Source organism: Hemiscyllium ocellatum, chromosome 19 (genome assembly GCF_020745735.1).
Source record: "Hemiscyllium ocellatum isolate sHemOce1 chromosome 19, sHemOce1.pat.X.cur, whole genome shotgun sequence".
Lineage (NCBI taxonomy): Eukaryota > Metazoa > Chordata > Chondrichthyes > Orectolobiformes > Hemiscylliidae > Hemiscyllium > Hemiscyllium ocellatum.
Genome location: NC_083419.1, coordinates 68,124,856 through 68,269,034, shown reverse-complemented (window position 1 = coordinate 68,269,034; position 144,179 = coordinate 68,124,856). Strand labels below are relative to the sequence as shown.

Genomic DNA, 144,179 nt, shown 5'->3' with positions numbered 1-144,179 from the left:
CACACACACACATACACACACTGATTAAACACATACACACTATGATTAAACACACACACACACATCCTGATTAAACATACACACACATCCTGAATAAACACGCACACTGATTAAACACACAAACACACTCTGATTAAACACATAGACACTCACCCTGATTAAACACACACACTCTGAATAAATCACACACACTCTGATTAAACGCACACACACACGCATACTCACCCTGATTAAACACACACACACTCTGATTAAACACAGATGCACACATAACGAATAACCACACACACACTCACCCTGATTAAACACACACACATCCTGATTAAACACACACAGACTCTGATTAAACACACACTCATCCTGATTAAACACACACACACACTCATCCTGATTAAACACACACACACACTCTGATTAAACACACACACATCCTGATTAAACACACAAAGACATCCTGATTAAACACCCACACACACACACCCACACACTGCTTAAACACACACACTCACCCTGAGTAAACACACTCAAACAAACACACACACACAGATTAAACACATACACACTACGATTAAACACACACACACACAATATCCTGAATAAACACACACACTGATTAAACACACAAACACACTCTGCTTAAACACACACACATCCTGATGAAAAACACACTCACCCTGATTAAACACACAAACACTCTGATTAAACACAAACACTTTAATTAACCACACACAGACACACACTCACCCGGAGTAAACACACACACACTCACCCTGATTAAACACACACACACTCACTCTGAACAAACACACACACTCTGATCAAACACTCACCCACACTGATCAAACACACACACTCTTTGATCAAACACACACTCTCTGATAAAACAGACACACACACATCCTGATTAAACAAACACACACACTCTGATCAAACAGACACACACTCTGATCAAACATACACACACACTCTGATCAAACACACACACACATCCTGATGAAACACGCACACATCCTGATTAAACACATACACACTCTGATTAAACACACACACATTCTGATGAAGCTCACACACACATTCATCCTGATTAAACACACAGACACTCACCCTAATTAAACACACAAATGCACTCTGATTAAACAAACACAAACTCTGATCAAACACACACTCAGATTAAACACACCCTTTGATCAAACACACACAGACACACTCTGATTAATCACACACACACTGATTAAACACACACACACACACATATCATGGTTAAACACACACACACACACACTCACCCTGAATAAACACACACACACTCACCCTGATTAAACACACACACACTCACTCTGAACAAACACACACACTCTGATCAAACACTCACCCACACTGATCAAACACACACACTCTTTGATCAAACACACTCTCTCTGATAAAACAGATACACACACATCCTGATTAAACAAACACACACACTCTGATCAAACAGACACACACACTCTGATCAAACACACACACACATCCTGATGAAACACACACACATCCTGATTAAACACATACACACTCTGATTAAACACACACACATTCTGATGAAGCTCACACACACATTCATCCTGATTAAACACACAGACACTCACCCTAATTAAACACACAAATGCACTCTGATTAAACACACACATCCTGATTAAACACACAGACACTCACCCTGATTAAACACACACACGCTCTGATTAAACAAACACAAACTCTGATCAAACACACACTCAGATTAAACACACCCTTTGATCAAACACACACAGACACACTCTGATTAATCACACACACACTGATTAAACACACACACACATCATGGTTAAACACACACACACACACACACACACACACACTCACCCTGAATAAACACACACACACTCACCCTGATTAAACACACACACACTCTGATTAAACACACACACACACATATCCTGAATAAACACACACACTGATTAAACACACACACATCCTGATGAAAAACACACTCATCCTGATTAAACTCACACACACTCTGATTAAACACAAACACTTTAATTAACCACACACATACACACACTCACCCGGAGTAAACACACACACACTCACCCTGATTAAACACACACACACACACACTGACTAAACACACACACATCCTGATTAAACACACACACACACACTCATCCTGAATAAACACACACACACTCTGGTTAAACACACACATCCTGATTGAACACACACACACACTCACCCTGATGAAACACACACACACACATCCTGTTTAAACACATACAGACACTCACTCTGAATAAACACACACACACTCACCCTGATTAAACACACACACACTGATTAAACACATACACACACTCACCCTGATGAAACACACACACACACACACAGCTTAAACACATACACACCTTCACTCTGAATAAACACACACACACTCACCCTGATTAAACACACACACACACTCATCAAACACACACACACTCATCAAACACACACACACTCACCCTCATCAAACACACACACTCTGATGAAACAGACACACACACACCCTGATTAAACACACACACACACCCTGATTAAACACACACACATTCACCCTGATTAAACACACACATTCACCCTGATTAAACACACACACACACATCCTGAATAAACACACACACTGATTAAACACACAAACACACTCTGATTAAACACATAGACACTCACCCTGATTAAACACACACACACTCTGATTAAACACAGATGCACACACTCATAACGAATAACCACACACACACTCACCCTGATTAAACACACACACATCCTGATTAAACACACACAGACTCTGATTAAACACACACTCATCCTGATTAAACACACACACACACACTCTGATTAAACACACACACATCCTGATTAAACACACACACACTTTGATCACACACGCACTCTCTGATAAAACAGACACACACACACTCTGATCAAACACACAAACACACTGATCAAACACACACTCTCTGATCAAACAGACACACACTCTGATCAAACATACACACACACTCTGATCAAACACACACACACATCCTGATTAAACACATACACACTCTGATTAAACACACACACATTCTGATGAAGCTCACACACACATTCATCCTGATTAAACACACAGACACTCACCCTAATTAAACACACAAACGCACTCTGATTAAACACACACATTCTGATTAAACACATAGACACTCACCCTGATTAAACATACACACACGCATTCTGATTAAACACACATCCTGATTAAACACACACTCACCCTGATTAAACACACACACGCTCTGATTAAACAAACACAAACTCTGATCAAACACACATACTCAGATTAAACACACCCTTTGATCAAACACTCACAGACACACTCTGATTAATCACACACACACTGATTAAACACACACACACATCATGGTTAAACACACACACACACACACACTCACCCTGAATAAACACACACACACACATCCTGAGTAAACACACACACACACACTCATCCTGAATAAACACATACACACTCTGCTTAAACACACACACACTGATTAAACACACACACACTCTGATTAAACACACACACACACTCTGATTAAACACACACACACACAGCTTAAACACACACACTCACCCTGATTAAACACACACACACTGATTAAACACATACACACTATGATTAAACACACACACACATCCTGATTAAACACACACACACCCTGAATAAACACACACTCTGATTAAACACATAGACACTCACCCTGATTAAACACACACGCTCTGAATAAATCACACACACTCTGATTAAACGCACACACACACGCATACTCACCCTGATTAAACACACACACACACACTGATTAAATACAGATGCACACACTCATAAATGAATAACCACACACACACACACTCACCCTGATTAAACACACACACACTCTGATTAAACACACACACACTCTGATTAAACACACACAGACATCCTGATTAAACACACACAGACACCCACACACTGCTTAAACACACACACTCACCCTGAGTAAACACACTCAAACACACACTGATTAAACACATACACACTACGATTAAACACACACACACACAACCTGAATAAACACACACACTGATTAAACACACAAACACACTCTGATTAAACACACACACATCCTGATGAAAAACACACTCACCCTGATTAAACACACACACACACACATACACACTCTGATCAAAAACACAGTCTCTGATCAAACAGACACACACACTGATCAAACAAACACACACACACTGATCAGACACACACTCTGATCAAACACACACACACACTATGATCAAACACACACTCTCTGATCAAACAGACACATACACTGATTAAACTCACACACACTCTGATTAAACACACACACACTCATCAAACACACACACACACTCATCAAACACACACACACTCACCCTGATCAAACACACACACTCTGATCAAACACACACACACTCACTCTGACTAAACACACACACACTCTGATTAAACATACACATATCCTGATTAAACACACACTCTGATTAAACACACACCCTGGTTATACACACACACACTCTGATTAAACACACACACTCACCTTGATTAAACACACACACTCACCTTGATTAAACACACACACACACACTCACTCTGATTAAACGCACACACACACTCATCCTGAATAAACACATACACTCTGTTTAAACACACACACACTCACCCTGATTAAACACACACACACTATGATTAAACACACAAACACACTCTGATTAAACACATAGACACTCACCCTGATTAAACACACACACTCTGAATAAATCACACACACTCTGATTAAACGCACACACACACGCATACTCACCCTGATTAAACACACACACACACACACTCTGATTAAACACAGATGCACACACTCATAACGAATAACCACACACACACTCACCCTGATTAAACACACACACATCCTGATTAAACACACACAGACTCTGATTAAACACACACTCATCCTGATTAAACACACACACACACTCTGATTAAACACACACACATCCTGATTAAACACACACACACTTTGATCACACACGCACTCTCTGATAAAACAGACACACACTCTGATCAAACACACAAACACACTGATCAAACACACACTCTCTGATCAAACAGACACACACTCTGATCAAACATACACACACACTCTGATCAAACACACACACACATCCTGATTAAACACATACACACTCTGATTAAACACACACACATTCTGATGAAGCTCACACACACATTCATCCTGATTAAACACACAGACACTCACCCTAATTAAACACACAAACGCACTCTGATTAAACACACACATTCTGATTAAACACATAGACACTCACCCTGATTAAACATACACACACGCATTCTGATTAAACACACACATCCTGATTAAACACACACTCACCCTGATTAAACACACACTCGCTCTGATTAAACAAACACAAACTCTGATCAAACACACACACTCAGATTAAACACACCCTTTGATCAAACACTCACAGACACACTCTGATTAATCACACACACACTGATTAAACACACACACACATCATGGTTAAACACACACACACACACACTCACCCTGAATAAACACACACACACACATCCTGAGTAAACACACACACACACTCATCCTGAATAAACACATACACACTCTGCTTAAACACACACACACACTGATTAAACACACACACACACTGATTAAACACACACACACTCTGATTAAACACACACACACACAGCTTAAACACACACACTCACCCTGATTAAACACACACACACTGATTAAACACATACACACTATGATTAAACACACACACACATCCTGATTAAACACACACACCCTGAATAAACACACACTCTGATTAAACACATAGACACTCACCCTGATTAAACACACACGCTCTGAATAAATCACACACACTCTGATTAAACGCACACACACACGCATACTCACCCTGATTAAACACACACACACTGATTAAATACAGATGCACACACTCATAAATGAATAACCACACACACACACACTCACCCTGATTAAACACACACACTCTGATTAAACACACACTCATCCTGATTAAACACACACACACTCTGATTAAACACACACAGACATCCTGATTAAACACACACAGACACCCACACACTGCTTAAACACACACACTCACCCTGAGTAAACACACTCAAACACACACTGATTAAACACATACACACTACGATTAAACACACACACACACATCCTGAATAAACACACACACTGATTAAACACACAAACACACTCTGATTAAACACACACACATCCTGATGAAAAACACACTCATCCTGATTAAACACACACACACAGAGATTAAACACATACACACTCTGATCAAAAACACAGTCTCTGATCAAACAGACACACACACTGATCAAACAAACACACACACACTGATCAGACACACACTCTGATCAAACACACACACACACTATGATCAAACACACACTCTCTGATCAAACAGACACATACACTGATTAAACTCACACACACTCTGATTAAACACACACACACTCATCAAACACACACACACACTCACCCTGATCAAACACACACACTCTGATCAAACACACACACACTCACTCTGACTAAACACACACACACTCTGATTAAACATACACATATCCTGATTAAACACACACTCTGATTAAACACACACCCTGGTTATACACACACACACTCTGATTAAACACACACACTCACCTTGATTAAACACACACACTCACCTTGATTAAACACACACACACACTCACTCTGATTAAACGCACACACACACTCATCCTGAATAAACACATACACTCTGTTTAAACACACACACACTCACCCTGATTAAACACACACACACTATGATTAAACACACACACACATCCTGATTAAACACACACACACATCCTGATTAAACACACACACATATCCTGATTAAACACACACACACTGATTAAACACACACACACTCTAATTAAACACACACACACTGTGATTAAACTCTCACACACACTCTGATTTTTTTTTGTAGATATTTTTATTGAAATTTAACATTTTTGCAAATTTACAAAAATAAACAAAACTCTCAAATACAAACATTGATGTACAATTAAATCATATATACAATAGTCATAATTTAACAAAGAAAAGAGAAAGAAAGAAAACAAAAAAGAAAAAAAAGAAACGAAAAAAGAAAGAAAAAAAAACTCAACTTTCTACTAATCTAACCTATAACTAACCAGAGTGTATACCTAAGTCTCTTACATGCTCGGAATGTATAAACATCAAATATAATAAAACCCGTATTCGCGCAGGATTCCTCTCCCAAGGGGCCCCGGAGCAGCCCGGTCTGAAATCTTCACTAAATAAAAGCCCTTGTTAGGATAGCCGAAATATCTGCATTTATATAATTCAAAAAGGGCTGCCATATTTTATAAAATAATTCAGTCTTTCGGTGCACCATATTTGTGAGGAAGTCAAGGGGGATATATTCCATAATTAATCTGTGCCAATTTGAAAGTCCAGGGGGGCCCTCAGCCACCCAGTTCACCAAAATATTTTTCCTTGCACAGAAAGAGAGAATAGAAAATAGTCTCTTCCCATGCATATCCAGAGATGAGAGGTTCGAAAAGCCCAAAAGGAGAGATACAGGGTCCACCCTAATTTCCGTTCCTAAAATTTCTGTCAGGGTATTTGCCACTTTAGTCCAGTATCTGCGGATTTTCTGACAAGTCCACAGACAATGTACAAGAGTACCCACCTCTATTTTGCATTTGGGACACATTGGAGATGCTCCTGCCTTAAATTTTGCCAGTCTAGCCGGAGCTATATGGGCCCTATGAAGTATCTTTAGTTGGATAGCCTGAGTTCTGTTACAGATAGCAATTCTTCTAGCATTTTCCCAAATGTCATTCCACATATCCTCAGAGATTTCTAGCCCCAAGTCCTGCTCCCATGTTTTAAGCAGGTCATCCATGTCTCCTGAGACTCCATCATGTAGCAAATGGTATATAGTACTAACGGAGGATGCCCCCGCTGGTCGTAAGACATTACGTTCTCTGTCTGATTTATAAAGACTATCTATTAATGTAGTCTTCCTCTGTATATAATCTCGAACTTGGAAGTATCGAAAGAGATCCCCATTAGGTATTCCGAATTTCAGACGCAGCTGCTCAAAGGACATCAGGATCCCATCTTTAAATAGGTCCCCTAAGCATGAGATGCCCCTGGATCTCCAGAGTTTAAAGGTGGCATCTGTAATCCCCGGTTGGAATCCCCATGCGCCTACTATTGGTGCATGGGGGGATGTTTTATGTGAGTTACCCTCATTTTGCCGCATTATATTCCAGGCCTTAATTGTGTTTAATATTATGGGATTTTTACAGTGGTCTGTAATGATTTTCCTCTTATCTGAAAATAAAAGGTTAATAAGTGGGTATTTTACTTGGGAGGCTTCGATATCCAGCCAAATTGATTGTGGATCAGATGAAACCCAATCAGCTATGTAACTTAGTAGGGAGCTTAACTGATATTTCCTAAAGTCTGGGAAGTCCAGTCCTCCCCTTGCCTATGGAAGCTGTAGCTTCTTCAGCTTAATAAGGGGCCGTCTATGGTTCCAAATAAAGGAGCCCAACCAGCCATATAATTTACGTAGGGCTAGCCTTGGCAGCATCAGCGGGAGCATTCTCATAGGATATAAGAGACGGGGCAGAACATTCATTTTAATTAATGCTATTCTCCCTAGCCAGGAAATCGGAAGGTCTCTCCATCGCTGGAGGTCCTGCCTTATCCTTTCCATTAATTGTACAAAATTAGCCCTATACAGCTGATCAAATACTGGCGTGATAAAAATACCTAAATATAAGAAGCCCTCCAGGGACCAACGGAAGGGAAAAGGGGATCCGTCCTTTAAGTGGGGTATCATAGCCAGACCACCCATTGGCATGGCTTCCGATTTTGAAAAATTAATTTTATAGCCTGAGAATGCACTAAATGTATTAATAACTTGAATTAGACGAGGCACTGACATTAAAGGATTACTGAGGAATAAGAGAACGTCATCTGCATAGAGGGTAATTTTGTGTTTACCTGTACCAATCCTCGGGGCCGTTATATTAGGATCAGTCCGGATGGCTTCTGCTAATGGTTCGATTATCAGTGTAAACAACAATGGTGAGAGAGGACATCCTTGACGGCAGCCCCTACCCACATTGAAGCCATCTGATCTTAACCCATTAGTAATAACAGCTGCTTTGGGGGTCATTACACAATGTTGAAACCCATTTGGTAAACACCTGTCCAACGCCAAACCTTTCCAATGTGTAAAATAAATATGACCATTCAACCCTATCAAATGCCTTTTCCGCATCCAATGAAATTACTACTCCTGGTATCTTTCCCTGATGACAGGCTTGGATCATATTCAAGACCCTTCTGATATTATTGGATGATCTGCGGCCCTTAATAAATCCCGTCTGGTCCTCCTTTATAATATATGGCAGTACCCTTTCTAGTCTTAGTGCTAACATTTTTGAGAGAATTTTAAAGTCTACATTTAGTAAGGATATTGGTCTGTAAGATGCACAATCTTCTGGGTCTTTTCCTTTTTTGAGGATAAGAGAAATATTTGCTTCTTTCAGCGTGGGCGGGAGACAGACCTGACTATGCGCAAAATTATACATATCCATAAGTGGGTCAACCAATATTCCTGTAAATTCTTTATAGAATTCAGCTTGAAAACCATCCGGGCCCGGTGCTTTTCCGCTCTGAAGTTGCCTAATTGCCTCAAGTATTTCTTGGACTGTTAAAGGGGTATTTAGGGCCGACACCTGTTCCGGAGTCAGGCCCGGGAAGGTCAAATTTTTAAAAAATGACTGCATCCTCCTAATCCTATCTTCACAATCCTGCGATCTATATAGTTCAGAATAAAATTCTTTAAAGGTCGCATTGATCTTTTTATGATCATGAGTCAGGGTACCTGTACTTTCCTTGATGGTCGGAATAGTTTGAGGGGCTTTCTTTTTCTTTGCAAGAAATGCTAAGTATCTACCCGGTTTGTCGCCATATTCATATAATCTTTGTTTCGCAAATAATATTTCCCTTTTAGCCGTTTGAGTAAGCGCGGTGTTTAAAGCTGTCCTAAGAGCTGTAATCCTCTGCAATTTTGTGATAGAAGGTCTATCAGCGTATGCTGTTTCGGCTGCTTTTAGGCGAGCTTCGAGCAGACGCTGTTGCTCTCCCTTCATTTTCCTCTGGGTCGCTGAATAGGAGATGATCAAACCTCGTACATAAGCTTTGATGGTCTCCCACATCATTGACGGATTGCTAGCCGTACCAGTATTAATTTCTAAAAAAGTTTTAAGTTCTTGGGAGAAGTACTTTAAAAATTTGCTATCTTTTATCAGGAAGGGGTCCATACGCCAATGCCGAGCGGATGTCCCATTGTTCTTTACCTTAGTTTCCATGTATACAGCGGCATGGTCAGAGATTGCTATAGTACCTATTTTACAGGTTGCTATAGAGTTTAGAAAAATCGATGGGGCAAAAAACATATCAATTCTTGTGTGACATTTATGTGGATTAGAGTAGAAAGAAAAATCTCTACCCTGTGGATGAAGACATCTCCATACATCTACCAATCCTAATTCTTTATTCAGGTCCGCCAGTTGTCTAGATCTGGGAGATACTCCAGCGGCACTCTTGGGAATCCTGTCTATTTCCGGATCCATAATACAATTAAAGTCTCCCCCTATAATTGTATGACGGGCACCAAAGGCCATCAGTTTTGAAAAAGCTTCCGTTATGAATTTAAAGGGGTGTGCCGGGGGGCAGTATACATTTAAGATCCCATATTCCTCTCCATTTATGAGGGCTTTAATCAAAATATATCATCCAGATTCGTCTTTTATCTGATTTAGAATTTTCAAAGGGAAGTTCTTCTGGACAAGGATAACGACTCCCCTGCTTTTTGAATTAAAAGAGGAAAAAAAGGCCTGATCAAATCCGCCCTGTCGTAATTTTAAGTGTTCTTTATCCGACAGGTGTGTCTCCTGTAGGAGAGCTATATCAACTCTCTCCTTCTTAAGATTTGATAATATTTTCTTCCTTTTAACTGGCGAATTACTCCCCCTGACATTCCAGGTGCACCACTTAACCGACTGTTCAGCCATAATCATCTGGACAGATCCGAGACCCCTCGGGAGGGGAAACCCTATCTAGAACATCCCGAGCATGGAGCATACAAGATTTACAAAAGCAAAGATTCTCTGATACACTCAAAACAATATAACAAAAAACTCTTTCTAAATATAAAAAATATAAAACATTCCGAATTGGAGATTTTCTCCCTTGTTCCCAGGGAGCGTCACTTCCTCTCCCACAGTCCATCTTACCCTCTTCCAACCAGTGCCCCACCCTTGACCCAGGTGTTCCTCAATAAAATGAGGAGAATTCAAATATAATATAAAGCTAGAGTTAACAGTGAACACCCCACCCCCACCCACACACACATCTAAATATATTTGGGAATATTAATACCATATATAACTATAAGATTACAATCTCAACACGTAATACTTAAATATAATACCACAAAATAACAGGGGAAAGAAAAACAACCCCGCTCCTAAAAACAGAAGTAAAATAGAATAAGGTAACCACCTCCCCCCATCAACATTAACCAAACGCCCCAACATATATATATATACATACACACATAGGGGGAAAGATAAGAAAAGATGAATGGATGTAAACCAAAATAATGGGAAAGGCAGACCAGCGTCCACAATCTCTTACAGCTTGTTTAAGAGAGTCCAAGAATTCCTTAGCCTTCTCCGGTGATCCGAAGTTATATATGGATCCTTCGTGGCTAAGGCGTAGCGTCGCTGGATATCGTAAGGAGTACTGGATATTTAAGTCCCTTAAACGCTTCTTCGCCTCATCGAATGCCTTCCTCTTTCGGACCAAAGCTGGGGAGAAGTCCTGGAACAGCATGATCCTGGATCCTTTATGGGTCATAGCTCGGGGATCTTTTCCCAGATTTCTTGAAGCTTCCAGGAGCATCTGCAGCTCTGCAGCTGGAACAGGACCGGGCGTGGGTGCTGGGTTGAGCCGGGCCCACGTACTGTGACCCGGTAGGCCCATTCTACCCTTACCTGGCCTGATCCATTATGCAGATTTAAAAGTTGTGGCAGCCAATGCTCTAAGAATGCTGTCAGCTGGCCTCCCTCTTCCTGCTCGGGAAGGCCCAACAACCGAATATTTTTTCTACGACATCGATTTTCGAGGTCATCAATGTGGTTTTCTAGGTTCTGGACTCGATTCTCGAGAAAACGGATGTGGTCGGCTGTTGATTTTATCCCAGTCTCTGAGGCTGCGGCCTTCGACTCCACCTCTCTGACTCGGCACTCCAATTCCTGAATGTCTCTGCCCTGCTTCTGCAGCTCGGCTGATAGTGCTTCTCTGCTCTGCCGAGACTCATCGATAAAAGCATCAATCTTCGCCTCCCACCTGGCAAACATCTCCTCAAAGCTCATCTTCATTGGTAAATCTCCTGAAGTAGCTGAAGACACCTTTGTTGCAGCTGAAGAGGGAGAGGGTGGGGGAGGGGTCCCTGCTTTCTTAGAGCCGCCTGTTCCCTTCCCTTTACTCATTTTCCAGCTAGTATTAGACTATTTAAATGTACTAATAGGTAACTATTTAAGGTTAACAACTATTATAAATGGTTTAGTGAGTGTGGTGGGGGTGGATAGCCCACTTTTCCCAAGTTTTGGGTAGAGCACTGTGGACTCAGTCTTGCTGGGTCGCCGCCATCTTGGATCCCCCCACACACACTCTGATTAAACGCACACACACACACACACACTGATTAACCACACACACACACTCTGACCAAACACACACACACTTTGATCAAACATACACTCTCTGATAAAAAAAAGACACACACACACTGATTAAACAAACACACACACTCTGATCAAACAGACACACACACTCTGATCAAACATACACACACATCCTGATTAAACACATACACACTCTGATTAAACACACACACATTCTGATGAAGCTCACACACACATTCATCCTGATTAAACACACAGACACTCACCCTAATTAAACACACAAACGCACTCTGATTAAACACACGCATCCTGATTAAACACATAGACACCCACCCTGATTAAACACACACACGCTCTGATTAAACAAACACAAACTCTGATCAAACACACACACTCACTCCGATTAAACACACCCTTTGATCAAACACTCACGACACACTCTGATTAATCACACACACACTGATTAAACACACACACACACACACACATCATGGTTAAACACACACACGCACACTCACCCTGAATAAACACACACACACACACACACTCTGCTTAAACAGACACACTCACCCTGATTAAACACACACACACAGACTAAACACACACACATCCTGATTAAACACACACACACACTCATCCTGAATAAACACACACACACACTCTGATTAAACACACAAACACACTCTGATTAAACACACACACATCCTGATGAAAAACACACTCACCCTGATTAAACACACACACGCTCTGATTAAACAAACACAAACTCTGATCAAACACACACACACACTCCGATTAAACACACCCTTTGATCAAACACTCACGACACACTCTGATTAATCACACACACACTGATTAAACACACACACACACATCATGGTTAAACACACACATGCACACTCACCCTGAATAAACACACACACACACACTCTGCTTAAACAGACACACTCACCCTGATTAAACACACACACACAGACTAAACACACACACATCCTGATTAAACACACACACACACACTCATCCTGAATAAACACACACACACACTCTGCTTAAACACACACACACACTGATTAAACACACACACACTGATTAAACACACACACATACACACACACTCTGATTAAACCCACACACACACTGCTTAAACACACACACTCACCCTGATTAAACACACACACACTATGATTAGATACACACACACATCCTGATTAAACACACACACTGATTAAACACACACACACCCACACACACGCACAGTCTGATTAAACACACACATTCTGATGAAAAACACACAACTCACTCTGATTAAACACACACACACACACGCTCTGATTAAACACACACAAAAACTGTGATTACACACTCACACACACTCTGATTAAACGCACACACACTCTGATCAAACACACACACACTTTGATCAAACACACACACACTCTGATTAAACAAACACACACACTCTGATCAAACAGACACACACACTCTGATCAAACATACACACACATCCTGATTAAACACATACACACTCTGATTAAACACACACACATTCTGATGAAGCTCACACACACATTCATCCTGATTAAACACACAGACACTCACCCTAATTAAACACACAAACGCACTCTGATTAAACACACGCATCCTGATTAAACACATAGACACCCACCCTGATTAAACACACACACGCTCTGATTAAACAAACACAAACTCTGATCAAACACACACACACTCCGATTAAACACACCCTTTGATCAAACACTCACGACACACTCTGATTAATCACACACACACTGATTAAACACACACACAGACTAAACACACACACATCCTGATTAAACACACACACACACACTCATCCTGAATAAACACACACACACACTCTGCTTAAACACACACACACTGATTAAGCACCCACACACACTGCTTAAACACACACACTCACCCTGATTAAACACACACACACACATACACACACTGATTAAACACATACACACTATGATTAAACACACACACACACATCCTGATTAAACATACACACACATCCTGAATAAACACGCACACTGATTAAACACACAAACACACTCTGATTAAACACATAGACACTCACCCTGATTAAACACACACACTCTGAATAAATCACACACACTCTGATTAAACGCACACACACATGCATACTCACCCTGATTAAACACACACACACTCTGATTAAACACAGATGCACACATAACGAATAACCACACACACACTCACCCTGATTAAACACACACACATCCTGATTAAACACACACAGACTCTGATTAAACACACACTCATCCTGATTAAACACACACACACACTCATCCTGATTAAACACACACACACACTCTGATTAAACACACACACATCCTGATTAAACACACACAGACATCCTGATTAAACACACACACACACACACACCCACACACTGCTTAAACACACACACACACTGATTAAACACACACACACTGATTAAACACACACACATACACACACACTCTGATTAAACCCACACACACACTGCTTAAACACACACACTCACCCTGATTAAACACACACACACTATGATTAGACACACACACACATCCTGATTAAACACACACACTGATTAAACACACACACACCCACACACACGCACAGTCTGATTAAACACACACATTCTGATGAAAAACACACAACTCACTCTGATTAAACACACACACACACGCTCTGATTAAACACACACAAAAACTGTGATTACACACTCACACACACTCTGATTAAACGCACACACACTCTGATCAAACACACACACACTTTGATCAAACACACACACACTCTGATTAAACAAACACACACACTCTGATCAAACAGACACACACACTCTGATCAAACATACACACACATCCTGATTAAACACATAGACACTCACCCTGATTAAACACACACACGCTCTGATTAAACAATCACAAACTCTGATCAAACACACACACTCAGATTAAACACACCTTTTGATCAAACACTCACAGACACATTCTGATTAATCACACACACTCACCCTGATTAAACACACACACACACTCTGCTTAAACACACACACACTGATTAAGCACCCACACACTGCTTAAACACACACACTCACCCTGATTAAACGCACACACACATACACACACTGATTAAACACATACACACTATGATTAAACACACACACACACATCCTGATTAAACATACACACACATCCTGAATAAACACGCAACTGATTAAACACACAAACACACTCTGATTAAACACATAGACACTCACCCTGATTAAACACACACACTCTGAATAAATCACACACACTCTGATTAAACGCACACACATGCATACTCACCCTGATTAAACACACACACACTCTGATTAAACACAGATGCACACATAACGAATAACCACACACACACTCACCCTGATTAAACACACACACATCCTGATTAAACACACACAGACTCTGATTAAACACACACTCATCCTGATTAAACACACACACACACTCATCCTGATTAAACACACACACACACTCTGATTAAACACACACACATCCTGATTAAACACACACAGACATCCTGATTAAACACACACACACACACCCACACACTGCTTAAACACACACACTCACCCTGAGTAAACACACTCAAACACACACACACACAGATTAAACACATACTACGATTAAACACACACACACACATCCTGAATAAACACACACACTGATTAAACACACAAACACACTCTGATTAAGCACACACACATCCTGATTAAACACACACACACACACCCACACACTGCTTAAACACACACACACACTGATTAAACACACACACACTGATTAAACACACACACATACACACACACTCTGATTAAACCCACACACACACTGCTTAAACACACACACTCACCCTGATTAAACACACACACACTATGATTAGACACACACACACATCCTGATTAAACACACACACTGATTAAACACACACACACCCACACACACGCACAGTCTGATTAAACACACACATTCTGATGAAAAACACACAACTCACTCTGATTAAACACACACACACACGCTCTGATTAAACACACACAAAAACTGTGATTACACACTCACACACACTCTGATTAAACGCACACACACTCTGATCAAACACACACACTTTGATCAAACACACACACACTCTGATTAAACAAACACACACACTCTGATCAAACAGACACACACACTCTGATCAAACATACACACACATCCTGATTAAACACATACACACTCTGATTAAACACACACACATTCTGATGAAGCTCACACACACATTCATCCTGATTAAACACACAGACACTCACCCTAATTAAACACACAAACGCACTCTGATTAAACACACGCATCCTGATTAAACACATAGACACCCACCCTGATTAAACACACACACGCTCTGATTAAACAAACACAAACTCTGATCAAACACACACACACACTCCGATTAAACACACCCTTTGATCAAACACTCACGACACACTCTGATTAATCACACACACACTGATTAAACACACACACACACACACACATCATGGTTAAACACACACACGCACACTCACCCTGAATAAACACACACACACACACACACTCTGCTTAAACAGACACACTCACCCTGATTAAACACACACACGCAGACTAAACACACACACATCCTGATTAAACACACACACACACTCATCCTGAATAAACACACACACACACTCTGCTTAAACACACACACACACTGATTAAACACACACACACTGATTAAACACACACACATACACACACACTCTGATTAAACCCACACACACACTGCTTAAACACACACACTCACCCTGATTAAACACACACACTATGATTAGACACACACACACATCCTGATTAAACACACACACACTATGATTAAACACACACACACCCACACACACGCACAGTCTGATTAAACACACACATTCTGATGAAAAACACACAACTCACTCTGATCAAACACACACACACACGCTCTGATTAAACACACACAAAAACTGTGATTACACACACACACACTCTGATTAAACGCACACACACTCTGATCAAACACACACACACTTTGATCAAACACACACACACTCTGATTAAACAAACACACACACTCTGATCAAACAGACACACACACTCTGATCAAACATACACACACATCCTGATTAAACACATACACACTCTGATTAAACACACACACATTCTGATGAAGCTCACACACACATTCATCCTGATTAAACACACAGACACTCACCCTAATTAAACACACAAACGCACTCTGATTAAACACACGCATCCTGATTAAACACATAGACACCCACCCTGATTAAACACACACACGCTCTGATTAAACAAACACAAACTCTGATCAAACACACACACACTCCGATTAAACACACCCTTTGATCAAACACTCACGACACACTCTGATTAATCACACACACACTGATTAAACACACACACAGACTAAACACACACACATCCTGATTAAACACACACACACACACTCATCCTGAATAAACACACACACACACTCTGCTTAAACACACACACACTGATTAAACACACACACACTGATTAAACACACACACATACACACACACTCTGATTAAACCCACACACACACTGTTTAAACACACACACTCACCCTGATTAAACACACACACACTATGATTAGACACACACACACATCCTGATTAAACACACACACTGATTAAACACACACACACCCACACACACGCACAGTCTGATTAAACACACACATTCTGATGAAAAACACACAACTCACTCTGATTAAACACACACACACACGCTCTGATTAAACACACACAAAAACTGTGATTACACACTCACACACACTCTGATTAAACGCACACACTCTGATCAAACACACACACACTTTGATCAAACACACACTCTTTGATAAAACAGACACACACACTCTGATCAAACAGACACACACACTCTGATCAAACACACTCTCTGATCAAACAGACACACACACACTGATTAAACAAACACACACACTCTGATCAAACACACACACACATCCTGATGAAACACACACACACACATCCTGATGAAATACACACACATCCTGATTAAACACACACACATTCTGATGAAGCTCACACACACATTCATCCTGATTAAACACACAGACACTCACCCTAATTAAACACACAAACGCACTCTGATTAAACACACATCCTGATTAAACACAAAGACACTCACCCTGATTAAACACACACACGCTCTGATTAAACACACACACATCCTGATTAAACACACACACAGATTAAACACACACACACACACTCTGATTAAACACACACACACACACTCTGATTAAATACACACACTCACACACTGATTAAACACACACACACTGATTAAACACACACACACAGTCTGATGAAAAACACACAACTCACTCTGATTAAACACACTGTGATTACACTCTCACACACACTGTGATTACACTCTCACACACACTCTGATTAAACACACACACACATACTGATTAAACACACACACACACACACACACACACTGATCAAACACACAAACACACTGATCAAACACACACTTTCTGATAAAACAGACACACACACACTGATTAAACAAACACACACGCTCTGATCAAACACACACACACATCCAGATGAAACACACACACATCCTGATTAAACACATACACACTCTGATTAAGCTCACACACACATTCATCCTGATTAAACACACAGACACTCACCCTAATTAAACACACAAACGCACTCTGATTAAACACACACATCCTGATTGAACACATAGACACTCACCCTGATTATACACACACACGCTCTGATTAAACAATCACAAACTCTGATCAAACACACACACTCAGATTAAACACACCTTTTGATCAAACACTCACAGACACACTCTGATTAATCACACACACTCACCCTGATTAAACACACACACACACATTCTGCTAAAACACACACACACTGATTAAGCACCCACACACACTGCTTAAACACACACACTCACCCTGATTAAACACACACACATACACACACTGATTAAACACATACACACTATGATTAAACACACACACACACACATCCTGATTAAACATACACACACATCCTGAATAAACACGCACACTGATTAAACACACAAACACACTCTGATTAAACACATAGACACTCACCCTGATTAAACACACACACTCTGAATAAATCACACACACTCTGATTAAACGCACACACACACGCATACTCACCCTGATTAAACACACACACACTCTGATTAAACACAGATGCACACATAACGAATAACCACACACACACTCACCCTGATTAAACACACACACATCCTGATTAAACACACACAGACTCTGATTAAACACACACTCATCCTGATTAAACACACACACACACTCATCCTGATTAAACACACACACACTCTGATTAAACACACACACATCCTGATTAAACACACACAGACATCCTGATTAAACACCCACACACACACACTCTGATTAAACATCACACTCACCCTGAGTAAACACACTCAAACAAACACACACACACAGATTAAACACATACACACTACGATTAAACACACACACACACAATATCCTGAATAAACACACACACTGATTAAACACACAAACACACTCTGATTAAACACACACACATCCTGATGAAAAACACACTCACCCTGATTAAACACACAAACACTCTGATTAAACACAAACACTTTAATTAACCACACACAGACACACACTCACCCGGAGTAAACACACACACACTCACCCTGATTAAACACACACACACTCACTCTGAACAAACACACACACTCTGATCAAACACTCACCCACACTGATCAAACACACACACTCTTTGATCAAACACACACTCTCTGATAAAACAGACACACACACATCCTGATTAAACAAACACACACACTCTGATCAAACAGACACACACTCTGATCAAACATACACACACACTCTGATCAAACACACACACACATCCTGATGAAACACGCACACATCCTGATTAAACACATACACACTCTGATTAAACACACACACATTCTGATGAAGCTCACACACACATTCATCCTGATTAAACACACAGACACTCACCCTAATTAAACACACAAATGCACTCTGATTAAACACACACATCCTGATTAAACACACAGACACTCACCCTGATTAAACACACACACGCTCTGATTAAACAAACACAAACTCTGATCAAACACACACTCAGATTAAACACACCCTTTGATCAAACACACACAGACACACTCTGATTAATCACACACACACTGATTAAACACACACACACACACATATCATGGTTAAACACACACACACACACTCACCCTGAATAAACACACACACACTCACCCTGATTAAACACACACACACTCACTCTGAACAAACACACACACTCTGATCAAACACTCACCCACACTGATCAAACACACACACTCTTTGATCAAACACACACTCTCTGATAAAACAGATACACACACATCCTGATTAAACAAACACACACATCCTGAATAAACACGCAACTGATTAAACACACAAACACACTCTGATTAAACACATAGACACTCACCCTGATTAAACACACACACTCTGAATAAATCACACACACTCTGATTAAACGCACACACATGCATACTCACCCTGATTAAACACACACACACTCTGATTAAACACAGATGCACACATAACGAATAACCACACACACACTCACCCTGATTAAACACACACACATCCTGATTAAACACACACAGACTCTGATTAAACACACACTCATCCTGATTAAACACACACACACACTCATCCTGATTAAACACACACACACACTCTGATTAAACACACACACATCCTGATTAAACACACACAGACATCCTGATTAAACACACACACACACACCCCCACACACTGCTTAAACACACACACTCACCCTGAGTAAACACACTCAAACACACACACACACAGATTAAACACATACTACGATTAAACACACACACACACATCCTGAATAAACACACACACTGATTAAACACACAAACACACTCTGATTAAACACACACAGACATCCTGATTAAACACACACACACACACCCACACACTGCTTAAACACACACACACACTGATTAAACACACACACACTGATTAAACACACACACGTACACACACACTCTGATTAAACCCACACACACACTGCTTAAACACACACACTCACCCTGATTAAACACACACACACTATGATTAGACACACACACACATCCTGATTAAACACACACACTGATTAAACACACACACACCCACACACACGCACAGTCTGATTAAACACACACATTCTGATGAAAAACACACAACTCACTCTGATTAAACACACACACACACGCTCTGATTAAACACACACAAAAACTGTGATTACACACTCACACACACTCTGATTAAACGCACACACACTCTGATCAAACACACACACTTTGATCAAACACACACACACTCTGATTAAACAAACACACACACTCTGATCAAACAGACACACACACTCTGATCAAACATACACACACATCCTGATTAAACACATACACACTCTGATTAAACACACACACATTCTGATGAAGCTCACACACACATTCATCCTGATTAAACACACAGACACTCACCCTAATTAAACACACAAACGCACTCTGATTAAACACATGCATCCTGATTAAACACATAGACACCCACCCTGATTAAACACACACACGCTCTGATTAAACAAACACAAACTCTGATCAAACACACACACACACACCCTTTGATCAAACACTCACGACACACTCTGATTAATCACACACACACTGATTAAACACACACACACACACACACATCATGGTTAAACACACACACGCACACTCACCCTGAATAAACACACACACACACACACACTCTGCTTAAACAGACACACTCACCCTGATTAAACACACACACGCAGACTAAACACACACACATCCTGATTAAACACACACACACACACATCCTGAATAAACACACACACACACTCTGCTTAAACACACACACACACTGATTAAACACACACACACTGATTAAACCCACACACATACACACACACTCTGATTAAACCCACACACACACTGCTTAAACACACACACTCACCCTGATTAAACACACACACTATGATTAGACACACACACACATCCTGATTAAACACACACACACTATGATTAAACACACACACACCCACACACACGCACAGTCTGATTAAACACACACATTCTGATGAAAAACACACAACTCACTCTGATTAAACACACACACACGCTCTGATTAAACACACACAAAAACTGTGATTACACACTCACACACACTCTGATTAAACGCACACACACTCTGATCAAACACACACACACTTTGATCAAACACACACACACTCTGATTAAACAAACACACACACTCTGATCAAACAGACACACACACTCTGATCAAACATACACACACATCCTGATTAAACACATACACACTCTGATTAAACACACACACATTCTGATGAAGCTCACACACACATTCATCCTGATTAAACACACAGACACTCACCCTAATTAAACACACAAACGCACTCTGATTAAACACACGCATCCTGATTAAACACATAGACACCCACCCTGATTAAACACACACACGCTCTGATTAAACAAACACAAACTCTGATCAAACACACACACACTCCGATTAAACACACCCTTTGATCAAACACTCACGACACACTCTGATTAATCACACACACACTGATTAAACACACACACAGACTAAACACACACACATCCTGATTAAACACACACACACACACTCATCCTGAATAAACACACACACACACTCTGCTTAAACACACACACACTGATTAAACACACACACTGATTAAACCCACACACATACACACACACTCTGATTAAACCCACACACACACTGCTTAAACACACACACTCACCCTGATTAAACACACACACACTATGATTAGACACACACACACATCCTAATTAAACACACACACTGATTAAACACACACACACCCACACACACGCACAGTCTGATTAAACACACACATTCTGATGAAAAACACACAACTCACTCTGATTAAACACACACACAGACGCTCTGATTAAACACACACAAAAACTGTGATTACACACTCACACACACTCTGATTAAACGCACACACTCTGATCAAACACACACACACTTTGATCAAACACACACTCTTTGATAAAACAGACACACACACTCTGATCAAACAGACACACACACTCTGATCAAACACACTCTCTGATCAAACAGACACACACACTGATTAAACAAACACACACACTCTGATCAAACACACACACACATCCTGATGAAACACACACACACACATCCTGATGAAATACACACACATCCTGATTAAACACACACACATTCTGATGAAGCTCACACACACACATCCTGATTAAACACACACACAGATTAAACACACACACACACACTCTGATTAAACACACACACACACACTCTGATTAAACACACACACACTGATTAAACACACACACACACAGTCTGATGAAAAACACACAACTCACTCTGATTAAACACACTGTGATTACACTCTCACACACACTGTGATTACACTCTCACACACACTCTGATTAAACACACACACATACTGATTAAACACACACACACACACACACACACACTGATCAAACACACAAACACACTGATCAAACACACACTTTCTGATAAAACAGACACACACACACTGATTAAACAAACACACACGCTCTGATCAAACACACACACACATCCAGATGAAACACACACACATCCTGATTAAACACATACACACTCTGATTAAGCTCACACACACATTCATCCTGATTAAACACACAGACACTCACCCTAATTAAACACACAAACGCACTCTGATTAAACACACACATCCTGATTGAACACATAGACACTCACCCTGATTATACACACACACGCTCTGATTAAACAATCACAAACTCTGATCAAACACACACACTCAGATTAAACACACCTTTTGATCAAACACTCACAGACACACTCTGATTAATCACACACACTCACCCTGATTAAACACACACACACACACACTCTGCTTAAACACACACACTGATTAAGCACCCACACACACTGCTTAAACACACACACTCACCCTGATTAAACGCACACACACATACACACACTGATTAAACACATACACACTATGATTAAACACACACACACATCCTGATTAAACATACACACACATCCTGAATAAACACGCAACTGATTAAACACACAAACACACTCTGATTAAACACATAGACACTCACCCTGATTAAACACACACACTCTGAATAAATCACACACACTCTGATTAAACGCACACACATGCATACTCACCCTGATTAAACACACACACACTCTGATTAAACACAGATGCACACATAACGAATAACCACACACACACTCACCCTGATTAAACACACACACATCCTGATTAAACACACACAGACTCTGATTAAACACACACTCATCCTGATTAAACACACACACACACTCATCCTGATTAAACACACACACACACTCTGATTAAACACACACATCCTGATTAAACACACACAGACATCCTGATTAAACACACACACACACACACCCACACACTGCTTAAACACACACACTCACCCTGAGTAAACACACTCAAACACACACACACACAGATTAAACACATACACACTACGATTAAACACACACACACACATCCTGAATAAACACACACACTGATTAAACACACAAACACACTCTGATTAAACACACACACATCCTGATGAAAAACACACTCACCCTGATTAAACTCACAAACACTCTGATTAAACACAAACACTTTAATTAACCACACACAGACACACACTCACCCGGAGTAAACACACACACACTCACCCTGATTAAACACACACACACTCACTCTGAACAAACACACACACTTTGATCACTCACCCACACTGATCAAACACACACACTCTTTGATCAAACACACACTCTCTGATAAAACAGACACACACACATCCTGATTAAACAAACACACACACTCTGATCAAACAGACACATACTCTGATCAAACATACACACACACTCTGATCAAACACACACATACATCCTGATGAAACACGCACACATCCTGATTAAACACATACACACTCTGATTAAACACACACACATTCTGATGAAGCTCACACACACATTCATCCTGATTAAACACACAGACACTCACCCTAATTAAACACACAAATGCACTCTGATTAAACACACACATCCTGATTAAACACACAGACACTCACCCTGATTAAACACACACACGCTCTGATTAAACAAACACAAACTCTGATCAAACACACACTCAGATTAAACACACCCTTTGATCAAACACACACAGACACACTCTGATTAATCACACACACACTGATTAAACACACACACACACACACACACATCATGGTTAAACACACACACACACACACACACACACACACACACACTCACCCCGAATAAACACACACACACTCACCCTGATTAAACACACACACACTCTGATTAAACACACACACACACATATCCTGAATAAACACACACACTGATTAAACACACACATATCCTGATGAAAAACACACTCACCCTGATTAAACTCACACACACTCTGATTAAACACAAACACTTTAATTAACCACACACATACACACACTCACCCGGAGTAAACACACACACACTCACCCTGATTAAACACACACACACACATCCTGAATAAACACACACACTGATTAAACACACAAACACACTCTGATTAAACACATAGACACTCACCCTGATTAAACACACACACTCTGAATAAATCACACACACTCTGATTAAACGCACACACACACGCATACTCACCCTGATTAAACACACACACACACACTCTGATTAAACACAGATGCACACACTCATAACGAATAACCACACACACACTCACCCTGATTAAACACACACTCATCCTGATTAAACACACACACACACTCTGATTAAACACACACACATCCTGATTAAACACACACACTTTGATCACACACGCACTCTCTGATAAAACAGACACACACACACTCTGATCAAACAGACACATACTCTGATCAAACATACACACACACTCTGATCAAACACACACATACATCCTGATGAAACACGCACACATCCTGATTAAACACATACACACTCTGATTAAACACACACACATTCTGATGAAGCTCACACACACATTCATCCTGATTAAACACACAGACACTCACCCTAATTAAACACACAAACGCACTCTGATTAAACACACACATTCTGATTAAACACATAGACACTCACCCTGATTAAACACACACACACGCATTCTGATTAAACACACACATCCTGATTAAACACACAGACACTCACCCTGATTAAACACACACACGCTCTGATTAAACAAACACAAACTCTGATCAAACACACACACTCAGATTAAACACACCCTTTGATCAAACACTCACAGACACACTCTGATTAATCACACACACACTGATTAAACACACACACATCATGATTAAACACACACACACTTTGATCACACACGCACTCTCTGATAAAACAGACACACACACACTCTGATCAAACACACAAACACACTGATCAAACACACACTCTCTGATCAGACACACACTCTGATCAAACATACACACACACTCTGATCAAACACACACACACATCCTGATTAAACACATACACACTCTGATTAAACACACACTCATCCTGATTAAACACACACACACACTCTGATTAAACACACACACATCCTGATTAAACACACACACACTTTGATCACATAAGCACTCTCTGATAAAACAGACACACACACACTCTGATCAAACACACAAACACACTGATCAAACACACACTCTCTGATCAGACACACACTCTGATCAAACATACACACACACTCTGATCAAACACACACACACATCCTGATTAAACACATACACACTCTGATTAAACACACACACATTCTGATGAAGCTCACACACACATTCATCCTGATTAAACACACAGACACTCACCCTAATTAAACACACAAACGCATCTGATTAAACACACACATTCTGATTAAACACATAGACACTCACCCTGATTAAACACACACACACGCATTCTGATTAAACACACACATCCTGATTAAACACACAGACACTCACCCTGATTAAACACACACACGCTCTGATTAAACAAACACAAACTCTGATCAAACACACACACTCAGATTAAACACACCCTTTGATCAAACACTCACAGACACACTCTGATTAATCACACACACACTGATTAAACACACACACATCATGGTTAAACACACACACACACACACACTCACCCTGAATAAACACACACATACACATCCTGAGTAAACACACACACACACACTCATCCTGAATAAACACATACACACTCTGCTTAAACACACACACACACTGATTAATCACACACACACTCTGATTAAACACACACACACACACTCTGATTAAACACACACACACACAGCTTAAACACACACACTCACCCTGAGTAAACACACACACACTGATTAAACACATACACACTACGATTAAACACACACACACACATCCTGAATAAACACACACACTGATTAAACACACACACACATCCAGATGAAACACACACACATCCTGATTAAACACATACACACTCTGATTAAGCTCACACACACATTCATCCTGATTAAACACACAGACACTCACCCTAATTAAACACACAAACGCACTCTGATTAAACACACACATCCTGATTGAACACATAGACACTCACCCTGATTATACACACACACGCTCTGATTAAACAATCACAAACTCTGATCAAACACACACACTCAGATTAAACACACCTTTTGATCAAACACTCACAGACACACTCTGATTAATCACACACACTCACCCTGATTAAACACACACACACACACACTCTGCTTAAACACACACACTGATTAAGCACCCACACACACTGCTTAAACACACACACTCACCCTGATTAAACGCACACACACATACACACACTGATTAAACACATACACACTATGATTAAACACACACACACATCCTGATTAAACATACACACACATCCTGAATAAACACGCAACTGATTAAACACACAAACACACTCTGATTAAACACATAGACACTCACCCTGATTAAACACACACACTCTGAATAAATCACACACACTCTGATTAAACGCACACACATGCATACTCACCCTGATTAAACACACACACACTCTGATTAAACACAGATGCACACATAACGAATAACCACACACACACTCACCCTGATTAAACACACACACATCCTGATTAAACACACACAGACTCTGATTAAACACACACTCATCCTGATTAAACACACACACACACTCATCCTGATTAAACACACACACACACTCTGATTAAACACACACATCCTGATTAAACACACACAGACATCCTGATTAAACACACACACACACACACCCACACACTGCTTAAACACACACACTCACCCTGAGTAAACACACTCAAACACACACACACACAGATTAAACACATACACACTACGATTAAACACACACACACACATCCTGAATAAACACACACACTGATTAAACACACAAACACACTCTGATTAAACACACACACATCCTGATGAAAAACACACTCACCCTGATTAAACTCACAAACACTCTGATTAAACACAAACACTTTAATTAACCACACACAGACACACACTCACCCGGAGTAAACACACACACACTCACCCTGATTAAACACACACACACTCACTCTGAACAAACACACACACTTTGATCACTCACCCACACTGATCAAACACACACACTCTTTGATCAAACACACACTCTCTGATAAAACAGACACACACACATCCTGATTAAACAAACACACACACTCTGATCAAACAGACACATACTCTGATCAAACATACACACACACTCTGATCAAACACACACACACATCCTGATGAAACACGCACACATCCTGATTAAACACATACACACTCTGATTAAACACACACACATTCTGATGAAGCTCACACACACATTCATCCTGATTAAACACACAGACACTCACCCTAATTAAACACACAAATGCACTCTGATTAAACACACACATCCTGATTAAACACACAGACACTCACCCTGATTAAACACACACACGCTCTGATTAAACAAACACAAACTCTGATCAAACACACACTCAGATTAAACACACCCTTTGATCAAACACACACAGACACACTCTGATTAATCACACACACACTGATTAAACACACACACACACACACACACATCATGGTTAAACACACACACACACACACACACACACACACACACACTCACCCCGAATAAACACACACACACTCACCCTGATTAAACACACACACACTCTGATTAAACACACACACACACATATCCTGAATAAACACACACACTGATTAAACACACACATATCCTGATGAAAAACACACTCACCCTGATTAAACTCACACACACTCTGATTAAACACAAACACTTTAATTAACCACACACATACACACACTCACCCGGAGTAAACACACACACACTCACCCTGATTAAACACACACACACACATCCTGAATAAACACACACACTGATTAAACACACAAACACACTCTGATTAAACACATAGACACTCACCCTGATTAAACACACACACTCTGAATAAATCACACACACTCTGATTAAACGCACACACACACGCATACTCACCCTGATTAAACACACACACACACACTCTGATTAAACACAGATGCACACACTCATAACGAATAACCACACACACACTCACCCTGATTAAACACACACTCATCCTGATTAAACACACACACACACTCTGATTAAACACACACACATCCTGATTAAACACACACACTTTGATCACACACGCACTCTCTGATAAAACAGACACACACACACTCTGATCAAACACACAAACACACTGATCAAACACACACTCTCTGATCAGACACACACTCTGATCAAACATACACACACACTCTGATCAAACACACACACACATCCTGATTAAACACATACACACTCTGATTAAACACACACACATTCTGATGAAGCTCACACACACATTCATCCTGATTAAACACACAGACACTCACCCTAATTAAACACACAAACGCACTCTGATTAAACACACACATTCTGATTAAACACATAGACACTCACCCTGATTAAACACACACACACGCATTCTGATTAAACACACACATCCTGATTAAACACACAGACACTCACCCTGATTAAACACACACACGCTCTGATTAAACAAACACAAACTCTGATCAAACACACACACTCAGATTAAACACACCCTTTGATCAAACACTCACAGACACACTCTGATTAATCACACACACACTGATTAAACACACACACATCATGATTAAACACACACACACTTTGATCACACACGCACTCTCTGATAAAACAGACACACACACACTCTGATCAAACACACAAACACACTGATCAAACACACACTCTCTGATCAGACACACACTCTGATCAAACATACACACACACTCTGATCAAACACACACACACATCCTGATTAAACACATACACACTCTGATTAAACACACACTCATCCTGATTAAACACACACACACACTCTGATTAAACACACACACATCCTGATTAAACACACACACACTTTGATCACATAAGCACTCTCTGATAAAACAGACACACACACACTCTGATCAAACACACAAACACACTGATCAAACACACACTCTCTGATCAGACACACACTCTGATCAAACATACACACACACTCTGATCAAACACACACACACATCCTGATTAAACACATACACACTCTGATTAAACACACACACATTCTGATGAAGCTCACACACACATTCATCCTGATTAAACACACAGACACTCACCCTAATTAAACACACAAACGCATCTGATTAAACACACACATTCTGATTAAACACATAGACACTCACCCTGATTAAACACACACACACGCATTCTGATTAAACACACACATCCTGATTAAACACACAGACACTCACCCTGATTAAACACACACACGCTCTGATTAAACAAACACAAACTCTGATCAAACACACACACTCAGATTAAACACACCCTTTGATCAAACACTCACAGACACACTCTGATTAATCACACACACACTGATTAAACACACACACATCATGGTTAAACACACACACACACACACACTCACCCTGAATAAACACACACATACACATCCTGAGTAAACACACACACACACACTCATCCTGAATAAACACATACACACTCTGCTTAAACACACACACACACTGATTAATCACACACACACTCTGATTAAACACACACACACACACTCTGATTAAACACACACACACACAGCTTAAACACACACACTCACCCTGAGTAAACACACACACACTGATTAAACACATACACACTACGATTAAACACACACACACACATCCTGAATAAACACACACACTGATTAAACACACAAACACACTCTGATTAAACACACACACATCCTGATGAAAAACACACTCATCCTGATTAAACACACACACAGAGATTAAACACATACACACTCTGATCAAAAACACAGTCTCTGATCAAACAGACACACACACTGATCAAACAAACACACACACACTGATCAGACACACACTCTGATTAAACACATAGACACTCACCCTGATTAAACACACACACTCTGAATAAATCAGACACACTCTGATTAAACGCGCACACACACGCATACTCACCCTGATTAAACACACACACACACACTCTGATTAAACACAGATGCACACACTCATAATGAATAACCACACACACACACTCACCCTGATTAAACACACACACACTCTGATTAAACACACACTCATCCTGATTAAACACACACACACTCTGATTAAACACACACACACTCTGATTAAACACACACAGACATCCTGATTAAACACACACACACACCCACACACTGCTTAAACACACACACTCACCCTGAGTAAACACACTCAAACACACACGCTGATTAAACACATACACACTACGATTAAACACACACACACACATCCTGAATAAATACACACACTGATTAAACACACAAACACACTCTGATTAAACACACACACATCCTGATGAAAAACACACTCACCCTGATTAAACACACAAACACACTCTGATTAAACACACACACACTCTGATCAAAAACACACACTATGATCAAACACACACTCTCTGATCAAACAGACACATACACTGATTAAACTCACACACACTCTGATTAAACACACACACACTCATCAAACACACACACACACTCATCAAACACACACACACTCACCCAACACACACACACTCACCCTGATCAAACACACACACTCTGATCAAACACTCACCACACTCTGATCAAACACACACACACTTTGATCAAACACACACTCTCTGATGAAACAGACACACACACACACTTATTAAACAAACACACACACTCTGACCAAACAGACACACACACTTTGATCAAACATACACACACACTCTGATCAAATACACACACACATCCTGATTAAACACACACACACACACATCCTGATTAAACACACACACACACACTCTGCTTAAACACACACACACTGATTAAGCGCAAACACACACTGCTTAAACACACACACTCACCCTGCTTAAACACACACACTCATACACACACTGATTAAACACATACACACACTCACCCTGATGAAACACACACACACACACCCTGTTTAAACACATACAGACACAACTCTGAATAAACACACACACACTCACCCTGATTAAACACACACACACTCTGATTAAACACACACATATCCTGAATAAACACAAACACTGATTAAACACACAAACACACTCTGATTAAACACACACACATCCTGATGAAAAACACACTCACCCTGATTAAACTCACACACACTCTGATTAAACACAAACACTTTAATTAACCACACACATACACACACTCACCCGGAGTAAACACACACACACTCACCCTGATTAAACACACACACACACACTGACTAAACACACACACATCCTGATTGAACACACACACACACACACACACTCACCCTGATGAAAAACACACACACACATCCTGTTTAAACACATACAGACACTCACTCTGAATAAACACACACACACTCACCCTGATTAAACACACACACACTGATTAAACACACACACACACTGATTAAACACATACACACACTGATTAAACACATACACACACTCACCCTGATGAAACACACGCACACACACACACAGCTTAAACACATACACACCTTCACTCTGAATAAACACACACACACTCACCCTGATTAAACACACACACACTCACCCTGATTAAACACACACACACTCTGATTAAACACACACACACTCATCAAACACACACACACTCACCCTCATCAAACACACACACACTGATTAAACACACACACATTCACCCTGATTAAACACACACACTCACCCTGATTAAACACACACACACATCCTGAATAAACACACACACTGATTAAACACATAGACACTCACCCTGATTAAACACACACACTCTGAATAAATCACACACACTCTGATTAAACGCACACACACACGCATACTCACCCTGATTAAACACACACATACACACACACTCTGATTAAACACAGATGCACACACTCATAACGAATAACCACACACACACTCACCCTAATTAAACACACACACACACACTGATTAAACACACACACATCCTGATTAAACACACACAGACTCTGATTAAACACACACTCATCCTGATTAAACACACACACACACACACTCTGATTAAACACACACAGACATCCTGATTAAACACACACACACATACCCACACACTGCTTAAACACACACACTCACCCTGAGTAAACACACTCAAACACACACACACACACTGATTAAACACATACACACTACGATTAAACACACACACACACATCCTGAATAAACACACACACTGATTAAACACACAAACACACTCTGATTAAACACACACACATCCTGATGAAAAACACATTCACCCTGATTAAACTCACAAACACTCACTCTGAACACACACACACACACACACACTCTGATCAAACACTCACCCACACTGATCAAACACACACACTCTTTGATCAAACACACACTCTCTGATAAAACAGACACACACACATCCTGATTAAACAAACACACACACTCAGATCAAACAGACACACACTCTGATCAAACATACACACACACTCTGATCAAACACACACACACATCCTGATGAAACACGCACACATCCTGATTAAACACATACACACTCTGATTAAACACACACACATTCTGATGAAGCTCACACACACATTCATCCTGATTAAACACACAGACACTCACCCTAATTAAACACACAAATGCACTCTGATTAAACACACATATCCTGATTAAACACATAGACACTCACCCTGATTAAACACACACACGCTCTGATTAAACAAACACAAACTCTGATCAAACACACACACTCAGATTAAACACACCCTTTGATCAAACACTCACAGACACACTCTGATTAATCACACACACACTCTGATTAAACACACACACACACACATCATGGTTAAACACACACACACACACTCACCCTGAATAAACACACTCTGCTTAAACACACACACTCACCCTGATTAAACACACACACACACTGACTAAACACACACACACATCCTGATTAAACACACACACACACGTCCTGAGTAAACACACACACACACTCATCCTGAATAAACACATACACACTCTGCTTAAACACACACACATCCTGATTAAACACACACACACAGATTAAACACACACACAAACACAGTCTGATTAAACACACACATTCTGATGAAAAATACACAACTCACTCTGATTAAACACACACACACACTCTGATTAAACACACACACACTGTGATTACACTCTCACACACACTCTGATTAAACACACACACACACACACTGATTAACCACACACACACACTCTGATCAAACACCACACACACTTTGATCAAACACACAATCTCTGATAAAACAGACACACACACTCTGATCAAACACACAAACACACTGATCAAACACACAAACACACTGATCAAACACACACTCTCTGATAAAACAGACACACACAATGATTAAACAAACACACACACACTGATCAAACACACACACACATCCTGATTAAACACACACACACACATTAAACACACACACACACACACACTGCTTAAACACACACACTCACCCTGATTAATCACACACACACTGATTAAACACATACACACTATGAATAAACACACACACATCCTGATTAAACACACACACACAGTCTGATTAAACACACACATGCTGATGAAAAATACACAACTCATTCTGATTAAACACACACGCACACACACACTCTGATTAAACACACACACACACTTTGATCAAACACACACTCTCTGATAAAACAGACACACACACTCTGATCAAACACACAAACACACTGATCAAACACACACTCTCTGATAAAACAGACACACACACACTGATTAAACAAACACACACTGATTAAACACACACACAGTCTGATTAAACACACACATTCTGATGAAAAATACACAACTCACTCTGATTAAACACACACACACACTCTGATTAAACACATACACACTGTGATTACACTCACACATACTCTGATTAAACACACACACACACACACTGATTAAACACACACACACACACACACTGATTAACCACACACACACACACTCTGATCAAACACCACACACACTTTGATCAAACACACACTCTCTGATAAAACAGACACAAACACTCTGATCAAACACACAAACACACTGATCAAACACATACTCTCTGATAAAACAGACACACACACAATGATTAAACAAACACACAAACACACTGATCAAACACACACTCTCTGATAAAACAGACGCACACACACTGATTAAACAAACACACACTGATTAAACACACACACACACACACTCTGATTAAACACACACACTCACCCTGATTAAACACACACACTCACCCTGATTAAACACACACACACTGATTAAACACATACACACTATGATTAAACACACACACACATCCTGATTAAACACACACACTGATTAAACACAAACACACACACACAAATTCTGATGAAAAACACGCAATTGACTCTGATTAAACACACACACACTCTGATTAAACACACACAAACACTGTGATTACACTCTCACACATACTCTGATTAAACACACACACACACACTGATTAAACACACACACACTGATTAAACACACACACACTCTGATCATACACACACACACACTTTGATCACACACGCACTCTCTGATAAAACAGACACACACACTCTGATCAAACACACACACACTTTGATAAAACAGACACACACACACTCTGATCAAACACACAAACACACTGATCAAACACACACTCTCTGATCAAACAGACACACACTCTGATCAAACATACACACACACTCTGATCAAACACACACACACATCCTGATGAAACACGCACACATCCTGATTAAACACATACACACTCTGATTAAACACACACACATTCTGATGAAGCTCACACACACATTCATCCTGATTAAACACACAGACACTCACCCTAATTAAACACACACACGCTCTGATTAAACAAACACAAACTCTGATCAAACACACACACTCAGATTAAACACACCCTTTGATCAAACACTCACAGACACACTCTGATTAATCACACACACACTGATTAAACACACACACACATCATGGTTAAACACACACACACACACACACACACTCACCCTGAACAAACACACACACACTCACCCTGATTAAACACACACACACACATCCTGAATAAACACACACACACTCATCCTGAATAAACACATACACACTCTGCTTAAACACACACACACACTGATTAAACACACACACACACACACTCTGATTAAACACACAAACACACTCTGATTAAACACACACACATCCTGATGAAAAACACACTCACCCTGATTAAACACACACACGCTCTGATTAAACAAACACAAACTCTGATCAAACACACACACACACTCCGATTAAACACACCCTTTGATCAAACACTCACGACACACTCTGATTAATCACACACACACTGATTAAACACACACACACAGACTAAACACACACACATCCTGATTAAACACACACACACACACTCATCCTGAATAAACACACACACACACTCTGCTTAAACACACACACTCACCCTGATTAAACACACACACACTGATTAACTACACACACTCTGATTAAACACACACACACACTGATTAAACACATACACACTATGATTAAACACACACACACACACACATCCTGAATAAACACACACACTGATTAAACACACAAACACACTCTGATTAAACACACACACATCCTGATGAAAAACACACTCACCCTGATTAAACACTCACACACTCTGATTAAACACAAACACTTTAATTAACCACACACATACACACACTCACCCGGAGTAAACACACACACACTCACCCTGATTAAACACACACACACACTCACTCTGATTAAACACGCACATACACACTATGATTAAACTAACACACACACTCTCCGATTAAACACACACACACACTGATTAAACACACACACACAGAGATTAAACACATACACACTCTGATCAAAAACACACTCTCTGATCAAACAGACACACACACTGATTAAACAAACACACACACACACTGATCAAACAAACACACACACACTGATCAAACAGTCACACACACTATGATCAAACACACACATACACTGATTAATCAAACACACACACTCTGATCAAACAGACACACACACTATGATTAGATACACACACACTCACTCTGATTAAACTCACACACACACTCACCCTGATTAAACACACACACACTCTGATTAAACACACACACACTCACCCTGATCAAACACACACACTCTGATCAAACACTCACCCACACTGATCAAACACACACACACTTTGATCAAACATACACTCTCTGATGAAACAGACACACACACACACAGATTAAACAAACACACACACTCTGATCAAACAGGCACACACACTTTGATCAAACATACACACACACTTTGATCAAACATACACACACACTCTGATCAAACACACACACACATCCTGATTAAACACACACACACACACACATCCTGATTAAACACACACACACACACTCTGCTTAAACACACACACACTGATTAAGCGCACACACACACTCACCCTGATGAAACACACACACACCCTGTTTAAACACATACAGACACTCACTCTGAATAAACACACATACGCTCACCCTGATTAAACATACACACACTGATTAAACACACACACACTCTGATTAAACACACTCATCCTGAATAAACACACACACAATCTGCTTAAACACACACACACACACACACGCGCTCACCCTGATTAAACACACACACACACACTCTGATTAAACACACACACACACACATATCCTGAATAAAAACACACACTGATTAAACACACAAACACACTCTGATTAAACACACACACATCCTGATGAAAAACACACTCACCCTGATTAAACTCACACACACACTGATTAAACACAAACACTTTAATTAACCACACACATACACACACTCACCCGGAGTAAACACACACACACTTACTATGATTAAACTCACACACACACTCTCTGATTAAACACACACACACACTGATTAAACACACACACACACACACACTGATTAAACACATACACACACACTGATTAAACACATACACACATTCTGATTGAACACACACACACACTCACCCTGATGAAACACACACACACACATCCTGTTTAAACACATACAGACACTCACACTGAATAAACACACACAGTCACCCTGATTAAACACACACACACACTGATTAAACACATACACACACTGATTAAACACATACACACACTCACCCTGATGAAACACACACACACACACAGCTTAAACACATACACACCTTCACTCTGAATAAACACACACACACTCACCCTGATGAAAGACACACACACACATCCTGTTTAAACACATACAGACACTCACTCTGAATAAACACACACACTCACCCTGATTAAACACACACACACTGATTAAACACATACACACACTGATTAAACACATACACACACTCACCCTGATGAAACACACACACACACACAGCTTAAACACATACACACCTTCACTCTGAATAAACACACACACACTCACCCTGATTAAACACACACACACTCTGATTAAACACACACACACTCATCAAACACACACACACTCATCAAACACACACACACTCACCCTGATCAAACACACACACTCTGATCAAACACTCACCCACACTGATCAAACACACACTCTCTGATGAAACAGACACACACACCCTGATTAAACACACACACACTGATTAAACACACACACTCACCCTGATTAAACACACACACTCACCCTAATTAAACACATACACACTCTCTGATTAAAAAAACACACACTGTCTGATTACACCGACACACTTATTAAACACAGACTGACCCTGATTAAACTCACACACACACACCCTGATTAAACTCACACACACTCACCCTGATGAAACACACACACACATCCTGCTTAAACACACACACACACTCACCCTGAATGAACACACACACACTCTGATTAAACACATACACACTCTGATTAAACTCGCACACACACTCACCCTGATTAAACACATACACAATCTGATTAAACACACACACACTCTGATTAACCACACACACACACGCACACATTCTGATTAAACACACACACCCTGATTAAACACACACACACACACACACTTATTAAACACACACACACATTCTGATTAAGCACACACACTCTGATTCAACTCACACACACACACATACACACCCTCATTAAAAATACACGCACTCCCCCTGATTAAACACACACACACACTCTCTCTGTTTAAACCCACACACACTCTGATTAAACACACACACACCCCACACACACTCTGATTAAACAGACACACACTGGTCAAACAGGCTGGAGACACAGTTCAGTCTCCAGACTGGACAGCAGATACTCAGCAGATCTGACAGCGACTGTGGAGAGAAACAACAATCAATATTTCATCTCCACTGAGCCTTCTTCATGACCATTAACACTGTTTCTTTCTCCTCGGGTGCTGGCAGACATGCTGTGTTTCTCCAGCACTTTCTGTTTTATATCAGATGTCTACTGTCTGCAGCTCTTTGTTTAGAATAGATTAGATTCCATACAGTCTAAAAATCCGGCTCCCTGACGCTGTGAGGCAGCAGTGCTAACCACTGAGTCTTCGTGCCACCCCAAATTTTACAGAAATTTAGAAATTTACAGAAGTTTAATTTTATAGAAACCACGTTCCCCCCCCCAACCTTCCTCCTCCCCCCCCCCCCACTTCTCCTCCAGCAATAACACTCCTCTCCAACACACACAAGCGTACACAAGGTTAAACACAACCGTTTCTCTGCCACCATGACTCTGTAAGACTGGTCAAAGGTTACCCGACATTTATTTCCGCCCCCCCCCCCAATCCAGAAGAGAAAGGTTCCTTCTTCTCGATGGTGAAAACCATGACTGTTTATATACTGAGACTGATTCCTCCATGACCCAGCACCCAGTGAGATTCACACTCTGTTAGTGTGCTGCTCTCCCATTGCTGTCCCTGTGAACGTACTCCTGATTTGCCAGGAGTACGTGGCAGGGCGGCACGGTGGCACAGTGGTTAGCACTGCTGACTCACAGCACCAGAGACCCGGGTTCAATTCCCGACTCAGGCGACTGACTGTGTGGAGTTTGCACGTTCTCCCCGTGTCTGCGTGGGTTTCCTCCGGGTGCTCCGGTTTCCTCCCACAGTCCAAAGATGTGCAGGTCAGGTGAATTGGCCATGCTAAATTGCCCGTAGTGTTCGGTAAGGGGTAAATGTAGGGGTATGGGTGGGTTGCGCTTCGGCGGGTCGGTGTGGACTTGTTGGGCCGAAAGGCCTGTTTCCACACTGTAAGTAATCTAATCTAATCAGGACTGCTGTCTCTGTCCTGAGTCTTTCATTTCCTGCAGGCACTTGTGGAATCAGCACGGTCTCTGGCATCGGGGACCAGCCCTCTGGCACTTTTCTTCTACCTGGGAAGGAGACTCAGATCCCTCAGTGGTTTCACTGACAAAGCTGCTCACTGCCGCCTCCCCCAGATCCCACCCTGACAGATCACAAGGTATGTTAGCTCAGGTCGGGGCAGCCTGTGGGGAGGATTTGACTACAGGGTCGAGGGAGGTATACCCATGCTCAGTGACACGTGTGTGTGTGGTGGGATGGGGGGAGGAAGAGAGACAAACAGAGAGAGAGAGACAATGAACTGCTGGCACATGGTCCAAGTCTGAAATTGGTTTAAAAAGAAATCATCAGTGCGACCCTCATATGGGATTAGCCATTCAGTAAGGAACAGCATTTTAAAGTGTTTGTGTAACTAGGACATTCATGTAACAGCACAGATTCCCAATTAGCTCAATGCTCATTAATCACAGGCTGAGGCCCATCAACAGAACACTCTCCATTGTTCTTTCATTTCCATGTTCAACTCCAAACATGTAGACTCCATGAATTGCTGTCAGTTTCAGACACACTGAACGCTGACCACTTTATCACCACCATGGTGGCAAAATCCAAGAAATAAAATATTTACAAGTTGCAAAGGGTGCTGTGCTCAGCCGTGCTGTTTCTGTGGTCTATAGTTGGAATCATATCATCAGTCATATGGTGGACCATTCGACAATACATTATTTTTATTGCTGAACCAGTAACCCTAGCCTCCTTTCAACTGCCAAATCGTGACATTCTGAATGTTGTGTAAAGTCAACTAGTTCAATGAAGCATAGTTTTGACGAGGAAATGCCTTGATTTAGAATTGTGTCAGTGATGCTTAACTTTCGATTGAAAGCTCATTTTTAATTCTCTGTTATTTGCTGACGTTAGTTATAATCCTGAAAGCCAGGGATAATGGACAAATACAAGAAATGAAAGCACAAATATTAACTTCAAACTGTATTGTTTTCCTGGGGTGGGGAGGGGGGGGTGGGAGTGGGGAGGGGGGCGTTACTTTGAGGTATTCTGAAGGGATTGTTTAATTGTGGACTACCGCAGTATGGATTAATTTTAAATACATGCAGGCTTCCAAATTTTCAATTGAAAAGAAAATGCAATTTGCAAATAGCACTGAGTTTGACTGTGTCACAGTGAACTCATTGTCCCTGTTTGACTCTCTCAGGATGAATTTAATCATGAAGACATATAAAGGCACGGTGGCACAGTGGTTAGGCACGGTGGCACAGTGGTTAGGCACGGTCGCACAGTGGTTTGGCACGGTGGCACAGTGGTTAGGCACGGTGGCACAGTGGTTAGCACTGCTGCCTCACAGCGCCTGTAGACCCGGGTTCAATTCCCGACTCAGGCGACTGACTGTGTGGAGTTTGCACGTTCTCCCCGTGTCTGCGTGGGTTTCCTCCGGGTGCTCCGGTTTCCTCCCACAGTCCAAAGATGTGCGGGTCAGGTGAATTGGCCAAGCTAAATTTCCCGTAGTGTTAGGTAAGGGGTAAATGTAGGGGGTATGGGTGGGTTGCGCTTCGGCGGGTCGGTGTGGACTTGTTGGGCCGAAGGGCCTGTTTCCACACTGTAAGTCTAATCATAAACTATTTTCTAAATCTACCATTTCACGAAAATTTTGAACCATTTACTGATGCTGATTTCAAAAATTATTCAACATGACCAAATTATTCAAAGTCAGGTTAAACATGTGGATGAGTTAAAATTAAACCAGCTTTGGTGAGGAGTGAAACACAAAATATGATTAAGCCTTATTCAGCACAGCAACTATATCCTGGTATATTGCAACAACAACCATATTTATGTAGCACCTTTCATGTTATTCTACATCTCCATGATTCGCAGTAGTATTATAAAACATAATGAGGCACTGAAACAGATACTGAATGGACATTACTGCAAAATTGTCCACCTGGTGTCAAACATAATGGCTTCTTAGGATGATTGAGGAAAGCAAAGAATCTTACAGGGCAGACAGGCAAGAAATCCTCAACCCCATCAGAACCTCTGTGATCCCAGGGCACTGCATTTAAAAGGCACTTGGACACACTCTGCAGAACAGGTATGTCTCTAATCTCTCTTGGCCACTGACTGAAGGTGCCTGAAAACCGTACTGAAAGTGGTCATGGCTCAGCAATGCATCCCAACCTAGCAAGGCAGCCAGGAATAGATGTGGCAGGAGAAATCAGTGCCCCTGGGCAGAGCAAGAGAACTTGTCTCCAGTGCCACAAGAGCACAAAGAATCTGATGTGCTTTGCCAAGGCAGTGTCTACTCAATGCCAAGTCACATTCATAGGGACTTGAAAGACAGCATCATCATTGAAACTGTATAGTCTCTGGGAAAGGAAGCAGTCCAGGCTACATCACTTCACAATGTCTCGAAACATCTCTGCTTTTGTTTGAAGACGGCCCAAAACAGCACTGGTCTAAGGTGACTGAGAGAATGAATGAATGATTTATTGTCACGTATATCTTGGGAGATACAGTGCAAAGTGTTCCATCACCACAATCTGGCGCAGTTTTGAGGTACAAATGAATGAAAAGAAAGTACTTCAATCAAGTTAATCTTCATCAACCGTGGTCCCAACTAGTTCTGCAAGACTCTTGCAAAGACCACATTCTGGGTCTTCCACCGCCTGAGTCCCTACTCCTTCATCACTGCAGCCGCCACCAACTCCAGGAGTCCAAACATCGGGCCTACAAAGCCAAGAAAGCCCATTCCAGTCACCGCTGCACCGTTCCACCCTCCTGCAACATCAGGAAGATGAAGAAAAGAAAAGCAGATGAAAAGGAGAGAGAAACTGATCCATTTCCCTCTATTGTCAAGAAGATTAATACCACTTCTTCCATGCTATCACCAGCTCTGAACAAGTGTCACTGGACTCGAAATGTTAACCCTGTTCCTTTCTCTAAAGATGCTGCCGGACACGCTGAACTCCTGCAGTAATTCCTGTTTTAGATTTCCAGCATCCGCAGTTTTATTCCAATACTATTGTATGAGGTGATCAGTCCCTTTGGTCACATCAGGCAATGTTGGTTAACAGGAGGCCATTCAGCTCTTTGAGCCTGTTCGGCTGTTCAGTATGGTCACAACGGATCATCTGTCTCAGTGCCGTATTCCTGATTTCTCTGTCCACTTAATGTTTGTCAAATCTAAAAATGTACCTTTTCTAAAACGAAACTGTCTGATTAGGTGCCATTGTCCCACAGTCACTAATAGAAAATGTTAAATTCCTTATGCTGAGCTACTGGTTTTTATTTAACCTCAGACTTTTATGCTCATGTGGTTGTGCTGATGCTATTCTATCACAGAATCTCTACAGTATGGAAAGAGGCCATGAGCCCATCAAGTCAACACCCACACCCCTCCTGCATTTCCTATAGTTGATCCACCTAGCCTGCACAACCCTAGGCAATTTACCTTGGCCAATCCACCTAACCTGCACAATCTTTGGACTGTGAGAGGAAACTGGGGCACTCGGAGGAAACTCATACAGACACAGGGAGAATGTGTAAACTCCACACAGACAATTGCCTGAGGGTGGAATTGGACCGGGGTCCCTGACAACTGTTAGGCAGCAGTGCTCACCACTGAGCCACTGTGGTGCCCAATTTTTTCACATTGCTTATGTCTGTAAATGTTGGGAGTGTTCATATTCCATTATGTTTGCAGTTAGTGAAGGCTGAATGGGAGGGCACCTGGTACACATTATCTGAAAGGCAGTGCCACATTACCCGACTATCAGACTTGGGCTGATATAGTTCTCAGTACGGCCTTATTCTGTGGAAGCTGGAAAGCTGGACAAACAAAGATTCAGTGGGATTGTGTCAACAATGGGGATGTTTCCCATCTTGTGTACCTTGGGGGCAAGGCCAAAGTTTGCAGTGAGGAATATCTCCATATAAAAGAAAGGTTTAATAGCCTCATGTAATAAGACAAAGACTGAGTTTGTGAGGGAGTGCCAGCTGGGGGAATTTTACTGAACAAATTTATACCAGAGAAAGATTAAACTGAAATCTTGAGAACTGTGAGAAAAATATTTAGCACAGTTGCTTTGCAAACAGATGGAACTTGTTTGTGATCACATCCACAGGTGTGAGATAATGGCCTAGTTGCTTGGAAAAACTCCAGTTATTGTGTTAGTTTGAGAGAGTTTTTGTTTTGTTAAATGCTTTACAATTCACTGGAAGAGTTGGAATGTGTCATGAGTGATGAAGGACAGCTGTTAAAGGATCATGTGATACTCTTAGAGGATGAGTCTGTGCAGATTTCACATCACCAGTAGCCCAGGGCAAGACCAGAAAACATATCGTAACAACTGGAAATGAATGTACTAGTCTTACCCTGAAGTACTGTTTTAGAGTCATAGCGTCACACAGTACAGAAACAGACCCTTTGGTTCAACCAGTCTATTCCAAACATAATCCAAAACTAAACTAATCCCACCTATCTGCTCCTGGCTCATATCCGCCCAAACATTTCTTGTTCCTGTACTTACTCAAGTGTCTTTCAAACGTTGTAATTGTACCCATATCCACCACTTTCTCAGGAAGTTCATTTCACATATAAACCACCCTCTGTGTAAAACATATGCCCCTCATGCCTTTTTAAAATCTCATTTCTCTCTTCTTTAAAATATGCCCTGTAGATTTGAAATGACCTATCCTGGGGAAAAGATATTTATCATGATCCCTACCTATACCCCTCATGATTTTATAAACCTCTATAAGGTCACCCCTCAACCTCCGATGCTCCAGTGAAAAAAGTCCCAGCCTATCTAGCCTCTCCTTATAACTCAAACCTTCCATACCCGGCAATATCCTGGGAACCCTTTCCTGAACTCTCTCCAGTTTTAATAATATCCTTCCTATAACAGGGTGACCCGAACCTGGGCACGGTACTCCAGAAGAGGCCTCACCAATATTCTGTACAATCTCAACATGACTTCTGAGGTACATAAGACAAGTCGGACCAGAATTTTTTTGGTTTTTGCCTTCTTAGACTCCCTACAGTGTGGAAACAGGCCCTTTGAACAGTAGCCACCCAAACTCATCCCCCTGCCCTACTACTCTACATTTACACCAGACTAATGCACCTAGCCTATACATCCCTGGACACCATGGGCAATTTAGCGTGGCCAATTCACCTAACCCCTGCACACCTTTGTGACTGTGGGGGGAAACCAGAGGAAACCCATGCAGACAAGGGGAGAATGTGTAAACTCCACACAGGCAGTTGCCCGAGGCAGGAAATGAACCTGGGTCCCTGGTGCTGTGAGGCAGCAGTGCTAACCACTGTGCCACCGTGCCACCCTCATCAGGCTTGCTCTCATCAGATATCTGAGCCACAACAATGATCTATGATATATGGGAGCTGGACATTGAGAAAAACCTTTCAACTTAGCTGAGAGAGGAACACTCATTGCCACATCCCAATGGGAATTGTACTGGGAATGTCCAACTCGCAGCTGGAACAGGGAGCCAATCCCAAATTTTACAGCAATGGTTGAGCGCACCACCCCCGTCCCCCACCCAGATTCCTGGGTTACTCACAGAGGATGGGAATGATGGTGTCTCACATTCTTGTCAATGGAGGGAGCTCAGTCTAAAAGGACCTTGGCCATGATCAGAGTGACTAAATGAAAACCATTCTGCCAGGGATGCACCCTGGTCCCTATGCAACCCACTCCACTGCCTCCACCAGTACAGGGTTCTCTCCCACTACCCTGAAGGAAACACACAACAATACATCTGTTAATTGAAGCAAAAATCAAAATCTAATAGCACAATCTACAGGTGATACCAACCTGGAAAAATATTCAAAACTAAGGAAGAAGAGTGAAAGTTTTGAGACCGTCACTGGTTTTCCTTATTTTGCTAATTTTAGCTATGGAACCATGAATAAAGTTGAGAATCGAATTGCAAACGATCAGCAGCATCTGATTTTGGAAAGGAGAACAGACAAGCTGAAGTTTGATTAGATTAAATTAGATTCTGTACGGTGTGGAAACAGGCCCTTCGGCCCAACAAGTCCACACTGACCCGCCAAAGAGTAACCTACCCAGACCCATTCCCATACATTCACCCCTGACTAATACACCTAACACCACGGGCAATTTAGCATGGCCAATTCACCTAATCTGCACCTTGACTGTGGGAGAAAATCGGAGCACCCGGAGGAAACCCACGCAGACAATGTGCAAACTCCACACAGACAGTTGCCCGAAGCAGGAATTGAACCCGGATCACTGGGGCTGTGAGGCAGCAGTGCTAACCCATGTGCCACCATGTCGCCCCTGTTTCTGGGAACCTGCCTGTAAAGATAATTGCAAGTTAATTATTGTTCAAAGAATGCTGTATATGTTTCAGCATCGGTGAGTGTCATGTTCAAGGACTGGTTGGATGTTGAATTGTTCAGTCAATGTGAGGTTGGTGCTGACCAGCCAAGCACAGAGAATGTGGAAAAAAAGAGAAACCATGGGTTGAGTTGGTTTTAGTTAGTGTTTTGGGTAGAAGAATGAGTGCTCAGAAGCTGTGTTGGAGTTTTACCATCTCTAATCCCAGTTTTTAGGAAACAAGTGAATATTTGTCGGAGTCTGCTGGAAGTTATTTGCATTGACTGGCGATCTTGGAATTCAATCCAGATCCAGTCCCACGTGCCTGTGATACAACACATTATTCAAGGATTCCATAAAGACCTTTGACTCATTGTTGAAATGGTTATTGAACTGGCCAGTTACAAACTGGGCGGCAGGGTGAAATGCGATGAGGATGTTAGGAGATTACATGGTGACCTGGACAAGTTAGGTGAGTGGTCAGATGCATGGCAGATGCAGTTTAATGTGGATAAATGTATGGTTATCCACTTTGGTGGCAAGAACAGGAAGACAGATTACTACCTAAATGGAATTAATTTAGGTAAAGGGGCAGTTCAGAGAGATCTGGGTGTTCTTGTACACCAGTCAATGAAGGTAAGTATGCAGGTACAGCAGGTAGTGAAGAAGGCTAATAGCATACTGGCCTTCATAATAAGAGGGATTGAATATAGAAGCAAAGAGGTTCTTCTGCAACTGTACAGGGCCCTGGTGAGACCACACCTGGAGTATTGTGTGCAGTTCTGGTCGCCAAATTTGAGGAAAGACATTCTGGCTATTGAGGGAGTGCAGCATAGGTTCACGAGGTCAATTCCTGGAATGGAGGGATTACCTTACACTGAAAGACTGGAGCGACTGGGCTTGTATACCCTTGAGTTTAGAAGACTGAGAGGAGATCTGATTGAGACATATAAGATTATTAAAGGATTGGACACTCTGGAGACAGGAAACATGTTTCCGCTGATGGGTGAGTGCCGAACCAGAGGACACAGCTTAAAAATACTGGGTAGACCATTTAGGACAGAGATGAGGAGAAACTTCTTCACCCAGAGAGTGGTGGCTGTGTGGAATGCTCTGCCCCAGAGGGCAGTGGAGGCCCAGTCTCTGGATTCATTTAAGAAAGAGTTGGACAGAGCTCTCAAGGATAGTGGAATCAAGGGTTATGGAGATAAGGAAGGAACTGGATACTGATTAAGGATGATCAGTCATGATCATATTGAATGGTGGTGCAGGCTCGAAGGGCAGAATGGCTTACTCCTGCACCTATTGTCTATTGTCTATTGTCTAAATCTTTCTCTTTCTTTTCTCTATCCCTTAACTGTGCCTGCCTATGTGAGAGTGTGGGCTATAATCAAAGAAGATTGAGTTTTAATGTAGACCTTAGATTATCTTGTTGTTTAGCATTGTTCAGCTGAAGTTACAGTATTAATAATAAATCATCAATTTTTGGTTAAGCTATAAACTTGGTGTCTGTTATCATAAAGTCTGGCTTGGAACAATTGGACAATGCAAAGGGTCATTGAATGTTTCACTGCACTGCAAATCCACTGACAGCAAGGCTGATTTAGTTTGATTTGCTGTCCCAGTGCCATAACAGAAGGCATTAGCAAGCTTTCAGACACACATTAGCAAGGCAATTCATTGTTTTAAGCTGCCTCCATGGAATGCACTGACGTGTTCAATACTACGATTAGTCAATGAGATCAGACTCTCAAAAAGTTTAAACATACTCTTTTATTTTCCTCCTTTTATAGAGAATAGTAATCTGTGTGTTAGTTTCTAATTAGCTGCCATGCTGCTCTCTTTTCAGAGTCTCGATAGCATGTCACTGCTGATGTCAAAACTACATGGTAACATTAATATATCACACTGAACTATATTAAATTAAATATGGTAACGAAAGGCAGGAATTCATATATAGGGTATAGAATTCAAAGTCTGGATATCACGGTAAACTTAGAATCGGAGAATCCCGAGTGTGGAAGAAGGCCATTCAGCAATCAAGTCCACATTGCCTCCCTGAAGAGCATCTCACCCAGACTCACCCCGCTATCTGTATAGCCCTGCATTTCCTACAGCTAATCCACCTGGCCTGCACATTCTTGGACACGACAGACAATTTGGCATGACCAATCCATCTAACCTGCACATCTTTAGAGTATGGGAGGAAACCCACGCAGATACAGGCAGAACGTGCAAATTCCTGCAGACAGAGCCTGAAATAGAATCCCAGGTCGCTTGGGCTGTGAGGCAGCAATGCTAACCACTGAGGGCTACCATGCCGCCATTATATAGTACAATGGTCATAGTACACTTGCGAGTAACTGCAGTTCTGGTTTCTACATGATAAGAAGTGCATTGAAACATTGCAGAACATGGAGAAATAAATTCCAGAACCGAGAAATTACAAACATCAAGCAGCAGTTATGTAGGCTGTGGCCTCTTTATCTTGAGAAAAGGCAAGATATGTTATGGAGAGTTTTAAAATTCTGAATGAGCTGGGCAGGGTCGATATGGAGAGAATGTTTTCCCTTATGTGAAAATCCATGGATTACAAGATATAACTTCAACAGGAATAAAATAAAAAACTGCAGATGCTGAAGATCTGAAACAAAACCAGACATTCCATGACTGGATAAGAAATGTTAACTCTGTTCCTCTCATCACAGACCTGCTGAAGTCCTCCAACTATTTGTTTTTTTTTGTTTTAGGAGTTCCTGAGAATTTACTTTATCTGATGAGAACGTGGAGCTCAATGTTATAGGAAATGGTTGAGGTAAATAGTTTAAATGGCATTGCAAAGGAATTAGGTAAGTACATGAGAGAAATGATAATAGATAAAAGGCTGGGATGACGTCAGTGGAACGAGGAGAAATTTTAGCTGTGAATTTAGTTAATCACAGAATGCCTGGGCCATCAAGTCCACACTGACCCTCCAAAGAGTATCACAACCTACTTTATTACTTTACATTTGTCCAACTAAATGTAGTTCGTTTATAAACAAAAACATCACTGTCACTGTGTGTATAAACACAGATATTCCCCCTACACCACTGTCACCGAGTGTACAAACACAGATATTCCCCATTTACCACTATCACCGAGTGTATAAACACATATATTCCCCCTATACCATTGTCACCGAGTGTATAAACACAGATATTCCCCCTACACCACTGTCACCGTGTAAATAAACACAGATATTCCCCCTACATCACTGTCACTGTTTGTACACACACAGATATTCCTCCTACACCACTGTCACCATGTGTATAAACACAGATATTCCCCCTGCATCACTGTCAACGAGTGTATAAACACAGATATTTGCCCGACATCACTGTCACCGAGTGTATAAACACAGATACTCCCCCTACACCACTGTCACCATGTGTATAAACACAGATACTCGCCCTATACCACTGTCACCATGTATAAACACAGATATTCCCCCTACACCACTATCACCGTGTGTATAAACACAGATATTCCCCCTATACCACTGTCACCGTGTGTACACACACAGACATTCCCCCTACACCACTGTCACCGTGTGTACACACAGATACTCTCCCTACACCATTGTCACCGTGTATAAACACAGATAATCCCCCTACACCACTGTCACCGAGTGTATAAACACAGATACTCCCCCTACACCATCGTCACTGTGTGTACACACTCAGATATTCCCCCGACACCACCGTCACCGAGTGTATAAACACAGATATTCCCCCAGATCACTGTCACAGTGTGTACACACACAGATACTCCCCCTACACCACTGTCACCATGTGTATAAACACAGATATTCCCCCTACACCACTGTCACCGAGTGTATAAACACAGATATTCCCCCTACACCACTATCACCGTGTGTATAAACACAGATATTCCCCCTACATCACTGTCACTGTTTGTACACACACAGATATTCCTCCTACACCACTGTCACCATGTGTATAAACACAGATATTCCCCCTGCATCACTGTCACCGTGTGTATAAACACAGATATTTGCCCGACATCACTGTCAACGAGTGTATAAACACAGATATTTGCCCGACATCACTGTCACCGAGTGTATAAACACAGATATTCCCCCGACACCACCGTCACCGAGTGTATAAACACAGATATTCCCCCTACACCAGCGTCACTGTGTGTACACACTCAGATATTCCCCCTACACCACCGTCACCGAGTGTATAAACACAGATATTCCCCCAGATCACTGTCACAGTGTGTACACACACAGATACTCCCCCTACACCACTGTCACCATGTGTATAAACACAGATATTCCCCCTACACCACTGTCACCGAGTGAATACACACAGATATCCCCCCTACAACTTTGTCACCATGTGTATAAACACAGATATTCCCCCTACACCACTGTCACCGTGCGTATAAACACAGATATTCCCCCTACATCACTGTCACCGAGTGAATACACACAGATATCCCCCGTACACCACTGTCACCGTGTGTATACACACGGAAATACCCCCTACCCCACTGTCACCATGTTATAAACACTGAAATACCCCCTCCATCACTGTCACCATGTGTATAAAGACAGATATTCCCACTACACCACTATTACCATGTATAAACACGGTCATTCTCACTACATTACTGTCACTGTGTGTATAAACACCAGCACAGTGCAGCTTTTATGCGTACTGAACCAGGAGTTTTAATGTCAAACATTTTCTCAGCTCCAGTGTGCACTTGGCAGTGTCAACACTGAGCATTTCCTGAACTCGATAGTGTTCATGCTGTAAATTTGTTCAACTTCAGTGTCAGTGCTGTGTGTTCTCTACACGTGATAACTGCATTTTGGAAACTCACTTGTGTCAGCACTGTACATTCCCTGAACCTGATAATATCAGCATTGTCTGAAGTCATTAATATTTGTGCTGTTTTGTGCTCTGAAATCAGTAGCTGTCCTTCTACTGATGGATCAAATGGCACATTCTGGACAATGGGTCAGGTGAATATTATCATCTGGCTTTTTGATGGCAAGAATAAGCTTCTCATAAAATCACACCATAGCAGTGACAGCGCACTTTCCTCTATTGCCAGCAATTCCTCTTTTAGTTTTAGACTTGCAGCAGCCACTGAATGTTGCTTTGTCTGGGTCAGTGATGTTTGTGTGGTTTGGTATGAAAATATGTGACTCCTCAGACTGGTGTAGACAAGCTACTGAGTTTGTACCCATAACTGAGTATTAAAAGAAACTAAAATCTCAAGTCTGGAAACAAAATAATTATCCAGCAGCTCCTATCCTGTGAGGATAGAGAAAAATGAGTTCACCATCAGGCTCATCAAGCTTTCTACTATTCAATAGGATCATGGCTGATCTGTTTGTGGCCTAACTCCACTTCCCTGCATGGACCTCCATAAATTTTGACACCCTCATATATCCAACAATCTCATGCCTATTGGCGGGTTTCTGTGTTGTGACGTCCTATGTAACAGCCAAAGACTTCATTTGTAAATTCTTCTGTAGCATGATAGTGCAAGTACAGAACTCGGAACATTTAGGTCTACTTCTGTCACGTCTTGAAAACTCCGAAATGAGACTCACTGGGATCAGTGCCAAACATGATCAAATTTTAGGAAAATCCAGGAAAAGCCAAAGATGCTAAAACAAGGATACAGGATGGTTCACAAGGTAGCTTTGCTTTCCTCAGCTCGTGCTATATTTAACCTGCCCTTTCCACACAAGCCTAACAAGGAGACCTTTGTCCTACAGCCATCTAGAGTTGAAAAATGTGGTTCTGGGAAAAAAAACACAGCAGTTCATCAGCATCTGAGGAGCAGGAGAGTCGATGTTTCAGGCATAAGCCCTTCCTGATGGTCTCTTGTCCAGCCAATACTTTTTGACTCTGACTCTCCAGCATTTGCTGTCCTCACTTTCTCCTACAACATTGCATCTTGTTCAAACACATTTTTTCAACAACTTGAATTAATCAAAACATCCCGTGTGGTTCACCATGTTCAGAGGTAGACTGGCTCCAAGCCAAAGAAGCACATATTTGGAGGGATGGCCCAGAGATTTCTCAGAAGACTGTAAAGAAGAGAATCAGAGTAGTAATTCCAGAGAGCTTATTCCAGAGAATGGGACACATCCAGCTTGGCTGTCAACAGTGAGTTGTAGGGAGCAAGTTTCCAAAGTTGAACCAAACCCAACAATCCTTGTGAAGGGGCTTAAGGGACCTGCGGCAGTCCTGATTCACGGCAATTTAAAAATTAAAAATTTCTAAGGTGCTTCCCAGAACTGGCTCTGACTGTGTGGAGTTTGCACGTTCTCCCCGTGTCTGCGTGGGTTTCCTCCGGGTGCTCCGGTTTCCTCCCACAGTCCAAAGATGTGCGGGTCAGGTGAATTAGCCATGCTAAATTGCCCGTAATGTTAGGTAAGGGGTATATGTAGGGGTATGGGTGGGTTGCGCTTCGGCGGGTCGGTGTGGACTTGTTGGGCCGAAGGGCCTGTTTCCACACTGTAAGTAATCTAATCTAATCTAAAAAAAACTCTCCATAAACATCTCTGACTGAGCTCAGGGTTGAGATTCAGGCCAGATCTGCAGTTTTACTTGTTAGATTAGATTCCCTACAATTGGCCCTTTGGCCCAACACTGACTTTCCAAAGAGTAACTCACCCTGACTCATGTTTTGGCATTTACCCCTAACTAATGCACCTAACACTAGGGACAGTTTAGCATGGCCAATTCACCTAATCTGCACATCCTTTGGACTGTGGGAGGAAACCAAGGCACCCGGAGGAAACCCACGCAGACACAGGGAGTATTTGCAAACCCCACAAAGAAGCGAACCTGAATCCCTGGCGCTGTGAGGCAGCAGTGCTGCCCCTGTTAAATTTACATGAGTGAATATAAGTCTGTTTAATGCCTGGTTAAATTCAATGGTTAGTACACATAACTCAAGTGAGAATTATCGAGTTTTCCACACATCTGACCTGTGACTAGTGATAGTTAATGAAATTTGAGGAGTCAGGCAGTGAGTTACTTGCCCCAGAATTCCTAGTCACTGGCCTGCTCTTGCAACTACAGAATTTATTTGCACCTGACTTATGATTTCTCGTAATTACAAATGTGATCCTATACAGGGGTGTAATTGCAAAGATGTGACATAGAACACAGAACATAGAAACGTACAGGACAGAACAGGCCCATGATGTTGTGCCGAGACTTAATCCTAATGTAAAATATAGTAACTTAACCCACGCACCCCTCAACTCACTGCTCTCCATGTGCATGTCCAGCAGTCACTTAAATGTCCCCAATGAATTCGTTTCCACCACCTCAACTGGGCAATGCATTCCATGGATTCACAACTCTCTACGTAAAGAACCTACCTCTGATGTCGCCTTTATACCTTCCTCCTAGTATCTTCAAACTATGACTTCTCGCACCAGTCAATCCTACCCTGGGGAAAAGTCTCTGGCTATTGACTCTATTTATTCCTCTCATTACCTTGTATACCTCGATCAGATCACCTCTCTTCCTCCTTCTCTCCAGAGAAAAGTCTGAGCTTATTCAACCTCTCTTCATAAGGCAAGCCCTCCAGTCCAGGCAGCATCCTGGCAAACCTTCTTTGCACCCTCTCCACAGCCTCTGTATCTTTCCTATAGTGGGGCGACCAGAACTGGACACAATATTCCAAGTGTGGTATCACCAGGGACTTGTAGAGCTACAGCAAAATCTCACGGCTCTTAAACTCAATACCCCTGTTAATAAAGCCAAAACACAATATGCTTTCTTAACAACTCTATCCACTTGGGTGGCAACTTTGAGGGATCTATGTACTTGCACACCCAGATCCTTCTGTTCCTCCGCTCTGCCAAGAATCCTGTCTTTAATCCTATATTCAGCATTTGAGTTCGACCTTCCAAAATGCATCACTTCGCATTTATCCAGGTTGAACTCCATCTGCCTTTTCTCAGCCCAGCTCTGCATCCTGTCGATGTCACGCTGCAGCCTGCAGTAGCCCTCTCTACTATCGACGACATCTCCAACCTTTGTGTCATCTGCAAATTTACTAACCCACCCCTCAACCTCCTCATCCAAATCATTTATAAAATCTACAAAGAGCACAGGCCCAAGAACATTTGATGGGCTGAATGGCCTTACTTCCACTCCTATGTCTTATGGTCTTAACAGAGCCCTACGGGATCCCACTCAACACTGACCTCCAGGCATATGGAATACTTTCCATCTACAACAACTCTCTGCCTTCTGTCAGCCAGCTAATTCTGAATCCAGATAGCCAAATCTCCCTGTATCCCATACTTCCTGACTTTATGTATGAGCCTATCATGGGGAACCTTATCAAATGCCTTGAACTCCATATACACCACATCCACTGCTCTACCATAGTCGACCTGTCTTGTCACTTCCTCAAAGAACTCAGTAAGACTTGTGAGGCATGACCTGCCTCTCACAAAGCCATGGTGACTGCCTTTAATGACACTATGCTTTACCAAATAGTCATAAATCCTATCCCTCAGAATTCTTTCCACGACTTTGCTGACCACAGATGTAAGACTGACTGGTCTATAATTGCCAGGGATTTCCCTATTACCCTTCTTGAAAAGTGGAACAACATTTGCCTCCTTCCAATCCTCCGGTACGACTCAAGTGGAGAGTGAGGAGACATCTGACATGCAAACATTTTTTGTATTTAGCAACTGCTGTTTTATATGGTGCAGCATGTGTTCTGACTTGCAAATGGACACCAAAAGAGAAACAGTTTGTAACCAAGGGTCTGCTTGGATAGCTCATCCAGTTCAGTTTCTGGTCAAAGGTAACACCCGCACTGGATGTTGCTAGAGAGGGATTCAATAATGTTAATGGGGAATGTCAAAGGGAGATGGTTGCACTCTCTCTTGCTGTAGATAATAGTAATACAGTATAGTAATATAAAGATGGAAGAGATTTTTTCAGATATATAAAAGGGAAGAGAGAAGTAGCAGGTAGTGCTGAAGAAGCCAGGAGACCATAGAACTTGGACAAGTTTAGAGAGAGGGTAAAGAAGTAAGATATGGAATACATATGGGAAAATATGAGATAAGGCACTTTGGTACAAAGAACGTACAGAGACAATTTTCTAAGCTAAGAAAGGTTTCAGTAATCTGAAGCACAAAGGGGCTTGGGAGTCCTGGGTCAGGATTCTTTTAAGGTTAGCTTGCAGGTTTAGTTGGCAGTTAAAAAGGCAAATTTAATGTTGGCATTCATGGCAAGACAGTTAGAATACAAACTAGAGATGTACTGTTGAGGCTGTATCAGGCTTTGGTCAGTCTGCATTTGGAATATTGTGAGCAGTTATGGGTCCTGAATCCAAGGAAGGATGTGCTGATCTTGGAGGGTTCCAAGAGCTAATCGTATATGAAGCTGTTCAGGACTCTAGGCCTGTACTCAATGGAGTTTAAAAGGATGAAGGGGGATCTGATTAAAACTTACAGAATACTGAGATGCCTGGATAGAATGGATGTGGAGATGTTTCCACTAGTCAGAGAGACTATGACCAGAGGTCACAGCCTCAGGGAGAAGGGACAACCCTTGAGAATGGAAATGAGGAGGAATTTCTTCAGCCCTAGGGTGGTTAATCTATAGTACTCGTTGCCACAGAGGGCTATGAAGACCAAGTCATTGAATGTATTGAAGACAGAGATAGATAGACTCTTGATTAATTAGGGGATCAAAGGGGAAGAGAGGAAAATGGGGTTGAGGAATATATCAGCCATGATTGAATAACAGAGTAGGTTCAATGAGCCAAGTGGCCTGATTATGTTCCTGTTTCTCATTTTCTTTTAGGTGGTCTAAAAGAAGCCTGAATTTTGTACAAATTTTATTCCATTTGTAATTCCAAACTGCTTCAGTTTGAGGAGTCACAAATGGTACTGAATATTGTGTAATCATCCTCAATTCTGACCTTATGATGGTGGGAAGGTCATTATTGAAGCAGCTGAAGATGGTTGGGCCTAGGACACTACCCTAAACATCTCAGGGTTTCAGGGGCTGAACACAATTAAAAATCATGTGACAGATTAAAACTTATCATGTTTGTGACATCTTAAAGACTATACCTTTGAAAGTGCCGCTTTAAAGTCCTGCAACATCTTGGTGTTTGTACTGGGAATGGCTTTGCACAATTCGAATAAATGGATGCAGCCAGCTCATGCACTTACTATATATAACCAAGTCAACTTTAGCTTGTGATGATTCAGCCAGAAACTCTCTAAATGTAATCGCATCTTTGTACTGATCATTTATAGATGTGTCCTTTGACAGCTGTAACATGCCACTCACTAATGAAGAGACTTGTTTATCCTGCAGTTAATATAATGAGCTGTTTGAGAAGTCAGTGATAAGGAGCTATTGTAAGCAATAATAAGTCTCAGACACTACAGTCATTTTTTGAAGAGAGCCCTGAAGAATAAATCCTGGAACTACTCAGAATACTGCAAATCTGAAACAAAGCAAAAATTACTGGAGAAACTCACAGGTCCTGAAACATCTTCTGAAGAAGGGTTACTGGAATAAAAATGTTAACAGTGTTTCTCCCTCCACAGATGCAGCCAGCCCTGAGTTTCGGGTTAGACCGAGTTTCTCCAGCATTGTGTGTTTGTAATAGGGTTAATGTTTCAGGTCATTGACCTTTCATTGTGACATTGTACCTGTTTGTGGCCATGAACTGTCTATTTCAAAGGATCATTGATAAACTTTGACATTGTTGTGCTTGAAAGCAAGTAACATCATTGTTCTGTTATGTTCATAGTAAAGGAAGACAAGAGACTGATGCACTCTGGCTATGTCACTGATTTTCTCAAATACTTGTCATGTCTGTCTGAAGACAGAAGTCACACATTAACCCTCCTCCCACACAGATGCTGCCAGACCAGCTGACAAATTCCACATTTTCTGTTTTTATTTCAGAATTCAAACACTTCATTTCTCTTATGAAGAATTGGAATTAGAAAAGTTCAGCTGTAATTCAAATAATATTCTTACTTAATTGAGGCTTTTTTGAATCATTTTTTACCTTAACCATGTTCAATACCTCTCTGTGTGCTGAGACCCACCGTTTTAGGTTGACTTATCAGAGTGTTGCGTTGAAGTTTACATCTTTGATTAGATTAGATTAGATTACTTACAGTGTGGAAACAGGCCCTTCGGCCCAACAAGTCCACACCGACCCGCCGAAGCGCAACCCACCCATACCCCTACATTTACCTCTTACCTAACACTATGGGCAATTTAGCATGGCCAATTCACCTGACCCGGACTGTGGGAGGAAACCGGAGCACCCGGAGGAAACCCACGCAGACACAGGGAGAACGTGCAAACTCCACACAGTCTGTCGCCTGAGTCGGGAATTGAACCTGGGTCTCAGGCGCTGTGAGGCAGCAGTGCTAACCACTGTGCCACCGTGCCGCCCATACAAAGAAAATTACAGCACGTCCTTTGGCTCTCCAAGCCTGCGCTGATCCAGATCCTCTATCTAAACCTGTCACCTATTTTCTAAGGATCTGTACTGCTCTGCTGTATTCACGTATCTGTCTAGATACATCTTAAATAATGTTATCGTGCCTGCTTATACCACCTCTGCTGGTAATGCATTCCGGCACCCACCACCCTCTGCATAAAGAACTTTCTATGAAAGTTCTCCCTGGACTCTGCTGTCTTTATTCACATGTGCTATCACGACTTAGCATTGGGCATATTGCCAGGTATTTTCTTCGGATAATCGAATGTTCGGATAATCAAATACCAGATAAGAAGTTTAGTCAAGCATTGGGACCTAGTGATCGTGTCCAGATAATCCGAAATCCAGATAATTGAGGTTCTTCTGTATAAACATTCAGGGAGCAAGGGGAGGTGAGGAAGAGGAGAGAAGGTACAAACAAGGTATCACACAAACAAGGCCACCTCTGTTCTTTATTACTCAGATTCAGCAGAAAAACACAAACATTCTAACATAATTAGTAAATATCACTCAACAGATAAATATAAAACAATCACAGGAGAACTAGCAGCAATAAAAAAGGATTTGAATCAACTTCATTGTTATACAATTCGACAAGCACTCCATAGCCAAGGGAGTGGTTTGAAACAGATGGAAGGCACCAGTATGACTGCTGTTAACCATGTCTCAGCCCAGCAATGGTCTCTTGTAGCTATTTAGCATCTCCATGGGCCTTCTTATCTCTGAAGAACTGTAACCCAAAACATGAGAAGATTAGATTACTTACAGTGTGGAAATGGGCCCTTCGGCCCAAGTGAAGCGCACCCACCCAGACCCATTCCCCTACATTTACCCCTGCACCTAACACTATGGGCAATTTAGCATGGCCAATTCACCTAACCTGCACACTTTTGGACTGTGGGAGGAAAGCAGAGCACCCGGAGAAGACCCATACAGACACGGGGAGAATGTGCAAACTCCGCACAGTCAGTTGCCTGAGAAGTGGAGACATGTTAAACATCTCATGTAATACTCTTCTTCACACCAAACGATTTTATTAAAGAGCTGTGATTTTTGAGATTAATGTAACATCACTCATTCTCTTCACAATCCATGGGGAATGATAATCTCACTGTCCCACTTCAGGCTGACTGGAGTTCAGTGTAAAACTCACCTTTCCAATGGCTCCAAGGGCAGGTCCAAATGAACTTTCTGCCTTAGTGCGTGCTCTGATCCAAGTTGGTAGCTTGCTGAGGATGTTGGACCGGGTGTAGCGATGATCCAGAAGGACAATAGCAGCATAGTCTTCACGGTGACGAATGGCTCGACCTACAAACAGCCCAGTCCATAAACAACAGAAAGGAGGCTTGTCCCTGATACTATTACAAGGTTTCTTACAACTGTGCTACACAAGCCATTGATTCAGGGAACTGTGGTTCAGCAGAAAGCACTTTCTCTCTACAGCTCAGCACTGCTCCTTTCAAGCCTGTAAACCATTTCAATTAGTTCCTGGCTAATATTAAAAGGCCGGTGATATTGACTGGTGACAGCGGTAAGAATCAAAAGTCAGTAAATTCACTTTTCTTAATGCTTAGCAGAAGGAAAACGGGGCTAATTTTAGGCCTAGATCTGTGAAAGTCAGATATTACAGACAGCACTGTGTGCAGTTCTGGTCTCCTTCCTATCGGAAAGATGTTGTGAAACTTGAAAGAGTTCTGAAAAGATTTACAAGGATGATTAGATTAGATTACTTACAGTGTGGAAACAGGCCCTTCGGCCCAACAAGTCCACACCGACCCGCCGAAGCGCAATCCACCCATACCCCTACATTTACCCCTTACCTAACACTACGGGCAATTTAGCATGGCCAATTCACCTGACCCGCACATCTTTGGACTGTGGGAGGAAACCGGAGCACCCGGAGGAAACCCACGCAGACACGGGGAGAACGTGCAAACTCCACACAGTCAATCGGCTGAGGCGGGAATTGAACCCGGGTCTCTGGCGCTGTGAGGCAGCAGTGCTAACCACTGTGCCACCGTGCCGCCCCCTGGCACCGATGGTGCCAGGGTCGGAGGATTTGAGCTATAGGGAGAGGCTGAACAGGCTGAAGCTGTTTTCCCTGGAATGTCAGAGGCTGAGGGGTGACCTTATAGAGGTTTATAAAATCATGAGGGGCATGGATAGGATAAATAGACAAAGTCTTTTCCCTAGGGTAGGGGAGTCCAGAACTAGAGGGAGAGGGGAAAGATATACAAGAGACCTAAGGGGCAACTTTTTCAAGCAGAGGATGGTACGTGTATGGAATGAGCTGTCAGAGGAAGTGGTGGAAGCTGGTACAATTGCAACATTTAAAAGACACCTGGATGGTGTATAAATAGGAAGGGTTTGGAGAGATATGGGCTGGTTGCTGGCAGGTGGGACTAGATTGGGTTGGGATATCTGGTCGGCATGGACAGGTTGGACTGAACAGTCTGTTTCTGTGCTGTACATCTCTACGACTCTGTGACTCTACGAGGCAGTAAAAAAGTTTAGAATGGTGGAGTAAGGCAGCTATACACGAGTATGATCAGTGCAGACTTGGATACTGACTTGCCCGTGTTCCCCACCCAATGACCATTGATGAAGATAAGGCAAAGGAGGAAACCAAGGATAGATCTTTGAGGCATACTACAGGGATGTGAGGCCAGGCTGGTAATCTCCTGGATAAGATTAAGTATAAAGAGAACAAAGGCAAGTCACTCTTGAGAAGCTGCACTGAGGAAGGACAGTGTTGGAGGAGAACAGTGTGGTACACGAGAACGATGGCTACAGAGGAATTGGAGAGGACAAGAAGGGATTCTGCAATGGTGTTGCAATTAATGTCAGGATCATAGATTCCCTGCAGTGTGGAAACAGGCCTTTTTGGCCCAAGACGACCACAATGACCCTCCAAAGAGTAACCCACCCAGACCCATTTTCCTACCCTATCACTTGATATTTACGCCAAGCTCATGCACCTAATCTACACATTCCTGAACACTCTGGGCAATTTAGCATGGCCAATTCACTTGGATTGGCAAAACTGGATTTAGTGTTGTCCAATGAGGCAGACTTCATAAGGGAGCTTAACGTGAAGGACCCCTTAGGAGGCAGTGATCATAATATGATTAAAGTTATGCTGCAATTTGAAAGGGAGAAAATAGAATCAGAGATGATGGTATTACAGCTGAATAAAGGTAACTACAGAGGCATGAGGGAGGAGCTAGGTAGAATTGACTGGGTGAGGAGCCCAACAAGAAAGACAATGGAACTGCAATGACAGGAGCTTCTGGGAGTAATTCAGAAGACACAGCAGAGATTCATCCCGAGGGAAAAGAAACATGGTACAGGGAGGATGAGGCAACCCGCTGACTAGGGAAGTCAGCAGTAGCACAAAAGCAAAGGAGAAAGCATAATAATGTGGTGGAGGGGGGCAGGGGGAAACGAGAGAATTGGGAAGCTTATAAAGACCAACAAAGGGCAACTAAAAAAAGAAGTAAGGAGGGAGAACATTAAATATCAGGGCAAGTTAGTCAACAGAACATAGAACATTACAACACAATGCACTCAACGTTGCACCGACCTGTGAAACCAATCTGAAGCCTATCTAACCTACACCATTCCATGTATGTCCATATGCTTGTCCAGTGACGACTTAAATGTTTATCCAATGACCATTTAAATGACCTTAAAGTTCACGAGTCGACTACTGTTGCAGGCAGGGCATTCCACGCCCTTGCTATTCTCTGAGTAAAGAACCTACCTCTGACAGCTATTCTATATCTATCACCCCTCAATTAAAAGCTATGTCCCCTCGTGCTAGCCATCACCATGTGAGGAAAAAGGCTCTCACTATCCACCCTATCTAATCCGCTGATTATCTTATATGTCTCTATTAAATCATCTCTCAACCTTCTTCTCCCTAATGAAAACAACCTTAAGTCCCTCAGCCTTTCCTCATAAGACCTTCCCTCAATACCAAGCAATATCTGAGTAAATCTCCTCTGAACCCTTTCCAAAGCTTCCACATCCTTCCTATAATGCTGTAGTCCAGAACTGTACTCAATACTCCAAGTGTGGCTGAACTAGAGTTTTGTACAGCTGCAACATGACCTCATGGCTCCGAAACTCAATTTCTATACCAATAAAAGCTAACACACCATACACCTTCTTAACAACCCTATGAACCAGTGTGGTAGTTTCCAGGGATCTATGCACACAGACACAGATTTCTCTGCTCATCCACACTACCAGGAATCTTACCTTAAACCCAGTACACTGTAATCTTGTTATCCTTCCAAAGTGAATTACCTCACACTTTTCTGCATTAAACTCCATTTGCCACCTCTCATCCCAGCTCTGCAGCTTATCTATGTCTCCCTGTAACCCACAACATCCTTCAGCACTGTCCACAACTCCACCAACCTTAGTGTCATCCGCAAATCTACTAACCCATCCTCCTATGCCCTCATCTAGGTCATTTATAAAAATGACAAACAGCAAAGGTCCCAAAACACATCCTTGCGGCACACCACTAGTAACTGAACTCCAGGATGAACATTTCCTATCAACCAGCACTGTCTTCTTTCAGCTGGCCAATTTCTGATCCAAACTGCTCAATCTCATGCCTCCATACTTTCTGTAACAGCCCACCATGGGGAACCTTATCAAACACTTTACTGAAATCCATACACACCATATCAACCGCTTTAAACTCATCCACTTACTTGGTCACCTTCTCAAAATAATATAAAGGAAGACTGTTAAAAGTTTCTTGCGAAATATAAAGGGTAAAAGAGAGGCAAAAGTGGGCATTGGGCCGCTGGAAAATGATGCTGAAGAGATAGTGGGGAACAAGGAACGGGCTGAGGAACTGAATAATTACTTCGCGTCAGTCTTCACTGTGGAAGACACGAGTAATATCCCAAAAATTCAAGCGAGAGAGGGGGCAGAGTGAGGTGGCCATCAGCAAGGAGAAGGTGCTAGAAAAACTGAATGATCTGAAGGTGGATAAATCACTTGGACCAGATGGACTACACCACAGAGTGCAGGAAGACAGCTGAAGAGATAGTGGAGACGTTAGTGGTGATCTTTCAGGAATCACTCGAATCCAGGAGGGTCCCAGAGGACTAGAAAGTCACTAACATAACACACCTGTTTATAAAAGGGAGCAAGGCAATAGATGGAAAATTACAGACCACTGAACCAAACGTTGGTCATGGGTAAGATCCTGGAATTCATTGTGAAGGATCAGATTTCTGAATACCACAAAATATGGTAAAATAGGGCAAAGTCAGCATGATTTCATTAAGGGGAAGTTATGCCTGACAAATCTGTTAGAATGCTTTGAGCAAGTATTGAGCATGTTAGACCAAGGAGAGCCATTGGATGTTATCTTCCTGGACTTCAAGACCTTTGACAAGGTGCCGCACAGGAGGCTACTGAGTAAGATAAGGGCCCATGGTGTCAGAGGCAAGGTGCTAGCATGGGTAGAGGCTTGGCTGTCTGGCAGAAAGAAGGGAGTGGGGATAAAAGGGTCTTTCTCAGGATGGCAGCCAATGACAAGTGGTGTTCCACAAGGATCAGTGTTGGGACCACAGCTTTTCACTTTATACATTTACCATCTAGATGAAGGATCTGAGGGCATTCTGGCTACGTTTACAGATGATACAAATATAGATAGAGGGACAGGCAACATTAAGGAGGTGGGGAGGGTGCCGAAGGATTTAGACAGGTTAGGAGAGTAGACAAAGAAGTGACAGATGGAGCACAATGTGGGAACATGTGAGGCCATGCATTTTGGAAGGAAAAATAGAGGCATGGATTATTTTCTAAATGGGGAGAAAATTCAGAAGTCTGAAGTGCAAAGAGACTTGGGAGTCCTCGACAGGATTCTCTCAAGGTAAACTTGCAGGTTGAAGCAGTAGTTAGGAAGGCAAATGCAAGGATGGCATTTATTTTGAGAGGACTTGAATATAAAAGCAAGGATGTAATTCTGAGGCTCTGGCCAGGCCATATATGGAGCATTGAGCGCAGTTTTGGGCCCCAAACCTCAAAGGATGTACTGGCCCTGGAGTGTGTTCAGAGGAGATTCACAAGAATGGTGCCAGGAATGAAAAGCTTAATATATGAGGAATGTTTGAGACTCTAGCTTTATACTCGATGGAATTTAGAAGGATGGGGGGGGGGGGGGATCTAATTGAATATTGAATGGCTTGGACAGAGTAAATGTTGGGAAGATACTTCCATTGGAAGGAGAGACTAGGACCAGAGGGCATAGCTTTAGACTGAAGATAAGACCTTTCAGAACTTCAGTCAGAGAGTGGTTAATCTATGGAATTCGTTGCCACAGAAGGTTGTGGAGGCCAGGTCACTGAGTATATTTAAGACTGAGATAGATAGGTTCTTGAGTATCAAGAAGATCATGAGTTACGGGGAGAAAGCGGGAGATTGAGGTTGAGAAGCACATCAGCCACGATTGAATGGCTGAGCAGACCCAATGGGCTGAATGGCTAATTTCTTGTCCTATGCCTTATTTATGGTCTGATGGTCAACATTCACCTCAGTCTCACCGTGATCTCACTGTACTCCTCGTTCAGTCCAGAAATTACTACAAAGTTTCTTGCCTATCTTCTTCTCAGTAATATGTTAGTGCAAGTAATTTCTGAACTTTACAGTACTTAACCCTGTGTTGATGCTGTACAGACACCCACCTATCGATTGGTTAACAGCTTTCATGCAGAGATTTTCCACGAGAAGTTTTCCCGGGGTCTTCCCATCAGTTTTTGGCTGGAGAATTAAAATACAACAATGAACAAGACAGATACTTTACATGTTCACATCCCTAGAGCACATTACAAACCATTTACTCAGTTCATAACTCATATTATAAACAGTCTGGCAGTTTGCTCCAGACACCATTCCTGGTCTAGCTCACTCTTCCCAAACACCACTCCTGGAGTCATCCATATTATTCAGTTTTACTGAATTTGGAACACATTACAAACGCCAGCTGAAGTGTGCCCATGTTATAGATGGAAAACAACTAGCTGCTAAAGATGATCCAAGACAAAAGTTGGATGGTGTAATTAAGTCAAAGAAGAAAAGTTTGCGTTGTTACGGTTTTGGAGAGAGAAAAACTGCAGTATGCTGTTTTCATAAAGAAACGGGTGAACTATTTACGATTTGATAAATTAACTTGCATTTATATTGTGCCTTTCATGGCCAATTGGGTCACAAAACCTTTTACAACAAAGCAGGAATTACTGTAGCCAATGTGAGCACAGCAAGATCTGGGAAACAAAATTGAGGTAACAAGTAGATATTATGCTTTATGATGTTTATATAGGGATAAAGACTAGAACTCCCCCACTCCATGTCAAAACCTAGGATCTCTTTTGTTCACCTGAGAGGACTTGTTGCATCTGTGATCTGTGCACTTATCTCTGCAGCAGGGACAGACATACCCGGCTGAACTGATCGAGCCAAGACAATCCTTTTATTTTGATACTCCCTGCGTGGTGAAGCATGGTACAAAATTCTCATGGAACTGGAAAATCCAGCAGCTTTTAAAGAGCTGCTGCAATAAAGCAACAGATCTGGAATACAAAATCCACTCTCTCAGCATATTGCAAAGGAAATAGAAAGAGTTCACTTTTGAGGCCATTCTACTAATTCTCTGTCTTGCACTGAAAAAAGATTAGAAATATTTGTATTGCACTGAGGATGGTCAACGCTCCCACATTTAGCACAAAGTTAAAGTACTGCGCATGCTGGAAATCTGAGAAATAAGGAGAAAATGCTGAAAATCAGCATTGCTCCACAGATGCTGCCTGACCTGCTAAAATTTCCAATTGTCATTCCACATTTACTGGAGATTTTCTGAAGACCCTGTTTCAGAAAGTATTTCCTGCAATTCGCACTCACACTGATTAAAGCAGCACGAGAACAGGCATCAGGGATAGAGCACAGTGATTAATTCCGCCAGGGCTTACAAACTGAGCGTTCACATAAACATGTTTATTCGTTTTGCATAAGGTCAGCCTAATGTCATCTTTCCTCGCTGTCTCCAAAGGGATTTAATCAACCTTTAGTCAAAGGTTTTAGTCAAAAGGACATTGCATCACAGAAATTGCAGGGCACAGCGATACTTTGCACATGCTTGTTTCAAATTAAATTCTCACCGCACTTGCACAAACCGCAGGCAAGCAATGGTAGGAATGTCTCTGAATCCTAAAGGGACTTTGCATCTGCTCACACTATCCTAAATGTGCTCGACCTACAGCTGGCAATAATGGAGGCACTGTAACCATAAAACCACAGGAACAAGAGATAAAAGAGTTTGATGGTGACCCTCTCTCTGTTGCCTGTGATTGGCAAAAGTGAAAGGGGTGGTGGAGATTGGAGGGAGTGGAAAGTGGAATATATATTTGTATAAAGTGTTACAATAAACATAACTCAAAAGAAAAACTGTGGGAATGTACAAACCTTGGGAGGAGAGACTTTAGGGTCATGGGTTGAGTTTCCCTGTCATAGACTATCTTTTTAATAGGGTCCTCGCTTCTGACTGAAAGCACCAATTAATGTACCGAAATAAGATATTGTCACATGTGCTATGCCTGAAGGCAAGTCTCATTGGTTGTTGATGCTTCATCCTGGGCATTTTTTGTGTTAGCTTCTCTCCATGCTGCTGTGTCAGTGCCTTCCACTTTCAGAGGCTGGGTGACGATACAAGTTCCCAGACCACCACAGCTGGAACAGAAATTCAGCCTGTGTTGTTTATGTTATTCTGAATCTTGCACAAGCCATCTACATTCAGGTAACAAATGCAGGGCAAGACAGGATCAGGAATAGGCTCTCACACAAAGACAAAGGATATTGACATCTACACACAGCATCTGGCATAAAAAAAAGGGTCAATTAGGAGAAAGTGAGAATTGCAGATGCTGGAGATCAGAGTCGAGAGTGTGATGCTGGAAAAGCACAGCAGGTCAGGCAGCATCTGAGGAGCAGGAGAATCGATGTTTTGGGCATTGATTCTCAATCTCCTCAAATGCGGCCTGACCTGCTGTGCTTTTCCAGCATCACAGCCTCGACAAGTCTCGATTATGAAGCAATTTACATTCAGGCCTAGCTGCAACATACCAGGGTCTTGTCCAGATAAGCCATTTTCTCCTGGAGCTCTGGTGAGTGGATATTGGGAAATGGCATTCCAACCATCACCACACACCTGTAACACAATACACCAGTGATATGATGGATCAAGGTCAAAGCATTTTGTAGATTCCTCCCATTTCCAATCTGTGTAAGTAACCTTGAACGCTAAAACAATAAGATTTCCAAACTTGTAGAGGGTACTAATGCCAAAGTGCATTGTGAAATCTTGCATCAGTTATGTACCAAATCCCATTCCCTCAGGGCATCTATGTTCATTTGGTTACACTGGCAATGCTCACCAGCGTTTTTATATACTTCCCCAGTCTTGCCCCTGACTATACCTTCAGTCTGTGAGATACTTGCCCCAACCATTAATTAAAACACACATTATTGTTGTAAAATAGCTGAACAAATAGTAATGACAATTTCTAAAAATAAATGTAAAGAATGATACTCTGGCAGTAAATTGCCCAGTCACTTGATAACAGATCTGGAGTTATGCCTGAACCTGATGAGGCATTAATTAACTAGCTCTCCACACCACTGAGCTCTGATCACACCACATTATGTCAAGGTCGTAAAAGCTGGGAAACAAACAACATGAGTTCTTTCAAGTATAAAGGAGATTTGAGAGGCGTCAGTTTGTCTGGACTAAAGGTGAGGAAATAGCTAATTGTACCAGAACCCTGAATTTTACTTCAAATCATATCATGTCGGACAAAGGAAAGTTTATTAAATGGACCAAAAGTCAATTTAAAGCAGATTTTCTCAGTGAGAAAGATCATTAAAACTTTACTGGTCAGGGTAGGAAACACAGAGACACCAGGCAGACAGCTGGGCACTAAGGTAGGGAACATGGGAGAAGATTTTTCAGTCCTTCCAGTTTGTGACATCATTCAAATGGACTATGACTGATCTGTATCCTAGCTCTAACTCCTTGCCTTTGCTTCATTTCTTTAATACACTTGTCTAACAAAGATCTACAAATATCAGTTTGCAATTTTCATTTGACCCGCGTTGTTGTCAGACAGAATTCCAGAGAAGAAGAGTTTCCTGAAACGACCTTGAATGGGGCAGCTCTAAATTAAGTTTATACGAACATAAGAACAAAGAACATAACAGGCTGCTCGGCCCTTCCAGCCTGCTCCACCTTTCAATTAGATCATGGCTGATCTGATTTTAACCTCAACTCTACATTCGTATGCATTCCCAACAATGTTTCATCCTCTTGGTCATCAAAAATCTATCTACCTCTGTCTTCAAAATATTTGAAGATTTTGCATTCATTATGTTATGAGGAAGCGAATTCCAAAGGCTCACAACACAGTGAGAAAAACAAAATTTTCTCATTCTTGTTGTAAATGTGTGACCTCTTATTTTTAAAATCAAATTCTCATTGTTCCATGAGGATAATGGAGATTGGGACTAGCTGGGTTGCTCTTTTGGGAGCCAGTACAGATACATTGGGCCAAATGGCCTCTTTCTGTATTATAAAATTCTATGATTCTAAATGGCAACTTTGATACTTCCACTTCTAACTTTCACTTCTCCTCCACAATTTTTGGCTTCTTATCAATTAGATAATACTCTAAGGTGCCTCAAATTAGAGCATTTCACAATTCTCACAACTAAATTCTGTCAATGCTTCACCAACTCAACTGCTCTTTTTACATGCTTGACTATGTCACCTAACATAGGTGACAGAACAAGAGATCTAATTCTGTTGACGACTAAGTTATTTATATACAAAATAATGATGGTCAACAGAAGAGTTGGGGACTGGAGAGGAGCATCCACAGAGAGTTAGGGGATTGGACGGTCAGGTTTCAGTAGCACAGATTTGATGGGAGATTGGAACTTCAACATGGAAACAGGATTCCATTGGGCTGATTCTCCCAGTGTCTGCGGGGGTTTCCTCTGGGTGCTCCAGTTTCCTCCCACAGTCCAAAGATATGCTGGTCAGGTGAATTGGCCATTCTAAATTGCCCAAAGGTGCATTAGTCAGGGGAAATGGGTCTGGGTGGGTTTCTCTTCGGAGGGTTGGTGTTGGGCCGAAGGGTCTGTTTCCACACTGTAGGGAATCTAATTTAATCTAACTACTTATTTTCTTTGAAAGGTATGTGCAACATAAGTATGAGTACCTAGTAACTAGGTATTAGTAGCATAGTAGAACTATCACAGGACTATTATTCCAGACACCCAGGAAATGTTCTCAGGACCCATGTTTGAATCCTGCCACAGCTGATGGTGGAATTTGAATTCAATAAATATCTGGAATAAAAAGTCTAATGATGACCATGAAACCTCTGTCAACTATTGGGAAAAAAATCCATCTGGCTCACTAATGTCCTTTAGGGAAAGAAACTGCCATCCTTACTTAGTCTGGCCTACATGTGACTTCAGAGACACAGCCGTGTGGTTGTCTCTTAACTGCCCTCTGGGCAATTAGATATGGGCAATAGCCAATGATGCCCTCATCCCATGAATCAATTTTAAAAAATGCTATTAAATATCCAGACCAAAACCAATTTACTTTACACAGTATTCATGAGGTTTGTATGGGAGCTAATGCTGGTCAGTGAGCTGACAGGTGAACAATTTAGGATAAGTATGAAGTTTTGGATGGTCTCAGTAGCCAAGGGTGAGGTAATGAAGGTGGAAATAGGCAGTCCTGGTGATGGCACAGATAACTGATGGGAAGTGCAAGAATGCAGTCTTCCATGGATTTTAATGTGCAGACATTTGATATTATGTAGCAAAGCCAGAAGATCTTTTCCAAGTGAAACTAAACTGGTGAATGCTGTAGGTAATTTTTTCCCACAGATTGGAGACTTTTAAGTAAACAAACTCAAGAACATCGAGATCTGGCCCTGAAGGTCATGAATGATTAACAAGGAAAATCAGGAGAACATCACTGAACTGTGAAAATTAATGTATAGTGGCTAACAGGAAAATGATCTTTTCCTCATGGTTTATGAAAAGAACCCAACATATTACTGGCATAAAGAGGAATCTTTATAGGATAAGACACTGTCAACATGTTAACCAGATCGATCCCTGAAAGACAGTGCAAAAAACAAACCTAGAGATTTCAAATAGGTGAAAACTTGGTCAATTACTAGTTAAAGAGCAACACTGAGTCTCTGACAAAGTGACCACTCGCTGGTATTTATATATAAAGTTTTTGCTTACAGTTGCTTGATCTTAAAGTGAAGAGATGGACGCATGCAAGCTTTATGTGCATTCCAGAATTATTATGTAACACCAAGTAAAATCTTGCAAAACTTACCTCAATTTGAAACAGGACACCAAGGGGTGGGGATTGACCAAAATGAACACAAAAAAAAATAATAATGATATAAATAATAGCACCAGAAACTAATCCCAGGCTCAGATGAACATCATAATAGGATTTGAACAGATAGATAGAGAACAATGCAGCTGCCCAAAGTTCTCTCCTCTTGGCAACTGCTCCTTTCGATGAGAAAGATTAGGTTCAACACGCTTGAAGAATCTGAGATATTTGAAACGGTGGCTAAAGTGAACAGGAAAATGTCTTCCAGGAGGCATTTGATTAAATCCCTCAAAAAAAGAGGCTGCATGTTAAAGTTGGAGTTTGTGAAAGTAAAGGCAAATTAGCGGAGTGGCAGAAAACCGAAGGCAAATGGGAACATATTCAGATTGGCAGCATGGGACTGTATTTAAATGATAAAAGATGAGATAGACTGACTCATGTGCAAGTTCATCATTGACATAAAGGTAGGAGGCATTGTGAAAGTAGTGGCTAAGATGCTGAAGTAGTACTCATAGGTGCATGAATAGAAAGAAACTATGATAAATGGATTTCAATCTCGGCAAATGAGCTCACCCATTTTGGGCCCCAAAAAGGATAAATCAGAAACATTTCTAGTTGTTTGGGAAGACAACATTTCCTGGTTTTCTGCTCTTAATATTTGAGTAACATTCTGCTAAAATAAAATGCATATTTCACTGTTACTGAGCAGGTACTAGACTGGACTTGGTGACAACAAACTCCTTGATGAAATAACGAGTTGACTTGACAAAGCTCATACACATGTATGTGTTCATGGGGGTGTGGGATGGTGAAGAGTGGACTGGAGGAAGGAAGCAGAGTCTGGGCATTTCCTTTATATTAAATTATAATGAGAACTTGAAACTGTGACCCTGCACTGACCAGGGAGCTTGATTCATTGTACAATGAATCCATCTTATTGGTCACACTGGAAGGAAGCACATTCTGTTAGTGCTCTTTGAGATTTACAATAAAAATACAGCAGCAGCAAGCTGACAGTGTGGAAACAGGCCCTTCGGCCCAACAAGTCCACAACGACCCGCCGAAGCGCAACCCACCCATACCCCTACATTTACCCCTTACCTAACACTATGGTCAATTTAGCATGGCCAATTCACCTGACCTGCACATCTTTGGACTGTGGGAGGAAACCAGAGCACCCGGAGGAAACCCACGCAGACACGGGGAGAACGTGCAAACTCCACACAGTCAGTCGCCTGAGTCAGGAATTGAACCCGGGTCTCAGGCGCTGTGAGGCAGCAGTGCTAACCACTGTGCCACCCACATGTTCTCGGTCTGCGTTGGTAGTGATTCTGATTTGACAGAAAAAGCCATGATTCTATGATCAGTTGTGTCACAAAGTCTACTCCTCCCATGCTCCAAACATTGGAAGAGTCAGGATTTCATTTATCAACTCCAAGGGCAGGAAGATCTGTTGTAAAGCACTTTACGAAAGATCTGGTTTTTCCATCAGCTACTGTGACAGACTATCAGAACTGATATTGGCCTGGATTCATGCAAGTCTGTCAAGATATCTGAATCTGACTGACAAGTCACTTTCTGGAGAGAGATGGCAAGTCTGCTAATCGATTGCTTCACACACCACAATGGTTAGTCCATGAGAACACTTTTGGTTCATTTGGGGCAGGAGGGGAGCAAAACCCAACATTGTACCAGCAACATTTCAAAATGGTTTGGACAAAACCCAATTCTGAGGAACTTTGGAGCAAGGAAAAAGTGAGGACTGCAGATGCTGGAGACCATTCCTGATGAAGGGCTTATGCCCGAAAAGTCGATTCTCCTGCTTCTCAGATACTGCCTGACCTGCTGTCCTTTCCCAGCAACACACTCTTGACTCTGAACTTTGGAGCAATCAAATTATGAATTCCTACCTGCCCAGGTCATCTGAGAAGTTGATGCCTTCACTCATTTTTCCACCAACCACAGAGAAGAGCAGGCCCCCAGCGACCAGGCCTAGCGAGCAACTCGAATGCTGTATGACACCAGAAAATAAAGAAACTAATGCAGCCAAAGTTTGGAATATTAACCCCTTATCATCAATAACATGGGTCAATCTGCTTCTTCTCAGTCTTTGCTCCAATCGAATCATATCAATGATCTTGAACCCTATTGTTATGTAGGTAATTGAAGTTCTGCCCCTTTAAGAGAGCTGATCAGGTGACCTGGTGGAGAGGGAGAGCTTGGGTCCAGTCCAGAACCGGCTGTGGAAGTAGGAACATCATCAATAAAGCATCTCCGTCCAGAATTCTGGTACCAAAAGAGCACCAACATAGCACTTATGACTTCAAGCAACTTGAACTATGACTGCCTTTGGGGAGGTAATGGCCTAGAGATATTATCTATTAATCCAGAAGCCCAGGTAGTGAGATTTATTGGTCAGAGCATGGAGGTGGTCATGTTGCGGCTGTACAGGACATTGGTTAGGTCACTTTTGGAGTTTGGGTCTCCCTCCAATTGGAAGGATGTTGCGAAACTTGAAAGGGTTCAGAAAAGATTTACAAGGATGTTGCTAGGTTGGAGGATTTGAGCTATAGGGAGCGGCTGAACAGGCTGGGGATGTTTTCCCTGGAGCATCAGAGGCTGAGGTTTATAAAATCATGAGGAGCATGGATAGGGTAAATAACCGAAGTTTATTCCCTGGTGTAGGGGAATCTAAAACTACAGGGCATAGGTTCAGGGTGAGAGGGGAAATATATAAATGGACCTAAAGGGGTGATTTTTTTCACACAGAGGGTGGTGCGTGTATGGAATGAGCTGCTGGAGGAAGTGGTGGAGGCTGGTACAATTAGATAATTTAAAAGGCATCTGGATGGGTGTACGAAAAGGAAGGGTTTGGAGGGACATGGGCCAAATGATGGCAGATGGGACCAGATTGGGTTGGGATATCTGGTGGGCACGGACGGGTCGTACCAAAGGATCTGTTTCCATGCTGTACATCTCTATTTGAACTCAAGAAAGAAGAAAACTGAAATTAAGAGTCTAAAGATGACCATAAAGCCATTGCTGATTGTTGAGAAGCCTTCTGGTTCACCAATGTTCGTTAGGGGAGGAAATTTGTAACCTACTTGGTCAGCCTGCATGTGACACCAACCCACAGCCATGTGGCTGATTCTGAACCAGTTATGGATGGGCAAAAAATGTTGGCCCAGTCTGTGATTCCCACATCCAGTGAATGCAAAACAACATTCGCAATTTTTTCTTTGAAGGTGCTGACTCTCATTGTGGAGTAGAGATCAGCCCATTGGTATCTTGCCCAGATTGTCCAAATGCAAGGGTAAGAGTTACAGCCTTGTCGTGTCCTCAAACAGCATCTATACTCCTGCGACGTACCTGGATGCACCTAGAGTATTCGGATAGCACTTGCTCCACTTGACTAGCTTTTTTAGGTTCCTGAAATATCTATAGCATCAAATAAAAGCATAAAAGTAGTTTAGGTGACAGAAAACATTCCCAAAGTCAAATATTGATCAAGCCAGCAGCATCAAAGTAATTCATAAAGCAACAATATAGGCCTGGTGTGATAACAAACTAAACAACAGGTTTGAGATTCACATTCACCAGACATAAAACACACCGCTCTCCCTCACCATTGTCCCAAGATCACATTCTCACTCTCATTCTCTGCTCTGTCACATTCTCACATCTGTACCCCACAATGTACTTTTAAAGACATCTTAGTACACAATTTGTCACCTAAACAATTTTTAGCCTTCAATTCAGGGGTGGCTTTCATTTGATATCACCAACATTAGTAAAAAGAAGAGGCTACATTGACAGCTATTGGGAAGGAGAGAATGAAAGCTTGGCTGAAAAGATTGTTTCTGAATGAGCTCGTAAAGGGGGAGGGAGGAAGAAAAAGTGAGGGTTTAGGCAAAAACTCCCTGAGGGGACTGAAGGGACTTCCATCAAGGCAGGTCATTGTGGTGGGGAAGGGATGGGGTGTGGAAGAGAGGAGAGTGCAGTTAAAAGTCTAAGGACTGAACAATGAGGACACACAGAATCATACACAAGATGTGAGGGGAGGGACTTTTTTTTAAAATAGAAAGAAAGATTTTCAAACACCATACAACATTCTTATCAAAAGAAAAGAGCGTGGTTCCAAACTATTACCTCTGAGTTGTTAAAAGCTGAAAGAGCCACAAGTGTGAAAGAACTGAGTTACCTTCTTTCTGGCTTCAAGCTGTGTCAGGAGGCCGGTCTTTTCCCAATGTGTGTACACTCGTTTTTCATACTCGTAGGATGGAAAGAAGCATACGATACCACCAGGGACCACCTTACACAGATTGACCAGCACCCGGCCACATTCATCCAGCTACAAAGAGAAGATTTGGCATTAAAAACAAAAGGAGAATGAAGTATGGTCAACATCATACGAGGCATTCAGATTAATTCCAGAACTTGTCATTTAGAACAAGCTAAGTAGCATAGTTAACGGCTGTGCAGATATCCATTTTAACCAGAAACTTCAAGGAAATGCTGAAAGGCAGAACAGCCTAAACCACCGACGATGATGTTCCCCACAATGTCAGTGCTTCACCTTGCCCTGGTATTCCAACACTTGTCACAGTTGCTGGGTTTGGTCAGTCAAAAGGAATCACTAAAATTGAATCTTTCTGCAAGCTTTTGAAAGTGTTATCTAATTAGTCTACTCTTTCCCACTAGCCCTGCAAATATTTCTTTCTTCTCGTCTACATACCATTTCCTTTTGAAAGTCACTATTGTTTTAAAGGTGGTCACCAACTTATGAACATCTGATTTATGAACAGTTACATTTACAAATGAGGTCCAATATTAACTTTAAGCATGATCCCTCATGCGAGCATCTGCTCATACTTACAAATTGATATTTTATGCTGTCCTGTATTATGTTGCAATTTGCAAAGAAATTGATTCAAGATCATACTCAGGAATGGCAATGGTACCTAACTCAGGGACTGCTTGTATACTAAATCACAGAATCCCTACAGTGAGGAAGCAGGCCATTCGGCCCATTGAGTCCACAATGATCCTCCAAACAGCAGTCCACCCCAGACCCATTCGCTACCCAATCTCTGTAACACTGCATTTCCGATGGCTAATCCACCTAGCCTACACATCCCTGGGCATTATGGGCAATTTAGTTAACCTGCACCTCTTTAGACTGTGGGAAGAAACAGGAGTACTTGCAGGAAACCCTTACAGCCAGACAATTGCAGCAAACTGTTGTGCAAGGTCTCATTGATCCTCTTATATGGGTGTCCATAATTTACCAACTCCCTAACCAATGGAAACAATTCCTTTAACAAAACATACTTTGCTCCTAGACTTCTTTGAGATTCCTAAACTCAGATTTTCTTTCAGTCCAATGACTTTGCTGTGAAGTGTCACCCATCTAGTTTTAAGCACATAATACAACAAATTTGGAACAGATGGTTAAGCACCAATTCCAGCAGTTAGCAGAGCTTTAGGCAGAGGCATCAAGAACACAGCAAATTCACACTGTGGAGAGACCATTCATTTGTACTGAGTGTGAGAAAGAAGTTCACTCAGTTAACAAATCTGTAGAAACACGAGCAAATTAAAAAACGTCTGGGTCCCTTGCTGAGACCTATATCATCGATAGTCACAGGCGAGGTGTCTGAAGACTGGATGTTGGCTAACATGGTGCCACTTTTTAAGAAAAATGGGAAGGAAAAATCCAGAGATCTACAGATTGGTGAGCTTGACATGGGTGGTGGGTAAGTTGTTGGAAGGAATCCTGAAGGACAGGATTTACATGTATTTGGAAAGGCAAGGACTGATTAGGGATAATCAGCATGGCTTTGTGCGTGGGAAATCATGCCTCACAAACTTGGTTGAGTTTTTTGAAGAAGTAACAAAGTGGCTTGATGAGGGCAGAGTGGTGGATGTGAGCTAGATGGACTTCAGTAAAGCTTTCGACAAGGTTCCTCATGGTAGAACTGGTTAGCAAGATTAGATTCTGCAGAATAGAGGGAGAACTAGCCATTTGGATACAGAACTGGCTCAAAGGTAGAAGACAGAGGGTGGTGGTGGAGGGTTGCTTTTCAGACTGGAGATCTGTGACCAGTGGAGTGCCACAAGGATTGGTGCTGGGTCCATTACTTTTCATCATTTATATAAATAATTTACTTGTGAACATAGGGGGTATAGTTAGTAAATTTGCAGATGACACCAAAATTGAAGATGTAGTGCACAGCCAAGGTTACTTCAGAGTACAACTGGATCTTGATCACGTGGGTCAATGGGCTGAGGGGTGGCAGATAGAGTTTAATTTAGATCAATGTGAGGTGCTGCATTTTGGAAAGGCAAATCAGGGCAGGACTTATACACTTAATGGTAAGGTATTGGGGAATGTTGCTGAACAAAGAGACCTTGGAGTGCATGTTCATAGTTCCTTGAAAGTAGAGTTGCAGGTAGATATGATAGTGAAGAAGGCATTAGGTATGGTTGTCTTTATTGGTCAGTGCATTGAGTATAGGAGTTGGGAGGTCATGTTGTGACTGTACAGGACATTGGTTCTGTGTGCAATTCCTATCAGAAGGATGTTGCGAAACCTGAAAGGTTTCGGAAAAGATTTACAAGGACGTTCCTTGTTGGAGGATTTGAGCTAAATGGAATGGCTGAACAGGCTGGGGCCATTTTCACTGGATAGAGCTTTATAAAATCATGAGGGGCATGGATAGGGTAAAAATACAAGATGTTTTCTCTGGGGTAGGAGAGTCTGAAACTAGACGGCATTGGTTTAAGGTAAGGGGATTAGATTTAGAGGGACCGAAGGGGCAAATATTTCACATAGAGGATGATGTTTGTATGGAATAAGCTGCCAGAGGCAGTGGTGGAGGCTGTTACAATTACAGCATTTCAGTACTGTATATCTCCAGGATCAAAAAAAAAGTTAAATTTTCAGATTAACATTATTCCATATTCACTGAATTAGCAAAAAAAGGCTTTCCAGAAATTCAGCAATCTTGTAAAGCTTTCAAAAGACTGAGTGTACCCTTACAAATTACAATGTATAACAAATTAAATGAGACCTTTGCCAGTAACCATAGCAATGTACTTGGATATCAGCTGTGAAACAGATGATTTAGTGGAATTTCAGTTATATCCATTGTAAATTCTTCGATTATAAATGTACAGGCTTTAAGTTCACAGTGGGCGGCACGGTGGCACAGTGGTTAGCACTGCTGCCTCACAGCGCCTGTAGACCCGGGTTCAATTCCCGACTCAGGCGACTGACTGTGTGGAGTTTGCACGTTCTCCCCGTGTCTGCGTGGGTTTCCTCCGGGTGCTCCGGTTTCCTCCCACAGTCCAAAGATGTGCGGGTCAGGTGAATTGGCCAAGCTAAATTGCCCGTAGTGTTAGGTAAGGGATAAATGTAGGGGTATGGGTGGGTTGCGCTTCGGCGGGTCGGTGTGGACTTGTTGGGCCGAAGGGCCTGTTTCCACACTGTAAGTCTAAGTCTAAGTCTAAGTGTTATCTGACATATGCATTAGACTAAAGATAGTCCTAAAATCCTTTTTATAGACTTAACACACAGAATTATGACTTGCCTGTAATACTAAATGGAAGCCTGGAATTTGACACCAAGACATTTATGATCAGGTAAACAGACAATGACCAATTTTCCAAACTTGATTAGAACAAATTCAAAGCTTTTGAAAGTTGTATATAAAAATCAGATTCAGGGGATACATGCTGAACACTCTACTGTTCTATTGTCAGAAACACCCTCATAAGTGCCTGGAGATCCAATTAATAATCCCAGAGACCTAGTTTGGCCCATCACTGAATTAGAGCAGACCAAGTCTCACATGAGTGAGAGTCACAGAGATAAGCAAACCCATGATTGAGGTGAGGAGAGTGAGGTCTGCAGATCAGAGTTGAGTGTGTGGTGCTGGAAAAGCATAGCAGGTCAGGCAGCATCCATGGAGCAGGAATTGACATTTCAGGCCAGATTCCTGATGAAGGGCTCCGGCCCAAAACGTCGATTGTCCTGCTTCCTCGGATGCTGCCTGACCTGCTGTGTTTTTTCAGCACCACACTCTCAACCATGACTGAGGTGAGCTTGTCACTATTTTACATCACTAGCCACTTCCTGAAGGACCCCAAGATGACATTCTCATCAGATTTACTGAAGATACGAGTTGTTTAAAATTTTCTTCTGCTTGATCTTGTCGAAAATCATAAAGGTCTGTTGTTGCAATGAGTATAATCTTTCTTTGCTCAGTTTTCTATTAACTTTAGCTCCTTCTTAACAAAAAAAGTTATTGGCTTGTCTCAAAATCATGCACCAAGATTATAATTAACTGGGTTATTTAGAGACATTGGTAAGTTGGAGTAATTATGAATTGAACAACCTAGCATGTTGCCTGGCTTGGAGAGAAGGTCTTAGGAGGACAGGCTGAAGAACTTGACGCTGTTTTCCTCAGAGAGAAGACGGTTGAGAGGTGACTTAATTGAGATATATAAGATAATCAGAGGGTTATCATAGGGTGGACAGTGAGAGGCTTTTTCCTTGGATGCTGATGGCTAGCGCAAGGGGACATAGCTTTAAATTGAGGGTTGATAGATATAGGACAGATGTCAGAAGTAGTTTCTTCACACAGAGAATAGTATAGGGGCATGGAATGCACTGCCTGTAACAGTAGTAAACTCGCCAACTTTAAAGGCATTTAAACAGTCATTGGATAAACATACGTATGAAAATGGAATAGTGTAGGATAGATGGGCTTCAGATTGGGTCCACAGGTTACAGCAACAATGAGGGCTGAAGGGCCTATACTGCGCTGTAATGTTCTAAGTTCTAAGCTCAAATTCAATATATCACAACTTTACAATACCACGCTTTACTGAGATTTGCTGACTTATTTCAGATTTTGGAGACAGCTTCAGGTCTGAAATACTCACCAGCTCTGTCTTGTCCCTCTTCTGGAAGGTGAATTCAAGCTGCTGTCCTGATGGACCATTACACAGGATTACTGGCAAAATGTTTCCTGGAGGAATCACATGATCTAAGAGGTTCAGAAAAAAAGGACAGTTGACAGGTAATTCTGCACTGAAAATGTGTTGCTGGTTAAAGCAGAGCAGGTTAGGCAGCATCCAAGGAACAGGAAATTCGACGTTTCGGGCCAGAGCCCTTCATCAGGAATGAGGAGAGGGTGCCAGGCAGGCTAAGATAAAAGGTAGGGAGGAGGGACTTGGGGAGGGGCGATGGAGATGTGATAGGTGGAAGGAGGTCAAGGTGAGGGTGACAGGCCGGAGTGGGGTGGGGCGGAGAGGTCAGGAAGAGGATTGCAGGTTAGGAGGGCGGTGCTGAGTTCGAGGGAATCGACTCAGACAAGGTGGGGGGAGGGGAAATGAGGAAACTGGAGAAATCTGAGTTCATCCCTTGTGGTTGGAGGGTTCCCAGGCGGAAGATGAGGCGCTCTTCCTCCAACCGTCGTGTTGTTATGTTCTGGCGATGGAGGAGTCCAAGGACCTGCATGTCCTCGGTGGAGTGGGAGGGAGAGTTAAAGTGTTGAGCCACGGGGTGGTTGGGTTGGTTGGTCCGGGCGTCCCAGAGGTGTTCCCTGAAGCGTTCTGCAAGTAAGCGGCCCGTCTCCCCAATATAGAGGAGGCCACATCGGGTGCAGCAAATGCAATAGATGATGTGTGTGGAGGTGCAGGTGAATTTGTGGCGGATATGGAAGGATCCCTTGGGGCCTTGGAGAGAGGTAAGGGAGGAGGTGTGGGCGCAAGTTTTGCATTTCCTGCGGTTGCAGGGGAAGGTGCCGGGAGTGGAGGTTGGGTTGGTGGGGGGTGTGGACCTGACGAGGGAGTCACGAAGGGAGTGGTCTTTGCGGAACGCTGATAGGGGAGGGGTCCGTTTGGAGTTGGCGGAAATGACGGCGGATGATACGCTGTATACGGAGGTTGGTGGGGTGGTAGGTGAGAACCAGTGGGGTTCTGTCTTGGTGGCGGTTGGAGGGGCGGGGCTCAAGGGCGGAGGAGCGGGAAGTGGAGAAGATGCGGTGGAGGGCATCGTCGATCACATCTGGGGGGAATCTGCGGTCTTTGAAGAAGGAGGCCATCTGGGCTGTACGGTATTGGAACTGGTCCTCCTGGGAGCAGACGCGGCGGAGACGAAGGAATTGGGAATATGGGATGGAGATTTTACAGGGGGCAGGGTGGGAGGAGGTGTAGTCCAGGTAGCTGTGGGAGTCAGTCGGTTTATAATAGATGTCTGTGTTGAGTCGGTCGCCCGAGATAGAAATGGAAAGGTCTAGGAAGGGGAGGGAGGAGTCTGAGACAGTCCAGGTGAATTTGAGGTCGGGATGGAAGGTGTTGGTAAAGTTGATGAACTGTTCAACCTCCTCGTGGGAGCACGAGGCAGCGCCAATACAGTCATCGATGTAGCGGAGGAAAAGATGGGGGGTGGTGCCAGTGTAGTTGCGGAAGATGGACTGTTCCACATATCCTACGAAGAGACAGGCATAGCTGGGGCCCATGTGGGTGCCCATGGCAACTCCTTTAGTTTGGAGGAAGTGGGAGGATTGGAAAGAGAAGTTATTCAGGGTGAGGACCAGTTCAGTCAGTCGAAGGAGGGTGTCAGTGGAAGGGTACTGGTTGGTGCGGCGGGAAAGGAAGAAGCGGAGGGCTTCGTGATGGGGGACGGAGGTGTACAGGGACTGGATGTCCATCGTGAAAATAAGGCGTTGGGGACCGGGGAAGCGAAAATCATGGAGGAGGTGGAGGGCGTGGGTGGTGTCCCGAACGTAGGTGGGGAGTTCTTGGACTAAAGGGGACAGAACCGTGTCGAGGTACGAGGAGATGAGTTCGGTGGGGCAGGAGCAGGCTGAGACAATGGGTCGGCCGGGGCAGTCAGGTTTGTGGATTTTGGGCAGGAGGTAGAAACGGGCGGTGCGGGGTTGTGGGACTATGAGGTTGGAGGCGGTGGATGGGAGATCCCCAGAGGTGATGAGGTTGTGGATGGTCTCGGAGATGATGGTCATGGTCAAAGGGGCAATAGGAGGAGGCGTCCGCGAGCTGGCGTTTGGCTTCAGCCGTATAAAGGTCGGTGCGCCAAACTACTACCTTGTCTGCCGGTTTGATGGTGAGGTTGGGGTTGGAGCGGAGGGAGTGGAGGGCTACACGTTCTGAGGGTGAGAGGTTGGAGTGGGTGAGAGGGGTGGACAGGTCGAGTCGGTTAATGTCGCGGCGGCAGTTGGCTATAAATAGATCGAGGGCAGGTAAGAGGTAACAGGGTGTCCAGGTGGATGGGGTGTGTTGGAGGCGGGAGAAGGGGTCGTCAGAGGGTGGGCGGGAGTCTTGGTTGTAAAAGTAGGCATGGAGGCGAAGGCGGCGGAAGAATTGTTCAATATCTCGCCGCGTGTTGAACTCATTAATCCGAGGGCGTAGGGGAATGAAGGTGAGGCCTCTGCTGAGGGCTGATCTTTCATCCTCAGAGAGGGGGAGATCTGGAGGGATGGTGAAGATCCGGCAAGGCTGGGAGCTAGGACCTGGTGTGGGACTGGAGCTGGGAGTGGGGGCGGGGTTGGGGCGGGGGCAGAGATCGGCGTAGGGGCGGGGTTAGACGTGGTGACGAAGCTCGGTGTGGGGGCGGGGTTACGTGTGGTGACGACATTCGGCGTGGGGGCGGGGTTACCCGTGGTGACGGAAGTGAGCGTGGGGGCGGGGTTACGCATGGTGGCGTAAGTCGGCGTGAGGGTGGGGTTACGCATGATGACGAAAGTCGGCGTGGGGGCGGAGACACCTGAGGCGTTGCGGTCGTGCAGGTTAGTGATGTCAGTGGGGGCGGAAGTGGCTGCGGCGACGGCAACCGAAGGGGCGGAAATGGTTGTGGTGATGAAAGAGCCGTTGTCATTCCCGGTAGCCGTGGGGGTCGCGAGTCCGTCGGCGATCTTCCTGGTGATCGTGGAAGCGGTAGTCTGTGCGGTGGTCGTCGGGGCGGTTGTTTGGGCGGCGATCGCGGTGGGGGCGGAAGTGACGTGGCGGCGATCGCGGAGGCTGCGAGGTCGGTGGGGGCAGCATCCGCTGCAACCGATGTGGCCTCCTCTATATTGGGGAGACGGGCCGCCTACTTGCAGAACGCTTCAGGGAACACCTCTGGGACGCCCGGACCAACCAACCCAACCACCCCATGGCTCAACACTTTAACTCTCCCTCCCACTCCACCGAAGACATGCAGATCCTTGGACTCCTCCATCGTCAGAACATAACAACACGACGGCTGGAGGAAGAGCGCCTCATCTTCCGCCTGGGAACCCTCCAACCACAAGGGATGAACTCAGATTTCTCCAGTTTCCTCATTTCCCCTCCCCCCACCTTGTCTCAGTCGATTCCCTTGAACTCAGCACCGCCCTCCTAACCTGCAATCCTCTTCCTGACCTCTTCCGCCCCACCCCACTCCGGCCTATCACCCTCAGCTTGACCTCCTTCCACCTATCACATCTCCATCGCCCCTCCCCCAAGTCCCTCCTCCCTACCTTTTATCTTAGCCTGCCTGGCACCCTCTCCTCATTCCTGATGAAGGGCTCTGGCCCGAAATGTCGAATTTCCTGTTCCTTGGATGCTGCCTAACCTGCTGTGCTTTAACCAGCAACACATTTTCAGCTCTGATCTCCAGCATCTGCAGACCTCACTTTTTACACTAGGTAATTCTGCACTAAAAATTTCAGGAACCACCAGCTTGTAGATAGAGACTGGGTATTCCTTTTGGACAGGGTTGGCTGAGGTGACCACCCTGAGACAGGCAATCAGTGTCAGTGAGAGGAATGAACAGTGTGAGGACATGGAGACAGTCAGTGTCAGTGAGAGAATAAAAGAATGACCGAGTAGGAATAGGGCCAGTCAAAGACAGAAGTGGGAAGTTGAGAGTGGACCCTGTGGAGATCGAAGAGGTGCTAAATGATTATTTCTCATCTGTTTCCACTCAGGAAAAGGAGAATATTGTACAGGAGAAAAATGAGATACGGGATATTAGACTAGAAAGGATCGAGGTTAGTAAGGAGGAGGTGTTATCAATTCTAGAAAGTGTGAAAGTAGACAAGTCCCCAGGGCCGGATGGGATTTGTCAGAGGATTCTCTGAGAAACTAGGGAGGAGATGCTGGAGCCTTTGGCCTTGATCTTTGAGTCGTCATTGTCAACAGGTTTAGTACCAGAGGACTGAAGGATTGCAAATATTGAGCCCTTGTTCAAGAAGAGATGACCCAGGTAATTATAGACCAGTGAGCCTTACGTCTGTTGTAGGAAAAGTTTTGGAAAGGATCATAAGAGATAGGATTTATAATCATCTAGCAAACAATTTAACTGGAGATAGTCAACATGGTTTCGTCAAGGGCAGGTCGTGTCTCACAAACCTCATTGAGTTTTTTCAGATGACCAAGCATGTGGATGAGAGTAGGGCAGTTGACATGGTATACATGAACTTCAGTACAGCCTTTGATAAGACTCCATATGGTAGGCTTTTGGAGAAAATGCAGAGGCATGGGATTGAGGGTGATTTAGCAGTTTGGATTAGAAACTGGCTTTCTGTAAGAAGGTAGCAAGTGGTGGTTGATGGAAAATATTCAGCCTAGAGTACAGTTACTAGTGGTGTGCCACATGGAGCTGTTTTGGGACAACTGCTATTTGTCATTTTTATAAATGACTTAGACGCAGGCATCGGCGGATAGGTTAGTAAGTTTGCAGATGACGCTAAAGTCGATGGAGTAGTGGACTGTTTGGAAGAATGTTATAGGTTGCAGGGGTATTTGGATAAACTGCAGAATTGGGCTGAGAGGTGGCAAATAGAGTTCAATGCAGGTAAATGTGAGGTGATTCACTTTGGGAAGAATAACAGGAAGGCAGAATACTGGGTCAATGGAAAGATTCTTGGCAGTGTGACTGTGCAGAGAGATCATGGGGTCCATGTACATAGATCCAGAAAGTTGCCACCCAAGTTGATAGTGCTGTTAAGAAGGTAAACAGTGTGTTAGGTTTTATTGGTAGAGGGATTGAGCTCCAGAGCCATGATGTCATGATGCAAGTATACAAAATACTAGTGTGGCTTCACTTAGAATATTGTTCTGGTTGCCCAATTACAGGAAGGATGTGGATGCATTGGAAAAGGTGCAGACGAGATTTACCAGAATGTTACCAGAATATGAGGAAAGACTGAGAGACTTGGGTATGTTCTCATTTGAGAGAAGAAGGCTAAGAGGGGATTTGATAGTGACATACAAGATGAGCAGAGGATTAGATAGGGTGGACAGTGAAAGTCTTTTTCCTAGGATGATGACATCAGCTTGTACAAGGTGGCACAGCTACAAATTGAGGGGTGATAGATTTAAGACAGATGTCAAAGGCAGGTTCTTTACTCAGAGAGTGGTAAGGGCATGGAATGCCCAGCCTGCCAATGTAGTCAACTCTGCCACATTAGGAGCATTTAAACAATTCTTGAATAAGCATATGGATGATGATGGGATAGTGTAAGGGGATGTACTTGCACAGGTCAGCGCAACATAGAGGGCCTGTTCTGCGCTGTATTGTTCTTTGTTCTACAACAGTCAGTGCCAGTGAGAGGAATGGACAAGGTGAGGACAGAGTGACAGTCAGTGTCAGTGAGAGGAGTGGGCAGTGTGAGGACATGGAGACAGTGTCAGTGAGAGGAGTGGGCAGTGTGATGACTGGGTGACAACTGTCAAGGCTAGGTTCTGGTATATATATGTAATATTCTTTAATTTGGAGGAAGTAAGTGGCAAGAGAGTAATTCATTGTTTTTGAGCAGATTTGTGGCACAGGTTGAGGTTCTGGTTGTAAGTTTGCTTGCTGAGTTGGTAGGTTTGTTCTCAGACGTTTCATCACCATGCTACGTAACATCATCAGTGAAGCGTTGGTGTTCACAGATGTTCATTCATGGTGCGCTTCAACAGAGGCTCACTGAGAATGTTACCTAGAATGGTGACGAAATGTCTGAGAACAAACCTACCAGTCCAGCAAGCAAACGTACAACCAGTAATTCAAGGGTAAGGCAGCATAGTCAAGTGTACTGCAACTGCTGTGGGATGTGGGAAGTTAGGACATCTCATGTCCAGGGTGACCACATATGCAGGACTGCAGCTACTGGATGTTATCCATCCAGATATAGAGCAGCAGCTGGAGTCATTGTTGATTACCTACAAGGCTGAGATAGTTGTGGATAGCAGTGAGATGATCACACAGCAGGTCAAGATTGCCAACGTAGGAAGGGAACATATAATCACCAGGCACAGCAGAAGCACAAAGCAAACAGTGCAAGAGTTTCTGCTGACATTTCTATGGCTGTAGGACATTGTGAAGAAAGAAGAATCAGAGATTGTGGACCGAGTCAGTGTAACGCTATAGGTATAAAAACAAAGCATGCAGTCCTGAGAACAGAGTATAGGGAGCTAGGAAATAAATGAAAAACCAAGACCTCAACAGTGGAAATCTCAAGTTTACTCCCAGTGTTACATGCTAGTAAGATCAGAATTAGGAGAATACAGTAAATTAATGCAATGCTGAAAGGACAGTGTAGGAGGGTGGGATTTAAATTCTTAACATAGAAACACAGAAGATAGGAACACAAGTAGGCCATTTTATCCTCCAAGCCTGCTCCTGTATTCATCATGGCCATCATGGATCATCGAGCTCAGTACCTTAATCCCACTTTCCCCCATTGCTTTGTCTTTTTTCTCCAGAAGAGCTTTTACTACCTCTTCCAGGAAAACATTATGTTCTGGCCTCAACTACTTTCCATGGTAGTGAATTTCACAGGTTTAAGAAATTCCTCCTCACCTCAGTCGTAAAAGATCTACCCCTTATCCTTAAACTAACCCCAGTCCTGGATTCCTCTCCCCTCGGGAACATCCTCTCTGCATTCACCTGTCATTCTTCTAAACTCCAGTGAATACAATCCTAACCGAATCATTTGCCAGTCCTGCCAACCCAGGAATCAATCTGGGAAACCTTTGTTGCATTCCCTCTGCAGCAAGAGCATCCTTCCTCAGGTAAGGAGACCTAAACTGCACCCAATATTCCAAGTGTGGCCCAACTAATGCCCTGTATCAGTGCAACAAGACATCCTTGTTCCTGTACTCAAATCCTCTCAACATGAAGGCCAACATACAATCCTGCCTCCTTTACTGTCTTGTGTGCTTGCTTTCACTGACTAGTGCACAAGGATATCCAGGGTTCGTTGAACATTCCCCTCTCTAAATTCACAGCCATTCAAATAATAGTCTGCCTTTCTTACTTGCTATCAATATGATAACCCCATATTTATCCACATAATCCTACGTCTGCCATGCATTTGCCCATCATCTCAGCCTGTTTAGATCAGTGTGGTGCTAGAAAAGCACAACAGGTCAGGCAGCATCCAAGGAGCAGGAAAACTGACTTTTTGGGCAAAAGCCCATCATCAGGAATAGAGGCAGGAAGCCTCCAGGGTGGAGAGATAAATTTGGGGTGGGGTGGGGAGGGGGTGCTAGGGAGAAGGTAGCAAAGAGTACAACAGGTGAATGGTGGTGTGGATGGAGTTGATAGGTCAGAGAGGAGGGTGGAACGGATAGGTGGGAAGGGAGATTGGCAGGTAGGTCAGATCATGAGGATGGTGCTGAGCTGGAAGGTTGGAACTGGGGTAAGATGGGGGGAGGGGAAATGAGGAAACTGGTGAAGTCCACATTGATGCCTTGGGGTTGAAGTGTTCCGAGGCTGAATGTGAGGCGATCTTCCTCCAGGCGTCTGGTGGTGAGGGAGCGGCAGTGGAGGAAGGCCCAGGACCTGCATGTCCTCAGCAGAGTGGGAGGGGGAGTTGAAATGTTGGGCCATGGGGCGGTGGGGTTGATTGGTGTCCCAAAGATGTTTTCTGAAGCACTCTGCAAGGAGGCGTCCAGTCTCCTCAAATGTAGAGGAGACCACATCGGGAGCAATGGATACAATAAATGTGCAGTTAAAACTTTGATGGATGTGGTGGAGCCTTGGATGGTGGTGAGGTGGGGTGTGTGGGAGTAGGTTTTGCAATTCCTGCGGTGTCAGGGGAAGGTGCCAGGACGGGACGGTGGAATGTTGGGGGGCATGGACCTGACCAGGTGGTCATGGAGGGAACAGTCTTTGCGGAAAGCGGATAAGGGTGGGGAGGGAAATATATCCCTGGTGGTGGGGTCCGTTTGGAGATTGCGGAAATGTCAGCAGATGATGCGGTTAATGTGAAGGTTGGTAGGGTGGAAAGTGAGGACTGGGGGTTCTGTCCTTGTTACGGTTGGAGGAATGTGGTTTGAGAGCGGAGATGCAGGATGTGGATGAGATGCATTGGAGGGCATCTTCAACCATGTGGGATGGGAAATTGCGATCTCTAAAGAAGGAGGCCATCTGGTGTGTTCTGTGGTAGTACTGGTCCTCCTGAGAGCAGATACGGTGGAGATGGAGGAATTGGGAATACGGGATGGCATTTTTGCTGGAGGTAGGGTGGGAAGAGGTAGCTGTGGAAGTCGGTAGGTTTGTAAAAAATGTCCAAAACATTGATTTTCCTGCTCCTCGGATGCTGATGACCTGCTGTGCTTTTCCAGCACCACTCTGATTTAAACTCTGGTTTCCAGCATCTGCAGTCCTCACTTTTGCCGAGTTGATTTTAACCTCACTGCACATCATCTCAGCCTGTCCAAATCACACTGCAAAATATCTGCAACTCTGCATCCTCCTCACAGCTCACACTTCCACCCACCTTTGCGTCATTGACAAATATTAAGATATTATGTTTTATTCCCTCATCTAAACCATTAACATCTCTGGAGTTCTAGTGCCAATCCTTGCGGTACCCCTCTAGTCACTGCCATTCAGAAGAAGTCAAAAGTCACATGACAACAGATTATACTCCAACAGGTTTATTTAAAATTTGCTCCTTCATCAGGTGAAGCCTGTGATTTTAAATAAATCTGTTGGACTGTAATCTGGTTATGTGTGACTTCTGACTTTGTCCAACACCAACATCTCCACATCATGGTTGCCATTCAGAAGAAGTCTTTATACCTATCCTTTGTTTCCTATCTAATAACCAATTTTTTATCCTTCTGAATACACCAGCCCCAATCCCATGCATTTTAATTTTAAAAATTAATCTCTTCAGTGACATTTTATGTCGAACGTCTTCTGAAAGTTCAAATAAACCATATTCACTTGCTCCCCATGATCAACTCTACTAGATACATCTTCAAAGAACACCAGCAGATTTGTCAAGCATGATTTCCCTTTTATAAATCCATGCCGACTGTCTGTTTCTACTACTGTGCCCTGCTCTGTAGCATCTTCCTTCCTAGTAACATCAGACTCACTTGTCTATAATTTACTGTTTTCTCTCTATATTTCTTTTTAAATAGTGAGGTTACACTAGCTACCCTCCAATCTGTAGGAACAGTTCCTATAGAATCTTGGAAAATGAAGATCAATGCATCCATATTTTTTAAGCCATCTCCAAAAGTACTCTGGGGTGTAAAATGTCAGGCCCTGGATTTACCAGTCTTCAAACACAAATTTGTCCAAAATCATTTCCCTACTATACAGATTTAGTTCAGTTCCTCCCTCTCACTAAACCACATACGCCATCATTTCTGGCGCATTATCCATGTCCTCCTTTGTGAAGACAGAAGTGAAGTATGAATTTAGTTTTTCAGCCATTTCTTTGTTCGCAATGATAAATTCCCTGCTTCTGACTGTAAAGGACCAACATTAGTTTTCACCAATCATTTTCTCTTTAGACCTTTTACAGTCAGCTTCCTACAAGCTTACTCTCATACTCTATTTTCTCCTTCATAACCCATCCCTTAGTTTCCCTTTGCTGACTTCTAACCTTTTCCCAATCTTCAGGTCATAGAATCAAGGAGTCATAGAGCCCTACAACATGGAGACAGGCCGTTTGTCCCAAATGGTCCATGCCAATCAAAACTGGTCCATCCACACTAACCTCATTTCCCCCCACTTGGCCCATCTCCTTCTAATCCTTTCCTATCCATGTATTTGTCCAAATGCCTTTTAAATGTTGTTAATGTACCCACCTCAACCACTTCCGCTGGTAGCCCACTCCATATCCTTACCACCCTCTGTGTAAAAAAGTTGCCCCTCAGGTTCCCTTTTATTCTTTCCCCTCTAGCCCTTGATCCATGCCTCTCATGATCTTGTACATCTCTATAAGATTCCCCCCTCAGTCTCCCATACTCTAAAGAAAAAGATCTTAGCTTGACCAACCTGTCCCTATAACTCAGACCTTTGAGTCCTGGCAACATCCTTGTAAATTTCTTCTGTACTCTTTCCAGTTTAATAACATCCATCCTATAACAAGGTGACCAAAACTGAATACAATACTCCAAGTGCAGCCTCACCAGCATCCTGTATAACTGCAACATAACTTCTGTTACGACACAGGGTAAACCCCCCTGCTAATTTAAACCAGCAACACAGAAAAGATATACCCTGTGCGGTAATCTGTGAAAATTTGAGAGGCCAAGACCTATCCCAAAAGTCATTATTTAAAGTAAAAATTAACAACTTTTTTTTAAGTCTAACAGAGATTATTAACGAACAACTATTTACAACTCATCCATCTATACCTATCTTTTACCTTTCCCTCTACAATACCTGTCTGATAAAACATCCCGATTACGATTTACCCCAAAAAATATGTAATCACATTTCAAAACTAGTCAGCTTGCCGAGTGTCCTCTGTTTTCTTCAGTGAATCCCTACAGTACGGAAACAGGCCTTACAAGTTCACACCGACCGTCTGAAGAGTATCCCACCCAAAGCCATTCCCCATTTCTCTACATTTACCCCTAACCTACACATCCCTAAACACTAGGGGCAATTTTGCATGCCCAATTCACCTAACCTGCACATCTTTGGATTGTGGGAGGAAACCAGAGCACCCGGAGGAAACTCACGCAGATACTGGGAGAATGTGCAAATTCCACACAGTCACCCGAGGTCGGAATCGAACCTGGGCCCCTGGTGCTGTGAGGCCAAAGTGCTAACCACTGAGCCACCATGTCGCCCACTTCTTAGGGATTCTGTTTCGCAGGTCGTTGATAGATAAAGGTACCTTTAAGAGAGTTGATCTGCAAGCAGCCTGTATATGTTGGTGGCTTAGCAGTTCTCCCTCAACCATTCAACTTTTCTCAGATTCATACCCCAAAGCATCAGATTGTTTTATTGGTTTTAATATTATCAAAATACTAAATTCAAACTTCACTGGAGTTTGTTATCTTGGGGCATAATTTAAAGTAATTGGCCGAATTCAAATTTATTTTTTGTATCCAGGCAATCCAGCTAATTTAGCTGCTCGACTAAATGTTGTATTTCAAGTTTTCCAGTGTGTGCTTCTCTCAGTCCTTGCTAGCTTTTATACTTCCTTAAAGCACAGTACCCCTTACACCTTCATAACACTTCCCAACTTCTATACTCAATATCCTGACTGATCAAGGCCAGTGTGCCAAAAGCCTTCCCCACCTGAACTCCAAAGTCCCTCTGTTCCGTTACAGTCCTTAAAGCTCAATCATTCACCATGAAACTCCTTGAATTGACTTTCCAAAATGCAAGACCTCAGATCTATCTATACTGATCTCGATTTACCATTTTCTCAGCCCATTTCCCCAGCTGATCAAGGTCCTGCTGCAACCTCTGATAACCTTCCTCATTGTCCACGATGCCGCCTATTTTAGTCTCATCAGCAAACTAACTAATCATGCCTTGTACATTCTCATCCAAATCATTGATATAGATAACAAACAGTATTGGGCCCAGCACCAACCCCTGAGGCACACCACTAGTGACAGGCCTCCAGTCCAACAAGCATCCTTCCACTATTACCCTCTGCTTCCATCCAGCAAGCCAATTGTGTATCCAATTTGCCAGCTTCCCTAGGATTCCATGCAATCTAACCTTCCAGAGCAGCCTACCAGGTGGAACCTTATCAATGGCCTTACTGAAATCCAGATAGACTACATCTACTGGCCTGCTCTCGACTACCTTCCTGGTCACTTCATCAAAGAACCCTGACAAATTTGTGAGGCATGATCTCCCACATACAAAGCCATGCTGACTACTCCTAATTAAACTCTGTATTTCCAAATGCATGTATACCTTTTACTTGAGAAGATTCTGAGGCATCTTACCCACCACAGATGTTAAGCTTACTGGTCTATAGTTCCCAGGCTTTTCTTTGCAGCCTTTCTTGAATAACAGCACAACATTTGCTACCCTCCAGACTTCTAGGACCTCATCCACAACTAAGGATGATGCAAAAATATCAGCCAGGGCTCCTGAAATTTCTTCTCCAGCCTCTTGTAGTGCTCTTGGATATATCTGGTCAGGACCAGGAGATTTATCCACCTTCATACATTCTAACACCATCCAATGCATACTGTGATATGAACTGTCCCCAAGATATCACCACTAACTTCCTCACGTTCGCTGGTCTTCATGTCTTTCTCCGTGGTAAACGCAGAGCACAAATGTTCATTGAGAACCTCACCCATCTCCTGCAGTTCTACACACACTTTGGTTCTTGAGTGACCCCGTTTTCTCTCTGGTTATTCTTTTTCCTTTAATATGAAGAGAAACGTCTTTACTCAGTAGTGAACCTGCGGAATCCTCTCTCACAGCAAGCTGCAGAGGTGAAGTCACTGAATATAATTAAGAAAGATATAGATTTCGAAAAGCAAAAGGTGTCAATGGGTATAGGAACAAGCAGGGGTATGTGGCGGTGGTTAGTGTCCTTTCAGTCGGATTGTATCTGACTGAAAGGGCATTAACCACCACAAACACAATCCAACTGACAGGGCACTACCCACCACCACAAGCACACTCGGACAGGGCACGAACAACTAACACCGCAGACCCACTTAAACTGACAGGGCCCTAACCACCACCACAAGCACTATCCAAATGTCAGAACACTATCCACCACCACAAACACACTCCAACTGGCACTGGACTCAGCACCACTACAAACACTATCCCTCTGACAGGACACCAGCCTCCAAACATTCAACGCATGAACGGAATATCAGCAGACCACTCATCAAACAGCAGCATCATAAGTAAAGCAGTGAACTATAAAAATGCTAGTTCCAGGTCTAGGCTACATATTCTCCTTACACTAGACCATGAAATGAGAGCTCAAAAGATCTGGATGATCTGTCTGAACTTGCAACTAAGTATAAAGTTACTGCTCTGTGAGAATGCCAAAGATTAGTCATTGGTCTAAAGCTGAAAAAGAACAACGCCTATTATCCTGAACTTACCACATGAAAACTCAAGGAGCCGATCTGCAGAAACACCCGAGGCTAACAGCAGCTGGTCTTTGAATTCTTCCACCTAGTAATAAAATCAGGAACATTTCTGCATTATGTGAATAGTAAATGCTTGCCTATCTCTCTGTACTACAACGACACACTGCACTATTGATCACTTTTACTCAAACTTTTGCAGTCCCTCAATACTATGCAAATCCTCAGCCTGCCCTATGTCCTATAACCCTCAAGTGGTTTTTAAATCTTTACCCAATATGATTAAACTATACATTTGATTTTATTTCTTTGCCTTTTCGACTCTTTGCAGCTTTAGAACTGTTTAGCACTGCACATTGTTCATGCTGCACAAAATTCAGACATAGGTATAGGAATTGTCTCAAATTGTCCCTCCCTGTCTCAAATTATTCTCTATATCTTTTCATTGTGCTGTAATAAGATTTGGAGTGCTGGGATGGTTCACATGGAGTCCATGGCTGTTGTTTCTGTTCAGGTTGCTGATCTAGATTTAAATGACAGTCCTGAGATGCGAAACAGCTCAATGACTAGTGCAATACAGTTAGGCTTCAGTTCACAAGAGATGTGTGAATCTGCCCTTCAGTTGGTCTCACTAAACTATTGTCCATCTAAACCGCTAGCTTTTACTCTTCCAGAATACTAACAGGAAGGCCTATTACTCGGTAGCTAACTTTTTTTAAACCAAGACAATTAGTCTATCTTTGATGACCATCTTTTCAGCTATTACTCATTTTCCACAAAAATTGAACGTTTCTCTTAATCTCTGTAAATCCACAAATAATTAAAGAAATGTCTGAAACTCCTTCCCATGATGACTCAGTGGATCAATCTAACATTGGATTGAGGAGTTATTTGTCCTTGCTGCACTGTGACATGGGCTCTCAAATCAGAACTTTAAGTTAGATGTTCAGTGAGGAAAACTTGATTTGATGTATTGTTGTCATGTGTACCTGAGTACAGTGAAAAGTTTTGCTTTGCCTGCAGTACAGGCAGATCATAATATACAAGGACATTCATATCATAGGGTGACTGAACATGATGAGGCATAGAGAGTTATGGCTGTAGGAGGTGAAAAAAGCAAGATCAACATCAGATTTGAGTCCCTTCAGCAGTCTAATTTCAGCTACAATTACAGCTAATTATTGCTACAAATTGGCTAGAATGGCTTTCTTGGGGGTCTGAAACCCTTGCCTGTAGACTCTGTAAAACAGACTGTTGTACACAACTCCCTCCTGCAGTGACACATCACCGAAAGGCTTTTGTACAGCAGTTTTGAAAGGTTTTGCTTTAAATAATGCGGTGTGAGGATTAAAAGAGAACAGCACACATTTCTAAGCTGTTTTTCCCTTGCTCTCTGAAGATAAAAGGTTATTTGCTTTAGTCTTTAATGAGATCTAGGGGTTACCGGCAACACCACACTTTTGAGAAGACTCCACAGGCGCTATGTTTCATTCACAGGACCAGGGGTGCACGACACTCATATATGATGATCTGACCTGAAGTCGATGTGTGCTAAGACATACAAATGGAACAGGGTTTCTAGCAGGAATCACTGGATATAAATTAAAACATTGCTCATTCGCATCAGGAAACACCTACCGGTTGCATTGTTCCTCCAGCGATGACCACTGCTCGACACTCCTTCACTACCTCAGCAAAGTGGACTGCTGGATTCAACAGTAAGAACTTCAGACTGCTCTGGGACACTGTACCTGTGGGACACAGAGCCAAGTTCATACATAAGCCCAGCTTAAAACAACACTGAATCAATCAGCTAAAGGCACCAGTCCTTCATATCGGCCATCGGATTCTGCTGAAGAGGCTGTCGACAACACAGTGACTTGCCCTTTCTTTATCAGGGGATGGCAGCTGTGAGTACAGCCAATGCCTTCCTGCCCTTTTTACTGTGAGGCAAGCATCGTAGAGTGGAGAACTGGGAAAGGAAACTATGGAGAAACAGAAGATACCAGAGCAAGTGCAGGCATGGACTTCTGACAGATAACATTTGAAAGACGTGAATCTAACAAACAATCTACTAATGTAACCAAGTGTTTCATGAATGGACAACCAGAGTGGTGTTGTCAGTCAGGCAGATGTAGTAGACATCTCCATGATACAGGTAACTACAGTTTAAGATGAATGGCCAGTCAAATTGCTTTTGTTGTGCTGGTTGAGGTAAAATTGGAGATAAAACAGCAAATCATGCCAGTGAACAGGTCAAAGCCTTCTCAGTAATAAAACAGCACTCCATCAGTTGTGTGCTGGCCTGCAAGTCTACAACATCCTCAGACCCCGAGTGTGGAGTTAATTTTGGCTGAAGCAAGAGCTGCATACTCAGATGAATCTTAGATGGAGTTTGTGTTGAGTTAAGTCTCAGCTAAGCCAGCTGTGGATCCCATCACGTCCACAGTCTCTCCAGAGTAAAATGTACAGAAATCCTCCAACCAATTAGACAAACTGATGAGTGTATGTTAACAGAAATATGTCGTCAGAACTGCATCACACCCTTCATGAGATTTACTGTAAGTACCATCATTAGGAAATTAAGGTTCTTTGTTAGGGGTACCAACAGAAAATAAGCAGCATAACTCAGGATTTGGAATGTCAAATATGGCTCTGAAGGTCTATGGTTTGGAGGAGATAGGGAAGTGAGGAGCTGCTTGCTTTTATGGTGCTGGGGAGGAAAAGACGAAAGAAATGACAATATTTTAAAGAGGGCACAGGGAGGAAAAAGAGAGCATGATGAAGCAGATTTGTAAACATGGATAACGAAAGGCGATCTGTATGTCCTTGTACACTATGATCTGCCTGTACTGCAGATAAACCAAAACTTTTCACTGTACTCGGGTACACGTGACAACAATACATCAAATTAAATTTTGCTAACTGAACAGCAGAGTTAAGGTTTGATTTGAGAGCCCATGTCACAGTGCAGCAAGGACAAATAACTCCTCAATCCAATGTTAGACTGATCCACTGAGTCATCCTGGGAAGGAGTTTCAGACATTTCTTTTATTATTTGTGGATTTACAGAGATTAAGAGAAAGTGTTCGATTTTGTGAAAAATGAGCAGTAGCTGAAAAGATGGTAATCAAGGATAGAATAAGTGTCTTGGTTTTAAAAAAATTAGCTACCAAGTAATAGGCCTTCCTGTTAGTATTCTGGAAGAGTAAAAGCCAGCGGTTTAGATGGACAATAGTTTAGTTGTACCAATTGAAGGGCAGATTCACACATCCCTTGTGAACTGAAGCCTAACTGTATTGTAATAGTCATTGAGCTGTTTCGCATCTCAGGACTGTCATTTAAATCTAGATCAGCAACCTGAACAGAAACAACAGCCATGGACTCCATGTGAACCATCCCAGCACTCCAAATCTTATTACAGCACAATGAAAAGATATATAGAATAATTTGAGACAGGGAGGGACAATTTGAGACAATTCCTATACCTATGATAGGCAAGCATTTACTATTCACATAATGCAGAAATGTTCCTGATTTTATTACTAGGTGGAAGAATTCAAAGACCAGCTGCTGTTAGCCTCGTGTGTTTCTGCAGATCGGCTCCTTGAGTTTTCATGTGGTGAGTTCAGGATAATAGGCGTCATTCTTTTTCAGCTTTAGACCAATGACTAATCTTTGGCATTCTCGCAGAACAGTAACTTTATACTTAGTTGCTAAAGCAGCATTACTGCAAGTGGGGTAAGAAAAAAAATACAAAAATGTTGAGAATAACTGTTAAAAAGTATCCTCCTTTGGATGACAGGCTTTCCTTTATCTCATCTAGCAACATAGAAATGATTCTAGAGAAAGCAACATGGTATGAATCTCAAAAATGCTGGGATTTTATACAGAGTTAAGCGTTTAATTTGAAAAGACAAATTAGCAGTTCTTGGAAGCAGCTTTAGCAATGGATGTGTGATCAGAGAAGGCAGTGAGACTGACAGTACCAACAAACAATAAAATAATAAGACATCAGAGAGAAAATGAGCAGTTAAAGTCAAAGGAAACCCAAAAAGTCAACCAGTGTGTAAACAGTAAGCCATTATTAACTTAGAGGGTGAGCGTAAGAATTTTAACCAATCTTTCTATACATATCATGACACAGCTCTGGAGCAGGTGGTACTTGAACGTAAGCTCAGAGGGAGACATTTATCATGGCACCACATGAGTCCCAGGGTGGTAATATGCCTACAGGCTGAGGACAAGATTAATTTGCAAATGAGTAGTTTATTTTGGAGCTATTAAGGAAGGAGATGCTGACAAAAGACCAGAGGTGGTGGAGTTAATGGATGAGGTGCAAATCAACAGGCGAGGTAGTGATAGGCTGCTTAAACTCGAGGATGACACTATTCAACTGCAACAGGAATAGGCTAGCAGAATGGACAGAAACATGGAGGATGAAATATAAACAGAGAAACATTTTGGCACAAAGTATAGACAGAGGCAATATAGGGAAGCAATATGGACAATGTGGCACAATTTAAAGAGTACACAGGAAGAAAGGATCGAGAGCTCAAGAGGCATAATTCTGAAGATTGCTAAATATTCTCAATATGACCAAAGTATTTGGATCCTGGATACGGAGTACAAAATTGCTGAATCTTTATTCGGCTCTGACTAGGCCACTACTAGATCATTGCATCCATGTTTGTTCAGTACACTTTGAGAGGAATGTGAGGGCTCTTGAAAGTGTCGAAGAGATCAACTAGAATGATTGCAGGGTGAGGAAATTGTAGTTCCAAGGTTAGATTGCAGAATCGGGGCTTATTCTCCCTGGAGCATGAGGGTTGATAGAGGTATACAAGGTTATGATAGGTTTGGAAAAGGTAGACAAAATAAAACCTGTTCCCAATGGCTGATTGTAAGAAGACCAAGGGACAAGGATTATAGATTTTCAATGGAAATAAACTTGCAGGGTTACTTGGGAGGCGATGGCCTGGTGGTGTTATCACTAGACCATTAACCCAGAAACTTAGCTAATGTTCTGTGAACTCAGAATCTATTAAAAAAACATCTGGAATTAAGAATCTACTGATGACCATAAAATTGCCAATTATCAGAAACACCCATCTGGCTCACTAATGTCCTTCAGGGAAATCAGCTTTCCTCATCTGATCTGGCCTGCATATGATTCCAAACCCACAGCAACGTGGTTGATTCTTATACTTCCCTCTGAAGTGGATAAAAAATGCTGGCCCAGCCAATAAAGCCCACATCCCACGAGTGAATGAAAAAAATATACAGATAATGCAGGGGAAGGGGACTCATTAGATTGCTCTACAGAACCAGTTTGGACTCGATGGGTAGAATGACTCCTATTTAGAATGCACTCAGTGAAGGGCTAACCTAAGCAATTTCACTTCTCACCTACAGGAATGGAACATGAGTAATGAGCAATCATAAGGGAGGCTAGACATTTTTATTTGCTCATGAGATGCCACTGGCTGACCAGCATTTATTGCCCATCTCTAGTTGCTCTTGAGAAGGTGGTGGTGAGCTGCCTCCTTAAACTGCTGCAGTCCATGCACTGTGGAGTGACTCACAATGCCCTTAAGGAGGAAATGCCAAAATTTTGATCCAGTGACAGTGAAGGAACACTGATACATCTCCAAGTCAGGATGGTGAGTGGTTTGGAGGGGAACTTGTAGGTAATGATGTTCCAATTTTTTTTGCTGCCCTTCTCCTTCGAGATGTAAGTGATCATGGATTTGGGAAGTGCTACCTGAGGATGTCTGGTGAATTTCTGCAATGCATCTTATAGAAAGTACACACTGCTGCTACTGTACATCAGTGGTGGAGGGAATGGATGTTTGTGGGTGTAATCCAACCAAGAGAGCTGCTATGTCCTGGATGGTGTCAAGCTTCTTGAGTGTCATTGGGGCTGGACCCATCCAGGCAAGTGGGGAGTACTCCATCACACTCCTGACTTGTGCCTTGGAGATGGCAGACCGAATTTGGGGAGTCAGAAAACGGAATGTAGTTTGGACAAAAAAAAAGAACAGAAGAACACATATAAAAATGAAAAAGCATGGACTAAAGTAAAAAAAAACAGGGCTTGCAATTACATGTAGTTGCAACCACAGGAAATCCCAAAGCCCCCAAAAGCCAATGAAGCACTTTTAAATTATGATTACTATTGTATATAATAAATAGAGCAGTTAATACAAAAAGCCCCATAAACAAGAATGCATTCTAACTAGATAATCTATTTCTTTGATGGTTGAAGGGTAAATATTATCCTGGATAACTGCTTTGGAAATAAATGCTGGAGATCACAATGGGTCAGGCAGCATCCTTGGAGAGAGACCAAGCGAACATTTCGAGTCTAAATGACTCTTCATTTGTGGAGGGGAAATGTGGAGGGGACAGCAAATAATAGCCTTTTCTTCAAAGTTGTGTGGCAGTAAGTTTTATATCCATCTGCAAGAGCTGGCAGTTGAAACTCTCATCTGACAGATGGTATCTTTAATAGTGCAGTGATCCATCAGTACAGCACTGAATGTCAGCCAAGCATTCTTACTGAAGTTTTGATTGAGACTTGGCTTAATGACACTGTAATTCGGAGTGGAGAGTATTTTTAATGAGCCATGGCGCAATAGGGAGGGACAGTTAATGGATGAGCTCCAAAATGAATCAGAGGTGAAGTGAATCAAGCAGGAGGTAACTGAATAGTAAAAGGCGAATGACATGACTGCCTTCTCACCTGATTGAAATAGAGCAAATGACGAAAGATGTCGAATTTGTACGAGAGACATCTCATACCTACCTTGTTTCTGAATGACCACTCGTCCGTCTTTGTTAGTGCTGGTGAGGGCAAAGAGAAACCCCTCAACCTGCATCATCGGAGACGCCATGACAGGCTGCTCTTCCTCGATGTCCTCTCCCTGCTCATGGAGTATAACTACCAAATAAACAACAGATTAAATCAACAGTCAGAAATACAAAACAGACACTGAGTACTTTGAGCCAACCAATTGCACAGACAGACACCAATTCACAGAAATATCTTCCAGGATCCATTCCAACTGTAATAAATTAGTTTCTCTGATCTGGATTTTGGTTTTGCATTTTACCTGAAGGTAGATAAATCACCTGGACCAGATGGAGTATGCCCCAGAATTCTAAGGGAGATAGCTGAAGAGATAGTGGACGCATTAGAGGTGATCTTTCAGGAATTTCAGGAATCCGGGAGAGTCCCAGAGGACTGGAAAAATCGCTAATGTGGCACCCTTGTTTAAAAAGGGAGTAAAGCAAATGATGGAAAATTACAGACCCCAACTAGCCTAACCTTGGTAGTGACTCCATTGACTCCTTGACTCCATTGTGAAGGATGAAATTTCTGAATACTTGGAAGTGTATTGTTAAACAGGGCAAAGTCTGCATGGTTTCATCAAGGAGACGTGATGCCTGACAAATCTGCTGAAATGCTCTGAGGAAGTAACAAGCAGGTTAGACCAAGGAGAGCTAATAGATGCTATCTACCTGGACTTCAAGAAGGTCTTTGACAAGGTGCCATGCGGGAGGCTACAGAGCAAGTTAAAGGGCCGCTGGTGGTTAAAGGCAAGGTGCTAGCATGGAAAGAAGCTGGACTGTCTGGAAGAAAACAGAGCTTGGGATAAAAGGGTCCTTCTCAGGATGGCAGCCCATGACAATGCTGTTCTGAAAGGCTCAGTGTTCAGACCACAACTTTTCACTTTATATATTAACCATCTAGATGAAGGAACTGAGCGCTAAGTTTGCAGACGATACAAAGATAGGTAGAGGGACGGGTAACACTGAGGAGGTGGGAGGCTGTAGAAGAATTTGGACATGTTAGGAGATTGGGCAAAGAAGTGGAAAATGGAGTATAATGTGGGAAAGTGTGAGGTCATGCACTTTGATAGGAAGAATAGAGGCATGGACTATTTTCTAAATGGGGAGAAAATTCAGAAGTCTGAAGTTTGTAGTGCAAAAATACTTGGGAGTTCTAGTCCAGGATTCTCTCAAGGTAAACTTGCAGGTTGAGTCAGTAGTTAGGCACATAAATGTAATGATGGCATTTATTTTCAGAGGACTTGAATATGAAAACAGAGATGTACTTCTGAGGCTCATTTGGAGTACATTTGGAGTATTGTGTGCAATTTTGGGCCCCATATCTCAGGAAGAATGTGTTGGCTCTGGAGTGTGTTCAGAGCGGGCTTCACAAGAATGGTTCCAGGAATGAAAAGCTTAGCATGTGAGGAACATTTGAGGACTCTGGGACTATACTCAATGGAGTTTAGAAGGATAAGGGGGTATCTAATCAAAACTTACAGAACACTGAATGGCCTGGACAGGTAGACATTGGGAAGATGTTTCCATTGATAGGAGAGACTGGGACCCGAGAGCACAGCCTTAGAGTAAAGGGAAGACCTTTTAGAATGGAGATATGGTGAAACTTCTTCACATGTGAAGAAGCCAGAGAGTGGTGAATCTATGGAATTCATTGCCACAGAAGGCTGTGGGAGCCAGGTCATTGAGTATATTTAAGACAGAGATAGATAGGTTCTTGAGTATCAAGGGGATCAAGGGTTATGGAAAAAGGGGGAGGAAGGGGTTGAGAAACTTATCAGCTATGATTGAATCTGCTCTGCAATGCAATGGGCTGAATGGCCTAATTTCTGTTTCTATGTCTTATGGCCTTCTGGTCCTGTACTCACAGCACATTGTAATTAGTTCCCAGTAACACCGCAACCTAAATTGCAAAGCATATGACAGTCATGCATAGGAACAAACTAGTTTCAGGACTGGAGCTAAATGGCAAAGTGGGCTTAGCATAATTTACTGAGAAAAGAAACACATTGACCAGACACTGCAAAATTCGACATAGACCTTCTCCAGTGGGTTTCTCATTGAGCTTCTGAAGAAAATTCTTAAGCGCTGCTGTTTTGGATACTTTTTGATCCTGTATGTTGTTTGGTTTTGACACTGAAACCTGGTACTTGTTCACGAACCCAAAGAGCTGTGGAATGAAGGGAGCCAGTAAAATAACAGTGATACAGTACAAACAACAGTACATAATACTAGAGGGGATCGGTTTAAGCGGAGTAGGGAAAAATTAAAAAACATAAGGGTGGCACGGTGGCTCAGTGGTTAGCACTGGTGCCTCACAACACCAGGGGCCCAGGTTCACTTCCCACCTTGGGTAACTGTCTGTGTGGAGTTTGCACATTCTCCCAGTGTCTGTGTCGGTTTCCTCTGGGTGCTCCAATTTCCTCCCATAGTCCAAAGATGTGCAGGTCAGGTAGTTTGGCCCTGCTAAATTGCCCATAGTGTTAGGTGCATTAGTCAGAGGGGACTGGGTGAGTTACTCTTCAGAGGGTCAGTGTGTACTAGTTGGGCTGAAGGGCCTGTTTCCACACTGTACGGAATCTAATCTAATATGACTGGAACTAAAGAAACAAGATTGCTATCTAAATAAACACCCAACATTGCTCACAACTATCTCAAAGCTTTCACGTACAGAGGTATATTTAGCAATCTTGTGCTCAAAGGGTTCAGATGACTGGCGCTCCATATAAATGGCCTGATCTCTAATCTCTTTGAGCACAGCACTTGCTGAACTGACTCATTAGTGATTACTATGAGGTTTAATTTATAATGGGGCAGAGATGGCATTTACTTGGACACAGATCTCAGAACAGATATTGTAAAATACACTCTACCTAACATACTCAGAACAGGTTAGAGACACAGGCATGACAGCACGACACATGATTTCTGAATTACCGTCATGATTCATGGCAGAGTCTTCTGATCTGACAGCTTTATTTCTTTTCTAAATATAAGTACGTGCCCACAAAAGAGGCCAGGGATATTTTGAAAGTTGATCAGGATTGCAACTCTGGAATTTGTGGGACCTACTGCTCCTCCTGGACTGTGACCAATCTGGAGTGCAGTAACTTACATGCTGACGTTTGCAGACTTCCAGTGGTCAGGGGAAAATGGAGGAGATTTGCAAAAATAATTTGGCCCAGCAAATGAGGAGACAAATGCTAGAAAAATAAAATGAGAAGCTACCCGCCTTATACAGTTAAGGTTGGCTTAGAGTTTGTCAAGAAGTGACAAGCTGTCCAACTCTTAAGCACTTAAAAAAAACTTGACGTTCTTCATGGTGGAAGCAGGGAGTTAAATATTTACTTTCATATGGAGGGGAGAAAAGCTTTTCTTAAAACAAAAAGCTTTACAAAATGTGCGTTCCACTGGCTAGGTCACATCCTGAATTCTCCTGGAGGCAGTGAACCACTCCCTTGAACTGTTGCAGTCAATGGACGCTAGGTAAACGTACAGTGTTGTTATAATTCTGCAATGTATTACCTGGCACTATGGTGGAAGTAGCTTCAATTGTGACATTATTGAGAGCAGTGATGATTATATAAATAGAAACAGTATCCATCAGAATGGGGAAAGGGCAGGAGGATGACACTAAGTCACAATGATTTGTTCACCTACTCTGAATAACTTCTATTTTACTATGGGAAGACAACAAAAGATTTGCATGGCCCACAGCAGCCTCTACAGGAGGAACTACTTATGGGTTTTGCATTCAGCAATCTCTCCAGCTCCAAACTTAAACTTTCATATTTTATTGTCAGACAGCCAATGCAGATAGATGGGTCAAATGGTTTCCTTCCACTCGAATAACTCTGTGCTAAATAGACTGCATTCCATTTGACTCAAAGTGACTTTATAACAATGCTGATCACTTCAGCATTTTTTGTTTTTGTTAATCTCTATTTGACTCCAATAAATGAAAAAGCTGCTAGTTGAACTTGCAGAAATCTTGAAAGTTCCTTGATGATTAAATAATACTGTGGAACTGGGCTGGGTTTGCACAGTCATGTAAAACGTTACCGAGATTGTTATGTCCATTTCAGTTCTCCAATAGAATTTGTGCCGAGGAAAACTGGCTCTTTATGGGACTTTTACAAAATAATATTTTGGTTTGAGTCTGTTTCAACATCAAAACCTGAACAACTGCCGTGTTAGTTTTGTAACCATACTGATATTTAATTTTTGCTTTGCCTCGTCTGTCTCATCACAGTTTGCATTAATGAAGTAGTCCATAAATTACTACTTCAAGCAACTGTCTGTTCGCTTAAAAACATTGCAAAATATAAACTTATATGCAATACCTTAAAAAACTACACCCTGTCATATTTTAATCCAGTTGGGAAGCTTTCAGTGGTTACTAATACATTTAAAAACAGTTTCTTCAGCCAATGAAAGGTTTGAGCACTGAGCTCATGATCAGTCCTGCATGGGCTTTGAACACTGGAAAATTTCTGAGGTTTTATTGACGTGGAAGTGCCGGTGTTGGACTGGGGTGGACAAAATCAGAAGTCACATGACACCACCTGATGAAGAAGCAGCGCTCCAAAAGCTTGAGCTTCCAATTAAACCTGTTGGACTATCACCTGGTGTTATGTGATCTTTAACATCGTCCAACCAAGTTTATTTGAAATTACAAGCTTTTGCAATGCTGCTCCTTCATCAGATTAAGTCATGTCGATTTGTTCACCTACTCTGAATAGTTTATATTAACTATGGAAGAACAGCAAAAGATTTGCATGGCCCACAGCAGCCTCTACAGGAGAAACTAGTTATGGGTTTTGCATTCAGCAATCTCTCCAGCTCCAAACTAGTTTTTTCCCAGTTCAGTGCAATCGCCAGTGGATCACTGAACCAGGATTCTGTTGATATTTCAGTTCAGATATTGCTTAGATTTCCATATTTTATTGTCCCTTGAGGGCTAGTAAGATGACAAAGACATTAATATTTGGCAGGTGATTACTTTTTGATGGACAATTCTGTGTAACTTCTGGTTTTATTTCTAAATTGCTTTAAGTTTTGAAAAGTACTAGCTTATAACTTGCATACAAAATCACCTGTTTTTTAAATCTTTGGCTTAATTTACAATTGGTGGAGCTGGCTTTACTGCAGCGCGGAAATCTCCCTCTGTATTTCCCAAAGCAGGTACAGCACAGGTTAGATACAGCTGACATGAGATAATCTAGCCTAGGACTGTAAGTGAAGGATTCTAAGAACGTACCATGTCAGACTTTAGCAGAACCAAACAGATATTTAAAAAGAGGCACTATTAGCTATTAGCTTAACCAGGCACTGACCTTTCGACTGAGCAAGCTCTTCATATAGTAGTGCTGCACCTGGTTAACAAAGAAAATAAACTGAATAAATGTACAGCAAAGTCACACGAAGAGCATGTCTGGGATTCCTAAGAAGTGTGAGGAATGACCCGCAGCTCAAACAGAGATCTTCGCCTCAGCCAGTATAAGCACACAACAAACCCCCCACCTGGTAAACTATTCTTTCCTTCCTCATCCAAAACAGCATATCTTACTGCACATGACACCCATTTGGCCCATCTTTGAAAGAGGTATTCAATTAGTTCAACTCCCCTGTTCTTTCCCTATAGCTCTTCTTTTCAACTCCTTTTCAATACTTTAGGAAATTCTGAGGAGGTTAGAAATTACAGCAGTGAGGTTGAAAAGGACATCAGCAAAGCCAAAAAAGAAGGTAGGGAAAAAAAAATTGTCCAACAAAATTAAAGAAAATCTAAAAGATGTTTTATCATACATCAAGTGAAGGACATTGACTAAGGAAAGAGTTGTACTATCAGGTCTACAAGGTAATGTGTATGAATGTAGAAGTGGTGAGCCGGGATCATGATGAGTATTTTATCCTTGTCTTCACAAAGGAAAGGGATGATGCAGACATTACAGTTAAAGGGGGGTGGGGGAATGAAATATTAGATAAAGTAAGCATAAAGAGAAGTACACCAAGTATTAACTGACTTGAGAGGATTAACCCGCAGAGTTGGGTGTAATACAGCCTAGGATGTTAAAGGGAGTCAGGTACAAAACAGTTCTGTGAATCAGTTTCCAATCTTCACTAGATATCAGAAGGCTGGAGTTTTGTAAACGCTGTACTATTCAAAATGGATGCAAGGAACTGGCCAAATAATTATAGGCAGGTATGCCTGACTATGATCGCAAAATACTGGAATTAATATCGAGATAGGACTATCTGTTGCTTGGGGAGGCATAGATTAAGCAGAGATAGTCAATATGGTTTTGTTAAAGGAAGATTGCATCATATTAGCACAATTTAAACTTTTGAGGAAGTAACAAGGAGGTTTGTGAAGTGAAAATTGTCTACATGGATCTATATATGGCATTTGACAAGGTCCCACAAAGCAGACTGTTAAGAAAAATGAATGCCCATGGGATAGAGTGGAAATGGGAAGATGGATGCAAATTTAGCTCAGTGACAGGAAATAAAAGATCATGGTCAATAGATAATTTTTGCCAATCATAGAATTCCGACAGTGTGGAAGCAGGTCATTCAGCCCATCGAGTCCAAACAGCAGCCCACCCAGATTCAGCCCCTATCTTATCTCTGTAATTCTGCATTTCCCATGATTAATCCACCTAGCCTGCATATCCCTGGCTATTCCTGTAGTTGACCGCCTTCCTCTTTATTATTTGGCCAGTTTTTGTGTTGTTTGAAAATTTCCCAACCATATCTCCACACTTAAGTATAAAGCATTAATGTATACCACATACAGCGAGGGATCCAAAACTGAGACCTGCAGAATATGACCAGAAACTGCTTTCCATGCACATTCTCCCCATGTCTACATGGATTTTGTCTGGATGCTCCGGTTTCCTACCACACTTCAGAGATATGCAGATTAGATGGATTGTCCATGCTAAATTGCCCATCTTGTCCAGGGATGTGCAGGCTAGGTGGATTAACCATGGGAAATGCAGAATTACAGAGATAAGATAGGGGCTGAATCTGGACAAGATGGGCAATTTAGCATGGACAATCCATCTAATCTGCATATCTCTGAAGTGTGGTAGGAAACCGGAGCATCCAGACAAAATCCATGTAGACATGGGGAGAATGTGCATGGAAAGCAGTTTCTGGTCATATTCTGCAGGTCTCAGTTTTGGATCCCTCGCTGTATGTGGTATACATTAATGCTTTATACTTAAGTGTGGAGATATGGTTGGGAAATTTTCAAACAACACAAAAACTGGCCAAATAATAAAGAGGAAGGCGGTCAACTACAGGAATAGCCAGGGATATGCAGGCTAGGTGGATTAATCATGGGAAATGCAGAATTACAGAGATAAGATAGGGGCTGAATCTGGGTGGGCTGCTGTTTGGACTCGATGGGCTGAATGACCTGCTTCCACACTGTCGGAATTCTATGATTGGCAAAAATTATCTATTGACCATGATCTTTTATTTCCTGTCACTGAGCTAAATTTGCATCCATCTTCCCATTTCCACTCTATCCCATGGGCATTCATTTTTCTTAACAGTCTGCTTTGTGGGACCTTGTCAAATGCCATATATAGATCCATGTAGACAATTTTCACTTCAGCAGTTTGCTTAAATAAGTGAAGAAGTGACAAATAGAATTCAGCTGAAAAGTAATGTGTTTGGAAAGGATAAACAAAGCAAGAGAATGCATGATAAATGGGAGGATCCTGACAGAGATCGAGGAAGTGAGACAGCTTGGAATATATGTCCACAGGTTCCAAAATGGGTTGGTTTTGTGGTAAAGAAGGCACATGGGATACTTTTGTTCGATGGAGGAGATATTGAATACAAAAGCAGAGATCTAGAACTGGAATTAGTTAAGACACTGGTTAGGCCACAGCTGGAGTTACATATAGTTCTGGTCACCACACTCAAGGAAGCACATAATTACTCTGAAGACAGTATACAGGAGAGTACAAGAATGTTGCTAGGGCACGAAAACTAAACTGCAACTATTAGCAAAGATTGGATAGGCTAGGACGGATTTCCTTACAACAGAGGAAGCTGAGGGGTGAATTAATTCAGACATGGAAATAGAGGGGGTCTTGGATAAAGTGGATAGGGAAGACTTGTTGAGACTAATGGAGAGATCAGGTACCAAGGAACACAGATTTAAGGTGATTGGTAGAAGGATTAGATATACATAAGCAAAAACTTTACACCCAGAGGGTGGTGGGTTAGACACTGCCCACTTTGTTGGTTGAAGCAGAAACGCTTGACTCATTTAAAAGGAATCTGGATTTGCACCTGAAGCTGAAAAGTGGGATTAGAATAGGTGGCTAGTTCATTCTGCTGCTGCAGGTACTATGGGATTAAGAGCCTCTTTCTCTGGTGTTAAGGTATTACTGAATCTGCTTCTACTATTCTGTAAATGTGTACACTTTGTAATACCATTTAAATTGATGAGCAGATAATTGAAAGTGGGACAACTGAGGAATGTCGTTACGTGAGGAAGAAAGTCCAACTAATAAACTTGATGGACAACACAAGACTAGCTGACCCACACAGCTCATTCCACACAGTGAGTACTGGAGAGAGGTTACCTGTGCCTTCTCCACTCGGAAGGTACATGGTAATTTGAGAGGCAAGTTTTAGAAGTGAGCAAATTAGATTTTTTTTGAACAGCATACTGAAACCTAAACAGAACGCCAGGATCAAAACCAGTCACAAATGGTCAGGGTGAGAAACCCAGTTGATGGTAACAGGGAACAAGTCAATCCCAAAGTGAAACCTAGCTTGAACGATTGTAAGTTTAATTCTTGCAGTTGGTTACTGTGGTGGTTAGTCATTGAATATACGAGCCTGCCAATTTTCTTTAATAAACAGCGCAAGTTTGTTCCACAAATGGAAAAAATACAAAGCAAATAGTAGTATATATACAGACCTCACCAGCAGCAAAAAGAACAAGTCAACGTTTTTCTCCAGAAATATCCTTTCTAGTCACTCAAACCCAGCATAGAGTCGCTTCTGTTTTAATCTTAATTTCTTACTGAACTGATTGTTCCCGGCTTTAATGGCCTCAAGACTTCTCTCCAGCTGTGACGATCTAATTTCTTTTCAATTCTGACACCTTGAAACTTCAACACAAAATACTCTCACAAACCAAAACCCCCTGTGGTTTGGATGAAACTTCTCTGAATTGAAAAATCCAACTTTTGTGAATGGAGCTCAAATATTTACAGCCCCGGACTATTTTCATTTGTCCAACAAAATATCCACTTTGTAAAGCCCCATCAACTAAGACTGCAGCTATCTGGCTTAATACTCACGAAGTCACACACTTTTTTGAAAATGATGTTTTAGGTCACTTTCCCAAATTACTTTCTGTCCACTTGAAGAATGTGACCTACACAGAACTGAAACTAGAATTCACCTGTCTTCACATTAAAAATCTAAATTCCCAAATTATAATTACATTAACCTTTATCACTTCACTCTCAGTTAAATTACCACTTGGGGACAGTTGTTAATATCATCATGAGCAATAAATATGGGCAGGAATTGATGCATTAAGCCAACTGTATCACACATAAAAGTGACTTACTTTAAATAAGTTGATGTTGTCAAATTGTGCACGGAAAAGGAAATCATTGATGGACTGTAACTCAGTGCCTTTGGAAAACAGACAGAAAAGCAAAAAGGGTTTTGAAGTCAAGGCATATTTGCAAAACAAAAATCAGTAATCCTATGGATTGTCCTAAAGGTAGAGCTGTAAATCCATATACAAAGAGGAGCCTAACTCTGATAATAAAATGCATCTGCAGCTCGATTTCATTCTTCCATATTTCTTTGTATCCTTATTTAGTAAGAAATGATCATTCTCTACTTTGGAAGCTCCAGCTCTCCCTGAACACCTATCCCTGCACTGGCCTAACAGAGTTCCAGATTTCCACACCCTTTATATGCAGACAAAAGGATGTTGCCTTCCTTCACTCCTCATTGAAATGTTAGAATGATATCTCTTGTTCTGGATAAAGAGTCAGTTAGAGTCGAAACGTCAGCTCTTTTCTCTCCTTATAGATGCTGCCAGACCTGCTGAGATTTTCCAGCATTTTCTCTCTTGTTCTGGATTCCTCTAAACATTCTAAATATCTTTTTCATAGAATTATTCTTTTAAAGGAAGAGTGTTGTGAGATTTTGACCCAGTAAAACCAAAGAAATGGCAATATATTTCGAAGTTGGGGTATTGTGCGGCTTGGAGGGCAAACACCCACTGCTCTTGACCTTCTATATGGGACATTTTGTGAGTTTGGAAATTTGATGTCAAATAAGCCTTGGCGAGTTACTACAATGCATCTTGTAGATGGCACATACTGCTGCTACTGTGCATTGGTGGCAAAGTGAATGTTTAATACGCGGGTGTAACTCTGATGAAGTGTACTCCTCTATCCTGGATGTTATCAAGCTTCTCAAGTGGTGGTGGAACTGAACTCATCCAAATAAGAGGGAAATATTCCATCACAGTCTTGACCTGTGCCTTGGAGATGCTGGACAGTCAACACAGTGTCAAGTGAGTTATTTACAGCAGAATTCCTAGATTCTGACTGGCTCATGATTCCCCTGCACTGATGTGGTTGGCATAGTTCAGTTATAGACAATGGTAACCCCCAGAATGTTGATGGCAATGCCAGTGAATGTCAAGGTGATGCGTTTGGATTCTGTCTTGGGTGTGCCCAACACTTGTATGGCATGCATGTTAATCCACTTATTGAACATCCTTCAGCTTCCTAAACTAAGAAAGGCAGTGCTCAGACATTAAGTTACCCAAGATTCTGTATCAACCTAAGTCACCTTTGAGAAGAGCAATTGACCAAAACAGTGACTTGCCTTAAACCAAGGCCAGTGGGGCTCAAAAGGACTGGATAATTGAAGGGAGGACAGACTTTTTATATATTCAAAGTAAGCAGATCAAAATATTCTGCCTGTGTTAAAAGTGCTCAGTCACCTACCATCCTGAAAAATCTTCTGCATGTTCGGATTTTGTCCAACTTTACCTTGATTAATCACAAAATGAAAGAATTAGTGAAGAGATCAAGCTCATGAAGACAGTGTAAACAACAAAAAGTGGACTATAAAGGCAGGAATCCAAAGATGCAGTGGGTGGGATTCCAGGTAAAATATAAAGCTGACAAAGTGTAAGTCTCCTTCCTTGCTGGCTGGAAGGCCTACTGTAAAGTGAGTTTGAACAATCCCAACTCACATCTTAGAAGTCACATGCTAAAAGGACCAAAGTACCTTAAATTAGGACTAACTAGTGCTAAAAATCTATTATATTTCAAATATTTCTCAGATTGCAGATCACAGATCTGAAACGTCAATTCAGTTTCTCTCTACACAGATCTGCAGAGTTTCTCCAGCATTTTCTGCTTTTATTTCGGGGTTTCCAGCAAATTGCAGTATTTTACTTTGGAGCAGGCCTAGCATCCCTGAAGTGGGAAATACTGCAGGAGGGAGCACACAAAGACTCATGCAAACTTGGAGCAGGAAGCCATTCAGCTCTTTGAGTCTGCTCTCCCATTCTAAAAGAACAGGACTGTTCTGACTGTCACCTCAAAAATCACATCCCACCTATGCTTGATAACTTTTCAATCCCTTGTTTAACTTTAACAAGAATCTTTCGTCCTCTGTCTTAAAAATATTCAATGAGTCTACTCCCATTATCTCTTCAAGAAGTGAGCTACAAAGGTTCATGACCTTCAGATAAAAATCTGATTTTTAATGTTTTAAATGGGTAATTGATTTTTAAAGTAACTCCTAGTTCTAGATTCTTGTATAACAAAAAATATCTTCTCTGAATTTAACCTGCCAAGACTCCTTAGGATCGTAAGACATTTCAATCAAGTCACCTCTTACATTTCTAAATTCCAAGACTTTTCCAACCTTTTCACGTAAGATAACCCTCTTGTTCCAGGTATTAATTTGGCGGACCTTCTCTCATTTGTTTCCATTGCATTTACACCCTTTCTTAAATGAGGAGACCAATACTGCACACTGCACTCCAGATGCAGTCTCATTAGTACCTTGTATAACTGAAGTATAACCATTCTACTTTTGAATTTGATTCTCCTTGATATAAGTATTAACATTCCATCAGCTATCTTTATTACTTGCCGTACTTGTGTACGTTCATGCACGAGGGCATCCGGATCCCTTTCCACCTTACACAGTGTATAATCTCTCACCATTTAGACATTCTTTGTCATTCTTCCTCCCAAAATGGACACTCAATTTGCCACATCCTTGCCTAACCACACAGAGTCACAGAGATGCACAGCATGGAAACAGACCTTTTGTTCCAACCCGTCCATGCCGACCAGATATCCCAACCCAATCTAGTCCCACCTGCCAGCACCCGGCCCATATCCCTCCAAACCCTTCCTATTCATATACCCATCCAAATGCCTTTTAAATGCTGTAATTGTACCAGCCTCCACCACTTCCTCTGGCAGCTCATACATGTACTACCTTATGTGTGAAAAGTTGCCCCATAGGTCTCTTTTATATCTTTCCCCTCTCACCCTAAACCTATGCGCTCTAGTTCTGGACTCCCCGACCCCAGGAAAAAGAAATTGCCTATTTACCTGATCCATGGCCCTCATAACCCACTCATATTTAATCAGTTCCATATGTCCTTACTTTGCTGTTTTTTATGTCCTCGCGAATTTGACAATTATAACTTCTGTCCCTTCAACTACGTTGTTTGTGTAAATTGTGAACAACTGAGATGCCAGCACTGATCTTTATGGCATAGTATCATTACATCTTGCCAACCTACAAAAGATCCATGGTGCGAATTCTCTATTACCTTGTTAGTCAGCCAATTTTCTAACCCTGCCAACATGTCACATCTATGAGCTTTTATTTCCCACAATAACCAGTCACCTTCTCAAATGCTTTCTGGAAATCTAGGGAGATTTATCCACCAGTTACCTTTTAGTCACAGTGCATGTTACCTCCAGAAAGAACTCCCAATAGATTCAAGCATATTTCACTTTCACAAAACCATGCTGACTCTGGCTGATCACCTTTTCCACGTGCCCTATTATATCCTCTTTAATAACGAGCTCTAATAGCTTCCCTGTGACAGACGTCAAGCTAACTGGCCTGTAGGTTCCTGCTTTTTGTCTCTTTAAATAAAGGAGTTATATTTGCTGTCTTCCAATCAAATGGGACTATCCCAAAATCAAAAGAGTTTTCGAAAATTAAAGCCAATGCATCAGATGTCTCAAAAAAACTGACATAACAAAGGATACTAGAAATTAGAAACAGAAACAGAAATTGCTGGAAAAACTCAGCAGGTCTGGCAGCATCTTTGAAGAGAAAGCAGTTACAGTTTCAGGTCAAACATCTCACTTGTCACTTCTTTTAAAACCAAAGAATGGGGTCCACCAGGACTCAGGCACTTGTCAGCTGCTGCTCCAATGATTTACTTAGCTTTATTTTGATGGTCACAATCATACAGCACAGAAGATGCTCTTCGGCCCATCACATCTGTGTTGACCTAGCTACACTAATCCCACTTTCCAGCACTTGCCCATTGCCTTGAATGTTAAGGTATTTCAAGTGCTCCTTCCCACATACATTTTTAAGATTGTTAAGTTTCCTGTCTCGACTGCTCTCCCAAGCAGAGCATTCTAGAATCCCACCACCCTCTGAATGAAAATATTTTTCCTCAAATCCCCTGTAAACCTCTTGCCTATCATCTTAAAATTATGCCCTCTTGCTATTGGCGCTTCACTGTGGAGAACAGTTGGTTGCTATCCATCCTGATCATACCCTCATAATTGTACACCTCTATCAGGTGCCCTCCCTGTTCTAAAGAAAACAACCCAAACTTATCCAGTCCCTCTTAAACTTCAACAGATTCATCTCTCCTTATAATCTATGCCACAACTGATGAAGGCCATTGTTCCATTAGTCTTTTTAACTACCCTATCATTCTGTTTTACCACTGTCAGGGATCTATGGACAAACACACAAAGACTCTTTGAGCTTCTTAGTGTCCTGTCAATCATTGAGTACTCCCTTGTCTTGTTACTTCCAAAGTGCATCAACTCTCATTTATCAGGATTAAATTCCATCTGCTACTGATCTGAATATGATGTGTTTTTTTTAGCTCCTTACTTACTTCCATCTTCTGATTTATTTCTGCTTCTGCCAATGGTACTTGCATTATCTGTAAAAATACCTGTTCAATTCAGTTGCCATTTCCTTATTTTCCATTATTAATTCTCCAGTCTCATTTTCTATAAGACCAATGTTCATCTTGCAACTTTTTTCCTTCTTAACTATTTTTATATTTTGAGCTAGTTTTCTCCTATTCTCTGATTCTTCCTCTTCATGGGCAGCATGGTGGCTCAGTAGTTAGCATTGTTGCCTCACAGCCCCAGGGGCCCGGGTTCAATTCCCACCTCGGGCAACTGTCTGAGTGAAGTTTGCACATTCTTCCTGTGTCTGCGTGGGTGTCCTCCGGGTGCTCCGGTTTCCTCCCACAGTCCAAAGATGTGCAGGCCAGGTGAATTGGCCATGCTAAATTGCCTGCAGTGTTAGGTGCATTAGTTAGAGGGAAATGGGTCTGGGTGGGTTACTCTTTGGAGGATCGGTGTTGACTTGTTGGTCCGAAGGGCCTGTTTCCATGCTGTAGGGTATCTAACCCAATTACTGTTTGTTTATATGCTGTCCTATCTCTAAACATGCCACATGTCTTTGCCCAATTGCATATATTTTTCTTTCATTTTGATACTAGTCTATAACATCCCTGGTTAACCACAGATGGTGGGTACATCCTTGAAATGTTTCTTAGTCAGTCTTCTAGGTTGGGCACGTTCTTAAACAATGCAGTGAGAGTTTTACTGTATCTATCCTTGTGCTGTGCCTGCCCTGATACTACTTGCTTGGACAGAATACAAGGAGCTTTTTTTCCTGTTGTGTCAATGCGAACTTTACCTACTTTCGCTATCCTGATTAATCACTCTGGAAGAATGAAACTGAAAGTGGTCCAGTCCTCAGTACTAGTTTCCTGCTGTTGTTGTGGTTCTGTTCACCGAGCTGGGAATTTGTGTTGCAGACGTTTCGTCCCCTGTCTAGGTGACATCCTCAGTACTTGGGAGCCTCCGGTGAAGCGCTTCTGTGATGTTTCCTCCGCCATTTATAGCAATTTGTATCTGCCGCTTCCGGTTGTCAGTTCCAGCTGTCCGCTGCAGTGCCCGGTATATTGGGTTCAGGTCAATGTGCTTGTTGATTGAATCAGTGGATGAGTGCCATGCCTCTAGGAATTCCCTGGCTGTGCTCTGTTTGGCTTGTCCTAAAATAGTAGTGTTGTCCCAGTCGAACTCATGTTGCTTGTCATCTGAGTGTGTGGCTACTAAGGATAGCGGGTCATGTTGTTTCGTGGCTAGTTGGTGTTCATGGATGCGGATCGTTAGCTGTCTTCCTGTTTGTCCTATATAGTGTTTTGTGCAGTCACAGGAGTCTCCCAAGCACTGAGGATGTCACCTAGACAGGGAACGAAACGTCTGCAACACAAATTCCCAGCTCGGCGAACAGAACCATAACAATGAGCATCAGAGCTACAAATCTTCTCCCAAACTTTTCCTGCTGTGTGCAAATCCAGCAGAAAAATGTTTAGACCAAAGGAAAGTACACAGGATACTCACCTCCTAAAATGTGGATAAGTTTAACCAGGATGTAAAGGATCTGTTTGATGTACATCAGATTTTTTGCCTTCAGTCTACTTCTGTGTGTCAAAAGAAAAACATGTTGTCAGGGCCAGAACAGCATTTCACAAAGACTAATTTCACAGGGTACAGCAGTGTGCAAAGTATTGAAAATAACTTAAATCCATAAACACTTGTTAGGTGAGAATGTTCATGGGGCTTGGGATAGAAAACTGGGTGAAACAATCAAGGCAGTAGTTCTAGAATCCCTATTAATCCCGAGGATGAAGGACAGAAATCAAAAACTGAATGGACACTAAATTTATTGGAGAGATCTAAAAGACTTCAACGAGAAGGGAGTTAAGTATACCCTGAAGCTAGGCAAAACAGGGAAGAATGCTGGGAGGCACAGCACACTGCAGGAGGTATACAAACCGTAAAAGTGAAAGGAAGGACAACAAACAGTAGAGGCTGTTATTTTTGTACTTTTAGCCTTTTCTCTTAGAAATCAATGTGAAGTAGCAGAAGGGAACAGGATGTCCAAATACAATCTGAGCATCCAACACCCACATGAGTAGAATCATAGAATCCCTAGTGTGGAAGTAGGCTATTGGACCCATTGATTCCACACCGCCGTTCTGAACAACACACCCAACCCTATCACTGTAACCTTTTCATTTCCCATGGCCAATCATCTAACCGACACATCACTCAACACTAATGGAAATTTAGCATGGTCAATCCACCTAGCCTGCACACCTTTGGACTGTGGGAGGAAACCAGAGCATCCAAAGGAAACCCATACAGGCAAAGGGAGAACATACAAACTCCATACAGACAGTCATAGGGTCACAGAGTCCTACAGCATGGAGACAGGCCTTTTGCCCAAACTGGTCCATGCGAGCCAAACTATCCAGCTACATCTTGTATAACTGCAACATAACTTCCCAACTTCTATACTCACTGCCCTGACTGATGAATCCAGTGTACCAAAAGCCTTCTTCACTGTCCTGTCTACCTGTGACTCCACTGTCAAAGAAACGTGTATTTGAACTCCAAGGTACTTCTATTCCACAACACTCCTTAAAGCCATACTATTCACTATGAAACCCCTGTTTTGATTTGACTTTCCAAAATGCAAGACCTCACACTTATCTATATTAAACTCCATTTGCCATTTCTTAGCCCACTTCCCCAGCTGATCAAGGTCCTGCTGCAATTTCTGAGAACCTTCCTCACTGTCCACTATACCACCTATCTTAGTGTTATCAGTAAACTTACTAATCATGCTTTGTACATTCTCAACCAAATCATTGATACAGATAACAAACAGTAATGGGCCCAGCACTAACCCGAGGCACTGCACTAGTCACAGGCCTCCAGTCCGAAAAGCATCCTTCCATTATTACCCTCTGCTTCCTACACCAAGGCAGTTAGATACAAGAATTCTGCTGAATATGCATCCAAGGTTCAGAAATAGAACTCTGACCTATATTTACCAGGTGTATCTGGAGTGGGGTTTAAACACAGTAATTCCTGACTCAGATACAGCAACGCTACTCCTGAGCAAAATACTCATTAGGCTTGACTTTACTGTTGTGCATTAGTCCATGTTGTGAAACTTGAAAAGGTTCAGAAAAGAGTTACAAGGATGTTGCCAGGGTTGGAGGATTTGAGCTACAGGGAGAGGCTGAATAGGCTGGGGCTGTTTTCTCCGGAGCATCGGAGGCTGAGGGGTGACCTTATAGAGGTTTACAAAACAATGAGGGACATGGATAGGATGAATAGACAATATCTTTTCCCTGGGGTGGGAGAGTCAAGATCTAGACGACATAGCTTTAGAGTGAGAGGGGAAAGATGTAAAAGGGACTAAAGGGCAACGTTTTCACAGAGGGTGGTGCATGCATAGATTGAGTTGCCAGAGGAAGTGGTGGAGGCTGGTACAATTAAAACATTTAAAAGGCATCTGGATAGGTATAGGAATAGGAAGGATTTAGACGGATATGGGCAAAGTCTGGCAAATGGGACTAGATTAAATTAAGATATTTGGTCGGCATGGATGAATTGGACAGAAGGATCTGTTTCCGTGCTGTACATCTCTGTGACTCTAAGCAGATCTTACACTAAAAGTGCAACTGCCCTGGTCAGATGTTAGTTGGAGACCAAACATGCACATTCAAAGCTGAGGCTTCATCAATAGCTTCAAATAAAACCTACAAAAATTATGAAGTCAGTTTTAATGAATCCCCAATCACAACAAGGGTAGAATTTCCCTGGTCCTCATTCCAACCCACTAATTTCCATGTCCAAGGCATCATCCTCCACCACTGTTGCCCTCTGCAGTCTGATCCCACCATCAAAATGATACTTCCCTCCCCACCAATTTTGCAGGGTCTCCCTCCTTAGGTTCACATTCTCCCACTACCCACAAAAACAAGTGGTCACTCATTCATGTGAATTCAAAAATTGAACCATCAGTGGTCTACCTTATTTCAGCAGTAAGTCCATTCTGCCCCACTGACCCCATTCACAAACAGAAGGCAGTAGATAGTCCAGAATGCTGGCTGCTTCCTCCCTGTGCAAGGAGGCCAATTCAGCAGACAGCAAGGATCAAACAGGGAACCCTCAAGGTGTGACCATAAAATGAAGGAGCAGAAAATGACCATTCAACCCATTGAGCCTGCTCTGTCATTCAACGATGTCATGATTGATCTGATAATCCTCAAGTCCTTTTTCCCCATGACCTTACTGATTCAAAATCTGTCTATCTCAGCCTTGAATATACTTAAACGCCCAGCTTCAAATGCCCTCTGTGGTAATGGATTCTAGATTTACCATACACCGAGAGAAGAAATTCCTCTTCATCTGTCCCTTTATTCTGAGATTATGCCCTCTGGTCCTAGACTCTCCCACAAGGAAAAACAATCTTTCTGCATATACCCTGTAAAGTCCCCCAAGACTCTTGTATTTTTCAATGAAGTTGCATTTCATTCCTCTAAATTGCAATTGGTACAAGTCCAACCTACTCAACCTCTCAATAAGGTCTTTCCATATCCTGATTCAGTCTAGTGAACTTTCTCTGGGTGCCTCCAATCTCTTCTTAGATAAGGGGTCAAAACCACCTCACAATATTCCAGTTGTGGTCCGACTAGCACCCATATAGCTTTAACAAAACCTTCATGCTTTTATTCTCCATTCCTTTGAAATAAAGGCCAACAATTCATAAGCCTTCCCTATTATCTATTGCCTGGTGAACTTGGACATTAGTTTTTTTGTGATTCATAAAAGACTCCCACATCCATTTTTGCCATAGTTTTTTTTGCAATCTCTCTGTTTAAATAATATTCAGCTCCTCTATTCATTCTGCCAATGTGCATAATTTCACATTTTCCCCACATTATATCCCACCTCCCAAACTTTTACCCACTCAGTGAACTTGTTTACGTTCCTCTGCAGACTCCTTGTGTCATCCTCACTTCTTCCTTCCCACCTACTTTAGTGTCATCTGCAAACCTGGTGATCGTGCATTCAATTTCCTCTTCAAAGTCATTAATATATTGTTGACACCGATCTGTGCCATCCTGAAAATGCTCCCCTCATCTCAACTCTGTTTTATCAGTTAACCAATTCTCTATCCATGCTAAAGATGGGAAGAGTAATCTGTAGAGCCCAATAGTAGCTTTACAGTAGGGTATAAAATAAATCAGATGATAAGGATGTATAAAATTAATCATGGGTAACTTTAATCTTTATGTACATTGGCAGATGAAGCCTCGAGGAAGAATTTACAGATTGTGTTTGAAGAGTTTCCTAAAACTATATGTTGTGGATCCAGTCAGGGATCTGGCAACATATAATCAGGCAGGTATAATAAATAATGTCTGTGTAACAGATCCTAGGAAAGAGTGACCATAACATGGTAGAATTTAGTATTCAGTTTGACAGGAAGGAATGTGGGTCAGAAACAATTGTGTTAAACTTAAAGAAGGAGAATTACAAAAGAACAAGGGCAAAACTATCTGGAGTGGACTGGGAAAGGGTTTAGCAGCAATGACAACTGAGGAACAAAGGCAGAGGTTTAAGAAAATCGTTCTTGGTACGCAGTGAAAACATATCTCAGTGAGAAGGAAGGATTTAAGAAAGGGAATAAACTAACCATGGCTGACCAGGGAAGTTCGGATAGCATCGAATTAAAAGAAAAGTAAACATACAAGGTGGCAAAGATTAGTGGTAAACCAGAGGATTGAGAATGTCTTAAAATTCAACAAAAATCCACTTTACAAGAGGTAGAAAGTAAAATTTGAGGGTTAACTTTCAAGTAATATCAAGATAGGTGGGTGGCTCTATTACTTTGCATTCGTCATTTAGTAAGTGGAGTCATGAAGTCATGCACCATTAAAACAGACACTTCGGTCCAATCGGTCCATACTGACCATAATCCCAAACTAGACTCGTCGCACTTGCCAGAATTGGCCCACATCCCTTCCAACCTTTTCTAGTCATGTACTTATCCAAATGTCTTTTAAATGTTGTAACTGTATCTGCATCCACCACTTCCTCTGGAAGGTCATTCTACATGCAAATCTCTCTCTGTGTGTGATTTTTTTAAAACTTTCACCTCTCATCTTAAAAATATGTCCCTTAGTTTTGGACTTCCCACACCCCAGGGAAAAGGCTATTGTCATTCACTTTACCTATACCCCTCATGATTTTATAAGCCTCTATAAAGTCACCCCTCAACCTCCTACCCTTCAGTGAAAAGAGTCCCAGCCTATTTTTACATCTCAAACCCTCCATTCCTGGCAACATCTTGGCAAATCTTTTCTGAACCTACTTCTGTTTAATAATATCCTTCTTATCTGTAGGTGTGTACTGTACCTTTAAGAGAGAGTAAAAGCTGGCAAGGTCTGACTGAAAGCATAGAGCGTGCTGAACAACTCAAAAATGTAACATTTGGTTGTGAAACAAATAGCTAGAACTGCGTTGCCATGGTATACGACAAATGCGAATCTGGCCAATCAGTTTAAATTATGCCCAAAGATACCAAAATCCAATCGAATTTCAATTTTAATGTTTTGATGACATCAAACCAATGAGTCAGTCCGATGTTTTGGGTATTTTGAGCAGTTGGGGACAACAGCAAAGAGCAGTGATGCACCAACAGACTGCTAGCAGAATAATTCTCTGAAACTTATGAAGCAGAAGACCAAAGAAAAGATGGCCAGGAAAATCTACTGAGTAAAATCGGCCCGGCTGGATGGTTTTGAACATTTTTTTTGTAAATCTTAATTGGGGTTTTTATCAGACCAGTATTGTAAAGTGGAAGGTTAATATAGCTTTAAGAGAAGGGAGCTGTAAAATAGTTGTTGTTTAATGTTCTTTTTGGACTTAAAGAATGAAATTGTTAATTTTTTTCTTTAAATAATGATATTTGGAATAGTTCTTTGCTTCTCGAAACTTAACAGATTATGGCACAAAGTGAGCTTTTCTGTGTGTCTGGTTTAAATTAGCAGAGGAGTTTATCCCGTGTCGTAACACAGGGAGACCAGAGCTATACACAGTAATTCCAGAACAGGCCTCACTAACATCCTATAAAACCTCAACATCACATTCCAACTGCTATACTCAGAGGTCTGAGTCATGAAGGCAAGCAAAGGGTTACCAGCCTTCCAAGCTATTCAAGAGTCGTAACGGAGGAGATGGAGCAGTCGCTGATGAAGTCTTACCTGTATCGCTCCATGTACTGAGAGAGTTGCGAGTGAGCACAACATAGCTGAAAAACAAAAAACAGATGTCTTTTTGTCTTATATGTCACAAGGAATTAAGGGCTATGGGGAGAATGCGGGTAAGTGGAGTTGAAATGCCCATCAGCCATGATTGAATGGCGGAGTGGACTCGATGGGCCGAATGGCCTTACTTCCACTCGTATGTCTTATGGTCTTACATGACAGTACAAGATTGCAACATTGATTGGGAATGTTAAGAATCATTGCTCAGACCTTTGACTATAGGAGTTGGGAAGTCCTATTGAGGTTATACAGGACATTGGTGAGGCCTCGTCTGGAGCACAGTGTGAAGTTCTAGTCACCTTATTATAGGAAGGATGTTATATTGGAGACAGTTCAGAAAATATTTACCAAGATATTGCCGGAAATGGAAGGTTTGAGTTATAAAAGTTGGCTGGGACTTCTCCCAGTGGAGGGTAGGAGGTTGAGGGTGACCTTATTGAGGTTTATAAAATCATGAGGGGTTTTAAGATAAGTCAAATAGCAAGGATTTTTACCCTAGGGTGGGGGAGTTCAAAACTAGGGAACATATTTTTAAGGTGAGAGGAGAAAGTTTTGACATGGACATAAGGGGCAACTTTTTTTCCCCAGAGGGTGGTTCATGTGTGGAATGAACTGCCAGAGGAAGGGGTGGATGCAGGTACTGATACAACATTTAAAAGACATTTGGATAAGTACTTAAACAGGAAAGGTTTTGAGGGGGATATGGGCCAAATGCAGGCAAGTGGGATTAGTTCAATTTAGGAACATGGCCTGGACTAGTTGGACTGAAGGATCTGTTTCCTTGCTGTATGATCCTATGAAAGGCACCAAATAAATGCAATATCTTTCTTGATGGGCTTCATCATGAAATAACTAGAACAGGCAGTTGCTTTCTGCTTACATTTAAAAAGTATTCATCTCAAGGACTCAATCAGCAAAGACACTGTCCGGTTCTGCAGTAGCTCAGATAGAAACCAAAGTGTTAGGGTGCTGCCTGACCTACGCCAAGTTCAATGACCCCAACCCAACCAACATTGGGACCTTATACTGGACCTCAGCAATACATGAGAGAGGTAAATAGTGGCAATGTGAAGGTGCTCATATACCAGAGGTCCAAGATAATGCTTTGGACACATAGGTGCAAATACCATCACAACAGCTAGTGGAAATGAAGTTAATGACCAGGAGGAGCCAGATGTAAGAGATCAAAGATTCTGAGACAACAGCTGGTTGACTGACTACGGTCATACTGAATTGTGTAACAGGCTCGCAGGGAGAAATGGCCTGCTCTGGTTCTTATTTTCTGTTTCTGTGCTACCAGTGAATATTTAAATTTAATCCACCTTCCAGATAATTAAAAAGAATATAACTTTGTGGGGAATAGTTAATCCTGTAAGAAAGGTGGTTGTGTTAGGGTCAGGGGGTAAATAATCTTCTCTGCAACCCTGACTAGGAATTTGAACAACTGTGTTTCCTGGTCAGCACCAGAGTTAAAGCTACCCTTTGATGATGAGGATCAAATTTGATTCCAAGGGGGGGGGGGAAGAAAGGCAGATACAATCCAGTATTGTGGTCCATATAGGAACAGTCACTTAAACACTTAACTGTTCTGCTGAGGGAGTTTGAGGAATTAGAGTCATATTGATAAGCGGAACCTCAAGAATCCCTGGACCATTTTCTTAACTGTACAAATTGCAACAGAGCCAAAGAGACTAGGATGTTGAGTGTATAAGGTGGGGGGCTTCTATTCATGGGGAGTTGGTACTACTACCAGGTAAAGATGGAGGTATTCTACTGGGAGAGACCCTACTTAAACCTGGTAGCAAATTAATAGCGCTTATAAAGCTTTAAACTAAAAAATAGAGAACAAAATTATAAGTATAAAGGAAAAGATTACCATAAATGTGTGGCAAATTGGGTAAAGATGAACAGTGTAACAGGAAGAGGTACAGTGTTTCACATTAGAAATGCAGTAAGATCAAATCAGGGAAAATGAGCAAAACATGAAGGTGCTTTACCTGAAGGCATCTGAGTGCATTTGTAACAAGACTGATGGCACAAAAACAGATAATTGTGATTTGTCTAACAGCCATCACAAAGATTATAGTAACCGTATTTGGAAATTACGTACTGAAGAGTGCTTGACATTTTTAAAAAACAGACAAAATGGAAAAAAAAATGGAGTCATGGGCATTGACGGTAGGGGCAAGTAATGGCTGATTCAAGATGGTAGGAAGTAGAATTAATGAAAGGAGATAAAGAATAAGAAAAGACAAAAAAACACTGATGGGATTAGTTTATCTGCTCCTTAACAGTAACTATACATCTCAACTTTTAAAATACCTTTTTTTTTATTTTTCAAATCCCTGTGGCCCTCCTCTCCATTCCCTGGACACCACATCAGCAATATGGTGAACAGCATCAGTCTCCTTATTTAAGGAAGGATGTAAATGCAAGATAAAGAATTGACAAAGTTTACTAGATTAACACTGGCATGTACAGGATGGTGTTTTGAGGAAGGGTTAAACGAGCTAGGCTTGTATCTACTGAAGTTTAGAAGAGTAAGAGGCAACTTGGTCGGAATATGCAAAATTGAGGGGTCTTGACATGCTACATGTGGGAAGGGAGGTTTCCTCTTGTGAGAACTAGGGGATCACTGCCCAAAAATAAGGAGCTGTCCATTTAATACAGGAACAGCAATTCTTTTAGAGGATCATATGTATTTGGATTTTTTTTCCTAAAAGGTAGTAGAAGCAGTATTGTTGAACATTTTTAAGGCAGAGAAGGGGAATCAGCAATGGTAATGTCATTGAATGTCAAGGGAATTATTCATATTGGATTTGGTCCTTCCAGCTTTTGTGTGGCAAAGGTGTTATTTGCCACTTGTCAGCCCAAACCTACATATTATCCAGGTTTTGCTACATTTGGATATGGCCTCGTCAATTCTGAAAATTGCAAATTGGTGCTGAACATGCAGTGAACATGCCCACTTCTGCCTTTATGATGAAGGAAGGTGGTCATTAAGGATGGGTGAGAATGTGAAGTAATCAGACCAGCCATGCTTGATTTAATAGCAGAACAAGGTAGAGGTGTTAATGGCCTACCCTCTGCTCCTAATTCATTTGTTAGTATGTAGATTTAAAGCTTAAAATTACAGCAGAGTCTCAAGATAAATGCTAACTCATTTAGAATTGCGAAGATTATTTGTGTACTCAGAAGCTCATGAAGCTTTAGTATTCTTTCACAAAGAGCTGTGGATACCCAATTGGGTATATTTAAGTCAAAGATCAGCAACGTTAGGTCTGTAAGAGAATGAGGGAATATGTGATTTAGCTGTGCGAATGAAGTCAGGTTGATGTTTTGGCATGACCTTCCTGAACATGGAGCGTACACAAGGGGTTGCACATTGCGATGTTAAAAATTTGCAGGACAAAGGGGTTGGGATTATTTGCATGACACAACCAAGACAGCAGAGATACAGTGGGGTGAGAGGTCCATTTCATAAATGATTCTGCTGTACATCATATTGAAAACAAACTTCAAATGACCACAATGAGATAGTACCCACCTGCGACCCTGTCACCTTGTAGCTGTGAATTCCAGTAATGGTATCGATCAGGTTATGTGCCTCGTCAATCACCAACACTTGCCCTTTCAGTTTGATGCCAGATGCCTGCCTGGTTGAATTGTGTAGCAGCGTCTGATACGGCATCACCACCAGCTACCAGGAGTAGAGGGAACCCAGGAAAACCGTCACCGTGAGAAAGGCAGAACCACATACAATCACTTTACAATACAAATCAAGGCTCATGGAATCTAATCATTTTTACATAGCCTCAGAAAATCCAAAGGAAACATATTCCTGAGCCATAACAAAGAATTACTTTGCACTGTAAAGTGGGGAAGGTCCTTGGAACGCTCAAACCTGAGGTTTGGTTGTATCAGATACTTCCAGTTTGAGAAATATTCTCCTAAACACCAGTTACATCATTCTCTCCGTCGACACATAACATGATACATTTTAGCACTGAATGCCAATTGTAGGCAGTATTGACGACAGTACAGAGCTTTTTCTGGGTGGGATACTTAAATGTACATCAATATCTTGGTAGTACCACAATTGACTGGCCAAGTTATAAGAATAGCCAGTCAAAGGCTGTGGCTGGCGATGGGAAACCAATAAGAGGAAGAAATCTACTTGACCTCATTCTTACCAACTCACATCTGGTTCAAACCAATCCACAACTGTTGCAAAGCCAAACCCTCCTTCTATCAGTAGCAATAAGCTGAGCAGGATAAACCAAAGGTGAAAACCAGGGGCCGAAAACTGATCACTTATGAAACTGATCATCATACAGAAGTAAGATTAGAAGAATAAGAATGATAACCCTCCTGACACTATGTCAAATCATTATAGCTATAGCCATCTTCAGCTCCTTTATCAATATTTCCACTGTAAGTTCAAGTCCATTTACAGAGAGAGCTTCAGATAACAGAGTAAAAACCACATCATGTTTGGACAGATAAGTGGCAGACAATATTTGCATGCATGTAACATTCATTTCAAACTCAAAAGAGCCCTAAAATTTGATTGACATTTTTGAAACTCTTACTCATGAACATTCTGAAGGTCAGTACTAACCAGAATTGTCTGATCAATAGTGAGGGGATATAAGCAGACCAGAAGCTGGATGCTGCATAATGAACAGCTTAGCTCCTGAACCCCCACAAAAGCCTATCCAGCAGCTATAGTTCAGAGATGGAATTCTCCATAATAACTTGAGCAGTGCAGAGTTCTGCAAAATATGAGATTTGACATTACCAAGCTCAAAGCACTGCAACAACTGGGTTTTACATGTACCTTTCAAACTGGAGGATCTGGGGCTGTAACATGTATGTACTAGAGAAAAACACTGCACCAACTCACCTTGTCACATCCTCTACCAAAAAACATTCTGATGAAGAGTCATCTTGAATTGATAATGTTAACTTGCTCCCTCCACGGATGCTGCCTGATCCACTGTGATTTCCAGTAATTTCCTGTTTTCAGTACAAATTCCAGCATCTGCAGGTATTTGAAACTCTACCAAAATAATGTTGTGGCTCAGTGGTTAGCTGTGCTGCCTCACAGTGTCAGGAACTTTGGTTCAATTCCACCCTCAAGCGACTATCTGTGTGGAGTTTGCCTTTTCTCCCCGTGTCTGTCTGGCTTTCCTCCAGATGCTCTGGTTTCCTCCCACAGTCCAAAGATGTGCAGGTTAGGGTGGATTGGCCATGCTAAATGTAGGGTTACAGGGATGGGGCGTGTCTGGGTGGGATGCTCTTCGGAGGGTCAGTGTGACTCAATGGACTGAATGGCCTGCTTCCACACCATAGGGATTCTATGATACCTTCAAAGTTGCCCCCAAGTCACAAACCATCCCAAATTGGATCTATATCATTATTAGCTCATTGTTGCTGGATTCAGAGTGTGCGGCTCCCTATCCAATGCATTGTCAGTGTTTCCACCACAGTAAATGACTCACGCACATTTGTCTTTAAAAAGAATAGCCAATAAATGCCCCCAATCCAATTTCTATTTTAATAATCTAAATTTGACTTTTGCTCCTGAACAAGGAAAACCTTCCCATACCTGTGCTGGTGGAATGGCAAAGCGGCTGGCGTAGTATGGACACCCCTTCATCTCCTTCCCCAACTGCACAAGCTGCTCAATGTCCTTCACCTCCACCAGCAGCTCATCACGCAGGGACTGCATCTGTTCCTGCTTGTAGAACGGGCATGTCACTCGACTCTTCCGTCTCCGTTTCAGAGTTTCCACCTCGTCCTCGCTACGTTTTCTGTCATCTTTCAGAAAAGGTCATGTGAACATCTGCTTTTGCTACGAGCCTGACAGTGCATCCGCCCCTCAAAGAAGTGTTAGACTTGATGAGCACTGTATTAGTGGGAAAAAAAACCTCCCTCACTCCCCCTCAGTAATTCAGAATCGTCATTACATATGTGACGATACTATGGCTTTAAGGGGTATATTTTGTCCTTTTGTTTTATAAAGAAAGGTTGAGACAGAGGTGAAGGACAGCCTGTCCCCAGCCAATAAAGTAAACAGCTTTTGAGACCTTGTTTTTTTTTTAAACTTGGAACAATATAAGCAGCTTGAATGGATGGTGTCAAACTCGCACAAACCAGGATTTTAATTTAGCTTTCAGTAGCTGTTGGATTAAGAAGCTGCTATACATCTCTCTGCAGTAGCAAAATGCTTAAATTCTCCCTCTCCCTCACTCCCGAGTTTTTTTATTGATGTTCTTTCCTCCTGCACTGGAGGATTGCATGTGAGCCTATCTATTTTACCGAATTTACCTTTGCTAAAGGCTTATTTATGGGATGTTATTACATTGAAACAGTTACTGTTTAGTAATTAAATAATCTGTTAAGTTTTCCAATTGATTGGTTATTCCAATTAATCTTTCTTTGATTGTATTTTAACTATCATGTAAAGTGTGTTTTACTTCAAGCCCAGTAGTTTAACAGATCAAATTGTATCCGGAACACAATGCCTTTAAAAAACAAGTTGGGGTCTAGGCCATCTTCTTAACATATTTTGAGAGGGCTTGGTCTTGTTCATAATACATTAAACTTAATACAATGTTGTACTGACAAGAGTATTTCAATATTGTTGATATAGAAACAAACTTAGAAGACTGGATCTAATAAAAGACTCCTGAATATTTGCAATTGGTACCTCATTTGTTCTTGCTGTGCCTGAATTGGCCATTGCATTTCCTATTGTACAGTGACTACATTGCAGAAGTATTTAACTAGTGACGAGGCACTTTGGCAATTACATGTCGTCAAAGATGCCACAAAAATGAAGGAACTTCTTTCCTCCTATTGTAACCTGCTTGAGAATGTTTGCTTATGGAATTAACCAATTCCCTCTGCATTCACTTCAGTGTGAACATTGGAATAGGAGTCACCAATTTACCCTTTGTCATTCAATGAAATCTACAACCCAACCCCACACATTCACCTTTCAGCCAAGTCCAAAATGCCTTTAGTTAATGAAATCACTCCAATTTCAGACTCAAAATTAATAAGTGATTGAGTATCAACTTCTATTTGCACAAGTGTTCCAAACCTCTTCTGTGCGTGTTAAAATGACTCCTACATTCATTCTTAAGGGGTTTGGCTCTAAATTTCTAACTATATTCCTAGCTCTCAACTCCCCAATGACTGATGAGATTCCTTTTGCTTATCTAACCTCATCTACTTAATATGTTCAGTTGAATCACTGTAATGCTGCATACAAAATGCCCTAACTGCTGACCCAATAGATTTGAGAGTGGGGGCACTGCCTGAAATGATTTTTTGGGGACATGGAACAAGAGGTCAAAGTTCAAGTGCTGAGTCACATTGAGTCAGCGAATCTTAACAGCAAGTCATGGTTTGACATTGATCTCAATGCCTTTGGACTGAAGGGGGTGAAAAAAATGTCAGGTCAGGGACCCAGTACCCAAGTCCTGCCAATGTATAGCTGTATACAGTACACAGGAAGGTGAGGATTATCAGTGGACGACTAGGTTTGAGCCTCAATGTCAGTATCAGAGGAACACCAATGTCTAAAGGAACTGTTCTCCCACAGGATCCTGGATTACTATGTCAGAGACTGCAGTTCTTTTAAACTTCCCTACCTTATAAGTAGGAGTAGTGATATTGTCGGACATGTGGCAGGATCGTTTTAATTAACCCTGAAATAGATCTCAACATGGTAAACAATTTTACCGCTTCTCCCTCACACAGTAGGGGTAAACTGGATTTGTAGCTCATTTCCTGTACCTTCCTGTTTAATGAGGATAGGGATCTATGAGACTGTAACAAAGCAAAGAGTGGCACTGAGCTTGATATGCAGATAGACTAGATCTTAGTTTCCAGGGGGTTAGCAATTTACAAGTTGATGTGAAGTTGCTCAGTAACTAGAACATCTAGTAGCTGGACAACGACCTTTTATCAAAAAGGTGCCCATCGCCACACTTCTGTTGCTGAAAAATCTAATCCATGCATTTCTTTAGCCTGTACTTAAAATTCTCCTCCTTTTCAAATCTCCACCATGGCCTTGCCCCCTTTCTGTGTACTCTCTTCCATCCCTACATCCCTCCATTATATCTGCACTCAGCTAATGCCTGATCTTTCTTCAGCATGCCAGACTTCGTTCACTCCACCTTTGCTGACTGTGCCTTCCGTTGCTGTCAGCTCTGAAATTCACTCCTTCTGCTTCTCAACCACATTTTATTCATTTAACAAGCACTTTAAAAGCTATCTTGTCACCTAAAGTTTCTTTATGTTGCTTTGTGTCCTATTTGTCACATAATGCTCAAACATAAAACACAACCAAATTAAGATTTTCCAATAATCTGAAAAGTGCTGGGGAAATGGTGTCATGCACAGGAATCTGTTCAATCCCTAAAAATATCGCAGACTAAGTAACCAGCCTCAACCTGGAGCAGTCTGGAACCTAACATGTGAACCAGCATCATCCAAAAGACTGAACGAAGAATATGAAGGCAAGTCTAGCCATCCTCCAAAAGAACATGTCACAGCCCTGTTCGACCACCACTGCAGAATAAAGTTTCATCTGTAAAAATACAAAGACTGAATAATATTGTGGAGAAAGTAATTGTGGGACACCTGACAAAGCAAAGTATGGAGAATTTTACAATTGCCCAACAGCTCCCAGCCAACTTTTCGATCATTTGGATTTCTACAAATCTTGACTTCAACCACCTAAGGATGAGGAGGACAAACAGAATCTGTGACAATGAGTCTGCAGCCTAGGAAGGTCAAGGGAGGAAACTTTTAATGTCCAAAAGAATATATTTGATGAGAGGAGAGAGAAAACCTCTCAGGAGGAGCAGGGATTAACAGTTTATTGCTAACTCTATAAAACAAATCATTTGAGTAGAGGTAAAGCCTAAAATAATATTTAGAAGCAGTTCCATTTTTTTAGAGAATCAGAAATTTCTCAAGTTCAGACTGAACGGCAAGTCAAATTTTCAAAGGGAGAGAAATATAGTTTCCACTCACCACGTTTGTTCTTCTGCATTTCCAGGCACCTATCGTTGATCAGCTGGAGTGACCGGAGATGCCTCACCTCATCATTTACACACATGTTCTTCAGTAGGGGGGGGAGGAAGAGACAAACTAATAAAGGAACATGCTTTACCATCTGATTATTGTCACATATTAACCATTATTAAATGGAGCACACATGCTGGAAAATGTATAGAATTGAAACAGACCCTTCGGTTCAACTCATCCATGCTGAGCAAATATCCTAAATTAATCTCGTCCCATTTGCCAACATTTGGCCCATATCCCTCTAAATTGCAGCAAAGTAGTTACACACAGAGATAGCGCATAATGTGGCAGACTTTATTTTAAGATGTAGGAACTGTGTTGTACCAAAACATGGGAAGACAGACAGACTTCCTGGGGTTCACCTTCAACTGCCTTTTGGCTGGGCTGTTACAATGAGTGATCTGATCTGATAGATCATCATCATCATCATCCATTATCGGAAAAGTAAGAACTTTGTAGTCAATGTAGGGGAGCTTCCAATAAATGGGTCTCATTAAAAAAAAACGAACCACTGAAAGGTTAAAGTCAAATTAAAGAAAAGGCTCCATTAAAAAGTGAATGGATAAAGAAACTACCAGTTATTCAGAACATTAGGTTCTAACCCAACCAACAGGTTATCCTAACTGACCTCCACAATGTTAGGGAGGAGGGATAAAAGACCAGTAAGCATTAATTATTCCTCCCCATATCTGTTGGGAGGTATGTGGTTACATTAGGTTAACAGGTTCTGGCTTCGCGCTGTCAAAGGTGAAAGATGCTGCTGGCAGCTTTGATTCACGACCTAGCGAGAGTCAGCAAAATGACTTGTGGCCTTTCCTGTTCTTGGCTATAGATTCATCATATTTCCCTAACTAGGAAAGGAAGTGTGTAATTCAGCAAAGTTGGTACAGAAAATGTTGGTCAATCCAAATTCTTCACTTTCCTTTCAACTTAGACTCTTATTGCTTCCAAGAATCAAGCATTTTTAAACACCAGAGTTAAAACTGTCAGCAGTATGACAAACTCCCTCTTTCCCAGCACCTCGATACCAGTCAGCTCTTAGAATCCCTAAGTTTTCCCTCCCTTCTACAAACTTCAGATCTTTGAAATCAGCACCAGAGATTCACTGTGATCCAATTCACCCCATTTTCTTTCTGACTATTCGCCGTCCCAGTATCCTGTATACACTCCTCAGTCTTTCAACTTGATTTTCCAATTAAAAATGAGCCAACAGAGTTGCCTGTTCTAATTTTCAGTCTGATAAAGTGGCACCAATGTGATCCAGAGGCACACCAACCAATGATGAGAGCCACAGGGATCCTCAAAAGGTGCAGCTCAGCCCAGTCCATGACCTACCTGCCGGGACCCAAGTGACACCAGCCTGATATCCTTGCCAAACGGACTTTTCTGAACCTCGTGTACGAACTGAGAAAGCTGCGAATGTGTACGACTGCAGTAATAGATCTGGGAGCAGAAAAATTGTATTAGGTCAGCTCATGTGAGGAGGGTGCTCACATCCAGACGCTCTTGGCTTTTAGTTCATGGCAGCACAAATAGACTCAAGTAACCCAGCCTTTGACCCCCAAGGTGGGAGGACAACCTTGTTCCTCTGGGGATTGAGGTAAACCTGCTCCATCAATTTCCTCTAAGAAGTGAGATTGTCCTTGTTGCCCATAAGAGAATTAGCAGGGGAGATTACAACTGGGCTCAGCATTTCTGAGGTAGGGCTGGGTTAACAAGCAATAACAATTGATGTCCTTCTGACCGCTGAGGCATTCCATAAACCAATGGAATTAGACTTACCCCAAAGCTGCAGTTCTTTTATTAAATACATTTTCTCTTTGTTTATTCTTGCATGGGATGTGAATGTTACTGGCAAGTCCAGTATTTGTTGTCCATCTCTAACTGCCTGCAATCGGAGTGGTTTGCCAGGCCGTTTCAGAGAGCAGTTAAGAGTCAAGTAAATCGCTACAGGTCCGCAGCCACACATAGACCAGACCAGATAAAGGTAGCAGATGTTCTTACTTAATTCATTCTCTAAAAGGCATTATTGACCAGATGGGTTTTTATTTACAAGAATCAATCATGGTTTCAATCACTATTATTAATTTAATCTAATTTCCACTGGCTACTGTGGTGACATTTGAATGTAGATCTCCGCAGCATTGGCCTGGGCCTCCAGATTACTAGCTCATTGATTCAATCACAATGCCACCATCAGCCATTCACTAAATTTAGTCCAATCGACGAATTGTAGCCTGGCCTAACTCCAAGTGTCCATTGCTTTCTATATAAAAGGAAGAGGCGCAGTTATATTTACTGGGAGATCAACTACAGTTGAAAGAGATTATTTTAGTGAATGTGCAGTTGCTGAAGCCATTAAGATTCAATTGGCTCAAGTGAAGAACATCAAATTAAATCACTGGCACTTAATATAGGACTCCAGGACTGGAAAGCCTTTGTGATATTTAGTCGTTCACAATTCATTAAAACGGCAGAGTTAGAGAACTTCAATCCTCCAAACCTTTGTCACATGCTCTTCCTCCAAATCTTCCTCATCAGATAGGCTGGAAAATATAACACATAAAAAAAAAGAACCATTTATAAAACACAAGAGATTGGTTCACACTTTGCAACACACCAGATGTGAATTCTCACGTGACTTTTCTAAGTTGATTCCCTCAGTGAACAGACAGGTCTACAGCCAGAATAATTCTACAATGAAACAAGTATTCAGCCTCCCTGTTTCTTCTCTCCTCTATGGAAAGTGTACTTCATTGCACAGGTACAGTCCAAGAAGATTGGGAACCATTTTCACCTAAAGATAAACATGTTCTTGCTCAATATTTCCAACACAGACTATCCACCAGGGATTATTGGGTCGAGGTCAAAAAGTCATCTTCCTTCTCAAACCTAAGGCAACATGATCAATTGTAGCTTCAGCCAGCAGCAAACTTCTCACAACCTAACTTGCAAATGGAATCCTCTCAAACTCAAGGCTTTGTGATAATTAGCTTATTATTTCTTCACTCACAATGATGTTGGGGAAACTAGTGAACTTAATTATTATAGCGGTTCGAGTTTTGAAGTAACACGGTCATCATGGAATTCAGGTCATTAGGATTCTCCCACTGAGCAATGGGGGAAACCCATTAGGCACAAGGTCTGAAAATCACAACAGCATCAAAATCAACCTGACTGGGTGAGGCTCAGGGACATCACTTTGACATGAGGCAGCAAGTGTTGGGCTCAAGAGGCATCACCAACACTTGTTGCAGGCTGACACTCCAGTGCAGGCCCCAGCTGCCTGCTCAGGTGGATGTAAAAGACCCAAACAGTGACATTCCTCGCCAAAATTTATCAGTCTACCTTTCTGAGAACACAGCATAACATTGCTGCCATGGGATCCTGCTTTACACACAAAGGTGACCACTTTTCGCTACAACAATGCACTTTGAGATTTCCTGAAGTCATGAAATACACACTGTCTTTCCCTCTTTCTCTAAAAGACCAGAACTTCCACGTACCCTGAATCCTTTGGTTTCTTTTCATCATCACTCTCATAATCTGCCAGAATAAAACTCTCATCCTCCCCATCTAGAGTCTCAGCTTGTTTGGAAGTCACCATTTCTCCACTCATCTGAATGAGTCGCTCAGTATCATCGTCATCATCTCTCTGGAACATAGGTAAAACAGTGACAATACTGGTAATTGCTTGACAGGGATAACATATGGTTACCCTATCCTACAGAAATGTAAATCAGCAGAGCAAAAAATGGGCTATTCCTTGGCTACAATGCAACAATTCCCTTTTACAATAAAATCATCCAGGTTCACGATCAAAAAAATTCATAACAAATGCCATGGCCCCCATCATTGCCCCACAAATGAAATGCAGAGACAGGATGACAGGGAGCATTATGGTTGAGACATTTAAACCAAGTCCACTACAAAACTGCCATGATGATAATCATAGAAATGCATTGATGATGTCTTAGAGTCATAGAATTATACTCTAAACTGATCTACTCCCATTTGCCAGCATTTGGTCCATACCTCACTAAACCCTTCCTATTTATGCACCCATTCAGATGCCATTTAAATGTTGTAATTGTATTAGTCCCCACAACTCCCTCTGACACCTCATTCCACATAACCCTCTGTGTGAAAAAGTTGCCCCACAGGCCCCTTTTATATCTTTCCCCTTCACCTTAAACCTATGCCCTCTAGTTTTGGAATCCCCTACCCTGGGAATGACACCTTGGCTATGCTCCCTATCCATGCCCCTCACAGTTTTATAAACCTCAATAAGGTCACCTCTCAGCCTCTGACATCCCAGGTCACACAGCCCCAGCTTATTCAGCCTCTTCCTATGGATCAAATCCTCTAATGCTGGCAACATCCTTGTAAATCTTTTCTGGACCCTTTCAAGTTTCACAACATCCTTCTTATAGCAGGGAGACCACAACTGAAAGCAGTATTCCAAAAGTGGCCTAATCAATGTCCTGTATAGCCAGAACATGATATCCCAGCTCCAATACGCGATGTATTGACCAATAAAGGCAAATTATGTTTATCAAGATCACTGAAGAAGAGGGAGATTAGTTGATTGTAATATCACTTTTTAAAATGCAACACACCATGGTACTGTAAATTTAAAAAAACTAGTCGACATCTAAAAATATCCTGATGGCTGTCGGATGCTTTGGGACATGCCGAGCTTGTGAAAATCACTATTTAACTGCAATATTTATTTTTCTACATGGAGCAGAATGATTCTCAGGCAAGTGGCAGTACGAAATTCAAGGCAAAATAAACTAGACTTTGCAAAGCGAAGACATAATGTCTTCTTCCACCAAAACCTTGTGTGAGCAACATTGCAGACAAAAACAAAACCAATCAGTCCTTCCGTCTCCATCACCTCCCTCCACACCTCAATCTTAAGGAAGAATTCATACCTTGCGTTTTAAAGCATATTTAAGCTGCACATTGTTACGTATTTTCTCCAATCGCTCTTCTCTCCTCTTTCTTTTCAATTCTTCGTCCTGGAAAAAGCAAGTTTGGATACTTTAAGATAAACTCTATCTGAACATAGCAATTTGTTTCTCTCAAGTACCTCAAATCTGAGGGGAGTAGCTGAGATTCTCTGCAACAATTCACAATGTAAGAAAATCACCTGACTGTTTACAGGGAGATCAAACTCTCAGCACAGCCTGCTACATTTAGGAAAATGGGTATATAAAATGGGAATACAGGTGCTTCATTCTTTATTCATGAGTTTTCATCATCAAAATGAACAGATTCAGCAAGGACATGGCCTGAACTCCCATCAATTTTTCCCAGGTTGTTGCTATAGCTGGTTTTGATTCAACATTTTGCCTTCCTACTTTAACAGATTGTTTCTTCCTCTGGTCATTGACTATACTGATCAAACATTCAATAATTATCTGATAATGTGGAGATATAGAACATAGAACATAGAAGGATACAGCGCAGTACAGGCCCTTCGGCCCTCGATGTTGCGCCGACCGAATCCTACCTAACCTATACTAGCCCAATAACTTCCAAATGCCTATCCAATGCCCGCTTAAATGACCATAAAGAAGGAGAGTTCACCACTGATACGGGCAGGGCATTCCATGAACTCACAACCCGCTGTGTGAAGAATCTACCCCTAACATCTGTCCTATACCTACCACCCCTTAATTTAAAGCTATGTCCCCTAGTAACACCTGACTCCATTAGCGGTAAAAGGTTCTTAGTATCTACCCTATCTAAACCCCTAATCATCTTATACACTTCTATCAGATCTCCCCTAAACCTTCTCTTCTCCAATGAGAACAGCCCCAAGTGCCTCAGCCTTTCCTCATAAGATTTTCCTACCATTCCAGGCAACATCCTGGTAAACCTCCTCTGCACTCGTTCTAAAGCTTCCACATCCTTCCTATAGTATGGCGACCAAAACTGCACACAATACTCCAGATGAGGCCGCACCAGAGTCTTATACAACTGCAACATGACCTCAGGACTCCGGAACTCAATTCCTCTGCCAATAAAGCCCAGTACACCATATGCCTTCCTCACAGCACTATTTACCTGGGTGGCAACTTTCAGAGATCTGTGTACATGGACACCAAGATCCCTCTGCTCATCCACACTACCAAGTAGCCTACCATTAGCCCAGTAATCCATCATCTTGTTATTCCTACCAAAGTGAACGACTTCGCACTTAGCTACATTGAATTCCATTTGCCACATTTCCGCCCAGCTCTGCAACTTATCTATATCCCGCTGTAACCTACCACTTCCTTCCTCACTATCCACAACTCCACCGACTTTTGTGTCATCCGCAAACTTGCTTACCCAGCTTTCAAGTCCTTCCTCTAGATCATTTATAAAGATAACAAAAAGCAATGGTCCCAAAACAGATCCTTGTGGTACACCGCTAGTAACTGCGCTCCAAGATGAACATAATCCATCAACTACTACCCTCTGTCTCCTTCCAGCCAGCCAATTCCTAATCCAAACCTCTAATGTATCCTCAATGCCATACCTCCGAAGTTTTAGCATTAGCCTACCATGGGGAACCTTATCGAACGCCTTACTAAAATCCATATACACAACATCTACTGCTTTACCCTCATCCACTTCCTTGGTCACCTTCTCAAAGAACTCAATAAGGTTTGTGAGGCACGACCTGCCCTTCACAAAACCATGCTGGCTATCCCTGATCACGTTATTCCTACCCAGATGTTCATAAATCTTATCCCTTACCATTCTCTCTAAGACTTTGCCCACCACTGAAGTCAGACTCACTGGCCTATAGTTGCTAGGGCTATCCCTACTCCCTTTCTTGAACAATGGGACCACATTCGCTATCCTCCAGTCCTCTGGTACTATTCCTGTTGACAACGACGACATAAAAATCCAGGCCAATGGCTCTGCTATCTCCTCCCTAGCTTCCCATAGGATCCTGGGGTAAATGCCATCAGGCCCCTCTTTATGATTCCCCTCTTTATCATCAACAGATTCTTGACATTTAATTTATTTCCTTGATGAAGTTTTGAAGATGGCATTGCAATACCGAGTGATACCAATAGCATGGGTTCAATTACCGCATTGGCTGAGATTACCATGAAGGTTTCACCTTCTCACCCTCTCCCCTCGCCTTAGGTATGGTGACCCTCAGTTTAAACTCACAGTTCTCTGGCACTATGGTGACTTTACCTTCTCCTGTTCCCAATTCTGCAACACAGTTTCCAAGCCAAAACACCAGCTCCCGTCTGTAATTAACTCACGTTTTGACATTCCTTAATCCAATGCAAGTCCCAAATATCCACATAGCAAACAGATTTCATTGGATCAGGTGTGTCCATGACTTAAAAAGTTAATTTTGTTAAACTAGAAAATCTCGATGACTCAACAGGCGTTGGCAAATAAAGTTAATCAAATGTAAAAGATGCCAAAGGTATGTGAATAAACTGACCTTCAACTTATCGATCAGATCACGCTCAGCCTTCTTCTGGACAAATTCAGTGATCCAGTCTAACTCAGCTCCCGAGGCCTTGGCTTCTGACACCTTACCATCAACACCACTGGGATTCTGGGGATCCTGAGACAGTCGTTGTTGTGGCACATGATGTTCCAAAAGCTGGGCTGCTTCCAGCTTTTTCTTCTCTTCAAAGTCCCTGAGCCAAGTGAGTGCTCCGCAGATCAGACTCAGCGACTTTCCCTGAGGAAGCAATGGCAGCCACAATTAATACATGAGAAAACATGCCATTGTGAGAAAATATCTGCTGAGAAGTACATAAGCTCCGCTTTTATGGAGCACATCTTCCTCCTGTAACACTTTCCCTCTCACAGGGAATCTTTTTCATAAAACAAAATACATCCTTGAACTGTGTGCAATGCAACAGGTGATCTTGGCATGCAGACTCACTCTAGCAGCCTTCCAGGGATAATAACCCACACTGAGTAAGAGGATACCCTGTACTGAAATCATAAGACATAGTAGCATTAGGTCATTCGGCCCATCGAGTCTGCTCTGTCTTGGCTGATAGGTTTTTCAACCCTATTTTCCCACTTTCTCGCCAAACCCTTTGATCTTCTTGGCAATCAAGGACTTATCCATCTCGGTTTTAAGCATATTCAATAATGAATTCCACAGATTCACCACTCTCTGGCTAAAGACATTTATCATTATCTCTGTTCTAAAAGGTCTTCCTTTTACTCCAAGGTCATGCCCTCAGGTCCTCATCTCTTTTGCCATTGGGGCTAATGAACCATGGACTGCACAATGCATTTTCAAAGGCACTGATTGAAAGGCACTTGATTCTGCCCATAGTTGTGTGCTAACTCAACGCCAGGGGCTATTATTATGGTGAATTTCTTTATTTTCTTTCTTCTTTTAAGATTTTTCTTAAAAACCTCAGCAATTACCTCAGCATTTAGCTACTTATCCCAATATCTCTTTATGAAGCAGTGTGCTGCGCACTGGCTGAAAATATTCCTCCATATAAGTGCAAATTACTGTTGTTACAATACTCCTGATTTATACTGCCTCACATCTTTAACAAGCAAAGCCATTAGCTTGTGTTAGTTCCTAAACAAAGAACACAACATGCAGAAGACAGGGGATATAAGAATTACAGTAAAAAGTGAGGTCTGCAGATGCTGGAGATCAGAACTGAAAATGTGTTGCTGGTTAAAGCGCAGCAGGTCAGGCAGCATCCAAGGAACAGGAAATTCGACGTTTCGGGCATAAGCCCTCCATCAGGGCCCGAAACGTCGAATTTCCTGTTCCTTGGATGCTGCCTGACCTGCTGCGCTTTAACCAGCAACACATTTTCAGATATAAGAATTACAGTCAACGTGTACAACTAGACTCAAGTCAGCATGATCTTAATGAATGGTAGAACAGATTCCAGAGGTTGAATGACCTAATGTAGTCCAATGTTCAGAAAAGGAATTTTCAAGTTTTAAGCAAGCCTTGGGTTTGCACTGCATTTTCGAGGATGGTAGCTGAAAAGAACTGAAAATCACAGTGCTGAAGGTATCACACCCATACAGAACAAACTCAATCAGTCTGTCCTGCTGGTCTGTTCCATCTTCTTTGTCAATCCTGCCACCATCAGAAACCTGTAGATGTGTACACCAAGTTCATCAACCACCCTGCCTCATCAAGCCATTTGCTTTACGATCAAATGCCCAGTCAACTTTGTGTATTCTGCAAATTTCCCAATAATAAGACCCACATTTAAGTCCAAATCATTAATATATACATCAAACAGCAAAGAATCCAAACTGAGGCCTGAGGAACATCACTGTGAACCAATTACCGTTTGCAAAAACTTTAATCAACCATTAGATGGAGATCACAGCAGGTCAGGCAATATCCATGGAGAGACAGCAAGCTAACATTTCAAGTCTAGATGACTCTTTAACAGAGGTGAAGCTCTGATTTGCTGTTTTTAGTACAGATTCCAGCATCTGAAGCAACTTGCTCCTACATCAACCTTTGGCCTTTGTTCCCTGTAACTGAACCAATTCACCACACTCTCCGATATCCAATGGGCTTTACTTTTTCTGACCTCTCTGCAATGTGGGACGTAGTCAAGTTCCTTACTAAGATTCGTACAGACAACATCCATTACATTACCATCATCAATCTTCCTTGTTACTTCCTCAAAAACAATTCAATTAAGTTAGTAAGTGAAGATCTTCCTTTAACAAAACAATGCTGATCATCCTTGAATAATCTATGTGGTAAAAACAAGGACTGCAGATGCTGGAAACCAGAATCTAGGTTAGAGTGGGCCCGGAAAAGCACAGCAGGTCGGGCAGCATCCAAGGAGCAGGATAATCGATGTTTTGGGCAAAAGCCCTTTATTTTCAAGTTGGAGCACAGAGTTCCTGATGAAGTGCTTTTGCCCGAAACGTTGATTTTTCAGCTCCTCGGATGCTGCCTGACCTGCTGTGCTTTTCCAGCACCATTCTAATCTAGGCCCTGAATAATCTGTGCCTCTCCAACAGACAATTAATCCCCTCTCTCAACACTGACTCCAGTAATTTCCCACCACCAGACTAACCAACCATAATTTGCTCTATCCCGTACATTCATTTAGAATAACTGTGCAATGTTTGCAGACCACCATTCTCCTGGTACCACATCTGCAACGAAAGTCATCAGAGGAACTATTTCCAGAAATTTTACCTTGCTCCCTCTCCATGGATGCTGTTTGATTTGCTGTGATCTCCATCATTTGTTGTTGTCAGAACTATTTCCTCTCTGGCTTCCATTGACAGCCTAGCAAACAATACACCTAGCCCTAGTAATTTATCCACCTTCTAAACGGTTCCCTTCTCATTAGATTATGGAATGGAAACCAACACAAAAGGACTGGAGATAACCATATCTGTGACAGACAGTAGATTAAAACATACCGTTCCAGTGGGACTCTCAAATATTCCAATCTTTCCTGCTTCAAGTACATGGTACAGTGCATTCATGAAATCTTCCTGGATCGAGTAGGGCTTGAAGGGAAAAAGGAATCTGGGGGAAGTGTGGGACTTCTCCTCAGCCATATCCTGCAGAAAAGGAAAATTGTGAAGTAATTGTTGAACAACTAACTATACACATCAGTCTGGCTGCAATAATTCTGCAGTTCCCACTCCTGGAATTGATGCTCAATTCACATTGAGTTAATTCATTCTCACATTGAGTGGGCGATCCACCCCCTCAACAGTGATCCATCACTGGGATCCTTCCGAAGGTGATCCACCCAACTGGATCACCCCAATAGGATGCTCCACCCAATAGGACTCGCCTCTGGACAAGGAGATCCAGTGTGGTGCTGGAAAAGCACAGCAGGTCAATGACATTCCTGGTGAGGGGTTTATGCCGGAAGTGTGAATTGTCCTGCCCCTCTGATGCTGCCTGACCCGCTGTGCTTTTCCAGCAACACTCTCTCGACTCTGATCTCCAGCATCTGTAGTCCCCAGTGGATATATACCCACCCTGGAGCTCCGGGACAACCCCGACCTCTGCCCCTGACGCCCTAGTTCACCTCGCAGATCCCGCTAGGTCCGGGCTCAGTGCCCTACCCGGGGCGCCGGACTTGGTATACCCCGTTCGAACACCCCGCCAGCAACAGCCTCACGGCGGCGGGTTGTGATTGACAGACGCAGCGGGTCAATCACGTTCCGCATAGGGCGGGCCACGTTGCAATAACTACCAATCAGAGGAAGGGTCTCCTAGGTCAGCCAATCGAAAACTTTATAAGCATTCCGGAAACTGTCCAATCGGAAGGCGCAGTCGTCTGTGGCGGAGACCAATGGGAGAGTGAAGCTTGCCTGCAGCTAATGCGCGTGCCGCATACAGCGATCCATGGGCGGGCGGGCGGGCGGGGCCGTCCCGCTGCAGCGAACGGCAGAACGGAGCCTGTCTCCAACAGCCAATAGGTGAGTGGAGCCTGCCTGCAGCAGCCAATGGGCGAGAGAGGTCTGCCAGCAGCAGCCAATGGCAGGGAGGAGCATGCCCCCAGCAGCCAATGGGCGAGTGGGGCCTGCCTGCAGCAGCCAA

General features: G+C 42.2%; 1 protein-coding gene across 4 annotated transcripts; it reads right to left on the bottom strand.

Annotated features, from left to right (window-relative positions):
• Positions 1-60,827: 60,827 nt before the first annotated feature.
• Positions 60,828-143,752, bottom strand: ddx11 (DEAD/H (Asp-Glu-Ala-Asp/His) box helicase 11). 4 transcript variants are annotated; one of them, XM_060839523.1, is made up of 27 exons: positions 143,615-143,752; positions 143,042-143,185; positions 140,085-140,330; positions 137,557-137,643; positions 136,126-136,274; positions 135,123-135,165; positions 133,955-134,062; positions 132,566-132,653; positions 129,123-129,334; positions 127,059-127,211; positions 123,449-123,495; positions 117,723-117,802; positions 113,016-113,060; positions 111,611-111,678; positions 107,340-107,378; positions 104,044-104,173; positions 101,960-102,094; positions 96,790-96,902; positions 95,167-95,239; positions 81,784-81,887; positions 77,036-77,185; positions 76,204-76,272; positions 74,745-74,845; positions 69,528-69,612; positions 67,097-67,172; positions 61,537-61,691; positions 60,828-61,113 (listed from the first exon to the last, which is right to left on the bottom strand). In XM_060839523.1, exons 2-27 carry the CDS (start codon positions 143,180-143,182, stop codon positions 61,075-61,077), a joined length of 2,736 nt encoding a protein of 911 aa, XP_060695506.1. In that variant the 5' UTR covers positions 143,183-143,185; positions 143,615-143,752; the 3' UTR covers positions 60,828-61,074. The 4 variants fall into 4 exon arrangements, with proteins under 4 accessions (XP_060695506.1, XP_060695508.1, XP_060695507.1 ...); XM_060839525.1 differs by having other exon boundaries at positions 81,784-81,869; XM_060839524.1 differs by having other exon boundaries at positions 143,665-143,752.
• Positions 143,753-144,179: the final 427 nt, after the last annotated feature.

Excerpts from the sequence above, each read along its gene's own strand:
- ddx11 (XM_060839523.1), bottom strand. The coding sequence starts at position 143,182 with ATGGCTGAGGAGAAGTCCCACACTTCCCCCAGATTCCTTTTTCCCTTC. Across the intron at positions 107,379-111,610 it reads ACAACATCAACTTATTTAAA|GTGCAGCACTACTATATGAA; the intron begins GTAAGTCACTTT and ends TTTGTTAACCAG. Across the intron at positions 61,692-67,096 it reads AGCTGTTAACCAATCGATAG|GTCGAGCCATTCGTCACCGT; the intron begins GTGGGTGTCTGT and ends GGCTGTTTGTAG.